We start from the raw sequence: 144,179 nt of genomic DNA, 5'->3' as shown, positions 1-144,179 counted from the left end.
TATTCTCCAGAGTCGTTGCACCAGCTTGCATTCCCATTAACAGTGTAGGAGGATTCCCCTTTCTCTGCATCCTTGCCAGCATCTGTCATTCCCTGACTTGTTAATTTTAGCCATTCTGACTGGTGTGAGGTGGTATCTCATTGTGGTTTTGATTTGTATTTCCCTGATGCTGAATGAATTGGAGCAGTTTTTGATGTGTCTGTTGGCCATCTGGATGTATTCTTTGCAGAAATGTCTGCTCATGTCCTCTGCCCATTTCTTGATTGGATTATTTGTTTTTTGGGTGTTGAGTTTGATAAGTTCTTTGTAGATTTTGGATACTAGCCCTTTATCTGATATGTCGTTTGCAAGTATCTTCTCCCATTCTGTCAGTTGTCTTTTGGTTTTGTTAACTGTTTCCTTTGCTGTGCAAAGGAAAAGCTTTTGATCTTGATGAAGTCCCAATAGTTCATTTTTGCCCTTGCTTCCCTTGCCTTTGGCAATGTTCCTAGGAAAAAGTTGCTGCAGCTGAGGTCGAAGAGGTTGCTGCCCGTGTTCTTCTCAAGGATTTTGACGGATTCCTTTCTCACACTGAGGCCCTTCATCCATTTTGAGTCTATTTGAGGAAATGGTCCACTTTCATTTTTCTGCATGTGGCTGTCCAATTTTCCCAACACGATTTGTTGAAGAGGCTGTCTTTTTTCCATTGGACATTCTTTCCTGCTTTGTCAAAGATTAGTTGACCATAGAGTTGAGGGTCTATTTCTGGGCTCTCTCTTCTGTTCCATTGATCTATGTGTCTGTTTTTGTGCCAGTACCATACTGTCTTGATGATGACAGCTTTGTAATAGAGCTTGAAGTCTGGAATTGTGATGCCACCAACTTTGGCTTTCTTTTTCAATATTCCTTTGGCTATTCGAGGTCTTTTCTGGTTCCATATAAATTTTAGAATTATTTGTTCAATTTCTTTGAAAAAAATAGATGGGATTTTGATAGGGATTGCATTAAACGTGTAGATTGCTTTAGGTAGCATAGACATTTTCACAATATTTATTCTTCCAATCCATAGTACATTTTTCCATTTCTTTGTGTCTTCCTCAATTTCTTTCATGAGTACTTTATAGTTTTCTGAGTATAGATTCTTTGCCTCTTTGGTTAGGTTTATTCCTAGGTATCTTATGGTTTTGGGTGCAGTTGTAAATGGGATTGACTCCTTAATTTCTCTTTCTTCTGTCCTGTAGTTGGTGTAAAGTAATGCAACTGATTTCTGTGCATTGATTTTATATCCTGACATTTTACTGAATTCCTATACAAGTTCTAGCAGATTTGGAGTGGAGTCTTTTGGGTTTTCCACATATAGTATCATATCATCTAAAGAGTGATGGTTTAATTTCTTCTTTGCCAATTTGGATGCCTTTAATTTCTTTTTGTTGTCTGATTGCTAAGGCTATGACTTCTACTACTATGCTGAATAGCAGTAGTGACAGTAGATATCCCTGCCATGTTCCTGACCTTACTGGAAAAGCTCTCAGTTATTCTGCATTGAGAATGATATTCGCTGTGGGTTTTTCATAGATGGCTTTGGTGATATTGAGGTATGTACCCTATATCCCTACACTTTGAAGATTTTTGACCGGGAAAGGATGCTGTACTTTGTCAAATGCTTTTTCAGCATCTATTGAGAGTATCATATGGTTCTTGTTCTTTCTTTTATTAATGCATTGTATCACATTGCTTGATTTGCAGATGTTGAACCAAACTTGCAGCCCTGGAATAAATCCCACTTGGTCATGGTGAATAATCCTTTTAATGTACTGTTGAATCCTATTGGCTAGTATTTTGTTGAGAATTTTCACATCTGTGGTCATCAAGGATATTGGCCTGTAATTCTCTTTTTTGATGGGATCTTTGTCTGGTTTTGGGATCAAGGTAATGCTGGCCTCATAAAATGAGTTTGGAAGTTTTCCTTCCATTTTTATTTTTTGGAACAGTTTCAGGAGAATAGGAATTAATTCTTCTATAAATGTTTGGTAGAATTCCCCTGGGAAGCTGTCTGGCCCTGGGCTCTTGTTTTTTGGGAGGTTTTTGATGACTGTTTCAATCTCCTTACTGGTTATGGGTCTGTTCAGGTTTTCTATTTCTTCCTGGTTCAGTTGTGGTAGTTTATATGTCTCTAGGAATGCATCTATTTCTTTCAGATTGTCAAATTTGCTGGCTTAGAGTTGCTCATAATATGTTCTTATAATTGTTTGTATTTCTTTGGTGTTGGTTGTGATCTCTCCTCTTTCATTCATGATTTTATTTAGTGGGGTCCTTTCTCTTTTCTTTTTGAAAAGCCTGACCGGGGGTTTATCAATCTTACTAATTCTTTCAAAGAACCAACTACTAGTTTTGTTGATTTGTTCTTTGTTTGTTTGTTTGTTTGTTTTGTTTCTATTTCACTGATTTCTGTTCTGATCTTTATGATTTCTCTTCTCCTGCTGGGCTTAGGTTTTCTTTGTTGTTCTTTCTCCAGCTCCTGTAGTTGTAGGGTTAGGTTTTGTATTTGAGACCTTTCTTGTTTTTGAGAAAGGCTTGTATTGCTATATATTTTCCTCTCAGGACTGCCTTTGCAGTCCTGAGATTCAAAATCCCACAGATTTTGAACCATTGTGTTTCCATTATCATTTGTTTCCATGAATTTTTTCAATTCTTCTTCAATTTCCTGGTTGACCCATTCATTTTTTAAAAGGATGCTCTTTGGTCTTCATGTATTTGGATTCTTTCCAAATTTCCTCTTGTGATTGAGTTCTAGCTTCAGAGCATTGTGGTCTGAAAATATGCAGGGAGTGATCCCAATCTTTTGATACTGGTTGAGACCTGATTTATGACCCAGAATGTGATCTATTCTGGAGAATGTTCCACATGCACTAGAGAAGAATGTGTATTCTGTTGCTTTGTGATGGGATGTCCTGAATATATCTGTTATGTCCATTTGGTCCGGTGTGCCATTTAAGGCTTTATCTCCTTGTTGATCTTTTGCTTGGATGATCTGTACATTTCACTGAGGGGGATGTTAAAGTCCCCTACTACTATTGTATTCTTGTCGATGGTTTCTTTGATTTTGTTATTAGTTGCTTTATATAGTTGGCTGCTCCCATGTTAGGGGCATAGATATTTAAAATTGTTAGATTTCTTGTTGGAGAGACCCTTTGAGTATGATATAGTGTCCTTCCTCATCTCTTATTATAGTCTTTGGTTTAAAATCTAATTGATCTGATACAAAGATTGCCACCCCAGGTTTCTTTTGATGTCCATTAGCATGATAAATAGTTTTACACCCCCTCACTTTAAATCTGGAGTGTCTTTGGGTCTAAAACGAGTTTCTTATAGACAGCATATTGATGGGTTTTGTTCTTTTATCCTTTCTGATACCCTGTGCCTTTTGATAGGGGCATTTAGCCCATTTACATTCAGGGTAACTATTGAGAGATACGAATTTAGTGCCATTGTATTGCTTGTAAGGTGACTATTACTGTATATTGTCTCTGTTCCTTTCTGATCTACTACTTTTAGGCTCTCTCTTTGCTTAGAGCACCCCTTTCAATATTTCCTGTAGAGCTGGCTTGTTGTTTACAAATTCTTTTAGTTTTTGTTTGTCCTGGAAGCTTTTTATCTCTCCTTCTATTTTCAATGATAGCCTAGAGGGATATAGTATTCTTGGCTGCATGTTTTTCTCGTTTAGTGCTCTGAATATATCATGCCAGTTCTTTCTGACCTGCCAGGTCTCTGTGGAAAAATCTGCTGCGAATCTAATATTTTTACCATTATGTGTTACAGACTTCTTGTGCCGGGTTGCTTTCAGGAATTTCTCTTTGTCACTAAGACTTGTAAGTTTTACTATTACATGACGGGGTGTGGACCAATTCTTACTGATTTTGAGGGGGTTCTCTGTGCCTCCTGGATTTTGATGCTTTTTCCCTTTGCCATATTAGGGAAATTGTCTACAATAATTCTCTCCAAGATAACTTCTGCTCCCCTCTCTCTTCTTCTTCTGGAATCCCAATTATTCTAATGTTGTTTCATCTTATGGGGTATCACTTATCTCTCGAATTCTCCCCTCATGGTCCACTAGTTGTTTGTCTCTCTTTTGCTCAGCTTCTTTATTCTGTCATTTGGTCTTCTATATCACTAATTCTTTCTTCTGCCTCATTTATCCTAGCAGTAAGAGCCTCCATTTTTTTTTAAATTGCACCTCACTAATAGCTTTTTTGATTTCAGCTTGGTTAGATTTTAGTTCTTTTATTTCTCCATAAAGGGCTTTTATTTCTCCAGATGGGATTTCTCTAATATCTTCCGTGCCTTTTTCGAGCCCAGCTAGCACCTTGAGAATCGTCATTCTAGACTCTAGATCTGACATATTACCAATGTCCGTATTGATTAGGTCCCCAGCCTTCGGTACTGACTCTTGTTCTTTTTTTTGTGGTGAGTTTTTCCACCTTGTCATTTTATCCAGATAAGAATATATGAAGGAGAGAATAAAATACTAAAAGGCTGGCCAAGACCCCAGAAAAATGTGAGTTAACCAAATCAGAAGAGACCCCAAATCATGAGGGGAAGAAAGGGGATAAAAAGAATTTTTTAAAAAATTAAAAAAATATATATAGATATTAGACTGGTGAATAGAACAGAGCCACCCACTTAATTTTGGGAGTACTTTGGTCTCTTAGAAGAAACTACCTCCCAAAATTTTAGAGAATGAAAAACTTATACACACACACACACACACACACACACACACACACATACACACATGCACACACAGACACACAAAATAAGGGTGAACATGATGAAGGGATGGAATATGAGTAAAAAGATGAAAATTTTAAAAAAAATTTTCTAAAAAAGGAGTTGATAAGTTGGTTGGGAGAATAAAGAAAAAGAAAGTGAAGAGAATTTGCTCAAGCTGGAGACTAGAACAAAGCCCTGTGCTAGATTTAAGGTATATTTTGATCTATTAGAAGAAGTTGTATCCCAAATTATTTTTAGAAGAAAAAACCCTATATGTATACCAAAAAAAAAGTGAGATACAATGAAGGATAAAATATGACTATAATAATGAAGATTCAAAAAGATTTTTTTAAATGAAAGGTATTGTTAAGATAAACTAGTTAAAAAACATTAAAAGGGGAAAGAGTAAAAGTTAAAAAAAATGTTAGCATAAGAAAAAAATAAAATTAAAAAAAATTAACTTTGCAAGACTAAAGAATCATGGGGAGAAAACCATGAATTCCATGCTTTGCTTTCTCCTCCTCTGGAATTCCGCTGTTCTCCTTGATAAGTGAACTTTGTCTTGGCTGGATTTCTTGCTGATCTTCTGGGGGGAGGGTCTTGTTGTACTGATTCTCAAGTGTCTTCACCCGAGGTGGAATTGCACCGCCCTACCAGGTGCCGGGCTAAGTAATCTGCTTGGGTTTGCTTTTGGGAGCTTTTGTTCCCTGAACACTTTCTGTAGAGATCTGGTGGGCGGGAATGAAAATGGCGGTGTCCTAATCTCTGGCCCGGAGGAGCCGAGAACTTGGGGCCCCACTCCTCAGTGTGCCCTCAGAGAAAAGTATTCAATCACTCCCGTCTCCCTGGCCTCTGGCCACACTCCAAGCTCACCCAGCCTGTGACCAAGCATCTCTGTCTCTGGGACACAGCCGCGCCTGGAGTCTCCAAACCCAGCAGATCCCTGCACTATTCCGGGGCGGTGTGGGGGGGTGTTCTTCCTGGATCTTGTGAGGTCCCTGCTCACAGAGCAGTGGTCTTACTGTGCCACAGATCACAGTTTAAGGTAACCCCGAGTTGAGAGTTCACTCCTCGGCTCTGTCTCTGTAGCCAGCTTCCCCACTCTAATACCTGCAAGCTCTGAGACACTCAGACACCCCTGATCCTTCTGTGACCCCACAGGACCTAAGAGCATACTGTCCCTGCCAGGGCTTAACCCCAGTTAGCCTCTGGAGCTATGTCCCTCAGTGGAGCTGACTTTTAAAAGTTCAGATTTTGTACTCTGTTGCTGCACTGCTTGCTGGGAGCTGGCCCCTCCCCACACGGTCTGTCTTTCCATTGCTTTGGATTCACTTCTCCACTGGTCCTACCTTTCAGAAACTGGTCAGTTTTCTGTTTCTAGAATTGCTGCTCTTCTTCCCTTCGATCTCCTATTGGATTTGTAGGTGTTTGGAATGGTTTGATTAACTATCTAGCTGATCTCCTGCTACCTGATGTCGTCTCAGCCTGTTACTCCTCTGCCATCTCGACTCTCAAACCTTGGAAGGCTTTTAAAGCAGAGGGAACTGTGCTCTATCCCCAGAGTTTCTAATTCAGTAGGTTTGGGGACAAAGTCTGGGAATTTGCAATTCTTACAAGTTTCTGGGTGATGCTAATGCTGCTGATCTAGGGACCCCTATTTTGAGAATTACTGCTTTTGGTAGTAAATTTAAGCCCTCAGGACACCCATGCCTAGATCAAAGTAAAAAACTACCTTAGCTACAAATTCAAGGGACTGTTTCAGGTTCTATCTCTACCTCAGCTTGGACTATCACTCTTATGAAACTCCATTTTCATCCTCTGGACTTTCTTTTTCTCTTCTTCCTCTCTTCCCAGAGTTTTGAGATAGGAAACTTGTTTAAAAAAAAAATCCAGGTTGTCTGGCTGGCTCAGTCAAAAAAGATTGTGACTCTTGATCTGTGGTTTGGGAGTTTGAGCCCCATGCTGGGTGCAGAGATTACTAAAAAAATAAATAAACTTAAAAAACAAAACAAAACAAAACAAACAAAAGACAAACCTGAGAATCTCATTGTCCTGAGATGAAATATGTTACAATTTTGGCATCCAGGTCTTTTTAAGAATTAGCAACTATTTTAATCAATATTTTTTCCCATTTTCTTTACTCCTGTGTCTACTTACCCTATTCCTGTACCATATCAAATAAATAATTTGAAGCCGCAACTTTTGTTTTCCTTACTTGAGTGACAGCTTCAAAAGAGAAGAAAATAGTATGTTTTTATCTGTCTATATCCATCAGCTTGAAGTAGAATTTAGAGAGAAGTTGAGATTGGATCCAACAGAATTGATTGTTACTTTCCCCATTCTGATGAGTTAGGTTTTTACAAGATTGTTTTATTATTCTGTTACACGTGCTGTGACTTATTACTAAAAGCAGGTTCAGTGATAAAAGCTTTTGTAATATCCACCATTCAGAACCATCCATGTGGCTATTTCCTTCCATTCTTACAGAAATGTAGATGTGACTGCCTATGAGTTTACCTTAGAAGAAAAGCTTGATGTAACTTAATTTTGAACTCTAAGTTCATAGGAAGTAGGGCTATATTTTATTGTATGAGCAGCTACCATTAAAAAACTATATCCATCCAGTTGTTTAATGAACAGGCAATAGTATTTCTCTTCCCCCTTTTCTCATACTATACTTATCAGGATCCATGGTTCATGGAAGAAACTACCAAGGGATAATAAGGGTTTATAAGTCAATTTATTTCTCCCACTTTCTTTCTGCCTTGAAAAAAAGTAAAACTTGTAGTAGGGAAATCTGATTAATTCATCATCCAACTTTTAAAAACCTGAAACTCAGGCTCTGATTAAATCATCATCCAACTTTCAAAAAACATGAAAATTGATGGACTGTTGAGTGAAGAGTAAGGAACAACTACCCAACTATAAATTGCTTAGCCACAATGAAGTATTACCAGCCACTTTTTAAATATGAAATGTACTAGTACTGGTTCCATCCATTTATTATAGATTTTATGCCTCAAATATATTCATAATGTATTACAATGCTGAAGTTCATTCCTCACTTGTTTATATATTTAATAATTTCTCCCTCAGAAGATTTGAACATGGCTAAAGGCAAAGTTATATTTCTCCTTGATAATAATAAAATAATAAAGTGTTACACATACAGGAAGTTTACTCAGAATTTATGGGCAAAGCCATGCTGTATTTCATGCTACAGTAATGACGCTCTTGCTCACTTGATATACTGACTTCCTTCAGTATCATTACTCTTCTGTCTTAGGGTCTGGGAGTAAAAAGTCATCTTTTCAAACCTGGCACTTTCAGATCTTGATAATTCAAGGTGATATACTCTTAGAAAAGCAGATACCCTAGAGAATACCTTAGGAAAACCAAATTTTTGAATTAACACCATATAGGTAATAAAATGACTAATATTAAAATGGCAGAGTTGGGGCGCCTGGGTGGCTCAGTGGGTTAAAGCCTCTGCCTTCAGCTCAGGTCATGATCTCATGTCCTGGGATCGAGCCCCGCATCGGGCTCTCTGCTCAGCAGGGAGCCTGCTTCCTCCTCTCTCTCTGCCTGCCTCTCTGCCTACTTGTGATCTCCATCTGTCAAATAAATAAATAAATCTTTAAAAAAAAATAAAATGGCAGAGTTGTTTCTATTCAAAAGTGCATTGACAAAGCTATTCCATGGTGGTAGAGGATAGAATGATTACTCCAGTTATACCTGGAAGGTAGTCAGTCACTTGAAAAGGGTATAAGGGGTCTTTTGAGATGCTGGGAATATTCTACTTCTTGAGCTCACTGCTTATTTCATGACTGAATTTTATTTGCGAAAACTTATTGAGCTACAGACTTATGATTTTTGTCCTTGATGTGTGTTAAACTTTAATTGAAATGTTTATTAAATAAAGTAGAATAAATTAGGGTGACTTAGAAAATCAATTCTGCCTTATAGTTGAAATTTTCACATGTAAAAGTTATCTTTGAAATTTAGAAAATGTGCTTAAACTTTTGTTTGTATCACCCAAAGAACATGATTCTTTGTGCCTGGGCATACCTTCTTCTAGTTATTGCCTCTGGGATTTGAATATTTTCCCTTGCTGCTGCTACTACTTTTATTGTAGTATGCCCAGTTAGGACAGCTTTTCAGGGAAACACACAACAAGGTCTTTTTCCCCCTCCTTTTATAAAAGTTATTATAATTTGAAGGTTCTTAAGAATGACCCTGGAAAGATGCTGATCATATCTATTTCTCCAGCTTACTTCAGTTACTTGAAACAACATTTTAGGAACAAAACATGATATATATATATATATATATATATATATATATATATATATACACACACACATATATAAAAAATATGTTTTCATTTCATACACACACACACACACACACACACACGTATATTTTTATAGGTATTCCTATAATATTTTCATTCCATAATATAGGCCTGGGAAGGATAACAGACATTATCTATTGGCATTTCTATGTAAGAGTTTATCAGATCCTATCCTAAGATCTGACAGCCAGCAGATGGCAGTTCACTACAGAACTTACATAATCAGTTGTTTGGACTGGAGATAGAAAAGTCCAGTGTGGGTGGGATCATTGACTATTTGGGTGGGTAGCATGCTTCACATTTTAACTGAACACCACAAAACCCGATACCAGCTGTCTATGACCTCATTTTGGCAATCCCTTCGCAAGGAAGTTAGTCCCTACAGATCTGGGAAAGGAAGCTGGGTGGAGGGGTGAAGATGGCCCTGGACTTAGCTCTTGCAGGTGCTTGGTTAGCAGTGATGCTCGCGAGCCAGTAACAGCTCCTTGCCAGCACATGGTTGGCTACTCCAGATGCCCAGGCCTGCCAGATGGACAAATGTGGAAGGACTCAGCCCCTAAAACTAATTAAACCATCAGATAGTAAATGGCATCTACAGTTCTAGATTGGATTTCTACAAACGAATGCCTCTGTTTGCATTGAAGACAGTTACCCATAAGTTCACATAATTATGCTTATCATGCTAATACAAACATTTCAACAATTCCAAATATAGAAATGAAGTAGTCAAAATACACATATGAAAACATTATGTTAGCATAACATTTCTTTACCTGTCAAGACTGAAATTTCTAAATGTCACAATTAGAGTTCCTATTAGATCCTCCCTCTATCTCCTTTATAATCTCCATTCTAAAAATTCTTGGATGAAAATAAACACCTGCAGAAATTTTTATTAGCTTTCCTCAGAAAATAATTTATTTCTTAATAATATGGCAGAGAGTAGTTTCCCTGAAATAAGCCCATTGATTACATTTTATAAATTTCTACAAGCTAAAAAGAAAACAAAAACAAAAACCCAGAGAGTCAATAAATCGGCTCGTCGGTGGCTGAATCCAAAAGAGAATGTACTGGATATCACTTTGTGGAGAGTGTTTCTTGTTTATAATTCGCTAATGTATTTTGCACATAAAAAGGGAAGCCCAGAATATTCTAATTTAACCTGTGGAAACAATTAATAGCCCACTTGCTGCGCTAAAGAGAGAATAAAGGAGATGGTGAATCTGGACCAATTCCTTGGTACTGAAGTACAAATAGCTTGGTACAAAATTGTACTGAAGAACAATTCCTTGGTACAAAAGTATTGATCCTTAACCCCATTTCAAATAAGGCAAAGACCAGGGGTTTCTATAAATAAATAGAGTAAGAGTGCCTTGGTCATATCAGGAAAAAGGAAAAAGAAAAAAAAAATTAGGAATCAGAATGTTTGAGCCCAGACTCTGCCATTTACTACTTCTATGTCTAAGGTCATAACCAATCTGAACATTAGCTTTCCCATCTTTAAAATGAGTATAAAACTTCTCAACTGAGATAAAACATGTACATGCAGCAAAAAGTTATAAAACCCTTTAGAAGCTCTAATTGCAATGGATACGAAAATACCAAGCACACACTATGCTTTGTGCCCTTGGACAACCCCATGAAGCAGGCTAGGAGGCAGGAGGCAGGAGGCAGGGGGTGCGTTTGAGCAATCTGCTCTGTGACAAAGCTTCCTTCCTCACTTGAGAATGGATGGGCTTGATAAACTGTTTTTAAAAAGACAAGCACACCAAGATGGGGCTCATCCCATAGGTCTCTATGGGGGTCAGGGGGAGGAAAGAGGCAGGCATTCCTTAGCTCTTAAACATCCGGCTCAGTGTCTTGTTTGCTAACTTGTCTCTATTAGAAAGCAGAGGATGGCTGTTGCTTAATGCCTCAGATGAGAAGGAAAGAGTATAACTAGATGTCGTCTGTATTCGTTAATTTGGATATAAATGAGGAAACCAAATCCCCTCTCTAGGAGGTGAAACAGAGAGTAAGTATTTGACAGTGCATGGTGGTGGTTAGGTGTGGGAGAGTCCCTGGGTGTTCCACCTTTAAAACAGGTCAAGGAAAAGCTGCACTCTTGGGGAGCTGAAGAACAAGCTGGGTAATTCTGATTATTACCTGATGTTATCCCAAGTAGAAAACTGGGGTGCCTCTGTGGCTCAGCTGGCTAAGTGTCTACCTTCAGCTCAGGTCATGATCTCAGGGTCCGGGGATCGAGCCCCGCATCCTGCTCAGTGGGGAGCCTGTGTCTCCCTCTGCCTGCCTCTCTCTCTTTCTGGGTCAAATAAATAAATAAAATCTTAAAAGAAAAGAAAAGAAGAGAAGAGGAGAGAAAAGAAAAGAAATGAAAGAAAAGAAAAGAAAAGAAAAGGAAGGTACATTGCTGAAAATGCTCTAGACTCTAATCTTTCTATTGGTGTTATGAACCTTTTGTTCCTGTTGTATAAATACATTAGTTTGGGACTTGGCAGGGGAAAGTGCTCTTTCCTGACCTTTGTCAAAAATTCCCCCCAAATATCATTTCTAGCATATAACAAGTGACATCTTTGATTACTCAGTCTCATCTCCCTCTTTTTTAACCTATTTCAAATAAGTTGCTGTCAAAGGACCCTCTTCTGGACTGCAGACTCTGACTTCTCACTGTATTCTCTCATGGCAGAAAGAGGGCTAGAAAGTCATCTGTGGGCTCTTCTATTTTTATTTATGATATTTTATTTTATTTTAATTTTAGAAAGAGAGAGGGGGAGGAGTAGTGGGAGAGGGAGAGAGAGCATCTCAAGCAGGCTCCATGCTCAGCACAGAGCCTGATGTGGGGCTTGATTGCATGACTCAGACCATGACCTGAGCCAAAATCAAGAGTCAGATGCTTAACCAACTGAGCCACTGAGGCGCCCATGTGGGCTCTTTTTTTTTTTTTTTAAGATTTTTTAATTTATTTGACAGAGATCACAAGTAGGCAGAGAGGCAGGCAGAGAGAGAGAGAGGAAGGGAAGCAGGCTCCCTGCTGAGCAGAGAGCCCGATGCAGGGCTCGATCCCAGGACCCTGGGATCATGACCTGAGCCGAAGGCAGAGGCTTTAACCCACTGAGCCACCCAGGCGCCCCAGCCATGTGGGCTCTTTTAATAAGGGCACTAATTGCGTTCATTAGTGCTCCATCCTCATGGCCTAATTATTTCCCAAAGCCGCCACCTCCTCATACTATCACTATACTGAGGATGAACATTTCAACATATGAATTTTGGGGGGACATTGCGAGTCTATAACAACCATACATTGGATCAATGTGTCGTATAAAGGTGTTTGACTTTATAAAAGACTGGCAAGCTATGTTTTCAGAGGGGCTGTATCATTTTACATCTCCACCAGCAATATATGAATTTCTCTTGCTCTGCACCTTCACAAGCAAGTGAAATATTCTTAATAGTTTTAATTTTAGCCACCCCGAGAAGTATTTAGTGATACCTCAATGTGTTTTTGTCTTTTAAAGATTTTATTTATTTATTTATTTATTTATTTTAGAGAGAGAGAAAGAGGGCACCAGTGGAGGTGAGAGGTAAAGGGAGAGAGAGAAGCAGGCTCCCTGTTGACCAGGAAGCCCCATGTGGAGTTCAATCCCAGGACCATGACCAGAGCTGAAGGCAGATGCTTAACTGGCTAAACCATCCAGGCACCCCCTCAATGTGGTTTTTAATTTGCATCTCCCTAATGGTTAATAATGTTGAAGATCTTTTATTTTCTGTATATTCTTGTTCTGTTCAATTCTTTGGTCTATTTTCCAATTAAGTTGCTATTGTAGTCTACTGTTTAGAGAGTTTTTCTGTATTTCTAAGTATTCTGAATCCAAGTCCTTTATTGAGTTTTTGATTTGCAAATATTTTCTCCCAGTCTGAAGCTTATCTTTTATATTTTCTTGACACTGTCTTTAGCAGACTTAACGTTTTTTATTTTGATGAACTCCGGTGTAACTAGTTTGTTCTTTCATAGATCTTGTTTTTGCTGTCATGTTAAGAATTCTTTGTCTAATTGCAAGTTAGAGAGATTTTCTATATTCTTCTCAGAGTTATATATTTTTATATATTACATTTAGGTATGATACATTTCGAGTTAACTTTTGTATAAGACATGAGGTTTAGGTCAAGTTCTTTTTTTTCTTTAGCATATGGATGCCTAATTGTTCTTTCACTGCTGAAAAGAATATCCTTCATTGAATTTCTTTGGTACTTCTGTCAAAAATCTAATGGCCATATCTGCTTGGGTCCATTTCTTGGTTCTCTGTTCTGTTCCACTGATCTATGTGTCTATTTCTCTGCTAAGACCACACTATCTTCATTACTGTACTTTTATAGTAAGTCTTAAAGTCAGGTAGAGTGATTCCTTCAAATTTATTATTCTTTTTGAAATTATTTTGCTATTCTAGTTCCTCTGTCCTTCCATGTAAATTTTAGAATTATCTTGTCTCTAAACACAAAAAAAAGCCCTGCTGGAATTTTTATTGGAATGCATTAAGAATATAGATAAATTTGGGGAAAACTGCCATCCTTACCATGTTGAATCTTCAGATCCTTAAACATGGCATGTCCCTCCATTTATTTAGATCTTCTTTGATTTATTTCATTAGCATTTTGTAGTTTCTAGCATATACACCTGGATAATGTTCTGTTAGATTTATATCTATTTTATTTTGGTGGGAGCTATTATAAATGGTATTGTTTTTGAAATCAGTTTTCAAACATACATTGCTAGTAACTAGAAATGGCATGGGTATTTGTGTTTCTTCTGTATCTTGTGATCATGCTAAAGTCATTTGTTTTAAGGATCTCTTTACAGACCTTTGCATTTTTCTTCAGATTCTTCTGTTGAAATCTTAACCTTTTCCCAAGGCATCTCTTAAATACAATTCCTTTCTGAATCCTTTCCAGTTTCCCTTACCAGATGGGATTTCTCCTTCATTAAATATACAAGTCATTTTGTCGCTACATGTTCTGTGCCTATTTACCTTGTGTTATGGTGAATCGGGTAATTCCCTTCCTCCTCCAGTATAATATGGGGTTTATTATGGTGTAAATACTTTTAATTATGAGTCTATTTCTTCTCACTCTGGGATATTGGGCAAGTTTCTTCATCTTTGTGAACTTCTGGTTGCTTTTCGCTTGTAAAATGGGACTAATAATAAGTATTCCTTTTGTTTATTGCAAGGATAATGTGTTAAGAGCTGAATAAATATCAGTTTCCTTTTGGCCTTTCTCTGGAGTTATGCATTCTTGAGAACCTATTGCTATATACTTGCTTGAGTCCTCTGCAGTTTATAGGATGGAATAGGCCCTATTTTATAAACATACATTTAATCGTATTGGCAAAACTTAGCTCAGGGTTAGATATACCATCTGTGCTTAGGAAACCCTTGTCTTACCACTCTTCATCGTTTCTATGCCAAATTTCAATTTTAAATGATGTAAGGATCTTTAGGAAATTAGCCAAACTGCAGCATTAACATAAGCAAACCATGTGGAGAAAAATTCTCTAAGTAGCTATTTAATAAACTAAAGGAAAATCACCATTAACTGGGTGGGAGTTTAAGGGTAGAGGAGGCAAGAGAAACAGGCAGAAGTAACCAAAAGAGCAAATTTAACAGCAACTGCAGAATGGCTGGAATATGAGATAGACTATCAGACAGAGATTATTTTGGGATTTCAGATGGAAGGGGCAAGCAGGGGAGTATCATACCCCTTAGATTAGAGGAGATAGAGATTAGAGTAGCATCTCACCACCATCGGTCACTATGGAGTTCCCTGGTGGGTTTCGATTCTTGTTATCACTATTGCAGTGCTGCTCAGCTACCTCCCAGGCACAATTTTAAGCATGCCCTTTGATGCACCTACAAGATTAACAAGAATGACTTTACCATTCAGAAAATTGCTTTCAGTCCCTTTGTACCCATTCAAGTTAACTAGTGTCTTAGCTCAGGCTGCTAACACAAAAATATCATAGAGTGGGGGGCTTAAAGATCAAACAGTTATTTCTCACAGTTCTGGAGGCTAAAAGTCCAAGATCAAAGGGCCAGAACATCAGGTGTCTGGTGAGGGCCCATTTCCTGCCTTGTAGATAGGCACCTTCTTGCCATGTGTTCACATGGCCAAGAAAGATAATCTTTCTCCTATTTTTGCTTACAAGTGCACAGCTCATATTCTCAAGGGTCCACCCTCATAATCTAATTATTCCCAAAGGCCTCACTTCCAAACACAATCACAATAGGGACTAGGCTTCAACATACAAATTTGGGGTGGGGGGGGGAGGGACATCCATTCAATCCACTGCACTGAGAAAGGACAAACTTTTGCATAAACTGTTGATATCTAAATATTTATTAGCTGGGTTAGTCTGTGAGCCAAGGAAAAGGAGGAAAATATTTTGGGGATCATATAGTATTAGAGACTTTGTTTCATCTATCAATGTATGTAAGAAGCTTGTCTAAGAGCAGGTGGTATTTCCAGAGGAGCCCAGCAGGGTGCACTAAGAGGCCAGGAAGGGACCTCACCAGGAAAGTGCAAACACACCACCAAGTGAAAGGTACATTTAACTGAGTTTATTGGGACTTTTAAAGCAGAATTACCCGGGTGAGGACAGGAGAATATTGGGATAGGAAAAGGAAAGAGTTAGCCAGCAGGACAAATGTCACAGATTCAGGGGTTTCTGGAAAATTATTAAATGATACTATTTAAACATTTAATCTCTGTACATAGATTGAAAAAAACCCTGCAAAGAAGCACAGGCTTTGTTCCTAAAACAAGTTATAGTAATTTTATTCTTTACAATATGAACCTGCTGCATCCTAGGCAAGATGTTTTCCAGAGGTACTGGAAATGGCCATGATTTTACTTTATCTCATCATTACAGGGAAGGACATGAGGGTAGTATTTCAAAAGTGATGCAGGCAGTCTCTCTTCCTGGCTCTGGTTAGGACCAAAGGGGGCTATAACACGGTTGTCTTTGGCAATGAATATGTATGTATGCTGCAATGCAGCAGCCTTAAGAATTACTAATAGACATACTGATGGGCTAACTGGACCTTGCTATCTCCCTCCCCTCCCTATGGCTACTAAGTGTCACAGCTGAGAAACATAGTTTCCTCTTGGTCTGGGGCAGACACTCTCCGGGGACCACTAACCCTGCTTTAAATGAATGCCTGCGGTTCCAGGAAGGTGGAGCAGGGCTGGGGCTCCTGGGTGGCTCAGTCAGTTAAGCGGCTGCTTTCAGCTCCGGGCATGATCTCAAGGTCCTAGGATTCAGCCCCACATGGAGCCCCACATTGGGCTCCACGCTCAGTGGGGTGTCTGCTTCTCCCTCTCCCTGTGGTGGTGGTCTCTCTCCCTCTCTCACTCTCTATCTCCCTGTCCCCATGCAATAAATAAATAAAATTAAAAAAAAAAAAAAGAAAGAAAAGGAAAAGGAAAGGCAAGGCTGTGTAAGGAAGAATGTTTACTGCTCACACCAAGATATCTAAACATTCAACATACTAAAAACACCTAGACTGGAGATAGATCACACAGAATTGTGTGTCTTGATGCAGTCACATGTGAATTGCGTCTAAAGCAGATTTCCAATTCTAAAACCAGACGGCAAGACAACCATAAAATACAATGGAAAGAGCTAAGGACTCTCATAATGTTGAAATACGCAGTTTAGGAGCTTCAAGATCACAGTCCATACACTGAGTTAAATGTATAAATTATTTAGCTAGATCAGTGCTTGAGAGAAGGAGCTAGTGAGGTTAATCTGAGCTCAGCGTCTTTATTTCACTGCTTCGGTTTACCAAGAAGTAGGAAGACAAATCAGAAGGGAGCCATTGTGCCAACACCACTTACTGAATACTCTGTTCCTTTTTCACTGAAGTGAAATGTGATCTTAATCATATCCTGACTGATCACATATTTAGGTCTGTGTGTATATTTGAATTTGTCCCAGTGATTTATCTGTCTGGTCCTCTGCCTCTACCACACTGTTTTAACTACCCTTTGTTACTCATTTAAACACGTTTATTTTTTAATTAACAAATATTTACATAACACTATGTGCCAAAAATTACTTTTAGTGATTTATAACTATTAAATCATTTCATCTTCAAATAATGCTGCAAAGTGGGTCCCATTATTGCATCCATTTTATAGATTTGGAAACAGCAGCATCCCAGAGGAGTGGCATAAAGTCTAGATCCCTCAACCCTTAGTGGAAATGTCAGTGTCCACTCAAAGATTTCTAGGAATTCTGAAGGACTGAAATTCTGATGGTAATTTTTTGGTCCAATTTTATGTCTCTTGCAAATTCTTAATTTCAATAGTGTTTCTTTTCACAGAATTGCTTTCTGCCCTCTTTCTTGTGCCTACTAAACTAAGAAAAACAGCTATTATTTTTTTCCAGATGTCCCTAAAATACTCCTAGTCCCCTTTTTATGTAATAGTCAAGCCGACAGAAAGTTTTGCAAATTGGACCGCTATTGTTATGTCTCAGCATTGAAGTGTGCTTCAGTTCACTCTCAGGGATATGTTATTGTCTATTTCTCTAGTTCTAGTCTCTCACCTCCTCTGTCTCTCTTTGCTTTTCTTTTTCCTGTTCCCCTACCCAGTGCCATGTACACCAGTACACACACCGCTTCTCCCTTTTGTTCTGTATTCTATCCTCGTCAAAGTCATATCCAGAGAAGATTAGCTTTTTACGTCCAAAGTGTCCTATTAAGGTGGCTGCCAAAATAGTAAAATGGTCATGGCTTCTGAATTGAAATTATGCCAACTCACTTAGGGACAGAAACATTTGTAGTAAATTGTAGCCTTAAGTAATAATTGACCACCTTTTCCTCCTCATCATTAAAATATTGTTTGTTAAATTACATTTCTTTTTGCTAAACATAAGCTCATAAGTGCTACAGCGGGAAGAGGCTTTTGATATCACATAGTCTGAGTTCTTTTTTATAGACCAGTAGTTCTGGACTTGGTCGCACATTGGAATCATCTGGAAATTTTAACAATTACCAAGGCCTGGGCATACCCCCAGATATTTAGATTACATTAGTTTGGGTGCAGTTTGGCCATTAGGATTTTTTTCTTTTAAGTTCCTAGGTGATTGTAGTGTTCAGCCAGGTTGAGAATCGCTATTATAGATGCAGAAAAAGAAATCTGCACAAGGCCAAATTATTAGCTAGGGACAGAACTGGATTTAAATTCATCTTGATATTTAAGACTGAGTTCTATCATTTATTGTGTTATCTTAGATAAGTTTCTTTTTTTTTTTTTTAAAGATTTTATTTATTTGTCAGAGAGAGAGAGCACAAACGGGGAGAGGGGCAGGCAGAGGAGAGAGAGAAGCAAGCTGAGCAAGGAGCGTGACACGGGACTCCATCCCAGGATCTTGGGATCAGGGCCCGAGCCGCAGGCAGCAGCTTAACTGACTGATCCACCCAGGGTCCCTTGGGTAAGTTTCTTAACAGTCTTCTGACTCAATATGCACACCACTTGTACTCTGGGTTTGGAGTTCAAAGTGGTGGGTGCTAACGTGGTAGAAACCATGGAGATACGTACATGGACAAAAAAGTCCCAGTTTTTTATTGCTGTGTAATGAACTACCAAATCAGTGGCTTAAAACAGCAGCCACTTGGGGCACCTGGGTAGCTCAGTGGGTTAAGCCTCTGCTTTTGGCTCAGGTCATGATACCCGGCCCTGGGATCGAACCCCACATTGGGCTCTCTGCTCAGGGGGGAGCCTGCTTCCCCCTCTCTCTCTGCCTGCCTCTCTGCCTACTTGTGATCTCTCTGTCAATTAAATAAATAAAATCTTAAAAAAAAACACAAAAAACAAAAAACAGCAGCTACTTATTAGCTCACAGTTTTGTAGGTCAGAAGTCTGCCAGGGCATGCTGGATCCCCCACTCAGGTTATCACAAGGCTGAAACCACGATGGTTACCACATAGAGGTCTCAGCTGAAGGTTCTGGGGAAAAGTCTTCTAAGGTCATTCTTAACCATTGGTAAAATTTAGTTCCGTTTAGCTATAGGACTAAGATCCTCATTTCCATGCTGGCTGTCAGCCAGGGACTGCTCTGAGCTCCTAAAGGTCGCCTACATTCTTTGCTACATGGTCCCTTCAGTCTTCAAGCCAGTGACGGTATGCTGGTCAATTCTGTCTTACGCTTTGAAGTTTTGACTTCTTCCTTTGCCACTTGTCAGGGAAAATGCTTTGTTTTTTAACAGGGCTCATGTGATTTGATAAGGCCCATTTGATAATCTCCTTATCTTAAGGTTGACTGACTTGGGATCTTAATTACATCTACAAAATCCCTTCACATCAATACCTAGATTAATGCTTGATTGAAAAATTGGAAAAAGTGTGTGTACACCAGGGGTTGGGGGTCTTGGGGGGCATCTTAAAATTCTGTCTACCACATCCTATTTAAGGTTCATACTTGATTTGGAAGCTTTTTATTCCATATTCCATCCTCAATTCTGAAAGCAGCATTGAGCTTTTGAAAGACTTTCATGATACACTGAATAAAGAGCAAATCTGTCAAATAAAATAAACTAACCAATTTAATTCTTAAAATATAAGAAGTAATTGACCTTCATCCCTGACAAATGTTACCATAAGGCCTTGTTTTCTTTTTACCAAAAATTTCTCATGGATAGGGATGGGAAGAGTGTGGAGACCGAGAAAAATTAAGGCCATCCCATCTCAGGTTTAGCCTTAGCATAAGTACAGCCTTCTTAGCTCCGGCAGCCATCTCAGACCCCTGTGCCCAAGGGCCGAACTTTCCCCTACTTTACTTTAGTTCTAAGAGCCCCCACCCTGCTTTGGTTCCATAGACCCCCCACCCTGCTTTAGTAACAGGAATCCCCACCCTGCTTTAGTAATAGGAACCCATAAATACCCCTGCCTTAACTAAGCTCGGGGTCCAAGTCCCTACTCCACTGTGTCAGATATACTTGGGCCCAAGCTTAAGCTTGTCAAATAAACCCTCGTGTGATTGCATTGGTGTTGGCTCCTTGGTGGTCTCTCAGATGTAAAAACTCGGGTACAACAAAGAACATTCTGGAGACAGAGGAAACAACACACAAGAAGGCACAGAGGATGAAACCAATTGGTGCTTTCTGGGAACTTGAAGTAAAGATATTAAGTTATTGAGTGACTTGAGCAGATTTGTGTTTTAAAAATATCAGCCTAAGGCCAGAGAATGGGCTGATTTGGGGGGGAACTTTGGCAGCTGGAGGGTTTGTCAGGAGGTTTCCAAATGGGAAATATGAGGGCTGTGTGGTAGCAGGGGCGGGGACAGTATTAAGGATGAGAAATAAACAGGATTTACTGATAGATCAAAATCGTGAGTGAAAGAGCGTGAGATTAGAACTCTCTCGTTTTCATGGCGGCTTTCATTTGGCTGTCTCCAGAAGGGTTGTAAGGGGCCATTGGAAGTCTTGGTTGCTATGTTCTGGGGTAGGGGAAGTACAGGGGAAATAGGAAGGGAAAATGAACCCTAGACCAACCACTTGGAGGGATGAACACTTGCTTGCATTTCTACAAGACTGGAACGAACTCTGAACAGGCCTCGGTAGGCCACGGTAGAAAGGTGGCTTGCTTTGCCAACAGGCTTGGTTTGGAGGGCTTCACTTACTTTCAAACACCAACTTTTTTCCTTTCTCTTTTCTGCCTTCACTCATCTGCACACCTCAGCCACCTCCTTTTCTTGTGCTGAGAGGAACAGCACCTAATGAAAATTGGTTACTTATATTTTTACTCTATGAGGACATATTTAGTACTACATGCACTTAAACAAAGTATGTTGTTATTTTTGTCCGGTCTCTGGAGTTCGGAGTCTTTCGTTATTGTTCTAAGAAGAGGGAGTAGAAGAAACCAGAAACACTAGGGCTGATCTATGGGAAATTCCAAATTTCCTTGTACTTCCTTCTATCTCTTCCTCATTCAGCAGGGCTCCTGAGGCCTCTCTGCTCAGGACACTGAGCTAACCTGGACTTCCCTCCAGGGTGCCACCCTCACATGAGCCCTAAGCTCTCCCAGGTACTGCTCCCTAGGTGACCTATGCATTAATCTCTCAATTCTCTTTACTTTCAATCAAAAGCAAGCTGATATATATGTAATTAACAGCAAGGACAAATCCAGACTTCTCACACATAAGGAGAATATGGACTATTTTTTTTAAGTAGATTTTCCCCATGTTGACTTTATAATTACTATCACTATATTATTTTAAAAATCTATAAACATATTACCCAGTATAAATTTTTTATACTTACTAGTTTTAATACAACTATAAATTATAACCATAAAACATTTATAAATCAAATACAAACAAAGCCAGAAAATTCAAATAACATTAATGTTATATAATGAATGATCTTTGGCTGAAATTAAATAATTGATGTTAGGTTTAATAGTGGAAAAATATTATTGATGTATTTTTTTATTTCACTTATTATTAGCTCAATCCTTCAGATTTTTGAAGATGAGACCATTAATTGTGTCACTTATATTTTTATTAGTTTTTCTTTTCAAAAGGAACTAATTTTTTTTTAACCATCAATCATTATTCTGAAGAGCCAATTCACTTAACAGTGTATCTCAAAATAAAACCCTGAAAAATATTTTTATGTTTTAGTGGTAATCAGCTGTTATTAGTTAACATATTAATGAGCTATCTGAAGTTAGTACTTACAACAACAGGGTCTGCATGGTACATCTACTCTTCTTGGCAAGGAGGAAGGGCTGCTGTGAGGAAAGTTCTTTGGAATTTGACCATTCCACCCCACTATGAGTTATGCAATGACTCCATTCTCCCATCAGCTTTATTCTACTTGAGCAGTAGGGAAAGTCTGTTCAAATCCTTGATAGGGATTCCCATTTCACTCAGTAACTGTCAAGTACTTACAAGTATCTGTGAGGCCATTCACAATTTGGTCCCCTTCCTCCATGTGTTACCCTTCTGACCCTAAGTTCCAATTTTCTTTGAAGGCCTCTATCTTTCCTTTTTTCACTGTAGAATTTTATTGTCAGTCTTCTGCTATACTACGAGCTGCACAAAATCATGCATCATTGTCTGTTTTGTTCACTGATATATTACAATAGAGTAGTGCCTGTAACATATAGATACTCACTTTGACCCAACCATTTACTTAATGATAGAATTTCCCCTACTTACAATATTTTCCTGGTGGATGACCACCTCACCTCTGTATGAATACCTCTAATGAATAATTTTCTTGTAAATAACCTCATTCCACCACTAAAGGGCACCGTGTGAAAGTCTTTTCTAGCATAAAACTAGATCTATTCCATCATGGTTCTAATGATTAATTCTCGCAAATTCTCCTAGAGCTACTTCTAATAATATGAAGACAGCTCACATTCCGAGATACAGAAGAGGAAGTACCAGGAAATGAAACAAGGAGCTACCTTATATTAATGGCTGGAAGGTAACAAAGGTACAGATTGACAGAACAACGAAAGGAAAGGAATGAGACTCAGAGCAAGACCAAAGGCACGAAATAATCTGATGAACTGGAACCAAAGAACATGTGGGAGTCCCTGAATTCACAGAATGACACTTGACCTTCAGGGGGTAAAGCTGAGTGGAGCTCTGTAGAGCTTATTGGGATGTCTTAGGGAAAGCAGAATCAATCAGGTGGTTAGTGAGTAGAGTGACCATAGAAAGGGTGAGCTGAAGCTTTGGTGACACAAGGTAGATTTGTCCAACAAAAAGAGATATTCTGTGATGGTCATGGCTCCCCACTGTCAAGGCAGCTATATCATCACCTAGTGAGATTATCGGGAAATGTTTCTTCCTCTTCTTTAAGCAGGCATATGGGATGAGAAAGTGTCCTTATATAAGTAAAGATAATGCATTTGTATTAAGACTATAATGTCCTATAGTGGTATTCATGGTTATCAAATACATACACACACACACACACACACACACACACACCCAGCAGACTGAATAGAGTTTTCTTTACCAAGAACATGTGGGCAAACATATTTTGATGATGTACACTCTTTGAGTCATAACTGAGCTAGGCAGGCAATGACGCAGATCATACCACTATACGTCTGTATGTGTGGCTGTTTTCTCCTAAAGGTCTCTTCTCAAGAACACTTTCTGTTTCCTTGAATTTGGCAGCCAGTAGCTTACCACCACTTGAGTATTCTTAATCCCCAGAAGTAGGCTGAAGGCTGGAGGACACTGAAACTTCTAATATAAAAGACTTCTAATATAAAGAAGATCAGAAGTCCCTCAAGGACCTGGGATTATTTAATTTAGGTTATACTTAGTAATAGGTGGTCTAGGTGTTTATGATAAACACTGGCTCCTGAGAAATACCCACATCCTAACCCCTGGAACCTGTAAATGTTACTCTAGATGGCAAAAAGAACTTTGCTAATATGATTAAGAATTTTTAGATTGGGAGAGTATTCTGGTTCATCCTGATGGGCCCTAAATGTATTATTCCTTATAAGAGTAATGCAGAAGATCAGGGCCAGTACTAGGAAATGTAAGGAAGGAAGCAAGAAATCCAAATGGTGTGTCCAAGGGACAAGGAATGCAGTCAGCCTATAGAAGTTGGAAGTGTCACGAAACAGATTCTTTCCTGGACACTCAAGGAGAATCAAGCCCTTTCAACACCTTGATTTTAGCCTTGGAAGACTTATTTTGGATTTCTGTGCTCCAGAACTATGAGAAAATAAATTAAAATTGTTTTAAGTCTCTAAGTTAATGGTAACTCGTTACGGCAGCACTAGGAATAAATACCAACACAGTATTTCGTATGTTTTCTATGGACTTAACTTCTTCCTATGATTCTAGTAGAAGAGCATTTGTTTCTACATCAGATGTTCCCTGGGTGCTGTGAGAGGAAGTAGTTTGGAGGACTATGCATTCAATCATATAACAGTGCATGAAACTAAATTGTATCAGTCAAGGTCCATTAGCTATAAAGAATCACAAAGCGAAACTGACAGATTTAAGCAGAAAATGAATTTATGAGAGGATACTGGGAACATTATTGACTGTAGGATTTGAAAAATAAAAAGAACAAGGAATCCAGGCATCAGCTAACACCTAAAATTTTAGTATTTCTGATGTGGAAAGTTTCCATTAGGCTTTTATTTTATTCATTTGCTTTCTGAACTCCATCTTACACACTTGGTTTTGAGATAGAGTTTATGTAAAATTTTAGCTTGGGTATTGAGACAATTACAATGATACAGTGAGATTAAATTACACTTGCACATTTAGGTGGAGGGTGGGAAGGGTGCTGCAAAGTCACTTAGTGAATTCCATGACTCTCGTCTAATGAATTAAATTGCCATTGAAGACTTTAGTACTTAAGAATATTTATATTAGTTAAGGTATAACTCATTCTTTGCCCTTCCTCCTTTCTCCTATATTCTTTGTCAAAAAAAGCCAGGCTATGCTGGTTTTATTTCTTCAACTTGCTCTACCCTCCCGGCACATCTCTGAAAGTTCCTCAGACCTTGGGGACTCAAGCTTCTGTGTGTGTGTGTGTGTGTGTGTGTGTGTGTGTGTGTGTTGGGGGGAGGGTTTGAAATTTTTTTTTTTAACTTTGTAACTGGAAAATATAGCATACATGAACAATAGCATTGCTAAATATCTGTACCCTTATGACCTAATCATCTCCTAAAGTCCCCACCTTCAAATACCATCACATTGAGGTTAGGATTTTAACATGTAAGTTTCATGAGAGAGGGACACAAACATTTAGTCTATAGCATACACACCCAGTCCATCAACAAAATATACTCAGCATCTACCCATTTCTCATCATTCCTGCCTTCACAACCCTGTAACAAACCATCATCTTGCCTCTGGATTGGTAGAATCATCTCCTAATTGGCTTCACTCATTCCCCATCACTTCTTTATACAATACAGTATAGCCAGAGGATCTCATTAGAAAAAATTCAAACCAATCCTTTATTGAAAACACTCCAACAGTTCCCATCTCATGGAGGGTAAATGCCAAAGTCCTTGCCATAGTCTAGGAGGTCCTAATCAACATGCTACTCTGTTATATCTTTGACTTCATTTCTTGCTATCTTTTCTTTGTATTGCACCCCCCATCTTGGACTCTCTGTTGTTCAGTGAACAGGCCCGAAGTGCTCCCACCATAGAACTTTGTTATTGGAATTCTTGTCCTTAAGGCAGCTTCATGATCCATCATCTCAACTCTTTTGGGTCTTTACACATTCCATCTTTCCAGTGAGATTCTTTCTTGACTCCCTACTTAAAATTGTACCTCCGATTCCTAGTAGTTTCAAATTGTATTTACCAAACCTTCCTATAATCTTAATAAAATGTATAAACTCTTCTCTCCAAGTAACCACTTTTTAAAAATAAAGCTATCATTTATATAGTCAGTAAACATCTACTGAATGCATACCATGTATTATGTACTATGTTAGGCTCTGGATAAACTGAATGTATAAAACTTACTTCTTATCCTCCATCTTCGGGCATCACAATTTTTGGCTCAAACATTAGCAATATTATCACTATCATTTCATGGATGAGAAATTAAGACTTGGAGATTTTAAGTAATATTTACCCAGATTCCCATGGTTATAAATATAGATGCAAGATTCAAATTCAGGCCTGAGTCCTCAGCATCTACATCAAATTCTTATGGAAATCTTCAATGGTGTTAGATTTTCTGCTTTTCTGTCCCGTGGAGAATTAGGTTCAATGGAGGATACTAAAACTTGTTTGTCTCCAAAAGTGATAAGAAATATTTTATTAGATTGGTATGTCTGACAATCACAATGTAAATGTAAAGTTATGATTTTTTTTTTGTCTCAGATCTTGTATACAGGCAATTGCAAAAGAAGTTTCAAATATATTTTGAATACTGACAGCCTCCCTGGAATGAATATGTATATTATAGTTTCCCAAGGTGAAGTTTTCTTAGAAAAATAGCTTTCAATAATATGTGCAAGTTCTTTGGTTTCAAAAAGATATCTTATTACTATTTAGTTTTTAAAGAGAGAGTGGGGAGGGGAGGGGCAGAGGGAGGGGCGAGAAATAGTCTTACACAGATTCCACACCCAGCATGGAGTGCAAAGTGGGACTCAATCTCATGACATCATGAGCCAAAATCAAGAGTGAAGCTTAGTCAACTGAACCACCCAGATGCCCCAGAAAAGGTATTTTATTTTCTCACCATTAGTCCAGGAAGGATTTTAAGAAGAAATAACTGAATTCTATTTTTCATCATTACCAACTTAGGCCAATTAGTTTATCATATTAATTTCTGTTACTTAGACAACCGAAGGAGAATGAAAGGACAGAGAGCTTTCAAATACTAAGCAAAAGACATTCTGAAATACAATAGGTTCTACCATAATTTTGACATAAATGTGTGTTTGTGTAACTGGGTAGTAAAAAGATTAGTATCTACAGCATCTCAAAACATTTTTTTTCAATATTTTGATTTGGGGTTTGGATCAGCCTTCTTTAGACTGTAGTGTTTTTAATAGAAAGAAAATGTGCTTTTTCTTTGTGCTTTTTTTCTTTTTAGCATATAACGTAACATTTATTTATCTTCATTGTTTGCTCACCATGTCATTCTTAAGGTGGTTTTCTGTCCCTTCATATCTTTCTGGATCATCATTTCAAATATAATAAATAAGTGTCCCTTCATTCTTGTTCAGAAACACAGACAAATACCATCTGTTCCTTGAACTATTCCAGGTAAAGTGACCACCTATTGGTCTCCATCTGTCAGTTGTACGTTTGTCTATGGCATCTGTGCTCTCTGTTTGTTCTACACTTGAAGACACTAACAATAGTTTTCTGCATTTCACTTTATGTTTGGTAAAGTGCAGAATTTTCATTTACAAATAAAATATGAAACTATAGGACAATGAATACAGTTTCCTAAGTTTCCTGGAAGGACAGTTCAAAGGAGGATTTCCCAAAATGATGACAACCCAAATGGCATATGTGTTTAGCATTTCAGAGTGAATTGTTTGGATGATGACACTCATTGGATGTTTACTGTTCAGTAAGTTAAGCTTTAAAACAGTAAATCTTTCTGTTTTATTATCACTACTCATAGAAGTAAATACTATAATAGTAACTATATTAGGCAAACTTAAATAAAGGTAAGCATTTAATAAACAAAAATTTAGGATTGTCCCCTCCCAATTTTAAGTAAATTAAAATTTAAAGTTTAAAATTTAAAGTTAAATGAAGCTAAGGGTGAGTACCCTACAAATCATAGGGCATTTGACTACAGTTTTTAGGCTTTTAACAATCTATTAAAATAACTCTATTTGTCTTTATAGTTGAATAAGTTAGAGATCTTTAAAAAGTTATAAAATGTATCTTTACAGAAGGAGTTCATGAAAAAAAGAGTCCCACAAAAATGGCAGAACACAAAGTCCCAGCCTTCATTGTCCACAGAAACACAATTAAACAATATTTATGAACCAAATAACTTTAAGAGAAGCCCAGAATCCAGTTTAAAAAATTGCCATAGTTCAGATGAGTACAAAACTGAGAACAGCTATGTTAAAATGGGTAAGAGTGATCGTACTTTTCCTGCATCAGCCCTTCCCCCAGATGGCACATCTCCATACTTGGGATGGAGAGAAAGGAGCATGCCTCCAATAGTCCAGTCTTTTGGTGCAATACCCTAGGGTCCAGTTTCTGTCTCATTTCACCTGGAGAACTGATGGAATTAACCTAGTTCAGACGCCTCCATTCAGTTAAGAACAAAGAAAAAGGAGCAAGTAGCTTTAGTGGCTGGCACAGATCTGTGAGATTAAGAGAAGACATAGAACGTGGGGCGTCTTTCCCGAGAGGGAGTGTCTGGAGCATACCCCCACTACACCTAACCTTTCAGTGCTTTGCCTGAGGGGCTGGTTTCTGTCTCGCCTCACCCAGAGCTGGATAGAACCTGCACAGTTTGGTGAGAGCAGCTAGGAACAAAGGAAAAGGACCCGGTGACTTGCTGCACCCACCAGAGCTTTGTGAGACTGGGAGAAGACACAGAACTTGAGGCTTCTTTCCACAGGGAAGGAAGGAGAGGAGTAGAATAAGTATGCCTCCCACATTCCAGCCCAGCAGAGTGGTCAGACACTAGAGGGAACAAGATTATGGACTCCTGAGGGGGGGAAAAAAGGAAAAAAAAAAAAAAAAAAAGGAACCCAGTAAAACCCCTTTAATTGGGAATCTACATACATAGAGCCAAGAAGACAGTATCTATAGAAAAGATATGAGGATCCCAGAGTCTCTGGGTTGGCTGATTGGTGAAAGTCATTTTCTGTAGACTAGTTCATAAAAACCAGGAGAGGTGACTGTGCTTCAAAACGCAGGCACCAATGCCAAGCTACAGGAAATAGAAAAAAAAAAATCAGAACAAATAACACAGTCAAAAGAACAGAATACATCTCCAGTAAATGACCCCAGAGATTTGGAGAACTATTCATTGCCTGCCAATGAAAAATAATTGTTTTAAGGAAACTCAGTGAATTATAAGAGAAAACCAGTAGGCCACAAAATGAAATCAGGAAAATGATACATGAACAAAAGAAGAATACTTTTAAACTATAAAAAAGGAAACATACAGAAATTCTGGAGTGGAAAATGTAATAATTGAACTAAAAAAATAAACTAGAGGGCTTCAGTATTAAACTAGATTATTAGAAGAAAGAATTAGTAAACTCAAAAGTCATTTGATATTATCCAGCCAGAGAAGCAAAAAGAAAAAGAATGAAAAATGGTGAAGAAAGCATACAGAACTTTGAGACACCATCCAAAGAAACTGTATGTGCATTATAGAAGTCTCAGAAAGAAAAGAGAGAGAGAAAAGGGGGCAGAAAGCTTATTTGAAGAAATAATGGCAAAAAACTTCCCAAATCTTGGAAGGGAAATGGACATCCAGATTTGTGAAGCCCAAAAAGAACCTGGAACAGGATGATTTTAAATAAATATACCTGGATACAAATTATAATCAAACTGTCGAAAGTCAAAGACAAAGATTTTGAAAGCAACAAAAGAAAAGTGACTTATTACATAAAAGTGAACTCCCATAAGACTCAATGGATTCTCAGAAGAAACTTTGCATGCAAGAAGGCAGTGCGATGCTATATTCAAAGTGTGATAAGAAAAAAAAAAATACTGGCAAGCAAGAATATTATCTCTGGAAAAACCAACTTTGAAAAATAAAGGAAAGATAAGTTTTACCGAGACAAACAAAAGCTGAAAAGATATTTTTGCTACCAGACCTGTCATTCAAGAAATGCTAAAGAGAGCTCTTTAAGTTGAAACAGTGGGTGATTAACAGCAATGCAAATGTATATGAAAGTCTATAACTCACTGATCAAGGTAGATGGAATGACAAATACAGAATACTAGGTGCACTGGAAAACTCTAAAGGTGGTATATAAATTACTTTTAATCTAGTATAAAAGTTAGAAGACAGAAGTATTGAGAATAACTACACACAAACTCATTAATAATTACACAATATAAAAAGATGTAAATGGTAACATCAAGAACAAAGTATTGGCTGAGAGAATTAAAAGTGTAGTTTTCGTATGCAATTGAAGTTAAATTGCTTCAGCTTAAAACAGACTATTATAACTACAAGATATATTATGTAAACTTCATGATAATGACAAAAACATACTTATAAAAGATACACACAAAAAGATAAAGGCATCAAAGGACATTACTAAAAAAAAAGAAGTCAATGAATCACAAAGGAAGACAGAAGAGAGGCAAAGAACAAAAGAACTACCAAACAGACCAAAAAAATGAAAAAAATAGTGATAGTAAGTCTTTAATTGTGTCAAAAGTAAATAAATTAAACTCCCTAATAACAGCCATAGAGTGGCTGACTAGATTAAAAAAAAAGAGAAAAGGAAAAAAGATCCAACTAAATGCTGTCTACCAGAGACTCACCTAATTTAATTTAATTTAAATTTTTTGAAGATATTATTTATTTATTTGAGAGAGAGAGAGAGAGACTGAGCATGAGCAGAGGGGAGGTGCAGAAGGAGAGGGAGAAGCAGACTCTCCGCTGAGCAGGCAACCTGCCTCCCATGGGCTCAATCTCAGGACCCCAGGGCCATGAGCAGAGCCAAAATCAGAAGCTTAACTGACTAAGCCACCCAGGCACCCCTATAAGAGACTCACTTTAGATTTAAGGACACATACAGCCTGGAAAAAAGGGAACATGTACATGTATGTATACATATACATACGTATATCAGACAAAATTACTCATAACTGTCAAAGGAGATAGAGAAAGTTATTATATAATGATAGAGTCAATGCCCTGGAAGATAAAGCATTATAAATATATATGCACCCAACATCAAAGCACCCAAATATATGAAGCAAACATTGGCCACAGCTGAAGGGAGTAATAGACAACAATACAATAGTAATAGGTTTCAATACCCAACTTTCAATAATAGGCAGAACATCCAGCTAGATCAGTCAGGACCCAGAGGACTTGAAGGCTATAGACCAAAAGAGCCAGTCTTCTACTGTTTTAATTTTATGACTCTTTGTCTTAGATATGCCCTTAGTTTTGTTTCATTTTCTCTAGTCTTTGTGAAGAAGAGGAAACCAATGTATAATTTATTCCAATTCATGTATCAATTGGCATACATCAATTATGCCAATGCATAGATACATTTGAGAAAACGTTACTTACAAGAAGGGTGAAATAGTACTTATTTCATCATGTTGCTGGAAATAAAAGTTCCTAAAGCAGGATTCTAAAAGGAATGAGCTACTTTGTGTAGATTTTGCTGTCATTTTTGAAAGCTTGAAATGATCTAATTTGTTTCTCCTTCATTTACTGTCATGTTCTACACTGCTCTCCATCTTTTACTGAGAAAGTTGATTCCCACTCATGGTGGAATTAAAGGGTATTATTAGGCATGTCAACTCTGAGATACACAGTTCACCAGGGATTTTTGTTCCAAAGTCATTTACTTTATCAGAGTCAAGTCAGAGAATTTACACCAAACGCTTCAATGTTTGGGCTTAGATTATTTGATAGGAAAGTCTACTGACCACACAACAGGAGGTGTAACAACATAAAAGACATCGGGAGTAAATAGACAGTCAGATGGCACTGAGATACGTCTTAAGTCTGCCTGTGTTATGGAATTAAAAGGAAATTCTTTCTGTAATATTTCTTTTAGGCCTATGAATAAATTAGAACCCCAAGGTATTTATATTTGGTTTCAGTATCCTTCAAAAATTACTATTTTTTTTTATTAAAAGTGTATTTTTTCTTCAGGCCTTATCTTTAAGCAGTAAGTGAATCCTTGTTACTTCTCCCAGAAATATTAAGCTCAAATGAAAACATCTTTTTATTATGAAATCAACAACAACCCAAAAACCCCACATTATGAATAGGTAAGGACATTGGCATACTTATAAATAAATGTCTTTTTCTTTAAATTTCCTGTTTTCTATAATAAATTTAAAGTCTAGATCAAGCTCTGAGTTGGCTGTGAAAGAGTAGGTCAACATTTCAGTAGATGAATCTGTTTCAGATTTATATTCTTAAGCCCTTGGAAAAAGTATTCAAGGCAGAAAATACCAGTGAGGCATTCCCTGAAGGATAAGAATTCATCCAGATATTGTATTTATTGTGTAAGAAATGAAATTGTGGCACCCTATTCCTCAGTTTATGATCTTTAATCTCAACATTAAAGAAGACAAGTTTAAGTGGTTAAAAAAGTAGATTGAGGATAGTAAACGTCATCACAAACAAAACACAGAAAATTGTAAATATAGTCTCAAAAACTATGTATAAAAAATCCATATTTAACTATTAATAATGCCTCCCAAAATGCCTTGTTAAAAGGCAACTTAATGACTTTTAAGTCTTTGAACTGTTTCCTCTATGATTATTTTTAACGTCTAAGGAATATCCTTCTATTGATATGTTGTATGTTATCAATCTTAGGCCTCATATTCTGATTTCTTGCTATATTGGCTTATTTACACCATTTCATCCCCCTCCTTCATTTATTCATTCAAGAAATATTCACTGAGGCATACTATGACCCAGGTTGTGGGGATAAACTAATGAGACACATAGGTTTCCTACTCTGAAAGAGAGTATGGTCTGGTGAGGAGAGAAATTAACATGTAAGGGAATTAATGAGAAGATTCAGATGTTAGTGAGCGAAATGAAGACAACACAGCATGGTAATGTTCAGGGGAAAAAAGTGGTTGAAACCACAGTACAGCTTTACATAGGCATGTCACTGAAGGCTTTCGTGGGAAGAGCTCTTGGGCTAGGGCCTGAGTGGAGACGGATTCCCCTTACAGAAGTCTGGACAGCACATTACAGACTGTAGGGACAGCAATGGCAAAGACCCTGCGATGGGAATTTTCTATCAAGATTATAATTACCTATTCCATAAATTTTAGTATATTTCTATACTTACTTTTTTTGGTACCAATTAAAGATAGCATATCTTCATTGCTCAGTATCTAGGGTAAGGATTTCACTGTTTTCAAATTTCTTTTCCATCTTTTTCATTTAATGGTTTGTCATCTAAACTTTTAAATTGTTAGTAACAACTCTGGTATCCTCTGTAATCAAAATTAAGTCATTCAGTTCTTCCATGAGTTCATTCTAAGAATTCAAAAGAAAAGCAGTTCTTAAATTATTGTGAATCGTATGATCTTGTTCTTTACAGAACCAGGTGTTTTCCATGAGTTTTTTTTTTCTTGTGTGTATAGTCTGCTTTCTAGCAAGTTTCTCTTGCCTCTTTCCCTTCATACAATTTGGTTTCTCATATTTTTATTTAATTTAACTTATTTATTTATTTTGTTAAAAAATGTTTTATTTATTTATTTGAGAGAGAGAGAGGGAGCGAGCGAGCATGGACAGGAGGGGCAGAAGGAGAGGGAGAGAGAATCTCAAGCAGACTCCAGGCTGAGCATGGAGCCTGACCTGGGGTTCCGTCCCAAGACCCTGAGATCGTGACCTGAGGTAAACCAAGAATCAGATGTTTAACTGACTGCTCCACTCAGGCACCCTTATTTCTTTATTTCATTACCAAGTGCTTTTTCTTCTATTTTAGTTTTCTTTTTTAATGTATTTAAATTCTAATTAGCTAAAATAAAGTGTAATATTAGTTTTAGGCGTACAATAGAGTGTTTCAACACTTACATGCGTCACCCAATGCTCATCACAAGTGCACTCCTTAATTCCCATCACCTATTTAACACCCTCCCACCCTCCCTTCTGGTAATCATCAGTTTGTTCTCTGTAGGTAAGAGTCTGTTTCTGGTATTTTTATTTTTTGATCTCCCTACCAATCAAGAATTCTATTAACATCCCCTTTTCCCTAGAGGCTCTCTTCTGAATGCTTGTTGTCCTTGTTTGCTACCTAGACCTATTGCATAACTATCATTTTGAGATTTTCTTTATCTTCCATCTTTTATTTCACAGTTGCCTGAATCCCATACCTTTATCTTGTGTCAGTAGAATAATGTGAACAAGTAACAGGAAACCATACCCAGGTGACTTAAGTGATTATGGAAATAATCAGTTCACACAAAAGGAGGCCTGAGATTTGGTAATTCCAGGGTTGTGTACTTAAGCAACAAAATAAAACTAAGATCACAATTTACATTCCATCTTCCTGCTCTGCCGTCCTCAGCACATCATCTTTGTCCAACTTTTTTATTGTTGTCCATGTGAAAACATGGTAGCCATAATTCTAAGTATCACATATAGGCCATGGACATATCCAGAGTTTCTTTTTTTATTCTCTATTTCAGGATTAACAAAACCTTCCCTAGAAGCCATTGTGCAGACTTCTGCTCTCATCTCGCTCCTAAGCCAATTATTGGCAAGGAAAATGGAATTGTTATGGTGGTTTAAATAATCAAAATTTACCCACAAGGTAGGAGCTAGAATCACCATTCCAAGATCATCCAGAAGAGAGAGAGAGAGAGAGAGAGAGAGAGAGACAGCCTTCTGGTCACCTTCCCCACCCCCACCCCCACCAAAAGCAGGGATAATAGAAAGATTGGCTTTTGAAATGTGACTGCTGCACTTTTCTGTGGCTGAGATCTTTGTTGATTGGACCACATTGCCTTAAATAATATCCTAAAGAAAAATGTGTGGATGTGAATTTTTCGGATTTCTGCATGTGTGAAAATGTCTCAATTTTGTCATTAAAAGGATTGATAATTGTCTAATTTTGGACTCCTAGAATTAAGAAGTGTTTCCTCAGAACTTTGAAGGGATTGCTCTATGTCTACCATGCTCTAGTGATGAGAATTTATATACAGAACTTGGCAAGTGATCAACTTCATCCTCGGGGAGCTTTTATGAAGTGCTCTTTATTTTTGGTGTGGTACGGTTTCATAATGAGGTGTCATGTTTTGCTTTTTCTTTCAGTGCTGTCCATCTTTGAATCTAGGGTCTTTTATCCTACTTCCACTCTGGGATATTTGTTTTTTATTGTTTAAATGATAACTTCCTCCCCCTTTTTTCTTCCTTGTTTCTTTCTAGAATTTCTAATGACTGCATGTTTGTGTTATGAATTGGTCTTTTTCATTTTTTTATCTTTCCTCTCACATTTTCACTTTTTTTCTAAATGTTCTGATTTCTGGGAGATAATCTCTATGTTATCATTTAATTCCTAGTTGAATTTTTATTTCAGTCATCATATTTGTAAGTTTCATGATCTTTTTTTTTAAATTTACTCCCATTTTTCCCTTTCTCATTGTACACAAAATTTGTTTTAGTTATAGACACAGAATCTCCTCTAGTCTAAACTAGCCTAAAATTTATATTAAAGTCAACCCCTCTCATTATTTACTACTAACATACAGAGAGTCTGAAAGGAAACTTCAATGGCTCTATTTCTATACAGAGATATTGCCTTTATAAAGCTAGTACTCCTTGGCAGACAAGACTAATTCAGGCAGAGTGAAGAATGCTGTATACAGGGATCGACGGTGTATGCCGGATTTGTGCTGAGAGTTCTTTTGGTTCTCTTTTCCATTCTGTATTGGCATTTTCCCAATTTTCTCCCCAAACTGGTTACTGCTGTCAAATTGTTTACTCTGAGACTCAACATAGGCCTTTCTTTCCCCAAAGTCCACCTAGTTTACTTATTCTATTCTTCCTTTATTAAATCTGCCAATCTGTAGCAAGAAACATATCAAAATTAACTTATTAATTCATGCATAGATGTGAATGATTGATGGTCCAAAGAGAGGTCTTGAAAACCTAATAATCTTTAATTGATGTAACTGAGAAGGAAGAATATTTTTGAGAGCCTTTCCAGAATCTCTTTTTTTTTTTTTTCTAGGCAGACTCTCAAAAGCTCTGTCCCAGACACATTAAAATAGTACTCAGCAACTTAATGTCTTAATTCTGAAAGAGGTTTATATTACCACGAGTGGTGTGTAAATTCATTCAGCTGCTATAAATCTGTATATACATTACATAGACAATTGTAATCATCCTTTATTTTAAGTCAAAATAGTATATTTGCCTTTACAAGTTTTTCAAGATCCAGGTAGAATTATAGCTGATCTTTATACAATAAAGTCTGCAGAGAGAAAGAGTTGACAAGAAATTGTTATACCTGGTATCTTTCCTTCCCAAAAGTATCTAACACCAGGGCGCCCGGGTGGTATAGTCAGTTGGGTCTCTGACTCTTGGTTTCAGCTTGGGTCCTGGTCTCCGGGTGGGGGATGGAGCCCCCTGCATTGGCTCTGCTCTCAGTCAGAGTCGGCTTGGGACTTTCTCTCCCTCTGCCCCTCTCCCCTGCATACAATCTCTCTAAAAGTAAATAAATCTTCAAAAAAAAATCTAACATCATTTTGATTACAACTTGCTGTCCTCTCTAATACTGAATAAAGGAATCGACTAGCTAGATGATAAATGGGAGTGCTGTACTTTGTCACGTACTGATTACCGACCTAGGAGTGCATTTAGAAACATAAACCTTGTTCAGTCTGTTTATTATAAGCAACTTGCAACATATAAACCACAGCTGCCCTGATGAATAAATGTTAATTATATAACCAGAACAGAGTTATGTGAGTAACATGAAACTAAGGGGTATCCTTTAGTTGAACTTGCCCTCAATTAACTCATTATCCTGGAACTTCAACATTTCCCAGTGTGGGAAATGGACACAGGAATCTGGATCCGACAGTTGGAAGCCTCTGTTATATTGATGCTGGACATGGTGCTTTAGTTGTCATATCTTTTGTTAATCGTCAGTGAAGCCTGGTTGCTGGATAAGACTTAAGTTTTGGAACAGTCTATCTGATGTTCTCAGCCCATGTGATTACACAGTCTGTGTATGTGCAGACATCTGCTATTTATGGTGTCTTTAGAAGAAAAATGTATTCGGGCAAATGCACACATCCCCAACTGTATTTGAATATAAGCACAAAAGAGAGGAATTGTATAATTTAAAGAATAAGAACTTTGTAATTGGACTTAGGCTTGAAAATCACTTTTGTAATTAATGAGTGTGTACATTTTAGCAAGCCACTTACCTCTCTGGATGTCAGTTTCCTCATTAGCAAGAAGAGGACAAACTAGTAATCTTATGGCAATTAAATGGGATAATTTATTGATGGTACTTCAGTCTCATCAGATAGTAGATTCTTAAAATGCCTAATTTTCTCCTTCTCTTTATTCCTAACAGGTTACACTTGGAAACCAGGCCTTTCTGTATTGCTGTTATACTGTTGCAGACTGGTATACATAAATACACCCAATTAGGCACATTCTGACATAAATGTATGCACTTATATTTATTGGAGGCATTTGATGACCATAAATAACGATAATGAAATAGGTAGAAAGAAAAGAAAAATTACTTTAAAATACGAGGATCAATGATGTGCAGTAGACTCAATTGTCAAAAGCTGAATATTAACTGAAGAATCAAGCTTTTCCATTACAATGTAGCTGTCACCAGATAAGAAATTTGAAAAGATAGATCTAGGTTTTCAGTTTGGAATTATTTTTAACCATGTACTCTATCCATTTCTATACCTAACCCATTTGTAGTCCATGTGCTCATGTCACGCCTCTGCCTATCACTGCATAACCTGGGACAACACAGTGCCTAGAATGGCCTTTTTGGTGCCTGTCATACAACTAGAGTGGGAAGTTTTAAAATGCAGAAATCTGTTGGTTGCTAGATAATTAGGAATTATTATAATTAGGAAATGTCAGCCAAAGATAGATTATTTGTCATTGTGATTATTGAAAGAATATTAGTGTTACTGATTTTTTTGGAAGAGTCGTCTTTTTTTTCCTTTCTCCAAATTCTTACTTAAATTCCAATTAGTTAACATACAGTGTGATATTAGTTTCAGGTGTACACGATGGTGATTCAGCAATTCCATACAACACCCAGTGCTCATCAAGACAAGTGCCCTCCTTAATCCCCATCACCTATTTGACCCATTCCCCTGCTCCCCTCCTCTCTGGTAACCATCAGTTTGTTCTTTATAGTTAAAAGTCTGTTTCTTGGTTTGCCTCTCTTCCCCTTCCCAACCTTGTTCATTTGCTTCGTTTCTTAAATTCCACACAAAAGTTTAATCATATGGCTTAAGCTATTTCTAAGTTATTTCACTTAGCATAATACTTTCTAGCTCCATCCACATCGTTGCAAATGATAAGAATTTCATTCTTTGAAAGTTTTGTCTCGACATCACTTCCGGAAAGATATAAACTTAAAATCATAATTATATGGGGTATATAGTCTAGTGGTACAGGATACTTACAATTTCACATGAATACATATTTTTAAATGCTTAATAATTTCCAATTATAATTTTAGCTATAGTGTGCATTGAACTATTGCCGGTAACTCCTTTGCTAAGAAAACAAAACAACAGTTTACATAACTTGAGGTACTGATTTTGACTGATACGGTGGGAATTCCCACTTGAGTTCAAACTATATTCTTATCTGGGAATCAGACATACATGGACATTTCTGGAAAACTGGTGGAACAATCATATGAAAGTCCATTTTTAAAAATTGTAATTCATTCTAAGAAGGGGAAATAATGCACAAAAGAATTGACTTAGTAAAAAAGCTTAAAGTAAGAGTGAATTCTTTTCTATGAAACATCAGATTCCTATGGAACTTTGGCATTTCGAAGATAGCAGTGGAGCTCTTTTGGTGGAGAAAAAGTGAAGATTAGATATTTTAAGACTACAGGAAAGAATTTTTGGAGATCATGTCAACTTGGAAGCACTTGCGAAACAAAGACCTGTGTGGAGCCCAATGAGCACAGTCTGGAGTGGGATGCTGTGAATAATCCAGACCTTAAAGTGAATTTTAATTCGTTCTGCATGTGGAGGGAACTCAAGAGGGTACTGCTAGAAAGCAGAGGCTTTCTCCCAACACATCCACTCAAACACACTCTCCAGGATCAATCTTTCCTATCACTTTTCAGCATTTGGAAATGATTTTACAGCTTTTCACTCATTTCAGATATTAAAAAATAAAATTGAGTATAAATCAAAATTCCAACCTTAGCTACGATTTAATGCTTATCTCTTTTCCGTAGTTCAAGCCTAACCCAAGGCTTAAGAAGAGGGATACGAAAGACGTTGAGAAAGAGCGAGAGGGAGATTGAGAGAGAACATGTAGGCTGGTGCTTAAGGTGCGGTTACTATTTAAGAAAGAACCGCACATGGATGCAGAAAACTTCCCTTTAGTATGACGACAGAGTGGCATTTATAACACAGTTTGAAAAAAAATAATCCAGACATTTCTGTTTAGATCATTCAAATGTAACAACTGAAATCTGTTTTATTCCTTCTCAAGCCATTTCTCCTGTGGCATTGTGCAAAATGATTTAAATGAGTGATAATGAGAGCAGAAGGTTTTCATAGTATCCCAAATGTTTAGAATGTATATGTGAAAACATAAATAATACACCCTCATCCCTGCAAAATTGAAGTGTGGAAAATGAAAGCCTGAAGTTGGTGGGTGGTGATATAGATTAAGGTTACCCTGGAGGGAAATAAGACAAGCTAATAAATATTTATATTCTCAATAAATATGTGAAGGATTTCTACTATGGGTATATGGTTAAAATTGTTATACTGAACTAAAGTTAGAGGCAACAAGAAACAGAAACATTTGAATGTGAATGATACTCATTTGGTAATAGCTATTTTACAAACATCTAATGAGCATTCCTTCCAGAAAATAAAAATTAATGTTAATGTCATGATGCAAACATATTTAAATTTTTGTGCTTTCCCTGTAAATGTTTGAATTAAGGTTATTTTTTCCTGGTTTTAAAAATCATATGTAGGGGCGCCTGGATGGCTCAGTGGGTTGAGCCTCTGCCTTCGGCTCGGGTCATGATCCCAGGGTCCTGGGATTGAGCCCCACATTGGGGGCTCTCTGCTCAGCGGGGAGCCAGCTTCCCCCTCTCTCTCTGCCTGCCTCTCTGCCTACTTGTGATCTCTTTCTTTCTCTGTTGAATAAATAAATAAAATCTTAAAAAAAATCATATGTAATAATGCCCATTATTTACAATTAGGAAAAAAATTTTAACAAAAAAATTTAGGGACACCTGAGTGGCTTGGTCAATTGAGCAACAGACTCTCGATTTTGGCGCAGGTCACTGTCTCAGGGTCATGGGACCCAGCCTCGTGTGGGGCTCCGCGCTCGGCACAGAGTCAGCTTGTCCTTCTCCCTCTGCTCTTCCCCCAACTTCTCCCTCTCAAATAAATAAATAAAATATTTTAAAAAATTAAAAAAATTAACATCACCTGGATTCTACCTTTGAGAAATAACAAATGTATAAATAGTGCTACAGTAAAAACTCTTGCGCATATACCTTGGGTGCTACTGTGGTCCGAATGTTTGTATCCCTCCCTCTCTCAGTTCATGTGTTGAAACCCAACACACCCAATGTGATAGGATAAGGAGCTGGCACCTTTGACTGGGGCTTAGTCACGAAGGTGGATCCACATGAATAGGATTAGTATCCTTATAAAAATACTCTACAAACCTTCCTAGCTCCATCTGCCATCTGAAAATACACAGGAAGCCTTCAGCCTGGAAGAGGGCCTTGATCCAGCCATGTTGGGACCCTGATCTCAGACTTCCAGCCTCCAGACTGGGAGAAAGAAATGTGTGTTGTTTATAAGCCACCCAGTCTGTGGCACTTTGTTATAGTAGCCTGAATCGACTTAAGACAGGTACATACAAGTTCATCATTGTTCTATTTTTTGATGGAGTTGTACCTTTATTTTGATGTATCTTTTTATCTCGTCTAAGGGATTTTGTCTTAACTTTTATTTTGTTTAAAATTAACATGCTCCTGGGGTGCCTGGGTGGCTCAATCAGTTAAGCAGCTGCCTTTGGCTCAGGTCAGGATCCCAGGATCCTGGGATCGAGCCTCATATAGGGCTCCCCGCTCAATGGAGAACCTGCTTTTGCCTCTCCCTTTGCCTGCCACTCTGTCTACTTGTGCTCTCTATCTCTCTAAAAAAATAAATAAAATCTTTAAAGAAAATTAACATGCTACTTTGGCTTTCTTTTGGTTAGTTTTTGCAAAATATGTTTCCCCCCATCATTTTATGTTCCATTTATATGTATACATGTATGTATATGTATGTGTATGTATGTGTGTGAATGTTCTGGATGTTTCTTTTGTCAGTAGTGTAGAAGTGGATTTCTTTCAAAAATCCAACCCAACAATCTGTTTGTTTTTTTTTTTTTTCAACAGATGGATTTAAGCCAATTATATGTTTTGAAGCTAATGATTATAATTAATGGCTAATTATATGGATTTAATTTTTGCAACTTATTTTGTATTTTCTGCTTTTTATATTTTCTTTTTTTCTCCTGCTTCCCTGCCTTCTGTTGGTTATTTCTTTTTAATCCTCTATTATTTTAGAAATTTCATTCAGTTCAATATTATTTATCATTTTATGTGTATTACACTAACTATATATTGACTAATCATTTCAAACAGCTCCATGAGTATATACTATTGGTACGCTCATTTTATGGATAAGGAAACATGAGTTTTAAAGAGATTAAATAATTAGCCTAAAGTCATGCAGTCAATAGTAAAAGAACCAGAATTCAACTCAGACATTTTTGCTCCAGAATCTATCTATGTCCTTCCTAACCACTAAGATAAATCAGTGTCATGGAGCAAAGTACAGGGTTTTGGACAAGGTTGTGGGAAGGTGTCAATATCACATACCATAGTAGTAAATAACATGGTAAGAAAGGCCTGACTCAGAAGGTCTTATTTGAGCAGAGATTTGAAGGAGGTGAGGAAGCAAGTCATACAGATATCTGGGGAAATAGAATTCTGGGTAGAAGCAAGTACTAAACCTTGTGGTATAGCCACAAACAAGGAGTCCTTATGTCGGTGAGCAAGCAAGAATTCAATGATGATAGCAGGCAAATAGAGGCTAGTCCAGAGAGCCTTGCTGGTTACAGGAAAAACTTTTGTTGGAACACAGCCACACCCATTCATTTGTGTATTGTAGATCTAAACAGAGACTATAGGGTCTCTTCAAACCTTAAAATATGTACTATCTGGCCCTTTACAGAAAAAAAAAATGTCAACCTGTTTCTTCTCCACAAATGGTTGTTGAGTGACTGAGTGAAACAACTAGATTTTGGTGCTTTATCATATATTATTATAGACAATAAATGTATATTACATAATAAATGTATATTAAATGTAAATAAGCAACATATACATATACACATATAAATATATATGTAAATATATACTACTTGTATATTAGACACATCAAAGTATGTTATATAATATATAATTATGTAATGATAGATGTTACATAATTATATATAACTATATAATAATATATAATTATAGCTCTATAAAACTCTCTGTATAAAATATATACACATACACATATATATCCGAAAATTTTATCCTCCTTTCTCAACTAAATTCTAAAGGAAGACCTATGCCTTAGAATTTCTTTATTACTGTCTTCCCAATTTAGCCTGGAGCTACAGTATTTCTTTCTTTTTTTCTCTCTTTCTTTCTTTCTTTCTTTCTTTCTTAGATTTTATTTATTTCTTTGAGAGAGAAAGAAAGAGAAAGCATGTATGCACACAAGCAGGGGGAAGAGGCAGAGGGAGAAGCACACTCCCCACCGAGTGTGGAGCTCGATGCAGGGCTCAGTCCCAGGACCCTGAGATCATGACCTGAGCCAAAGGCAGAGGCTTAACCAACTGAGCCATCCAGGACCCAGGTGCTACAGTATTTAATAAATAGTTCAGTTGACATAAAATTGTTTAAGCTATATTAATTCTTAACCTACTGTCCTATTATAACATTTTGCTCCTAAATTGAAGGCATATATCAGAGATCTGGAAGACAGGTATGAACAACTACTTATGTGCAGGATAAGTACAAGATCCTTTGTAAATCATGATTAAGCAGTCTTAGATTAATGAACTTAAAATGCCTTATTCGCAACAGTTATACATGGGGAAGATCCAGTTGATAGGCTTTGTCAGACCTTTCTAGGTTAGGTTTGTATGCTTCCTTTCCACAGAAGTTTCAGTCCATTTTAAAAGGTGTGGACATTGATGGATTAAAAGATAATATGATCAATATTTGAAAGCATGCAGTCTCCAACTGGATGCTATATTAAAGCTGCTTAAGGAAGTGTAGCTCTTGTTTAAAAAGAAAATGTAGGTGGAAGAAATAAAAACAACTTTGTAGGAAGCTAAATCCATAAATGAAGGGCAGTGATGTGCATTAAGTTGGAAAAAAATATCTTTGATAATGCGTTCTGAGAGCAAAAATCTATAGCAGAGTTATATTAGAGCTAGCTGTCTCTTCAATTACAATTTGTCACTAGCTGTGTGGAAGTTTTAAAGTATCATAAACACAGCCTGACAACACACAAAATTAAGAATCTTCTCTATGTTACACAATGGGCACCATTTGTATCAATGTCATTTATCCAATGACTCCACAAACCATATAAACAATACAGTTCATAAAGGCACTAATCTTTCATGAGGGGGCATGAAATATTAAACTTTAATTACATCAGCTTAAATCTGTTCCAGCTCATTACCTGGCATAGTGTCCATCTGTGGTTGATGTTCCAAGGTCTCTATGAAAAAAGGTGAGAGTTTATATCAGGGTGGAAGTTACTGAACCAACTGATCCCTCATACTACAAATGGGAATCTGCAGGACCTCAAATCTCCCACTATTTTTGCATTTTGCATTCTTGTGCATTATGTATATTTGGCTGACTAAAACCCAGGGTCTAGTCCAGTGTCTACCATGTTAGTACTTTTTCTTTTTTGCTCTTATGTAAAAACTGCTGCCTAAATAGAATCTGTTGGGTTTGCTGGGAGAACAATCTTTCTTCCCTTAGACTTGGAACACAAACTGTCAGCTTTAGATGCTACACCCCAATTTTTATAACATAATGAATAACAACTCTTTTGCACATACAGACAAAATTTTGTTAAAAAAAAAAAAAAGAGTGGGTCTGAGGCATAGGGGTGGGAATTTACAAGGGATTTATACTAATCCTATTCCTGGGAGCAAAAGAGAAAAAAACACACATTTTTTTTCTGTCAGAGAAATTGTACTCCTTCCTTTTGGGCACCATGTGAGATTTGTTTTTATCTTAGCAAACAAGAAACAGAAAGCACTTCCCTTGATAAGTCTAAAAGTATGTGGAGAAAGAAATACTGAGTTTCATTATACAAAAAAGAAGAGCATACTAATACTTAATGAGAGCTGAATGTGTGACACTGATAGAATCTTTACAAATATTATCCCATTTAATCATGACAAGGACCTTACAGATCAGAGAACTGAGCTCTAGAGATATTGACATTCTCTGATTCATCCCATGCATATGCTTTGGTCTGCAGCAATCCGAATAGAGGACTCAAACTTATACAAGAAGGTTCCACACTCCATGAAATCCAAAGCTAAGGGTGGGCTTTCGTGTTGATGGATTCAATTAACTAAATATGTGATCAAGGACTCCGGTCCCTTGGTTTGTCTGTGCAGTGATACACAGTGTGGGTTTTGACTCAAGTCCAGTTCTTTCATGGCCCCAAGATGCCTGCCCATAGCCACTGAGCTTCATGCTTCCTGAGAGTGAGAAGAGTGAGAGTGACAGTGTGAGGAAGAGTGAGAGAGATCATCACTTCTGGAGGTTCTCTCAGAAGTAGGCTGACTTTCCTAGAACTTTCCAACAATAGTAGCCTTTTGTTTGAAATTCATTGGCCTAAACCCAACTAATCTTACAACAGGCAAAAGAGATGAGATGACTCCTTTAGGAGTCAGATCCACTCCTGAGGATGGTAGGTGAAGTCCATTCTCTTGAGAGTTGGGGACTGAGTGGGTGGAATTGAAAAGTGAATAAAATTGAGTTCTGTTAGAGCAAGATGGTAGACTAGGCGGCCCCAAACCTACCTTCTCCTGCAGAGACACTGAAAAACACACAGACCAATTTCCTTTGTGAGAAACCTACAAACGAGTTAAGAAACTCCTGTGCTCCCGGCAAATATGGAAACTGCTGCATGGAAGCTAATGCTCACTCACCATACTCCCACCTCCCTGGCACAGTGCAACATGATTGGGAGAAAACTCCCAGCTTCTGGCTTCTCCCCGGGGAGAAGCTGACAGGATCTGGTACACTCTAAAAGCCTTGGGGCCACTGAGAACACAAGAGGGTGGCTTGTGGTAACTCCAGAGAACATATAGTACTATATGCAGACAACAGAAGAAACCAGAGATTATAAACTGCTGAGAAAAATGGAAAATTCCTATAATTGGGAATTTACATGCCTAAGTCCAGAGACAACACATCAACAGGAAAGGTTTTAGAAGCCCCTAAAACCTATAGTTGGACTGATTGGTGAAAATATTTTCCTGTATGAAGCTAGTTTGTAAAGACAGGAGACCTGGGTGTTTTTTCAAATGTATAAATTCCAACACAAAGGAAAAAAAAAATCTTTGAAAACTGACCCTAAAGGTATGGAGGAATATGAATTACCTGACAGAGAATTCAGAATAACTGTCATAAAGTTGCTAAACAAGCTCGAGATAATGATATCCACACCAAATGAAAATGTCAACCAAGAAAAAGAAAACATAAAACAGAACAAAGCAGAAATTTTGGAGGTGAAGAATACAATAACTTCTTTGAAAAATGAAAGAAAAAACATGAAGACAGCCTATGGGACTTAATGAAATATCATCCAGTGAACCAATATATACTTTATAGGCATCCAGGAAGGAAAAGAGAGAGAAGAAAGGCAGAAAGCTTATTTGAGGAAATAATGTTGAAAATCCCCAAATCTGCAGAAGGAAATGAACATCTAGATTAAATAAGCTGAACAGATTCTAACTAGAATGATTCAAAGGTGTCTGTACTGAGGCACATTATAATCAAGTCATCAAAAGTCAAAAACAAAGGTCTAATTTTAAAGGCAGCAAGAAAGGGGATCTGCCAAGTACAGGTAAACCCCTATAAGACTATCAGATTTCTCAAAAGAAACCTTGCTGGTCAGAAGGGACAGAAATGATATATTGAAAACTCTGAAGATAAAAGCTGCCAACTAAGAATATTATATCCACTAAAACTGTCCTTCAAAAATGGAGAAATAAAGCCTTTCCCAGATACACAAAAGTAGATGGAATTCATTATCACTAGACCTGCCTTGTAAAAAGTGCTAAGGAGAGTCCTCAAGTTGAAATGAAAGGATACTAGGCAGCAACACAAAAATATGAAAGTATAAAATTTGCTGATAAAGATACATATGTAGAAAAATACAGAATACTGTAATACTATACTGATGACACATAAGTTATATAATGCATTTTTGAGACACATTTTGCTTAATACATCCTGTGAGAAGTGTTCTTCAAGAATTATGTATAAGCATTAGGAAATGGCCATGTTTTCAGTCACATGCTTATACATAACTCTTGAAGAACACTTCTTACAAGATGTATCTAAGCTGCTATTTGAAAGACAAATTAAGATATATTAAGCACGGTGTTATTGCATTGCGTTAAATACAAGGTATGGAATTTGAAATTCTAAAGTATAAAAAATAACTATAACTCTAAAAATATGTTAATGGATACAAAATTAAAAAGATGAAATTTGTGGTATCATTGACACAAAATGTGTGATAAGGGAGTTGGAAGTAAAAGAGTAGAGTTTTTGTATGTGAATCAAATTGTTATCAGCTAAAAATGGATGATTATAAGATGCTTTATGTAAGCTCCATGATAATGCAAGAAAAGTTACTATAAAAGATGTACAAAAGAAAATGAGAAAGAATTCAAAGCATGTCACTACAAAATATCACCAAATACTAAAAGAAAAGAATTGCATAGGAAAAAAAGAACAACAAATCTACAGGACAGAAAGACAATTAATAAAATGGCAAGAGTAAGTCTTTCCTTTTCTGTGATTATTTTAAACATAAACAGATTAAACTCTCCAATGAAAAGACATGGAATGGCTAAATGGATTTAAAAGAGAGAGAGAGAGAGAGATCTAACTATATGTTGTCTAGAAGACACTCACTTTGGATTTAAAGAGACACATAGACTGAAAGTAAAGGGATAGAAAACATATTCCAAGCTAATAATCACCAAATGAGAGTAAGAATTGCCATATTTGTAACAGACAAAAAAAAAAAAAAGTAAGTCAGAAACTATTGCAAGAAACAAAGAAAAATATTATGTGATGATAAATGGGTCAAGTCAACAGGAAAATATAACAGCAATAAATAAATATGCACCCAACACCAGAGCACCCAAAATATGAAGCAGTCATTGCCAGACCTACAGGCAGAGATAGACAGCAACATAAGAATAGAAGATTTTAATAACCCATTTCCAGTAATAGATAGAACACCAGAGGGATCAAGAAGGAAATGAAGGACTTGAAAAACACTAGAGATTAAATGAATCTGACAGATATATACAAAATGTTCCACCTAACAGCAGAAGAATATACATTTTTCTCAAGTACACATGGATATTCTCCAGGGTAGATCACATATTCAGTAATGAAACAAATCTTGACAAATAATGAAGATGGAAACTCATACTAAGTATCTTTCTGATGATACGTGAATGAAACCAGAAATCGATAGCTAGAGGAAAAATAGAAGACATACAAATGTTTGGAATTTAGATAATACATCCTTGAACAACAAATGGATGAAATTAAAAAATCTAAAAGGAAATTAAAAAAATATTTTGAGACAAATGAAAATGAAAACATAACATATCAAAACTTATGGGATGTGGCAAAAATAGTACTAAGAGAAAAGCATATAGCAGAAAATGCCTCTTCAGTAAGAAGAAAGATTTCAAATAAACTAAATTTATATGGCAAGAAACTTGAAAAAGAACAATAATCTAAGCCCAGAGTTAGCAGAACAGAAGACACAATAAAGTTCATAATGGAAATAAATGAAATGAAGAATAGAAAAACAATTGAAAAATCAATAAAACTGAGTTGTATTTCGTAGAAAACAACAAAGCTGACAAATCTTTAGCTAGATTTTAAAAAAAGAGAGAGAAAACCCAAATAAATGAAATAAAAAATGAAAGAGGATCCATAACAGTAGATGCCACAGAAAGAAAAAAGCATTATACAAACTTCAATGAATAACTATAAATCAACATATTGGATAACCTAGAAGAAATGAATAAATATGACCTACAAATGCTGAATTATGAAGAATTAGAAAATTTAACAGAACTTTAACTACTAAAAGGATTGAATCAGTAATCAGAAACTTTCAACAAAAAAATGAGAAACTTTATTTTTTTTTTTAAGATTTTGTTTATTTATTTGACAGAGACAGATTAAGCAAGCACAAGCAGGGAGAGATACAGTGGGAGAGAGAGAAGCAGGCTTCCCACTGAGCAAGGAGCCCAAAGTGGGGCTCCATCTCAGGACTCTGGGATCATGACTTGAGCCAAAGGCAGATGCTTAACACACTAAGCCACCCAGGTGCCCCCAAAGAAAGAAACTTTAAGTAAAGAAAAGCCCAAGACCAGATGTCTTCATTGGCAAATTCTACCAAAAACTTAAGGAAAAGTTAACACCAGTTCTTCTCAAGCTCTTCCAAAAAAATGACAGAGAAGGCAACACTTCTCATTCTATGAGACCAGCATTTCCTTGATATCAAAGCCAGACAAAAATACTTCAAGAAAATAAAACTAAAGCCAACAGCCCCAATGAATATAGATGCAAAAATCCTCAGCAAAATACTAGCAAATGAAATTCAGGTGCATATTAAAAGGATCATAAACCATGACCTTTTGGGATTTATCCCTGGGAAGTAAGCATAGTTAAACCTCTGAAAATGAACCAGTGTGATACACGACATTAACGGAACAAAGGATAAAAATCACATGATCAGTAGACACAGAAAAAGTATTTGACAAAATTCAACATGATTTCATGATAAAAACACCCAAGAGTCTAAGAATAGAAGGATATATGTCAGTTTTTAACACACACACACACACACACACACACATACACACGCACATAACTAACTTTATCTCAGGTTAGAGATAAAGAGTTCATAGCTAGCATCATTTTGATGGCAAAACCTGGAAACTTTTAACATCAGGAATAAGGCAGTGATGCTCACTGTTAGAACTTCTACTCAACATAGTAAATAAAAATCCTAGTTAGAACACTTAAGCAAGAAAAAGAAATAAAAGTTATCAAAATTGGAAAGTAAGGGGGCTTCCAGGTGACTCAGTTGGTTAAGGATCAGCCTTCCGCTCAGGTTGTTGTCTCAGCGTCCTGGGATTGAGCCCCATGTCAGGCTCCCTGCTAAGATGGGAGTCTGCTTCTTCCTCTCTCTCGGCACCCCCTCCTCTGCTTGTGCTCCCTCTCTCCTTTCTCTCGCTCAAATAAACTAACTAACTAAAAAAATAAATAAAATCTTTTTAAAAATTGGAAAATAAGAAGAAAAATTCTTTCTGTCCACAGATGACATTATCTTATATGCAGAAAACCCTAAAGACTAATAAAAAACCTGTTAAACTTAATAAACTCAGACAAGTTTACAGTTACAAAATCAGTATATAAAAATCATTTGTGCTTCTATACAATGAACTGAATAATCATAAGAGGAAATTAAGGAAACAATCCCATTTACAATAACATCTAAAAGAATAAAGTAGTTAAGAATAAACTTAATCAAGAAGGTGAAATACTTGTACACTGAAAACTTTAAAACATTGCAAAAGAAATTAGACAAATAAATGGAAAGACATTTATTTTCATGGATTAGAAGAATTAGTATTGTTAAAATATCTACACAAGTGTGCCACGACTACTCAATGGGGAAAAGGTCATCTTTTTAACAAATGGTGTTGGGAAAGCTGGATTTCTGCATATCTTTTGCATGATATCCAAATGTGAAAGAATGAAATTGGACCCTTATATCACATGTTAAAATCAACTCAAAATGAATCAAAGACCTAAAAATTAGTCCTGAAACTATACAACTCCTAGAAGAAAACATATGGGCGATGCTTATAACATTACCTTGGCAATGATTTCTTGGACATTACACCAAAAACACAGTTAACTAAAGCAAAAAACAAAACAAAACAAAACAAAAAAACCAACTCCTCAAAACCCCAAGTAGATTACTTCAAACAAAAGTTTTGCACAGCAAAGGAAGTAATCAACAGGGTGATAACGCAGTCCATTGAGTGGGAGAAAATATTTGCAAACTATGTACCTGATAAGAGGTTAATATCCAAAAAAATTGGGAAATCCTACAATTCAATACTACAAAAACAAAGAAACCAATTAAAAAGTGGGCTAAGGACCTGGATAGACATTTCTCCAAAGAGGACATGCAAATGACCAAAATGTGTATTTAAAAAATGCTCAATAACACTAACCATCAGGGAAATGCAAATCAAAACCTCCTCCCATCTATTAGGATGGCCATTATAAATAAAAGGAAAATAACAAGTCAGTATGTGAAGAAATTGGAACTTTTGTGTGCTATTGGTAGGAATGTAAAATGGTTGTAGCCACTATGGGAAACCGTAATAAGGTTCCTCAAAAAATTATGATCCAGTCATCCCATTTCTGGGTATATATTCAAAAAAATTGAAAACAAGATCTAAAAGAAGTATTTGCCTTCCCATGTTCACTGCAGCATTATTCACAATGGCCATGATGTAGAAACAACCTAAATTTCCATCAATGGATGAAAAGATTTTAAAAAGTGTCACAGAGGATAAATACTGTTATCCTACTTACATGAGGTATCTAAAGTAGGCCAACTTATAGAAGCAGGAAGTAGAATGGTGGTTGCTGTTGGAGGGATGGGAAATGGAGAGCTGCATTTTAGCGGGAATAGTTTTAGTCATACCAGATGACAAAGTTGTAGAGATTTGCTGTACAACAACGTACGTATAGCTAACAGTACTGTATACATACATAAAAATTTAAACAAAAAAAAAACTTGAAAACAAAAAACAACTGAGACCTGTTAGGAAGAATAAAGAGACTTAGGATAGATTCTAGGTAAGTAAACAATAATGTTGCTTATACTCAATTAAAATAGGATCTTTGATTTCCTGGAGAATCAAGACTGTATGTCAGCATAAGCAGTGAGAAGTGTTGGTCTGTGACTAACCAGTTTTCATTTAAAATAGAAAGAAAAATTAATTTAGAAAAAAGGAATGTATGTGCTATTGAGCAGAATATTATTAAGTACTACTTACTAAGTACCAGCTTTGTGTCAAATTCTTCAGTAAGCTCTTTACTTGTGTTACCTAATTTAACCCTCCCAAAACGCCTATAAAAGTAGATACAATTATGTCCATTTTACCTGTACAAATATTAAGATCAGAGAGTTTAAGCAACGTGCTCCCGCTAAGTAAGGTGTGGAAGACTTCAAGCCAGAACAGCACAACCGCAGAGTCCACTCCCTTACAACACTAAAGAAGACTCTATTAGAAGAAAATCTACATTAGAGTTAGCCTACCTTAAATGACTGGCAAAATCATCGTAACAGCTCAAAAACAACAGAAATATTAACATTGATTCTCAGCATCTTGTGTGATCACTTGAAGGTAAAGGGGAGAACCAGGAGCAATCCTAATGTTCACACTTTGTCTCTTCTAATGCGGCTCTAACTTGTATTCTCTTCTTCCGTGTTCAAGTGTGGTATGCTCCTGACTTCCTGAAAAAAACTCAATTCTATTCGCCTTAGTTAATGCAGAAACAATTAGAAACTATTAATGTTTCCATTTTTCTCTCTTAACGTCTGCTTACTTTGATAGACATAGACTGCAGTTAGACGCTCAGTGTGGTGGCCATGAATCATTGAAGGTAGTTTAGCTGCTCTCCATAGAAAGTCTGTGTGTTTTCAGAAGAAATTAGAAAAATTGTCTTTTCCCCAGGGGATGTGTACTCTCTTGTGCCAAGTGTTACTCTTGGGTCACAATGGATGGGGACAGGCTTGATGTTTCACACCTCCGTTTTTATTTTTGAATTCTTGCTTTACATTTCTTTCCCTTCACAGGCGGCATGCTGAGGGCTATCTTGCCTACTCTGTGGGATAACCATAAAGAATCCCTAGCCACAGGGTCGGGCCCGGTTAGTACTTGGATGGAAGAATCCCTAGCCATTTTCCTGTATCATCCTTTCCTATGTTGCCATATAAGGGTCTCAGAATAGTTGTCTGACATCATGATTTTCAAGGGCAAATTTTTCATTTTTCCTAATATATATTATATGTGCACATGTTCTTGGTTTTATTGTCAATCATTCAAAATATTCTTTAAGTTCTGTTAAAAAATCTTAAATTTAAAGTGTGTCAAACCATAGTATATAGAATTTAAAAATGACATAGCCAAATGCTATTTTTTTTTAAGATTTAAGATTTTAAGATTTAAGATTTTAAGATTTTATTTATTTGACAGACAGAGATCACAAGTAGGCAGAGAGGCAGGCAGGGAGAGAGGGGGAAGCAGGCTCCTCGCTGAGCAGAGAGCTCAATGCGGGACTCGATCCCAGGACCCTGAGATCATGACCCAGCAGAAAGCAGAGGCCCAACCCACTGAGCCACCCAGGCACACCATGAGAAGGAATTTTAATGTTTGTTTTTAACGCCTAATTTTACTTTGGACTGTTTATTTGTTTGGTTAGACCACAGAATAATTTGAACACTTTGGAAAGTGAAAGCTTTATTTATTGAAAGGGAATGAATTGCGCCAGAATATCCTGGTCTAAAATTCTAAGAGGTATAATCTTGGACCTTCTCCAAACTTAGTCTCCTGTCAGCATCAGAAGGAAACTTCTACTTGAATAATTTACCAAGTATGTTCCCAAGTGGCTGTTTCAAGATCCTCTTTATTTTCTTTAACTTTTCATTATGGGGATTTTCAAACATGAGCAACAATAGAGCATAACAAGAGTCACAAATATCCATAACCCAGCTTCAACAATTACCAACATTTTTTCCATTGCTTTTAAAATTTCCACGACTCTCGGTTTTTTCCCCGGCATATTTCAAAGTAAATCCCAGACATCATGTCATTTTACCTGTCAATAATTTCATCTGCATAGAGTCCTTGTTAAAAGGCAAGAATTATGCAAGAGAATATTCAAATGAATATGACAATCACAGTTATTCCTCTAGATATGCTCATGTCCTAGAGAGTAGAAAGGAGACTTTGCAAGCTTTTGGTTCCCTTGAGTGACCAGTCCTAACTCAGGCACATACTAACAATGGAGTTTCAGTCATGCACCTTGACCTCTGTGTCCTCAGTTCTCATTTGTAATGTGACAATTTAAAAATATCTTTTACCTCGGAGACAAATACTGGGTTGTTACAAGGATGCAACATGTAAAGAATGCAAATTGGCTTTGTAAACCTCAAATACAAAGGCATGTTTTATCAAGGCTTGAGCGTGTAAGCACCAAATAAATATGTGTTAAATGGAAGAAAGAGCATGTAAAAAATGAATTAAAGACATAATCTGTACAAGGTTGTATGAAAAGTATAAAGTGAGTCACTTCAACTGACATCAAGTAGGTAGCTATTTAGAAATAGCAATTGAATATATGGTATATATAAAATATACCTTTTAGACCATTTGACATTTTAGTCTTTTGTCAGTAAAACACCATATAATTGGCAGACATTTTCATTTTTCACTTAGATGCTTATTATTACGTAGTAATAGCAAGAAAAAAATGCCATGTTTTGGGCATTGCTGCTTACATTAAAACATCAGATTTTTAAATTTAGTTTACAAGCTGTGTATTTTAGGTGCATTGCTGCCTAACATGGTGACTAAATGAATCTTCTCACATGGACTCTTAGAGATCACTGGGTGTTCATGGTGAATACAGTGTTTGACTGTTTGCAAGAAATAATGCTTTTTCCTAAATGATTTTTAAAAAGGAAGATTTTTTTTTAGACTGGTTAAAGTAACTTTTTTTTTTTTTGTGGTTGTAAGGGATTAAAAAAGCTTTTAAAGGCAGTGCCCTTTAAGAGCTTGCAATCCTGTCATAGAGAAAAACATTAAAAAAAAACAAGTTCTGCTGCTAGACAGAATAAAACGTGTACTTTAAGGAGGTACAGATACGTTAGGACAAAGTAAGGAACAATTAAATCCAGAGGAAGAGAAGAGTGGGAAAGAAAACTAATGGGTCGCAATTTGTATCCAGAACCTGAAAAAATAAAATATAAGGTAATATAATTTCTTGCCTTACGAGACCATTAAAAAAAATTGTGTGAAGCAAGTGTGAGGTCTGAAGAAATATACATAGATTTTTCCTTTCTTCTTTTTATCTACAAACTGAAAGGTAATAGAAAACATTTTTTTTTTAATAAAAATAAGAGAAGAGAGGATTATAATCAGTAGTTTTTCTAAACATCCTATATAACATCGTGTAATCAAACAGTTTCTGTGGGGGGAAATGGCATAGAACTACAGTAAGCTTTTTAGTCAAAGCAGTTGCTGTCGCGATTTTGCATCAGGCTTCCTGAGTTCACAGGACCCAAGGAGCTTTCGCAGGCACCACGGCGCTCACCCCCCGTTTTCTCACACTGCGGATACTCAATTGTCTGTGTAAACCATGAAAGGTTGAGAACATCTAATAAATGGAGTTGGTGAGATTTAAAGCTCTTGTTTTTGCCATTCTAGTGCTGTATCACAAACTATGGAGACCTGAGATTTTTTTTTTTTTCCATTTAAAAAATACATTTGGGCAATCTTTGAGTGTCCGGTAGCAGCATTAGGAGGATGCATTGCGCAGTCCTCATCCCTGTGAGGGATACGTCAATAGCCAACATTTCATAGAGCATGTATTTCATGCTTTTGCCCCGAGGAGTGCACAGCACCTGGCTAAAATGGGAGAAGGGGCCTCTTCTGCCCCCTCACCCAAATGCTCCCTCCCTAGTGCAGTCTTCTTGCATGGAGAAGCTGGGTGTCTCCCTGGGGGCCACAACAGCACGGAGTTCCCTGAACTGTTCCCTCTTCAGACCAGCTGGCAGCTAAGTGGAGTGGAGGGTGTGCTGGCCTGTGTCTGTTTTTAACTTGCCCACACATTCTTTGGGACTGTCTTCAGCTTTCCCGAACTTCAGTACAGTGCTGTGACATACAGAGAACCTCTCCTTCCCTCAGCCATCTTCATAGTTCCATTCTCCTAGACAGTGAGGGGAGGATCAAGCTTATTATAAGGATAGAGTCAATTGATTTCCATTCAGTGTGAGTCATGTTTGCTTTAATTGGTACATAATCAATGTCCATTCTACTAAAACAGTCAGTATGCTCTTTTGATGAATTGTTTTTAATTTTGCTCTGACAGTTTGTGGATAGATTCTCAAAGGTGATATTACCTTGTTCATCTAAAACTGAAAGTTCTACCTCTATAAGCCATATGGCAATGTTCTGACATTAAATCATACTCATTTGAAGAAGTATAATACTAACATTTTGAATTCTCCACGCCAGCTTCCGTATGCTATAATCAAAGAAGGTAATGCATGAAAAGGTACTAATAAAACACACAGCCAGACAACAGGGTCATTCAATTGATCAGTAAATTTCTATCTAAAGTTGAATCATAGTGATTAGAATTGAATTACGAAGAGTAGATTTAAAAGTAGGTTTCAAGTCACCATTTATAGTTGAGACAAACTGTGCTCCACTTCAATTTTATTTAAAAATTGCATTTTCCATGCAGTAGCAAAAACACAAGAAACAAAGCAATGTATAAAGAGAGTGTGAAAGATATTTAGTCAAACCATGATGACTTATAAAGATAAAAGATTTTTTCCATTACTCCCATTTTACACAACTGAATAGAAGTAAATAAAACATATTGTTAGTTAAGCAGTCTGGTAAGCATTTGTACTTAACATATATTCTACCTACATTTTGTTATTATCTGAGTAAAGGATTTTAAGTTTGAAAGAAATGTTAGAAATCATTTAACTGAACACTCTTACTTTACAAGTGAAGAAAAAGTGGTTAAGTGATCTTAAATAACCTTGCCTAATAGCACAGCAAATAAGAGAGACATAACTAATATCTGATCTCTTGACTCTTACTAATAAAATTTCTACCATATAATTTATAAAGCTATTTCTCATCTGTTTTAAATCACTGCTATTATATTTTATTTGATATACTTATTTGAGCTTTTGTATTCCCTGAGAAACCTGGTATATTCCCTAAACCAGAAAACCAAACGATGTTATTCATTCATTCAACGTGTATTTATCATATCCCTACAAGACAAAGCCCTCGCTTTACAGAACTTACGCGCACTAGAGAACAAGATAAAGAAGGAGAAAGTGGGCAATTGCACTACAGCATGATAGGTGATACGAGTTTATCATACAGGGTTATGAGTACAGAATGGGAAGACAGATCAGTCTTGGATAAAAGTGGGTAGGTCTTATAATGAGGTTGCTTTCAAGTTGAGTCCTGAATGATCAGTAGTTGTTACCATGACAGTGAAGAAGGGTGCAGGTAGAGTGTTCCAGGATTGGGGCACAGACTGTGGATCAGAGTGTGCAAAGACTCAGAGGCAAGGCTGTGCTATACTCTTGCTTTCGAGAATGTGCTAGGAGATTGACTTTGTTGAAGCTGAGTCAATGACAAGAGAAATGAGCAGAGAAGTAAGTCAGGATCAGATAACAGCTGGACTTTAAGCTGAGGGAAATAGAGAACTATTGAAGGGCCTTTAAGAGGAGATAGAAAGTTCACTCTAATTAAAGGGCAGGGACTGGCACCGAGCGGCCAGTGCAATCATCTTACTATGTGACTTTCCTGCTTTCAGTCATGCAGTAGCTCCCAGCCTCCACAGGACAGAGTCTAACTAATCTGCTCACAAAATATACAGGGATCTGCCTCTGTTTCTCCCACCCTCAGGCCAAATGTTAGCCATACTGCAAAAGGGTGTTTCATGCTAAGACCAGCTTCTGGAATATTGAAAATGGTGCTTCCTACCTGGAACATTTATCACCTTCCTCTTTGTCCAGGCAGCACCTATTCATACTTTAGGCTTCAACTCAAGTGTCACTTCTTCCAGGAGACCTTCCTTGAAATCTCCCAGTACCATTTTAGCTTGTTTTTATCTACTCTATGTCTTTAAGACCAACTATATTATCACTGCCATATGACTGTCATGCTATAATATGATTGTGTTAAGATCCCTGTGTTCTTAAAAATATATAATGTGAATAATGTGTATGTGATATTATATGGAATATTAATAATAAAGCTGACACTGATGGAAACAGAGGTTATAACTACAAATTTACTTATTTTTCTCCCCACTGGCTATAACCTAGGGTCTGTAAATGCTTGTTGAACAAATTAATTGGTATAAAGCTGGGACAATGAAACCAATGCAAGGTGGTTACAGATGTGATGGAGGACCTGAGCAAGAGAATGGAAATGAGACTGGTTGGAAGTGGAGGAGCTCTATAGCTGTGAAGGAGACAAAAGGGAAGACCAGACTGGACCAGAGATCAGTTGTGAAGGATGGCAGAAGAACAGTGGTTGATCTTCAGGTTTCTGGCTTGTACAATGGCTTGACAGTAGTACTAGTTCCTGAAGTAGGGGACCCAGAGGCAGAGTACTTATGGAGGTCAAGATGAAGACATTTATTTTATGAATGCTGCATTTTTAGCCCTGAAGGATCTACATGCAGAAATATACTTGAGACTCTGGTAAGGGAGTCTGGAACTTCTTAGGGTAATTTGGCTAGAGAGGTGTTAGTCTTTGGCATAGGAGTGGCAGGGTATGTGCATGGAGTAAGAAGGAAGGAGCTGATAATGCAACCTTAAGAAACATAAATATTTTAGGATTGGAGGAAGAATACTACTACAAAGATGCAGTGAGGTAACAATAATAGTTTAAATTTGTCTCAGGCTTTCCGTAGACCATAGTGCTAAGCACTTTATCATTTAATCAATCTGACAACAATGATGTCTATTATATCCCTATTTCTCATTTTCTCTTCCATATTATATAGCTATCAAGGTAATGCATGCTTTCACAAAATTCACAATGATATAAATACATAATTTAGAAGGTAACTCTATATTCCATTCCATAAAAAACTTTTGGTAAAGTTTAGTGCATATCCCTCTAAATTTTTCTACACTTTGCACATTTGTATTATTATTGATCATTCTTTTAAAGGATTGTGTTACTTTTGTGCAACTTAATTTAACCAGATGATTGCAATTGATTTGTTTTATATTTTAAAATAGCTACTTGGTATTCTATTGTATGGATACAATGAACAGTCCAAGTAATGCTACAGTGATCTTTACAGTGAAGAAAATATCACTTCACTGTAATCTTTACAGTGAAGAAAAAAAACTTAGGGTAAAAATAGACTTAGGGTAAAACCATCAAGGGAAAATGGCTAATAAATGGTGGAAACAGGATTCAACAGAGAGAAACTAAATAAATATCAGATCTGAGAAACCTAAAGAAGACTGTGAATATGACAAGAAAGATGAGGTAACAGTGCAAAAGCTATAAAGATTAAGTAATATTTAGCAAGAGTTTGTTAGTGACAACAACTAATTCCTGGTGAATACATTTTATTGGAGCAGGTCAGAGAGCATGGTCAAGGGCGGCTGGAAGATGACTAGGATGAGATAGGGACTTAAGCAGCTTTTTCAAAATGTTTAAAGAAGAGGAGAGGAAAAGGGGTGGGGGTTAGAGGGATTTGTGAGGTTGAAGAACTCTATCAGTGAGGCCATTTGTTAAAATCCAAGGCCATTTTGATAACTCATCAAAATGTTTGCTTTTGATTTGTAACTGGATGAACATAAAAACGTAATAGAGGATGGGTGAAACAACAAAAGACACAATATTAAATAAAATACTAAATACTATACAAAATACTAAATACTAAATAAATGTGCATCACATACCTTGACTTATGTATAAAGGTCACTGAAGTGAGAAATGGTGGGATTCTGCTTCCTTTAAACCATAGCACATTTCAAATGCTGGGATCACACTCAAATACACATTTAACTCATTCACTGAGTTTCTTTGAACTTTCTTCTTTCCAGTTCTCAGTTTCCTTTGCAGGAGATGGAGGTATGTCTTGGAGTCTGCCCTGCTTCTAAGAGTCAAGGCATTCATGTAAGACCAGACAAATCAAGTAAGTGGCTTCCCAGGCTGCAGACACCTTATTGACTTTCTATAGAAAGTCCCTCTCCAATCCACTGCTCATACTCTCCATCACACTCTTAGTCCTACAGGCATTTGCTTACCTGACCACTGAGTGCAGGGTCATCTCCATGATCTTGCCCACCAGCTTCTTCCCCCATTTCTTCCCTGTTTCCATTTCCATTTCTTATATTGGTAAAATAGCCCCTAATTTTTTTAGTCTTAGAGTGTCTTTCTACAGTCAACAGATTTCTCAACTAAGTCTGCCAAATAAAAGATAGGATATTCAGTTAGATTTGAATTTAATTAAAAAAATTTTTTATAAGTATGCCTCAAGTATTTCATGGGACATATTTATGCTATAAAAAAAGGTTTTATTTGCTGTTTATCTGAAATTTAAATTTATCTGAGCATCCTTTTTTCCCCCTCTAAAACAGGCAACCCTGCTTTCAACTGGCATTAGTTAGATGGCCCAGACCCCAGGTGACCATCTCACCTTTGGCCCCTAGCTGTTAGTCAAGCTCTAGCAAGTTCGCAGCTCCCTCTGCTGGGAAGCCAGAATACATCTGGCTGTAGCTCCACTCTGAAGCAGGAGGCAGGGAGCAGGAAGTAATGGGTTGTCCCAGGAGAAAGTATGTAATGCTTATAGGGGGTAATGAACAAATCCATATGTATGAAGCAAGGGGTATTCTGAAGAGTTGAGCTGCTTTTTTCCCCCTCAGTTCTTTTATATTTTGAGAATTTTTATAGCCTTATAGACTTTCTTTATTCTTTGATTAATTTGAAATTGTGACATCAGTATTTTATTTCTTCTGCTCCATAGTGGATATTCATCAAACTCTTCCGATATTCCCTAGTGAGTTGGATCCCAGAAAACTTGCAACTATCTTTGAAGCCCTGTTTTTGCAGCTTCTGGAGGATTACAGGATCGGAAGATAAAAGTAGGATATTATTTTCAGTGGTTAGTGTTCTGACAATATACAGTTTGAAAACTCTAGCTGGATAAAATTGCTATTAACAGTTCTTTTCTTATTATGATATTATTGTCTTACTATGTTTTGCCTCATTGGGAAAGCTGTTCAAATGTTTTTCCATAGTAACATACTGCAACTTCCCTGAGGTATGGGAAACATAAATACAAATATGTCTCTTAACCCTTGTAACCAAATAGTGTGAAAATGAACAGCTAACAGTTTGAGCCCACTGCCACATTAAGGCTTATTCTGTGCTACTCAAGGTATATTCTCCCTTGGACTGCAATTTTGATGGATTCAGGAACAATGTTGGTTGAGTAAAGGAAGGAAGATGGACCCCAAAAATCTACTCTTTGAGATGTTACAGAGCCTCCGGCGCTTTTCTGGAAGAGCTGTTATCTCTCCCACACAGTGTTGGAAGAGAAATAGGCTTTTTGACAGTGATTCCAGAAGCAGTGGGTTCTGGGACTTGACCTCATGTTCAGGTAAGGTGTAGTGTAGTAGGTAAGGTGTAGTAAGGTGTAGCCTGCAGTCTTCAGGTCGGAGAACATTCAGAAGTCACAGAGTTCATGGTCACCTTCTGGAGACATGGCCTATTGATGGCTGGTGCCTGGTATCAGGTAAAAGTCAATATTCTAACCACAAGAAGAGCAACCAAAATAAACAGAGCCAGGACACCAGACAGCCAGTGAATACATAATGGTCTGCGACGTACTTCATGGCTCATGCCTGTGGACTGGGTCCAGGGGTGGATCAAATACAAGGCAGTTCTGAGCTCTGTGACCTGGGGAATACACAGATGCTGGCTAAGGCCAGCTTCTGGCATCACATGACCCGGGGAGGTGAGTCACTAAAGCGACGGAGTTGGTGGGGGGAGGACAGTGAGCAGCTCAACTTGAGTATGCAGAAGGTGCAGTGGTTGGAAACCTTAGGTCGGAAGCGCCATAGAGGAGGAGCTTAGGCAGAAAAATATTAGTTAATGTCAAGGGTTGCAAATGGGCAACGTGTTCTGGTGGCCCGCATGGTGTGAAAAGAAATCGGTATGCTCTGAAGTGGGCCTTTTACCCACAGGCTCCGTGGCCTTACCCAGCTGCTTCCCATTTTCAGATACCCTGCTGCTGGTCCCTCATGCCATTTGAATTTGGAATGTCCCGTTGGCAACTTACTTTGGTCTTGATTGATCTGGGAAGCTGAAAAGGGCCAGAGTCTTCGGAAGCACCCTGTTGGGATCCGGCTGTGAGGAGCTGGGGCAAACAGAGGCAGAAACACCGAGGTAGCGGCTGATGTAACTAAAAACTGTCATCAGCAGTACCATCATCAAACAAAGATATCTCACCCTTCAGACACAAAAACTAAATACATTTCACTTCGCGTGATGAGGCCAAAGCCAGCAGATCTTAGTTACAGAGAGCCAACAGACACATTTGGTAAAGATCAGGTGTGAGGTGTATCACATCCCATGGTTGCCAAGAAGACTTAGAGACCTGACATTTGGAAATTATTTCTCTTCACACATATAAACTGAGAGGAGGATTTTGGGTTGGGTTGTTATAACTCCATTTTCCTCTTGGACATACTATTTTTGAGCGGAAGAATACTGGATAAGGCAAACTTTCCAGGGGATTGCACAAAACCCAAAGGCCTATCTTATCTACGAGTTTGTGGGATGATATCTAAAACAGGCCAAGAAAACCTGTGTGGAATGCTATGAAAAGTTGAGCTGCTTTTAAAGGATGCTAGAAGGGGAACTTTCTGGTTATAACGTCAATTTGAAAGGCTAGAATATCACTGGTAAGGTCATTATCCTGAAGGATTCTATTTAAGTTTATAGTACTATGCCTACCTTAAACCAGAAAACATGATCTTAGCTATATGACCCTCAAAATGAGCTTTGACAAAAATAAGCCTCTAATAGTTCAGATAATTTATATGTAGTAATCCTACCAAACTGAAAATGAAGCAGAGTTGCCTCTCACAAGGCACACATCGTAACTGGTTCTCAATAAATATTTGGCGAAAGAATAAATGAATTAGTAAGGGACTGAAGATCCATTTGCATCTTTAAACAACCTTTTTTCAAACTTCATGGGAGGATCATTCCATGACTTCCTAGAATGATTTTTTTAAAGCATTCTTTGTATCACTAAGAATGTCATTTTAATAATCCATCAACATATAACTGGCTAGACAGTTTCAAGGCTTTCTTCTACAGTATAATCCTCTTTAGTAAGCTAAAAGATAAAGAGTTTGGGAAAAGCACGTTGATGTCTGTAACTGCAGCTTGAGAGGAAGTGAGCCACTGAAAATCTAAGAGAAACACTTTCAAAGGATGATTTAAGTGAACTGCAAAAAAAGAAATCATAGAAAAACCGATTTATAACACATTGAGTCAAATGTCAAAGACAACTGCTTTTAAGAATCTAAAATGTGTTACTTGTATATTTTGAGGACTACTTCCACTTAAAAAAAATGACCTACAGATGAAGCACATAGGGATTTTTTTTTTTTAAATTTTAACTTTACAAGTTTCATTTTTCTTCCACTTATTGTCATTAGTGGCCTTTCGAGTTTTAATGTGTGTTGAGCATTGGGGTTGTAAGGCAGGGCAAACATACATATGGTTTCTATGTGCTTGTTGTAGAAAACTTTCTTCCAATGCTTGTGAAATTTAGCTAATTATATTCCATTAAAACAAACCTCGGTCTTATCCGATGATTATTAGTAGATTTGACACAGTCACAGAATTATTAATATTTTTAAAGATTATTTATTTTAGGGCACCTGGGTGGCTCAGTGGGTTAAGCCTCTGCCTTCAGCTCAGATCATGATCTCAGGGTCCTGGGATCAAGTCCCGCATCAGGCTCTCTGCTCGGCAGAGAGCCTGCTTCCTCCTCTCTTTCTCTCTCTGCCTGCCTCTCTGCCTACTTGTGATCTCTCTCTGTCAAATAAATAAATAAAATTAAAAAAAAAGAGTATTTATTTTAGACAGAGAGAGAGAGTGTGTACGTGTGCAAGCAGAGGTGCATGCGAGAGTTGGGGGGAGAGACAGAGGGAGATAGAGACTCTCAGGCAGACTGAGCACTCAGCACTGAGCCTGGAGCCTGATTTGCACCTCCATCTCAGAACCCTGAGATCATGACCTGAGCCAAAACCAAGAGCCCCCACTTAACCAAATGAGCCACCCACTTGCCCCAGACTGTCAATATTTTTAAGAACAAAATCATTCCTGAGAAAATGAAAGAGATTTAAGTTTGAACAGTTGGTATGAAAATGTGTTACAACTGAAATAATATGCCTCAAAACAAGAGCAATGAGGCAGAACTGAATTTGTTCTTATCTCCTGACGAGACATCACCAACAGGGTGACATTTAGTCGCTGGCATGTTCACTACGTCGACAAGCTTGGATACAACCACATTCATTTAAGAAATGACAACTCTGGGAAAGCCAGCAAAATAGTAGTTTTCCACATATTTATCTTTTACAGTATCTTCACCCTGACAGACTCTTTAGTATCATAAATCGGGAACTCATTTTAGGGGAGTTAGTATTGTTGATCCCAAACTGCTGCCCAGAGAATGAGCACATTTCTGCTTATTATGATAAAAATAGCTGAGGCTTATATACATCCATTCAGAACTTCATTGCTCTTTTTAACCTGCACACACACACACACACACACACCCCACATAAACACACAGACACCTCTTAATCTTTTATAGAGTGTTTTTCCTTGAGGTGGTCCTTAATGATTATTGTAATCTAGTTTCACCTGGGCTACTATATTGGAACGATTGACACATGGAATTAAGTGACCTGGGCAAAACATATCCATTTAGAAATATTTATTAAAAGTAGAAACTTTGCAAAATAAAATAAAATAACTAAAAGATTAATTTAATACAGATCTATGATATGAAATGATGTTAAAATAGCCATATATATTATTTATTTTAATTTTTAATTAAAATAGAATCATGTCCTTAACTACATTTACTTCTCAGAAATAAAGAAGAGCAATACAATCACCTCCATTGCATCTAATAGGGTTTCTGGGAAGCATTTGTATCATCAGGGGAATAGCTGCATCAATTTCCCATTACTGGTTTCTGTGAAGGTGTGATATCATTGCTAACACAACATTAAGATGAAATGAGAATTTGCCAACTACATCTGCAACTCCTAGTCAATGTAATGCTTTTTAGAGGTAATACCTTTGTTTTAATTTTTAACTTACCTGTAGTACTATATGGATATGAGAAAATGTAAAAAAATAAAAATAAACCTCTGGAGGAAAGAATTTTGCCTGTTAACTACTACAATGGAGACTGTGTACTATAATTGTGACAATGGAAATTGTCAAGATAGTACTTCAAGGTTCTCTTAATGTTCTCTTGTGTTAGGGAGACTACTAGTTATGAATCCTCTAATTGTGGAAGGAAGAAAATTCTAAAATCTTAGTACATTTAGATATATTAGGGACACGGCTTTTGGGGTCTGGGAGTTAAGCAGAGCTTATAGAAGTGGGTTGTGGCTATAAAAGGCTAACAGGAGGGAGCCTCATGGTGACTGAAATGTCTGTCTCTTGACTGTATCAATGTCAATGTCCTGATTGTGATGTGTTACCATCGGGAGAAACTGAACTAAGGGTGCATGAGATCTAATGTTTAAATGAATTTTTATTCTTTTCATGAACATGTGAGCTCCTAGGAGTGATTTAATAAGGCAGGCATTGTTCCTGCAGGTAAAACAGATTCATATATGTCTTAATTATACATTATAGATGTAGGTCTCCAACATTAAAAAAAAAAAGTCAGTATTAAGAAAATTTGGAAACTGGTTTAAATTATCCTGCAGTGTCTTAAGAAAAAAGACTCTGGGTATTTTGGAGATTGATAGGAGTGCTAAGGACATCTAGAAATGACAATCAACAAAAATAAAACCTGCTTAAAGATATGAGAAAAACTGTAATAGAGGATCGGGGGAAGTAAGAGCAGGGATGTCCAGTATTGGGGGCTACTTTTTCTTGAGATGCATTTTATGATTGAAGAGAGAGTTTGAGAAGCTAAACAGTACTTCTGACAGCTTCAAAAGTCTGGAAGATAGGTGTTAGATTCCACGGTCCACCACAGGGAAGTAAACTAGAAATGCACTTGCCCTTATAGAGCCTGCAGCTCAGTTACAGATAATTTCATTCCCTGAAATAGGGTTAGATTGATCTATAGTTCTAGTGCCCAGTTGTTCAAATGTATGGACTTAAGGCCACTGATAAAAGCCACAGTAACAACTCTTTGGACTAAGATAACATCATTCTAGATCTTAATTTATTACTATAAATATTTTTGTTAGTTCAGTCACCAGGATGTAATTTTTTAAAATAGGCAGAAACTCAAGGAGATAATACAACAAAAAATGAAAACCAGCAGAAACAATGGAAACAATAATTAATAATAGAGCAGATCCACCAGAAACCCAGATATTGGAGTTAACAAAAAATGTAAAATCACTATGTCTATTATATCTACAGAGATAAAATTGAGATTGCTAATTCCAACATAATTGACATACATGTGTGTATCTAAGTAATCTTAGAACTAGAAATACTAAATTAAGAGCTGAACAAGAGACAGTCAAGACATAAAATGGCAGACTAACAGGAGTTGAAGAATGAGTTAATAAACTGAAATCAGTTTGGACAGAAAATATCCAAAAGGAAAGATGAGGAGAAAATTGATGGAAAATGCATATAAGGATATGCAGAGGAAACAGTGAGGAGATATAATACCTGTATAATTGGAATTCCAAAAGCAGAGGAGAAAGAAAATGGAATAGAAGCAACACATGAAGATATTATGACTTAGATCATTCCAAAAACACATAAAAGCCATCAAGATAGCATCAGGAATTTCTCTAAAACTCAAGAAGGATTTTTTAAGTGTCTAAAGTAATACAAAAATAAAACAGTAGTAAAAGAGCAAAGTGGTCAAAAGAAACTTCTAAAAATAAAAGACAAGAAGAAAAAATAAAATCAGCTAGAGAAAAATAGAGACTGCTTTCAAAAGAATAATGAGAAGAGTGAGGGCTAACTTTGCAACAGAAATAATATAAGCCAGAAAAAATGGATTGCAATATTTAGAGTGCTGCGAGAACACAGCTGCAAATCCAGGCTCTCATACCTAGCAAAAATATTCTTCAACAGGGAAAGCAAGAGAAACTGGCTTTCAGGCAAACAAAACAAGTAATTTTGGGCACTCAGATCTATACTGGGGGACATAGTAAAGGGTATGCTTCGGGTAAAAGAAAAACATTTCTTTATGGAAACTCAGAGGTACAAAAAGGAAGAAAGAACAATAGAAGGGATAAATATGTATGTATATCTAGGGCAATGATTCTCAAACATTAATGAACATTAGAGTCATGTGAAAGGCTGGCCAGCAACACCATGAAATCCCATACTGGGATTTTTGATTCAGGATGTCAGAGGTCGGGATTTACATTCCTAACAAGTTCCCAGGTGATGCTAATACTGCTGGTCTGAAGCTCACTCTTTGAGAATCACTGAGGAACACTAGTTTATAGAACAGTGATGTCTTATGAGACTTAAAATTTACATTGAATTAAATCTATACTTATATGGACAATTATTTTGTGACAATGGTAACTCTTCAGTTCAATTAGAAAAAGATTATCTTTTGGGGGCGCCTGGGTGGCTCAGTGGGTTAAAGCCTCTGCCTTCGGCTCAGGTCATGATCCCAGGGTCCTGTGATCGAGCCCTGCATCCAGCTCTCTGCTCAGCAGGGAGCCTGCTTCCCCCCTCTCTCTGCCTGCCTCTATGCCTACTTGTGATCTCTCTCTCTGTCAAATAAATAAATAAATAATTTTTTTTAAAAAGAAAAAGATTACCTTTTCATTAAACAGTCTCAATAAATGGGGTTGAGTCATATTCATATAAAAAAAAATACTCCATTACTTTCTCATGCCATGCACTAAACTCAGTCTCAGAAGAATTGTAGGTTTAAATGAAAGGCAAAAACAATAAAACTTCTAGAAGATTAGTATCAGGTAACCTTGAAATTCTCTTAAACAGGACCCAGAATTAACTATTCATTGAAGGAGAATTGAACAATATTAAAATTTAAAATTATGCTAGTCAAGACATTATTAAGAGAGCAATGTCACTTCACACAAAAGTTTATACAAATGGCCAAAAAAATATGAAAACTTGCTCAACCTCATTAGCAATTGTGGAAATTACACCCAAACCACCATGCAATACACCTGTTCAGAATCAGAAGGGATAAGGTTAAAATGATGGGTAAGAGTGAGATATGAGAGAATGTGGCATGGTGAGAACCCTTACATACTTCTGCAGGGAGGGTAGCACAACCATTAGCACAAACATTAGCACAACAAATAGCACAACCATTTGGAAAATAGTTTGGCATCATTTAGTAAATTTGAAGATGCTCAACCCATATGACCCAGCACTTTCATTCCAACATATGTCCATGTGCACCAAGAGATGTAAATCAGAATGTTTATACATCATGACTCATAAGAGCCCTAAATAGAAAAACAACTCAAATCTCCATCAGCAGTAGAACAGATAAGCATATTGTTTATAAAATGGAATTCCATGCATCATCACTGAATATGGATGAACAAACTACATGCAACTTGGGGAAAAAGACTCTTATTTCACAAACATAATATTGAATGAAAGCAGCCAATCACAAAATTACAATGAATGATTACATTTATTTAAGTTAAAAAAAAAAAACAGGAAAACTAAATTATAGTGCATAGTCATATAGCTTGTAAAATTTCAAAGAAAAACAAGGAAGTGATTATTTTCAAAATGAACATGGTGTGGCTTCCTTTGTTGGGAGGCAAGGCAAATGATTAGGAGGGAAGGAAGGAGGGGCTTTATGGGTACAGTGTTCTATTCTGTAACCAGTGTGGGTATTTGCATAAGTGATTGCTTTGTGATATGCCATAGAGCTATACATCTTGCTTTGTGCCCCTTTCCGTATGTATATTTTATTTAACAATAGATGGGATAAAATGTTTTAAAATGCATATTAATTATGACAGTAAACCAAACCAATTTCAGTTTCCTTGAAAATATCGGAGGTTCTTAATTTAATTATTTTTCCAACAATATTTTAATGAATCCTTTGTTTAGTTAATTTATTCTCCTATTCTAGTTCCTACATTACTTTGCATTAATTTGGCAAAGTAAATTAATATTAAATGCTCTGAAGTCATCTGATAAACACCTTGTTTAATTCTTTGAATACTCTGTATATTTATTTTGGTTTCAGAACCGATTTCAAATGTTAAAGTAAAGAGAGAATAGTAGTAAAATTATTGGAGTAAGGACTTAATAGTTTGTACATATAATGAAAAGATTCCTATACATACACATCCGACCTACTACAACAAATCTACTGCATGAGAGAAGTGATTTACATCATATATTGATAGATTAAAATGAACCTTATTTGAAGCAAATCTATCATTGATAAATAATAAAAACACCCTCACTAAATATAGGTCACACCGTACCTTGGACCAACAAATTTTATCTTCTAGTTCCTTTCTAAAAATATGGTTTACTGGTTCTATCTCAGAGAACAAAATTAAGTTACTGGTTTTTAAGTCCCTGTAGGTTCTAAGATGTAATCCTACTTGCAAGCAAGCAGCTTACCTGGCCAGAGTTTCATGTCTGTGGTAGAAGTGGCAAAACCCTTGGGTTAGACATAAACAACTTTATTACCCAGGCACAGAAGCAATCTAAGCACCAGCATACTTTATGCTTGCTTCCTGAGCCCCGACACCCACAAGCCTAAGAGAAGAGGGTCCAATGTTATTGGTACACATAGTGAGGGGCATCACAGGACAGTAGCTTGGAGATCAGGGAACCAAAATAAACCTGCCTGCCCTTTGCTCAGAAGGGAGATACTACCTCTACCTTCCAAAGCTCTAAGCAAACCTTTCATTCAGATGGAGGTACTATCTCTAGTTCCCAAGGCTCCCTCAAGGCTGTGCAATATATACACTGTACACACAGCCTTGAACAGATAGTCTAAAAAAAAACCAGATAGTCTAAAAAAAAGACAGTTCATGCCTTCCTCCTAAGACCTTCAGAAACACAAGACATCCATGAGAACTCTAAATATTGGTGAAACCTCTTTAAAAAACCTCTTAATACAGTTCACACAACACATATTCTCTTCAAGTTCTAGAATATTGGCCAAAAATAAATTTTTCAAAAATTTTTGAACTGTGAACCGAATTACTTTAATAGTTCATATTACATTCAAAATGCTTTTGAAGAGTCATAATTATATGAAGTCCTAGAATGACCTTATATATGTGTGTATGAGTGTGTATAATTTTCTGCCTTCCTTATTTAAAGTAAATTCCTTGGGAATAATGACTCTGGGTGTGTGTGTGTGTGTGTGTGTGTGTGTGTGTGTTGTAATCTCTTATTCTGGTTCTTGCTGAACTTTGCACTTATTTATTTAATAAAACACAGAATTCTGCCATCCCTCTTCTTTTTTTTTTTTTTTTCTTTTTCTTTTCGTGAAGACCATTGCTGAAGAACAACAGCTATGCCTGTAATCTGAGTGTTCCAATGGTCATCAAGGATGATAAGGTTTTTCTATCCTCAAGTCCACTTATTCTATCCATAGAACCCAAGGCAATGCCCACCACACAGGGGAGCTCAGGAAGTATTTGCTGCATTGTGTTGACTTGAAATTAGGATCCCATTCTAGTTTGTAAGCCAAAGTTGCTCCTAGTGACATGCTCAGTAATACATACTGAGCTTTGAAAAGAGAAAACATTCCTTTTCTTCAAACCCTTAAACAGTCGTGTTAAGCTCAGAGAATCCTGTCCGTTTATGATGCTTCTAGTATACAGATGTATAAAAGTAAAGGGAATGATGGCATGTGTCTCCGGAAATATTTGCTTTATCACGACCAGAAATGAGTCCAGGGGTGTCTATTGTTTTCCTTCCTCTGGGACTGTTTGTGGGTTTTTGTTTTGTTTTTTTGTTTTTTGTTTGTTTGTTTGTTTTGTTTTGTTTTGCCCCAGTGCTCATTTCCATTCTCTTCAACGATAATCCAGCAGCCAGACTTTATGGCTGAAATACTATCCATATAAGTTCCTCTGGAGGTTTAGTCATCCACACAATGCTTTGGAACCACTCTGGTCTTCTTTTCTAAATTAAACATTTCTGTCAACAACAAACGCAGCAAGTGACAAAATATTTCCGTACCCTTTCCGGATCAAAATGATCTCCTCTGGGACCTAGAAAACGTGTGTTCATGTGAATTACCATCCACAACGGTTACTCGCCAGCCGCTCTGGGGTCTTGCACACACAAAGGGTGAGAGAGGGGTGTGGGGAGGCTGCAAGGCGTCGCAGCCCCGCCTGGCCAGGTGATGCCCGCTCGAGTAGGCTGAGGGAGAGTGCGGACGAGGAGAAGAAGGCTAAAGTTGGGGCTCAGGATACGTGAATGCCGCGGAAATTGTCGTCCTACCCAGCCGAGCCAGGGCGAGAGGAGCGGGGTGCGTGCGCGAGCTGAGTGAGCGCTTACGTCGCAGCTAGATCTGTGCTGGGATAATTAGAGAGGAGTTGGGCTGAGCCGAGTCCTCTTTTAGCCGCGGCAGCCGGAGCCGCCGCCGCCGCAGCAGCAGCAACAGCAGCAGCAGGAGCAGCTGCCCGGAGGGGCGCGCCTGACTCCCGCTGCCCGGCGCGCACCGGGAGAGGCCCGCGCCCCGCGGCAGCCGCCCCGCCGCGCCCACCGCCCCGCCGCTCGGGCGCACAAAGGCGGCGGCCGCCCGCGTGGCCTTCTCCATCCAGGCATTCGAACCCCGCTCCCTCCCTTCTGCTCTCCCGGGGACGCGAATGGCAGGGCCAGGCGAGGACCTGGGGCGCCGGTGGCCCTAGCTCTGCACCCCCACCCTCCTGCTGGGAGAGGCAGCGGGCTGCTGGCGGACGATGTGGTCACGGCTGCTCCCCAGTGCGTCTTGGGCCCGGGTCCCAGCTGCCGCCCCTCTTCTCTGCTCGCTCCATCCCACGGACAGGAGTCGATGCTGCTGTCGCCGCCGCCGCCGAAGCCGGGGCTGATGGATGCCAGGGAGTGCCGCATTGCTTAGCGTCCCCGCCTCCGGGTTTGCTGGTAGGACCCCGCTGCTCTTCCCTCTTGCTTTGGGGTTTTACAGAAAAGGTAGAGACATTTTAATTGTATTCTTCACTCCTCTTCTCTACCTTCTCCCCTGCCCCCAACCTCGCATTTGAAATGTATGTTGTGGGAGAGAGCCCCCTCCTCCCTGCGCACTCCCCACCCCGGGATAATTCCGTTGAAATAAAGGGCTAGAGGAAGGCAGAAGTTGCGGGTGGGGCTGGGGAGGGGGAAGCCCACGCTGGTGCCAACGCCACCAAAACCCCTTCTGGTGCCTTCTGAGATCACGGTGTGTCTAGGAGGGGAGGAGGGAAGGTGCGCTATCTGCAGAGTCTCCACCTAATTGGATCATAATCATTTTAAACAGAATCCTACAAATGTCTTTTAAAAATAACATCTTTGAATAAGCAGAAGGAAAAATAAGCTCCTTTCCCCCCCTTCTTTCCCTTTCTCTCTTTTTCTTCCTGGCAAAGACGCTCTCTCCCCGCCCTGGAGCTCAGCGCTGAAGAGCCACCTTATTATTAATCAGAATTCCCATCGTTATCCCTGGCAGGCGCATCCTTCAGTAGGGCCCGCAGAAGCATCACAGAGCTGGGGCTGAGATGTGCGTGGGGGTTGTTTTTGTTACATCTTGGAAGAGAAGAGGACAGGACCAAGATCAGTGTCAAGCAAGCTGGGTGGGCTTGGGGGCGTTGTGTTAGGATTGAGGAAAGACAAGGAGTGTTGGTCCCGCCAGAGGTCCACATCTCTTTAAAGGAAAGGGAAGAGGGAACCAAAGTGAGGCATTGTTTTTAAGGGGTGGGAAAAGTTTATATCCCCCAGAAAAAAAGCTGTGGGAGAGCAGGAGCAACAGGGTACTAGTCTGGACACGAAGACAAATAATTTCCTGTACAGAAGAGGAAGCAGGTAGCAGTGAGGTCCAGAGGCCAGAGCCTGGTGGTGGCCAAGGCCAGATTTGTTGTGGGACAGTCAGCAAGAGGAACGGAAGGTTCACGAATAAGCAGAAAAATGACTCATTTACAAGCTGGTCTCTCTCCTGAGACCCTGGAGAAAGCTCGCTTGGAGCTCAACGAGAACCCAGACACGCTGCACCAGGACATCCAGGAGGTGAGGGATATGGTCATCACCAGGCCGGACATTGGCTTTCTGCGCACAGATGATGCCTTCATCTTACGCTTCTTGCGGGCCAGGAAGTTTCATCACTTTGAGGCCTTCCGCCTCCTGGCCCAGTACTTTGAGTACCGGCAGCAGAACCTGGACATGTTCAAAAGCTTCAAGGCCACTGACCCGGGCATCAAGCAGGCACTGAAGGATGGCTTCCCTGGGGGCCTGGCCAATCTGGACCACTATGGCAGGAAGATTCTAGTCCTTTTTGCAGCCAACTGGGATCAGAGCAGGTAAATCTTCAATGCAAACTTATACTAGGGATTCTTTTACTCTCCCATTTTCCAGAATTGACCCTGAGTAGTGTCGTGGTTTTATAGCTTTGCTGTGTTTGTTTATTTGGCTGGGGGAAAAGAGAAACTGGAACAACAAAATGAGGTTCGGGTGGGCATCCTAGGGGTGGGAGAAGGGCTTTTATTCCTACCTTTGAAACTCTTACTTCATGAGCACCTAGTTTCTACTGCAGCTTTAAGTGCTTCCTGAGCCCTATTTTTGTGCTGCAGTGCAAATCATTCAACTTCTAAATAAAGCTGCTAAATTTTCACCTCTTGAGTAAGTTTACTGTTCTGTGGAGAAATGGGGATGAGAATGGAGGCAACTTTTCCTCCTTCCTCCTAATGAAATTCATAAACTAGGTTCATTATCATCATCACCATCACCATCGCCATCATGATCGCCATCATCATCATCTGTCTCCTTAGCACTGAGGTTTTATTTTTAAAGACTAGCCTGACATTCAGCCGCGATCAAGTACTTTTGTTGCTTGGGAACTTTTCTGCTTGGTGATGTGTAGATGGAGGAATAATATGATGTGTGTCACTTCAGTGAAAAGGAAGAGTTGTACCCTCTGTCGCTGAGCATGCCTACTGACACCAAAAATAAAGGCTGACTGGTACGCTCGTTCTACACCTGTCACTAATCTAAAGAATGTGTTTCCTGTCTGATGTGATTTTTCATCTTTTGTAAGGAAGTAGAAAATGTTCAGACATGTCAGTTAGCAGACTTTTTGAGTTCTATTGCCTTATAATGGAGGAGAAATTATATTCGTATTTCATCTACATTGTAACAGAAAAATGCAGAGAGGGACTGTTCCACTTCCTCAATCAAGATTATTTTCTTGGACTGAAACACACAAAAAAATTATGAAAGGGTCTTGTGTAAGGTAGTTTCAATTAAGTTCAAAGCTAAGTATATTCCATGGGATTTGAAAATGTTACCAGAACTATGAATCATGAAGAGCTGGTTGTTATAACATTGGTGTATTTTTAGTTCTGTGAATGGTGACTTTTGATGCATCTGGTTAGTTGAAAACATCTCTGGAACAATTGTAAAAGACTTTTACAGTTACTGAGAAGGCTTATTGATCTTATGGCTTTCTGTTGGAATCTTAGAATGTAAGTATTTTTAACAACTTTTTATTCTTTAGTTACCTGTTGTAATTCTAAGTTGAGAACTACTCTGATTTCTTTTGGGTAGATATAAAGACACATTACTACCTAAGGAATCATAAAGCTAAGAAACTTCTGGAGTTAGCTATTGAGGGGGAATGAAGTCTATTTTTTTTTTTTTGTTACTTATAAAGATCTCACTCTATTTTTATCAGGTGACAAAGTTTAAAGACACGTGGAATGCCATCTTTTGGCCACAATTTCTCTTTAAGAAGTTTTTTCCCCCCACCTGAGATGTTGATTGTAGAGTCATGCAAACCAATAATTGTGTATATCAAAACTGCAAAAACAAAACTATTCAAGAAGGAACGTAATCCATATGTCAGTTAGACTGGCATTTTGTTTATTGAACTACAGTGAAATGGGAGCTGTGGAAATTTTATATTTAAATATATCTCAGAGTCTGTCAAAAATACCATTAGAGAGGCAGATTGCATTCAGAGAGGCATACATATAGAACAGAACTTTTTTCACTTATTTTTGTAAGTGAACTAATATTCATACTGATTTATAAGCCTAATTAAGATGAAAGCCACTTACAGTTTTCATGTGTATGGGAAGCTAATTACTCCAGAGTTACTAAAGAAACTGTGTTTTAGTTGTCTGTCTTATTCTTTCATATAAAAGATAGGTTACTAGTAATGAAAATCTGAATCCTTGGGAATCTACAATGGGAGATAATTTATTAGTTGGTATGTAAATATTTTTATTAAAGCTACACAAAAATCCTTAACGTTAAAATTTCATATATGTGAAGTTAAAATGAGAAGCTATGTTCTGTAAAAATACTCTATCAGGACCTATAGACTAAAAATTATGAATTCTACTTCTGTGGTTGGAAATACTGTTTATACCTGTTGTATAATCAAAAAGTTATCCTATGTCAAGATCAGAAGGCATACGAGTTATTTAGAGCTTGTCTAAAATTCCTCCTGTGTTCTTAGAAAAAAAAATCATTCTCCCCTTCTTCCTACCAGCCCCTCATCTCAGATCTGCATAGATCCAGTAACAAGGACTAGTAGATAAACAAGTCTATCCTCTTGATATACTCTGTATATCAAATATATATCTGTATATATACTGTATATATCTGTATGTGTAACTTCCCTCACTGGGATATGTGCTTAAGAACTGCTCTGAAGCCTCAGGATGGTCTCTGGCAGTTCCTTCCTGGCAGCATCAGGGGGTCATCAGCCCCTTTCCTATCTTGGGACTGAATCCCTTTCCTTTCCACACTCTGCAGCTTCAATTCTTATCTGATTTGACTTAAAAAAAAAATTATTAACATATAATGCATTATTTGTTTCAGGGGCACAGGTCTGTGATTCATCAGTCTTACACAATTCACAGCGCTCACCATAGCACATACACTCCCCAATGTCTAACAATCAGCCATCGTATCCCCCTCTCCATCATCCCTCCCCTCCAGCAACCCTCAGTTTGTTTCCTGAGATTAAGAGTCTCTTATGGTTTGTCTCCCTCTCTGGTTTCATCTTGTTTCATTTTTCCCTCCCTATCCCTATGATCCTCTGTCTTGTTTCTCAAATTCCTTATATCAGTGAGATCATATGATAATTGTCTTTCTCTGATTGACTTATTTCAGTTAGCGTAATACCCTCCTGTTATCCGACTTGACTTTTAATGGAGTCTGTGCCACCTTCCTCCATGTTTACCATACTGCTGTTCTGTTAGGTGGATCTGCCACATGCCAAATCTCGTGGTCCCCACGCCTCCCCTGTTCTGTGCGTTGGGTCTTGCGGTCCTCCTGCCAGACCAAACAACCTGGGTCTCAGACTGCATATCTGATCATAATTCTGGCCACATTCCTTGAGTTGTTCAGTGAATTGCCTGGCTTTCAACAATCTTCTTCTTCTTCTTCTTCTTCTTCTTCTTCTTCTTCTTCTTCAGTAGCATTGTTTTAAGAAAGTGAAATAGCATTGTTTTAGAAAGACAGTTGGTGGGAATGTCCAGGATTACACAGGGAAATTCCAGAAATGAGGTAGAAGAAAATGTCCCCTTTATTTCAAAACCGCTTATTTCCAACTTCCCAAAGGGAAAAGCAAGATTTTTTTAAATCAAATTTTGAAAAATTCTGTAAAGATCTCGGAAATAACTAATCTGTATAACAAAAAGACAACGTCTTATGTTATTATATTTATAATAGCACGTGAACTAGAGTTAATGTTAGTTTGTATTTGTTGAGTTGGTGTGAGTTATGTATTGAAAAAAAGAGTCTAAGTAGGAAGTTATCTGATGTATACTTTCTCTTATGTGAAATTTGTAGGGCAGTTTTGTGTGCTTCTCAGGAGACTAGCAACAGTAAGTGTGTGTGAGATGGTGCCTGTAAATAAAATAGTGTCTCTTTATACTGCAATGTGGTGCAGGTCAGTTTCAGGTTGTTACAAAGAACTGGACCATTTCCCAAGCTTTTATAGGAGACATGGAATCTTCAAGAAGACTAAGGTAAAATAATACTATTTAGAGTGTACCTGCCTTCTAACATATATAAAAATAATTGAAATACTGAAATGTCAGAATGACTTTCAATGTGGTCTGTAGTTTTTCTGACAAGGATAGAACAGGGTCTGATGACTTATTACCTTTGTTGAGCAGATGATACCTTGGTAGAGAGTCATACATTTTATGCCATTTCTTTCAGACTGTGTAACATAATTTCTGAAAACAAGAGTAAATTCCAAAAAATTAAAAACAATTGAATTTTACAATACATCACTAAGACGCGGTAGTCTTCCATGCTTTATATGCTGTGTTTCCTTCCTGAATGATAGCACCCTGCTCAGGACTCAGCAGATACCTTCAAACTGTCCACATGATTTCAACAGTAAAGTGTGAGGATAGTGTAACGTGAAGCTAGAAGAGCTTTTACTATCTTAAGAAAAGGAAGCTTGGAATTAAAGTAGATCCTGGTTTAGACTCTGGAGTATGGGATGAGGTATCTGAGAAGTTGAAGTTCACTGGAACATACTTCTTGTGAGTAGTCATGAGTAAATTGGGCTCCTGAAACAAAATGATGGCATGCATTCTGATAGTTGGCCCTGTAGGTGGTAAGTAATATTTTACCTCATTAGAATTATAAAGTAGTTCTCTATAGTTTTGTACATCAAACAAGAATTTATTTAGAATCTGGTTAATAGCCATTAGAAAACAATTAAATATAGCTAAACCGGAATGATTTCTAATATAGTGGCAATTCCAAAGCACTGACCGTCTTGTACTGTCTGGCTTGTCATGATAAACATTGGTGATCACTTACAGTATTGAAGCTCTGGAAGGGGTAGAAGACCGGAGGGTCAAACATCATGCCATGATTCTCTAATTTATCCTGGAATTTGCCTAAAAAACATATTATTTTGGTTTATTTATTTCTATTGTGTGGCTTTTTCATGAAAAAGAAAATAATGATATTTGCAAGTTCTGACTGACTTGTGAATATGTAAAATAATGTGGTCAGGGGCTCCTGGGTGTCTCAGTGGGTTAGGCATCTGCCTTCAGCTCAGGTCGTGATTCCAGGGTCCTGGGATTGAGCCCTGCATGGGGCTCCTTGCTCAGTGGGGAGTCTGCTTCTCCCCCTCCCTGCTGCTCTGCTTGCTTGCTCTTTCTCTCTGCCAAATAAATAAATAAAATCTTTAAAAAAATAATGTAGTCAGTCTCCAAATTCAAAGGTTATGTTGATAACAGATTAACATTTTAAAACAGCCATAGACTATACAAATTTGTTTTAATCCCAGCCACAAAGTTTCATTCTTCTCTGGAAGTACACTAAAGTAAATAAAACAAAATAAAGTAAAAATTACTAGGAATAGTCAAGGGCAATTAATTAGGCAATTAGGGAGAAACACTCATACTCAGTAATCTTAAAACAAACAAACAAACAAAAGAATATAGGCTTAATTTTGAGGCCTGATTTTTGAAGACTTCTTGTCTCAGTTTATTAAAGTTTATATTTATTTGTATTTATTTAAATATGTTTCAACGTTTTGTTTTACAGTGTTATATATTGTGTCAAGTTCAGGAATCCTTACCCTTCAAATCCTGGAGGCATCTGGTGCTGTGTTATGGTGGATTTTGAGATTCAGTCAAAACTGGAATTGGCAAGTGTGGATTCCATGGGACTTCTGTCCCAGCAGAGCTTCCATTCTGCTTCCTTATAAGGAGGCTCTTTTAACAAATATTCTGGAAACTGCAGCTTATTCCAGACTATGTCCTTGGTTCGTACCATGGAAATAGGAATAACAACAAAAATTTTTTCCTGAGAAATGTTAGTGGAATATTGGAACAAATCTCTGGGAAAAAAATAGGACGGTCTCTAGAAACTGGGGCAATTATACAGTAATTAGTGAAATAATCATGAAATAACAGCAAAGACCAAGAGTGCCAACCTCAAAGTAGGATGTTGGTGGGGTCTGGCTTGAACTGGGCTATTTTCATATTTTAGATATGCAGCTTTAGAAAAGTTGAAGAGAAACAAATGATTTGAGATTACTACACCGCACTGAAAGGATGCCTCAAAAGAAATGGTCAAAGATATTTTAAAACAGAAGCCAACGGTTAGTAAATTAATGGTATCCTTAGTGAATGAATACATTTCATCCATTCTGGGGAAGGTTGAGCTCTTTTACATCACTGAGAGCAGGTGCATATACTTTACTAACATAATAAACAGCACTCCTGATTGGGGGGATGGGGGGACGTCCCTGTATGTCATATCTTTATAACAACAAGTAACAAACTGAGCAAACAGTACTCAAGTCAAATAATGAGAAAAAAAAGCATGCATTTGTTACATACATAGAAATTAGTAGGTGCCACGGGCAAATGAAGACATGTAACGCATTCTTTGTACCAGCAGGGGGCATTTGACCCCCCCCCCCCCCACCCCGGGAAGAAAAAAAACACAAGGTGCTAAATAACTGTAAGCGCTTAATGAGGGTACTGTTTGGCCATGCAGAAGTTCAGGGCCAAGGGGCAGCTGTGGGCTCCTTAGCGCTGTTCAGAGAGAACATCGCCTTTCCATTAACTGAATTTAAACTTTTATTGTTTCATTTTAATTCTTTAATTACTTCATTTATTCATTTGTTTAAAGCATTTTTATTGCATGTGTGATGTGCCAGGCACTCTTCTAAGCCCTTCCCAAACATTAATCTATTAAATCTTGATCACAATCCTACAAGGCAGGTCTTACTGACATCAACAGTTGGCTGCTGAGGAAGCTGAGGCGGTGGGCGGTTGAGTCCTACCCATGCCTGTGCAAGTGGCAAGTGAATTGCTCAAACTTTTCCTGTGTGTATAGACAGTTACCAACAGGAATCGAGGAAAAAAAAAAACAAATCTAGGGGAAGGAATTCCATCTATCCTTTAGAAAATCTTGACTGAACATCAGGATAGACAATTAGAAAGTTCAGTGGCTGGAATAAATCTCCAAAGACAAAGGCTGCCCTTAGTTGACCTTTGTTTTGAGTGTTCTGTCCTAAAAAGAGTTGCCAGTCTGACGTTTGCATTTTTTTCCAGCCCAGTTCTACTTTGTTTTGTTTTGTTTTATTTTATTCTGGTGGCAGTAGGTGCACATTGTTTTACCTTTTTTTCCCCCCAAAGAAAGACATTATTCCTGTAGATATTTCATTTTCAGGGATTCACTTGTTCTCACTCACCTATAGTCCCACAGCAGTAAGACTAAAGCAAGGCTCAGACAGTTAATCTTCTGTGCTCAGTGATACAAGCCAGACAAATGAATATTTCAGAGTTCATGTTTTCTCTAGGGTTTGTAGACCTCTCCTCTTGCCATTCAGACTCATAGGGATGTCTTCTTGCCTTTCCTTCCCCAAAGCCTGCTGCTGCAGCCAGGCTGGAGCAGGTCATGGGACTCAGCATGGGGCCATACTGGTATTGACTTGCGGTCTGACTTCTGACACACAAGCCAGGGAGACCTGAAAAAGCAGAACAGCTCATGAGACTGTGTTCTAGGTATGAGGCAGCACGGGGAGGGCAGAGAACGGAGGTGTCAGGAAGACCCGGCTTTTCTCATCCAGGCTCCTTGTTTTCCTGCCAGGGTGGTCCTGGGCGAACCATTTGAATTCTCTGAGACCCTGTGTCCTCATCTCCAAAATAATGGGAACAAAGAGAGCATAGAGACTGTGGGCTTGTTTGGCGATTAAGGTAATGCATTTGAAATTGCCTTGGAAATCTTAAACGATTACACAGATAGAGGTATTATTATTATTACCACTCAGTAATATAAAACACCTAGATAGGTCCATCAGTTTCAGCACTAATGATACCCCGAGGCATTAATAGAGACAATTCTTCCCCTTTGTCTTTCCCCTCAGCACCTTTCTAATAGGAAGTGCTCCAGACGTGAGAAACGTGGCTTAATGAAAACTGAGGGGCGGGGGCAGCCTTAATGAAGAATTTAATAACGGCTGATTGATTTAGTGACAAAGGGAAATTGCTCGCTGTTGGGCCGTTCAGTGTGATGCCCAGATGCCAGTTTTTCCTTGTCAGGCTGAAAGAAAAGGGTGGGGAGTGGGGAGGAAATGACCTGTTTGTGATTCAGGTTGCTCTTTGCACGGATAGTAAATTGTAGATGATGCCATGCTGTAAACCCCAGGACAGCCCAGGCCTGTTGGCACCCCCGATCCTAGCATGGCCAGATGCAGGAGAACAAGCTTCCCCGCTCTTGATTGTATCGGTAGCAAAGAGGAGATACAGGTGTTCTTCTTGTCTTCTGCATACAGTTTTTATGCACTACCGCAGCTCTGCTATCTTTCGAAAGCAATGGTCTCTATAGTCTGGCGTCCCAGTTGTAAAATCCCTTACTGGTGTTTTTATTTCTTCTTACTACATGCCATGCATCATCCTCTCCAAGTTGATTTCAAATGCAGGCTTTACTTAATGCTGTTTTGGGAAGCACAATCAAGACTCGAGAGCTGCATTAATGTGCTAGTTTGTTATTTATGGCTTTCTTCCAGCATACAAGGGAAGAATAGCAATGGTAGAGCTCCTACTGTTGCAAGACAAGCCTCCAACACGAACACGCTTATTGTAGTGGCCTCAGATTTGTAGATTAAAACAGTGAAAAATAACTTCAAAGAGAAGAGTGAAGGCAGGATTCCTGAAGATATAAAATTCATAAAATCCTCCATCTCTTGGGAAGATGTTTGGCAGACTTTGGCAAGATCTCATATAACAATGTTCTGCCTATGAAGAGCCTGCCGGGCTGTTAATGGTGGTAATGTGACATGTTTGACAACGGAGGACTGGAGTGTCAAGAGTGGTTTTGACCTGCCCTTTGAATGTGGTTAGCTAAGAGGTTTTAATGTGTGTTCTCTTCAATTTGGAGATCAAAATGATTTATATAAAGATCATTTGATTCTCCTTTTGAAGAAAGTTATTAAATTTAAAAACTTTAAATTTTTTTAACTTGAAAAAACTTGAAATTTGCTCTTGAAAACTTTGCAAACCTGCTTGTCTCCATTGCTGATCATGGGATTTGCTTTATATTCCCCTGGGAATAATGATACATCTGTAAATGTTTCTCTCGATTTGGCCTCAGTTTTGGAAAACCATACTTAAACTGTGTTATCTAAAACAAATTATCTCTTGATGTCTGCTGTTGCTGGTACTGTGGTTTATTCTCACCATGGCATTACTGTCTTCCTGGTGAGCCCATCACTTCCGCTCCATGCTAGGGATTTCTACCCCTAATCCACTAACCCTCCCCATCACCCGTTCCCTGAGGTCAGCATTTCTTTCTCTAGCTTTCCTAGATGTCTCTGCCTGATTATCTGAGGGGAAAAAACTTGAAATGTTAACATTTTCATAAATTTGGTGATTCCTCTTGAAATGCTGGGATTCCCTTCTTGAACCACTACTTCATTTTCTTCTCAGCTCTGACTACATAACCTCCTTCACTTACTTGAACTTAGGATCTGTGTGTTTTTGACTCTGGAATTCTCCCCCTTGAACTTTCTTCTCAGTTTCGGATCTACTTTTTGTGATGTTTACTTGATATATATTTCTGGGTGTACTACATACTTCTCACTGACGCTACAATGGGCTTTATTCCAAATTCTACTTTTCCAGCCATCCTCCAACCGTATACTCTTCTTGCACTATTGACTTCGATGAAAGATTTTACCATTTACCCTGGCTCTGAATCTAGAAAATCTTTGTGTCATCTTTTACTCTTCCTTCCATCTTGGTCTCTGCACCCAGTTATCAAATTTTAACAAATTTACCCCTAAAAGATTTCTCAGCTCTTTCTTCTGCTGCCTTACTCTACAGTTAGTGCCTTTGCGCTCTAGGCTACTTCGTTCTACAGGAACTTAGAAAGCATTCATTGGGTTCCTACAAGGAGCCAGGCACTGTGTTAAGGTGGAAGGCTGAAAAAGATAAAGACTTTATTCCATATCCTTCTTTCTTTTATTGCGTCTTTGTGATATAAACTCCATATGAGGAATTAAAATCTGTTGACATTTTTAACCATAGCTATTTAACCCCAGTGTTCTTGTTTATTGGTGAAACTCCTTCGAATCCCATTCTCAAAATTTCCAGATGTGAAGGTGTGAAATATCAGTATTCCTGAGGGCATTCTTGCTGCTTCAAAAAGTACCATACCTACTTTTCAGGATAGTTGAGGTGAGATTTTAGAAAATCATAGGAAGGACTGGAGGTAAAGGAAATCATTGTAAAATATGAAACAAAGTATTTTCAAAAGCATTTTAGTTTGTTTTGGTAGAATACATGTTAAATTGTAATATGTCCCTGGAGTGCAGCAAATAAATTTCCTCTTGGAAGAAGATTTCTAAACAAAATGATTTTCAGACTCATGAGGTATTTTAAAGGAAATTTTCAGTGTGCGAAACACTTTCTACAGTGTTGACCGAAGTTGTTGTTAGATTAATGCAGTCCATTTCTGTTGCTGATAGGTACACACTGGTGGATATTTTGCGTGCCATCTTACTTTCTTTAGAAGCCATGATTGAAGATCCTGAGCTTCAAGTGAATGGATTTGTTTTGATCATAGACTGGAGTAACTTCACCTTCAAGCAAGCCTCCAAACTTACACCAAGCATGCTGCGATTGGCTATTGAAGGCCTTCAGGTAAAGATTTACAAATTACCTGGTTTCTCAGTCTTTCCTGTTTGCCTTCTCTTATCTAATGTATTAGAATGACAAAATGTCTTACTGAAAGCATAATAAAAACATTTTTAAAAATAGTTCTTAAGCACCAGCACTAAAACACTAATTGGGGAAAGTTGAAAGTTGAAAGATGTGGACCTTTTAATAAATGGGGTTTGTACTCCTGGGTACAAACCTCACTATATCTAAGTATAAATGTGGGTGAAGACCTGAGGTTTTTATCTTGATAATCAGAACAAAGAGCACGTTTTGGATTTTAATTATCAGCTATTTAGACTTTTTTGTTTTGTTTCTCTCTCTTTTTCTGTGCATATTAATTATTAGCTCAATATTTGCTTTACTATTCCATTTAACCTCCTGAAGTAGGGATATGATCATTAATGATGAAGTTCTAGAACCTGGGTGAGGTTCGGTGGGCTGAGGTCCGGAGCCGATGACCAAGAAAGAATTCTTGAGACATCTTTGGTGCAAAATGGTGGTTTATTAAAGCACGGGGACAGGACCCGTGGGCAGGAAGAGCTGCTGCCCCGGGTTGTGAGGGATGGCAGGTTATGTACCCTGCGGTTGGGGGAAGGTGAGGGAAGGGGAGGTTTCAATGGAGCTTTCATATGCTAAAGAGTTCTACAAGGTTGGGGAAGGCAGGGATACCCGAGGCTTGATCAATGTCGTCTTTTGGCAAGCCATTAACATCAAGATAGTTGGGAGATTCCTGGTGGAATGTCACAAGCCTGCTATCGAGCGTCTTTGTTAGTGAGATTTAGGTATAGAAGAAACTTAACTTCACTTACATTTCCTTCTACCCCAGCCTCCTTCAGTTTTGTTTATGGAGGGGAGGGTGACATTAAGGCTTGAGGAACTGAGTCATTTGCCTCTGGAAATTGTGCTATTGATAATGTAACTTCTTTGTTAAACCAAGGGAGACTTCTGTCTTGCGGGATTATGATCTCAGCAAGTTAACTATTTGTTTTGGCAGTCAGGGGTACCTGAGGAATGCCACACACATCACCGAGGGGAGCGGATGGAGAGGGGATGCAAGGTGTCAGCTTTTGCTTTGTCCTCAGCCAGCCTCCTGCTCCCTCATCATTAATATCTTCATGTTGCCCAAAAAACTGTTAGAAAGGCAGTCAGTCAATATGTATTTTGATATTTAATATTTGGAATCACTGTTCTGAGTTACTTCCCTAGACTTAAGTTGGGTTTTTGTTTCTGTTTTGGTGGAAGGGCGCTTCTTCCAGTGAGTGACATTTACCTGGTTAGGAACTATAAAATGGAAAGTCAATTATTAATTAGTGACATGTCATAAACCTACTATTGACTACTTTTTTAAAGTTTTCGGATGTCCTTCTGCTTGCTGTAGTTTGCTTTATGGTACTTTGTATACAATAGTTTTGGAGTAAATTTTAAATTCTTTTAAAAATTTGCAAGTTAACTCTTGAGCGATATTGTTGCTGTTTATTTTCTGTATATTCAATATGCATTTTAGAAGTTTGCAAGTCAACAGTTAATTTTTGTAACTTTCACTGCTGAAAATATCACTTGTTTTAAAATGACTAATTATACCTTTGTCATTCATTAGACCAGAATGCTAGACTTTATTTATTGTTTTTATGTTGAATAGCCAAAATTATCCAGATCTCTGTTCCATAGTAATTTCTGACTGTGTCTGTAGGCCCCTAAATTGATGGCTGATGACTCACTAAAATTGGCCTACTTCTTCAGGCAGTAGGACATCTTAACCGAATTGAATTCACAGTTTGGATTTTACCTCTGAAGTGAATAAGGCACCCTGGTCCTTTTTCTCTGCATAGCTTTTTCCTGATGCAGGTTTCCTGACTTGCTCTGGGTGAGTCAGCCTTGCTCCTGTCTTATCTTAAACAGTATCTTTTTAAAAACTCCATAGAGATAGTTAATATGGGCTGAGAGAGAACACAGGATAAGCATGCTTGGAAATGCATATATCAGGTAGAATCAGTCCTAACTCTGCTCTATTGTCAGCAGTGTGTAAAGTGTCCTTCACTTTGCAAAAAAAAAAAAAAAAAAAAAAAAAAAAAAATTCTTACCACAACCAATTTACTTAGGACAGAATGGTAATCCAGACTTTTATAATTGTGTGTGTGTGTTTTGTTTTGTTTTGTTTTTTTAAATTTAACTTGCCAACTTTTTTCATGAGGGTTGGGCTAGCTTTCAGCTACAAAAGAACTGGAGAACTCACATTATTTGTAAGAAATTGAAAAAAAAAAAAAAGCCTATGTCAAGAATAGACAGGTGGGGCTTGGGAGAGCCTGGTGGTGGGTATTATGGAGGGCACATATTGCATGGAGCACTGGGTGTGGTGCATAAACAATGAATTCTGGAACACTGAAAAGAAAAAAAAAAAAAAGAATAGACTCAATATCATGCTCTTTGCCAACTTACACGCCTTAAGGAGTCATGTAATAGTAGGGTTATAAGTCAGTCCAGGAGGTAGAACTGACAACTGGGATGTGTTTGGGAGCTTCCCCATTAGCTATGGCCACAATCCGAATTTCTTTAAGTGCTAGGTGTCAGCATGATAGGAGCTACAGTCAATTTAAATCTCTGTGTTTGTGTTGGGGAGAGAAAGGATCCCCTCCTCAGGCAGGGGCCTGTGCTGGCTGCCTTGTTTCTTTTCCCCATGAACGTTTCAGTCCCTTTTCCTTTCTCCCAGGACCCAGGTTGAGGAAACAGGGTTGATTTCCCCTGATTGCCAATTGGGAAGTAACCTAAAAAGAAGGAACTCTTTATGGGGAATAAATTTGACACGTTACTAACCTTTAACTCATTTTTTTAAAAAAAGATTTTATTTATTTGAGAGAGAAAGAGACAAGAGACAGAGCATGAGCGGGGAAGAGGATGAGGGAGGATGGTTGCGGAATGGGGAGGAGAAAGAGGGAAAGGAAGAAACTGACTGCCCGCTAAGCAGGGAGCCCTACACAGGGCTCAATCCCCTGGGATCATGACCTGAGCTGAAGGCAGATGCTTAACCAACTGAGCCCCCCAGGGACCCCTGTTACTAACCTTTAAACTTAGTTTTTCTCCAGTTTGGATTGATTTTTTAAATGCTCTGTATCTATGTGTCTATCTTGTGTCTATGTCTGTATCTATATCTAGATTTAAAAAAATAGTAATTCCAAATAACAACAGAGGATGTGCTTAAAATGTTCCATTCACTGAGAAATGCATGATTTCCTAGCTTGTCTTCTACTGAAGGAACATTTTGACTTTTCTAATCATTCCTCTGTTTTACTTTGCAAAGGCTCTGTGAGAAACATTGTTGCATATTAATCCATGCATCATGCAAAATGTCAATAAACTCTTTTTTTTTAAATTAACAGAAGACAAAAAACGTTTGAAGTAAGATATGCATGCAATTTTAGGTTGCCAAACACAACTGCTACCAACACCAAGACTCCCAGTACTACCAATAGTAAATACCTTCCAATGAACCCAGTCAGGGGAATTAAGAGATGAGGACATTTTTAATAACTCAATGATAATTTATATCATGCTATAATCTTGTTATAATATGTTATATTTATTTAGGAAAAAATAAAAAATATTCTAAGGAGTTGAAATAAAAATAAGAAAGGTCATCACTGCATCTAGTGCCAGAAAGAAAACTCACGTTAATGGTGTATATTATTAATGGGATGATGTAATTAATGTATGTAATTAATTAATGGGATGATGTGCTTTCAAGAGGCTCCATCTGTTTTCTTCTTTAGGTGGTTGTATAACCTGTCTAAACACACACACCAACCCCCTTTTTCTCAAGCAAGAGGATTTTGAGTGACTTGGCTAGAGATAGCACCTGAGACCTGGGAGACCATTGCTTTTAAGACCTACCTGTGATCAAAGGGCAAGGTCAACAGAGAGAGAATGTGGAAGAGTGAAAACAGAATGGGCTTTAGAAGCAGATAGGGCTGGGTTTTGGTGACAAGCCTGCTGCATACTAAATACTTGGACAAATTACTTGCCTTGTCTGAATCTCAGTCTATTCATTTATACCAATTTTAAAGTATTAAATTAGAAATGATACATCTTGTACCTAACAGGTGATAGCAGTGCTCAAAGTAATTGATGTGGATGACCTCATTTTTCAGGTGGCATTTTCTTCTGCACGTGTGCTGGTTTTCTCACAATCCAGTGGCCACTTAGACTATTTAGACTTAAAGCTGATCAACTTTGAGAATCTGAATAACATGATACTTTGCCTTTAGCGCTTAGGTTATCTGTACACAGATTCCATTTTTTAAAAAATAACTTCACTGTGTGGTTAAGTAGCAAGTAGATATTTTCATGTTAGGTGCCAAGTAAAATATTTTTTTTTTCATGCTGGAAACCAAGTGAAAAATGAGATTGTTTCACCTGGTGCAGATTAATCTTTGTTTTCTTGGGGAGAAACTCCAGGCACAGTTGGGAGGGTAGCAATTGTGGGGATAGCTTTGGCCTGGAAGGATGGAGCAAGAGTTTGTTAAGTGGACAAGGATAGGAAGAAAATTTTGGACAGGAAAAACTTGGGGAAGTACGTTGAACAAACATACAGCTGTAAGGCATTGAAGGTACATAATAAATTTGTTTCGAGGTAGCTAGACCAAGTAATGGATTGAGGCAAATGACCAGAGGTGAGGCAAGCAAGGCTGGCTGAGAACTGTTCCAGTGGGACAGAGGATGGCATTCTGTGTGATCCAGCCTGTGTTCTCCAGGCATGGGCAGGTTTGGGAAAGGCAAATGACCTGGTCACTCCTTTGTTTTGGAAAGATCTCTTGAGCAGAAGAAAGGACTTAGAAGAATGGAGAAGTTAGATTTAGAGAGCCCCCATACTACCATGGAGGTAACGATATTGATCTCATTTTGTAGGACAGGAAATGAAACTTCAGGGAGTTTAAGAGACTTAACCAAATTCTCTCAAATGACATAAAGACCTGAGTCCAGGTTGTCTGACTCCAAAGACCAGTGTCTCTCCTGAATCTTGTTTCTGTGGTTTCTAGGGCTGTGTTTAAGAAAAAGCAGGTAGACTCAGATTGACGTAACTGTGCTCCCCCATGCCAAATCCTCATGCTATACTACAAGTGAAATTTGTTTTTGGGATAGGGAGTACAATTCTAACTAAAGAAGTCACAATGGCTGGCCTGTGGCAGAACGATTTTCTTCTTCCCAGTGAAAATCCTCCTTGAATGATTGCCAGCCTCCCAGTTCCCTGTAATAAAGGCCAAGTGAAAGGCACTTTTCCATAGCCAAAGAGAACTTTTATCAACACAACCCAGACTGATAAGGTCATGATATTGGTCCAAGACAGTTCTGTATGCTTTCTCTGTGCGAAATCTCTAAACACGTTTTTAAATGAAAGGCCTTAAACATTTTTACCAACATAATGTAGTTCCTTGACACATAAGAGGCAACAACAGATATTTTTGTGAAAATAAATTATTTAGACTTCGCTGGAAAAAAACAAGAAAGAAAATTATCTTGCTACTTATAAGAAGTTAATTGATTGGGGTAGTCATAGTAACAGGAATCATCTTAGAAAATCAATACAAGATTAAGTGGATGTGACTTGTAGCCCTGGGAAGCCAATTAAAACATGAAATGTTTAGAAATACCTGAAACAACTTAGACTGTTTGAATTTATGGTGAAGCAATGTTCTTTTTAATATTTCTTGTCCTTGTTGTTTTATTTTTATTTTTTCTCATAAAATACGACCATTCTTAAAACTCTTCAGTAATGAAAAAAACTCTTATGAATCTGGAATGTCTTGTCATTTTTTTTAACTTAATACTAACGCTACCTGTGTTGTTCATTGTTCTTTGGACATATTTATCTGTTTTTCCCTCTTAGCTCTGTCCTGCTGTGTCTCAGTGCTTTTGTTCGCAATTTCACAGGAATCCCCAAACTCCATCTGTTGAAAAGTACATAATGTAGTCAAGGCGCAGCTCACTGTCAGGAGGCTGGGCTGTAACAAGGAAGTGAATAGCTCTTTGAGTTGCTACATAAAACTCAGATGTAAGGGCCATCCCAAAATGCCTAAATCAGTGCCAGATATTTTAAGAGCCCTTACTAAATAGGACTTGTGAAAGAATAAAGAATATGTAATCAATTCACAGTACTTAATGCCAGTCCTTTCTTCCGTCTAAAAGGTCTAGTGTTAGGAGCAGCCACCAATCTGCTAGCTCTGGGAGCGCTGGTCATTCATGTGGAAGGCAGAAAGTGCTGCTGCTACAAATTCTGGCTCTGACTGTTTGGAAGCCCAGTCCTACCAGGGGGAGCTGGCCAAAAACAGAGCACATGCTAATGACTTGGAACATCACTGTCCAAGGCTAGCGGGTGAGGAGCCCCATTAACTTCAGTCCAGCATTAGTTTGTGCAGTCCTCTAAATCCTGCTGCAGTTTCTGGCAGCTTCCAAATTGCCTCTGTGTGTGTGCGTGTGTGTGTGTGTGTGTGTGTGTGTGTGTGTGTGTGTGATGGTTAAGAGAGAATATCAAAAAAGAACTCAGTGAGGTATGGAGTACATTAGGAATTTGTAACAAAACAAAAGGACTCTGTGCTTTGCAACAGTATTCTTTACAATGGTTGTTAACCTGCCAATAGTTTTCAGAGTTAAAATGCTTTGGACAGTAGCAGAAACTTCTTGCATTCAAGCTCCCTTGTAAACTTAAGGCAACATTATGGTGCATTGATGGGAGAGGGCTGAAACAATGCCCATCTTTTAAAAAATGAACTGTATTCATTCAGACAGCCTGAAGGTGGGAGCATTTATTTCCACATTTTGTATGCACAGGCAGAACCATATTGAGAAACAGTGACAAGGGCAGTGTGTTAAAAAAGTGACATTTTGTTCATCACATGCATAGCTCTCTGAGCTAAGTGTGCTTCCTTTCAGTTGTTACTTAACCTAAAACAAATGAGTGAAACCCTTAAAGTTACTTTATTTCATGGTGTGAGAATGTGGTGGTTTGGCTGAGAGGTTTAGTTCCCAGAAGTAGGACGTTGGAAGTCTTTTTAAAAGCTGACAATAGACATGTAAAAGCTATATATAATATTCAGTTCAGCAAGCAGGCTAAGGATTATATAACCTTTGATAGTGGGATAGGATAATTCTGTGTATGTATATATGTAATACATATATATATATACATGTAAATGTGTATATATATATTACTATTTTTTCTTGTATTAAAATTGCTATTTTATGATTTGATTAGCAGCTAAGTCTGTTTAAAATGTCTAGTTATAGGAAGTAGATGTCAACCTTGACAAAAAATACAGAGATGGGTGCTCTAGAGTTACTTAACACATACTTGCTGACTTAGAGTATTAGTAATTATCAATACAATTTAATACGTCTACATTACTGAAGAAGAGTATATTTGCCTCAAATAACCAAAAAATTGCAGCAACAAAAAGGAAAGAAGCAAATAGCAATCTTTTGGTCTGAGTCAGTGAGATAATGATAAATGGATAGAAAGTAATTATCTATAATGAAAAACTGAACAAACCATATGAGCCATTCTGCATTTCATTTTATTGGCTATGTTTAGACATGTCCTTAACAAGAGAACAAAAAAGATGAGTAAGTGCAAGTTCTCTTTTATTCTTTTTAGTAGCAATGCAAATGCATCTTGATATATCCTTCTCCCCCAATGGGACTTTATTTCTTCATTCTCTTCAGTTCTAAACTATAAAATGTGAACAGCCACTTATCCTTTCAAAGAACTAGTTCTGATACAATGGAATACTCTTCAACTTTATAAAAGTAGGAAATCCTGCCTTTTGCAACACGAACCTAGAAATATTATGCTATGTGAAATAAGCCAGGCACAGAAAGACATCGACTGCATGATCTTACTTGTATGTGGAATCTAAAAAAAAAAAAAAAAAAATCAAATTAATAATAACAGGAGTAGAATGGTGGTTATCAGGGACTGGGAGGTGAGAGAGATGGGAGATGCTAGTCAAAGGGTACAAACTCTCAGTTATAACATGAATAAATTCAGGACCTAATGTATAGCTTAGTCTGACTATTGTTAGTAACAATATACTGTATTCTTGAAATTTGCAAAGAAAGTCAATCTCAAGTGTTTTTACCATACAACCCCCCCCCCACACACACATAGTCATTATGTGAGGTAGCAGATGGGTTAATTGGCTTGATTGTGGTAATGATTTTACAATATGTGTGTATAACAAAACATGTTGTATATCTTAAATATATACAATTTTTATTTGTACCATCATATCTTTTTTTTTTTAAGATTTTATTTATTTGACAGACAGAGATCATAGGTAGGCAGAGAGGCAGGCAGAGAGAGAGGAAGGGAAGCAGGCTCCTGCTGAGCAGAGAGCCCGATGTGGGGCTCAATCCCAGGACCCCAGGATCATGACCTAAGCTGAAGGCAGAGGCTTTAACTCACTGAGCCACCCAGGCGCCCCATATTTGTCAATCATATCTTAAAAATGCTGGAAAAAGACTAAGACCCTAATGTCATCAGATTTTCCTACAGATATTGATAAAGTTGATATACTTATTTTTCAAATGTTTAGTCATTTTGCCTTCATAAATATAACCTCAGGTACATCTAAATCAAAAATTTTTGAAATCTCAACTAAGGTGTATTTTTGTTTTCATAAATTTTAAAATTCTGGTACCATATTTCAGAATCATGCAGGTGACTGATTCTTCTGTCTCATCCATGGGTAGCACTCTTGTTATATTTTCTTAAGTTTGATTTGGAAGGAAAATACTCTTTATCCTTCATTATAACTGTTCTGAAGATCTGTTTTTAATGGGCTTAGTTTTCTTCACATCTGCAATTGGAGAAACTACAATAAACTTATAATAGGAGTGGCTCCTAGACAACTATTTCATGCACAATTAATAAAAGTGTGTTTTTTAAAAGACTTTATTTATTTATTTGAGAGAAAGAGAGGGAGCTGGAGCTGGAGCAGGGGGAGGTGCACAGAGAGGGGGACAAGCAGGCTCCTGCTGAGCAGAGAGCCTGATGTGGGCCTTGATCCCTGGGACCCTGAGATCACCACCTGAGTTGAAGGCAGATGCTTATCAGACTGAACCAACCAGATGCCCCAACAGTGTGTTTCTAGAGCTTAACTTCAACTGCATTTTTGCAGGGTCCCGTTTAGTTTGAATTTTAAGGTGTGGGTAAGTGTGAGGTAGTTACATAAGGTAGTAATAGCTGCCAAAACAAACAAACCAAAACATGTACTTTGACTCAGCCATCTTGCCATGAAGTCCAATAAAGTGCTTCTCCTAGTGAGTCAATGACCCATGTTTCTTCCACCTTATTTTCAAGGTCACTTTGCTCAATTCCATTCCATTTTCCTATAAGGTAAAAAAGTATGGAGGGTCACACATGATATATTTCTATGGGCCACACCTGAAAACAGTGCACATAGCTTTCTTTCAAATTTTGTTGGCTAGAAAACTCAGTAAAGTAGATACCCATAACTACAATGGAGGTGAGGAACTGTAGTCTAGCTGTGATCCTAGGAAGAAGAGGAATGATGGACATCTTGTATTCTCTTCCACAAAACTGATTCTCTAAAATAGCTTTTCTCTTTATGTTTGCTTATGTTTTCTGAAAGGAAGAGGTGAGAATTAGTGTTTCAGGGAAGTTTGTTACATTCAAGCACAATGGAATAAGTGCATCTTTCCTACAATTCATTCTATGTACTGACTGCATTCTCTGTACCTGACTAGTTTTGCCTAGATAAAGGGGTTGGTAATTTCTATATATCTCTACAAAGGTAACATGGCTGTGATTCAATCAGTTCAATTTCCCTAAGATGAGTAGTTCAAACATGCTGGATTTAAAGGGAGAAAAAGCTGAATAATTCCTACATAGTCTTAAGACGGTGTCCAAGACAACTATAGTGATATTGTTGCGTTAGCTTAAAGTTAGAAATTCTCTGAATTTGAGACTTAATTTTCATAAAATGAGAATGACTTTTTCGGAAAAGTGAGAATGAGAATAATTTTTTAACGAGGTGACTTAACTTAAGGAACTCCCAGAAAATATTATTAGCTGCTAAAACGCTGGAAGGATTCCTACTATGCAGCCTGGTTGTAAGGACAGAGAATAGAATCTCTGTAAGACTAGGATGTAGAGTCCACCAGCCTCCAATATTTATCCAGTGCTTTAAAAACCAGTTGGAGTTTCACTTATTGTTCAGTCACACAGGGAATGCATGCAGAAGTCAGTATAATTTTAGTCAGTACAGAAATTAATAAAGTAAAAGTTACATCATCATAGTTTTTCAATCTGTACTTTCAATGTCTAGCATTAGTTGTAAGTTAGGGAGCCACTTTCCTCTTGAAGGTATTCTAGGAGCTCTTTATTTCATGTTATGATTTTTACCTATATCAAACTGTCATCTTAGAAAATTTTTAAAATTTTACTTGTGTTAACTGTTTCTTGGATTTCATTTCCTCAGGTCTTTGTATTTTTTCTAATTTTTGTTTGTTGTTGTTTGTTTTACCTGAAAGAGTACAGGGGAGTAAAATGTCAGAATATTTGAATTCTTTTAAGTGTGTTTATTCCATTTCCATTTTGGTTGATAGTTTTGCGGGATGTAGAAATACAAATTCAAATTCAAAATAATTTTCCCTTGGTACTTTGAAATCATTATTTCATAGTTATTAAACATCCATTGTTTTTGTTAAGCCTGACTTCAGATAAATCCTTGTTATTTTGAAGATATTTATACTTTGTTAAAGATTTTAGTATCTTTCTTCATCTTTGGCATTTGCAAGCAAGCGCTTAGAAGCAGATCTTCTATGTGTCTACTAGACTATAATGAAACATTTTAATTATTCTTTCAGTTGGAAAAAGAAAGATTTTTATTGTTTATTCTGCAATTTTCTCTGATCCCTTTTCTCATATTCTTATAGCATGTACTTTGTATCTGTGGTCTTAATCCTTTGTATATCATAATGTTTTATGATCACATGTATTTATTAAACTTTTAAATTTTATTTTGAGATCATTGAGGATTCATGTGCGGTTGTAAGAAGTAGTACAGAAAAACCTGTTTCCCTCATGGTAAGATGAGATTCCCTCAATCTCACAACTGGGTGTTAATGATGATATAGTAGAGAATGAAAGTCCTGACTGTTCCCTCACTCCTCTCTGACCACCAAAGTGGGGGGGAAGGGTGCCCCACAACAGGCTAGAAAAGGTGTCATTCTAGACCTCCCTCTCATCTTTGTTAGTGTGGGTGGCAAAGAGGTCACATTCTTTTCTTGTCTTGTCTTTTTTTTTTCCCCCTCCCAATGTGGTGTATGGTTGGAGTAGAGTAGTTATTACCTAAAAATTTTGTATGTTGTGAGTGTGCACCTTTCCTGGTCCCAATAAGAGCAAATTTTTGTTAGGGCTTTTTTTTTTTTTTGTCTATGCCCACTGAAATTTCCAGTTGTCAGTTTTCTGAGCTCTAAGTCTGAGATATATGAGGCAAAATCAAACCCAGGGTACTTGGTCATTCTTTGGATCCTAAGTTTTCTAGCTGGTGTGCTTTCAACTTTCCTAGTCTTCTTATGTTTGTTTTATATCTAATGCTCAGTTTTTTAAGTTATACCTAATGGGAAAAATAAGAAAAAGTATGAGTATCCCATCTTCTTAGACATGGAGGTCAAAACTACATGTATTTTTCATATTTTAAAATTTTATCAAATATATGATTTGTTAATGCTACTTTGCCTCTTTCACGATGCTTTTGTAAATTTACTATAAATTTATTATTGTTTGTGCTGCTTACTGTCATTTAAATTTGTAGAGGGAGGTGAGGACATTGAGCTACTGTACTGACTTGGAAGTTCCTTAATGCGTTAAAGCCAATCATTTATCTAGTTTATGAACATATGGGTCTAGAGAGAAATTATTATTCTTTGTGTGGTTATAGTTTTGTTATTATTATGGTTTTTTTAAAGATTATTTTTATTTTTTTTTAATTTGCCAGAGAGAGAGAGAGTACACACAAGCAGGCAGAGAGGCAGGCAGAGAGGCAGGCAGAGGCAGCGAGAGAAGCAGGATCCCTGCCGAGCAAGGAGCCCAATGCGGGACTCGATCCCAGGTCCCTGGGATCATGACCTGAGCCAAAGGCAGCTGCTTAACCAACTGAGCCACCCAGGCGTCCCGTTTATTATGTTTTTAAATCTAAGTTCCCAGGTATATATTTTTCTGGGGCGAAATATAGAATATATTTATTTCCAAAATCAAAATTCTAAGGGATAGACTCACACTTTTTTCTTTTTCTTTTTCTTTTTTTGCAAATAAGTATAGACCTACCCTACCTAAGACTCTGAAGCTCAGAAAACCACAAATAAGTATAGACCCACGCTACTTAAGACTCTAAAGCTCAGAAAACCAGATTTATTTGCTGCCCTGTAGTGATTCAGGCAGATAGACAACTCTATTAACTGGTTTCTAAAGGAGATCTCAAAGAGATGCCTCTGGTCATCCCATTATCTCTGCTAATATGGCTAAGGAGAGCACTTTCTACTCCTCATAGGACAACAATGGATTGCTACAGAGCTGGTAAACAAACTACACTTGGTGGTAACCGAGGCCTGCTGTCTCAATCCAGGTAGTCTCATAGTGAGTTACTGCTAGGTGCTAAACTTAGAGATGTAATTAAGCTAGTAAAAGAAGAGTCAAAGCACTCTATTGCCAATCATAAGAGGCTGTTTTCTAGTTTTATAAATATTTAGATCTGGAAAGGACCTTAGCCCAAAGTAGAGCTAAGGAGACAGCTGTGCTGCATGGAAACCATCAGAGGAGGCTTAGGCTGACTTGAGTAGCACCACGGAGAGCTCCTAGAAATTCCGTTGTTATGATTTGTAATTTTCTGCTTTCCAGTTTTGATTTTCTCTAGTCATCAGTGCCTTTAAAGTAAGTCCATCTATTTTTAGAATAGATCACAATCCCTGCTGAAGTAGAGTTTTTTTTTTTTTTCCCTTCATTATCCTGAATATCATAGTTTATATGTTTGAGTTAAGGCTACATTTTTTATGCAGCTCAGGGTTCTCCTTGTAAGATGTTTCCTTTGTTATTTAGCTCCTGTTTTGGGAATTGTTTACTGGAAGCTCATGTATCAGCATTGCCTTCCCTTTTCTTTCTTCTTGGAGGCTTCCCATATGTTTTTATAACCTAATTTTAAGAATATGAGCCATCCTTAAGTTGGATTCAGGATAAAAGAAGTGACACTGTGAGTTGTTTTTATCATGAGCCCAGGTAAGGAAGAAAGAGATCATTTTCTTTCACTCAAGCAAACTGTTCGGAAAGTCATGTTTGATTATCTGCTCTCTTTATACGAGTTATTTGGAGAGCAATTATAGAGTATATAGTTAAAAGCAAAGTTGTCTCCTCCCGATACTTGCTAGAATAGGTCAGACTTTAGAATTAGGTATTCCTGGACTTAAATCTTGCCTGTGCCACATCCAGATTTCAATTTCAGATAGACTACTTATCTGATCTCAGTATTTGTTATCACATCTTTAAAAATGGGATTAATACGTTCCATCTGGTATTATTATGAGGATTAAGCAAGATATCATATATGAGAGAGATTGGCATGATACCCAGTCAGAAAAGGCACTTGGTTAAATCATTTCAGTCCATGAACTTCTTCCTTGCCCTGTGCTCCGGAAGAGAATCTAAGCAAAATTACATAAAATTACATTACTCCTTTAGACTGAAGTATGATTTTTACATAGAGTAATTAAGCAGCCTACCTTGACAGATCATACAAAACTGACCAACTGAAGTCATGTGGGAAGAACCCCCCTACACGCCATTTCTTGCAAAAGACATACATTTTAACAGTTTTCTCATAGAAGTTTATAGCCCCTGCCTTTGTCCTTCTTGGCTGTAAACAAGTTATGATTGTGATAAGTCTTGGTGCTTTATGCACATGGATCTCATTAGTTTATTCTTAGGATGGAAGACTCTTGAGATTTTCACTCTTGGAAAGATCACAAATATTTTCTGCTGAAACCACGTGAAGAGACTTGTAGAGGTATGATTAATACACGTCTCTCCTCACTGTTCTCAGCCATACAGTAAGCTCCTCAAAGGCAAGAGTGACATTTAGTATTAAATAACTCACGAGCTGGCTGGCAAGGAGGATCATATCACTGGTTTTGGGTGGACTAAAGGCATATTGTAAAACTGCAGCTCTTAAAACTTTCACCTGTGGTGAAGTGGGTTGGGATACTTTTCGGAGAGCATACTTTGGAGGGTGTAACATCTCAGGCATTTGAGATATTCAGGGAAAGGGTAATCAAAGGAACTGTGGGGAGAAGAGAAATTAGAGAATTAGAGAAAGTCACTAAAAGGACTTTGTGACCAATAGGGATGGTAGGATTCAGAAATAATACTAGCCAGGTGATGCCATTGAAACATCAGAAGCGTATTGAGAGCAATTATTATAGTGAGTGGCAAGGCTAGAGTGGCAGTCATAAGGGCCTGCCCTTTGGGGATATGGTGTTCTTATGGGAAAGATAGATGAGAAGACAATAAGTGTTGCTTAAAATATTCATCTAAAACAAATGAAAATGAATGAAGACAGCTATCCCAATGTAAGGTTAGGATACCATATCTAGTTTCCTGACCTGAGCCAGTTCTCGGGCTCAGAATCCATGACCAGAAGTAGAATATGGATCCTCATAAAGAAGGACCCTGCAACACCAAGTTGTTTCTACCATGGATGATCTATCAAGTCTTAAGAGTAATGTTTGCAAAGAGTTTGTAATAAAATGGGCAACAGTTATGCATAATGTTAAATAAAACATATATGATCTAAACAAATGTAAAATACGATCACATTTATATTAATGTGTTAAAAAAGAAGAAAATGTATTGGAATGTAGACAATTATTACATGAGAGTGATAGGACTATAGTAAATTTTTCTTTTTTCTACTTTCTACATTTTATATATTTTACCATTGGGGACATAGTATTTTTATTATAAAATATTTATTTCAAGTAGCTGCGATAAAAAAAGACAAAAAAGCAAATTATTTAACAAATACATATACAATATGCCATCTTAAAAAGGTTAGTTTCTATTTTAAAATAATATTAACATCGGGTGATGAGTAAATTAATAGAACCAGGCAGCTGCTGCTGCTCATCTTAAGAAAATTATGCAGTGCTAACACAGAAAGCTGTGATGGGTCACGTTTGGGGACAAAAAAATCTGCAGCAAGATTTCAGGGAAGCAGAGTCAGTGGAAATGTAAATATGCTTTGTAGTAAAAGATCAGACATGTTTAAAAAAACATGTTTTATGAAGTTACTAGGCTGGTATGTAATAGGAAACATTATACTAATATACCTGGCATGTATTAACTAGTTTTTGATAGGAAAAAGGAAAGAAATTGAATTTCAACAGCTATCAATCAGACTTATTAAAAAGAATTCATACAAATCTGAATAAGATAGCCAGAGATGAATTAAAAGACAAAAAAGTGGACAGAAATTACATCTTATAAAGACAATTATGCTTTTTAAAGAACACATGCTATTTCTGACTGTCAGTTATATCCTTAAGTTATTAAAATCAATTAAATAAATGGCAAAATAAATTTTACAGACAGAAATTGTTTAACATTTTAGAGGATGGCATTATGTTGTATGACTAAAAATGTTATAAAGGTTTTATGGAAGAGTTGAAAATGAGCTAGATAGTCAAGGATGGCATGATATGGGTATGTAGGGAGACATAAGGAAAGAAACAGCTGAGCTAAGGTTTGGAGGTGAAAATGATTAGATAGCATTTAGAATATGTAATAAGTCTAGGCAGTCTGATGTAAAGGGTTGATACAAGTGGGCAAGAAAGGTAAGCTGAAGGAATCTGGTAGGTTAGGACCAAAATAGGAAGGACTTTTAATTTAAACTGTATTTTATGAAGAATGGAAAATCGATGAGTATTTTGAAGAAAACAAATCATGAAAAATGGCCAATAAAAAATTAATGTGACATCATTACATTTGTTCATGATTTCACTGTACAAATATCTATTGTGTGGGTTAATTTTAAAGAAATCATTTGGAAAAGTGGGAATTTAGGAGACTTTTGTGGTAATCCAGCCCAGAGATGCTGGAAGTCCCCTGTAGTGCAGGCCAAGTAATAATGGAAAAGAAGGGGAACGTACTTTTTGTCTATGTCCTTCCCTAGCCAGCTTTCCTTCCTGTCCTCACTTAAATCTTCTTTCTTGCCTTGGTTATCTCAAAAGACAAATGAGTGGCCCTGAGTCCAACTTGCACCTGTCCAGTCCCTCCTTGTCATGATGATTACAGTTTTCTTCCTAAAACTTGATCTTATACAGTCTGATGTGTTATTTGTATGCTTTAAATATTTCAGGGTTATAGGTACGTGGTTGGATTTTTTTTTTTCCTATAGATTCTCTAGGCTAATAACTAAGTGCAATTGAATGTAAACCTGAGTCTTAAAATATCAGAGAGCTTCCCAATGCGATCTTTCTCATCTAATAGGGATGCTATTTCTTGCCATTTTATGTGATTCTTTATTGGGCTGTTAACCATTCTACACAGATCTAAATCAGTTTTAATAGGTGCACAATAGGGGCGCCTGGGTGGCTCAGTGGGTTAAAGTCTCTGCCTCCAGCTCAGGTCATGATCCCAGGGTCCTGGGATCAAGCCCCACATCGGGCTCTCTGCTCAGCAGGGAGCCTGCTTCCTCCTCTCTCTCTGCCTACTAGTGATCTCTGTCTGTCAAATAAATAAAAATAAAATCTTTAAAAAAAATAGGTGCACAACACAGGAGCAAATACTATGTTAGATGTTGTAATGAAAAGCTTAGCATGGACATGTCTAGAATCTTAGAATCTTAGCAATTTAAAGGAACTTAAAAATCACACAGGCCATCTTACATAAGAATTACTTCTGTGGTAGTCCTAAGAGATGATTATGCAACTTCTGTTTATACACATTCAAAGCCTGCTAGTGCAGCTTCTTACAAGACAGACCTTGTCATTTGGCACCAAATCTTTTTCTTAAATTCAGCTAAAACGTGCCTCTGCATCTTGCACTTTATACCACCTCTTGCAACAACTCTTGAACACAGGATTAATCCCACTTTACCTAATACACTGTCTTTTACATAAAAATATTTCAAAAGCGTAGAATGTGTGTTCCTTTGAACATTAGAAGTGATCTGATGTTTTCTCTTTTATAATTTCCGTCTCCAAATACATATTGCCTGTTTTTCCATCCTTTCATGACATAGTCTCTGAATAGTGTATCATTCTGGTTGACTACTAAACTCAAGAAGTTTTGTTAGTTTATCCCTGAGTAAAAGTATAATTATTCCACATGTATTTTGATCGGTTGGGCAGATATTTCCCACTATTGGAAAATATTATATTTTATATTTTAATAGATATTATTATATCATATTATATCATTTTTATATATTATTTATTTTACTTAGTATATGACTAAATAGGCAGTTGATCTATAAAAGTGCAAAAAGAACAGGGCAATTATATCTTCCTTAGGGAAAAGATTGAGAAAAGAGATATCCACGAAAGGTTCTAGAAGGATTTTGAAAGGAGGAAAATGCATTGTTAAAAATATTATAGGGGCACCTGGGAGGCTCAGTCGATTAAGTGTCCGCTTTCAGTTCAGGGCGTGATTCTGGGGTCCTGGGATCAAGTCCCCTGCTCAGTGGGGAGTCTGCTTCTCCCTCTGTCTCTCCACTCCCTGCCCTCTGTTTGTGCTCTCTCTCTCACTTTCTCTCTGTCTGAAATAAATAAATAAAATCTTAAAACAAAACCCACACGTTATTGGTTGGGGGAAAAACAGAGGTGACTATGTACACAATACATTTGGATATTAGCAAGTAGGTTGATGTAGTCAGATCTCAACATTCCTGAAGAAGTAAAATAGGGAATAAGATTGCCAAAGTTAGTTAATACTTAGTAGTAGAAGCTCATGAATCCCACTGTTAAGTTTTTGAGTTTTTTCTGCAGGTGATCAGTCAAGTTTCAACTTGGCAGGGTAAGTCTATTTTGATAGATAAGCCTAGTGGTTCTGTGATAAAGGATGGATTAAACAGAAGGAAACATTGTAACAGTTGCAACATGCTGTTGGTTCATGCTAAGCATGGTGTCAACCGTAATTCTAAGCATGGTGTCAACCGTAATTCTAACAAGTACTTACTGATGATGAATTCATAGGTAGCAAGGAAGCAGTGTATTAAAACACAAGATTGATGAGGCAGTTTTTGTCAAAAGCCCTGTGAGAATTGTTCCCATGAGTCATCTTACACGGAGAATGCCTTTCGACCTGAAGATAGATCACCCTCACTTAGTGAAACGCTCATGACCTCCGCACACTGGACGGGTAGCGAGCCATTCGGAGAGCATGGAGCTCTGCCAAAGCCCTGCAGATGCTCACTGTCTAAAAAGGCAGGAAGTTGCATTTATCTCTATCACAGGGTTGTCTTATAATATCCCAATGTCTCCTTTTATATTATTTTTTCTTAGTTCTTTGAAACAGGTTTTTAAATAGGCTGTTAATAAAAGCGTGTAAATTTAGTCCTTTTCTTGTTCACTGCTATCTGTGCCTGATCTTTGATCTCATGGTCCTATGGAGCTTTAATAAGAGACAGGTGAGAGGCAGGATTCTTGAATCCATTGTGTAATGTTTAATCTTCAGTGGAGTCCCAGTTATCCAAGAATCTTGTCTCATATTCTGTTTGAGTGTTCTCAAAGCTCTAGCAGTAAGTAGTAGGAATGAGTCACTTTGAAGTCAAGCTTTATGTCACCTGAAACTATGTGTTGTTCAGATTCATATATGAATGCTTGGAGATGGTTCACTTTCTGCTGGCTAAGCGTAAAGGTTGCCCCTATCTTCAGTAACATCTTTTTCCAGAGGCACTTCACACTGTCTCTTTCCATAGCTCTAAACTGAACTTTGGTGTCCAGGTAATACTGGAGTGGAACCAAGCTGTGCAGATCCAAATGACAGCACAGACTTCCTTCTTCACGTTAGTATCTGAAACTCAAACTACTTCTGCCAAACCACATGGAATAAATCCTACAGCCTCGCATGCTGCTTTATTTGCTACGTGCTAGGATGAAGTGGAGTAATTTTATAAGGAACGTCTTAATCCCGCCTGAAAGTATATCACAGAGCAGAGGACGGATACATTTCTGTTGCATTAGGTGTCTCTGTTAAGTCACTTCTCTTTTCTCAAGCCAATGCCAGTTCTAACTCCAGCTCATATATTTAGTAAAGAATCTGATAAACTTTTAAGTGGCAATTTTCAGAAGATTGTCAGGGAGTACAACTCCAAATTCTGATGCTAAAACTCTTGGGGATATATTTGTGCATTTTTTATTGCATTAGTCTCATGATTCAGGCTCTTGGCCTTATTTTTCCTTCTTTTATACTTCTTTCATACTTCCTTCTTTTATACTCAAAAATATTGTACCAGGGGACATCTGGGTGGCAGTTGGTTAAGTGTTCTACTCTTGATCTCAGCTTAGGTCTCAATCTCAGGGTTGTGAGTTCAAGTCTCACAGGAAAAAAAATTATCAGGTAAGATATTTACTTCTTCATAAAAGAATAAAAAACAAGAGCTTATAATTAAAAGTAAAAGACCTTTACCCACTATTTACTGCCAATATCTTATGGTTTTCTTTTCATAATATTTACTCATGAAATTTCTTCTGTTCCTTCAAAAACCATTCTCATTTAGCCCTTTCTTTTCTAATTTGTCTAATTGCTTTCTAGTTTTGCTGGAGGGCTGTCACTCTGGATCATTTTTCACTGGACTCCTGGTTTAAATCCCCACCATTTCTTGATGAATATCCCTATCCTGCCACCCCTGGTTTTCACACTTATATTGCTTCTGTTTTATTCTTTGACTTTTATCTCCTCCTGTTTTAAAAATGCTTTGAAATAATTTATGCCATGATAGTTTTTTCTCCACCCCTCTCACTATTTACAGTTTTCATTTCCTTTTAAAAATATTCATCTTCCATCACTTTCAGTGATGTCTCAGGAGTAAGGGAGACACACACACACACACACACACACACACACATACATACATACATAAATGCTTGGTCATTTTAAATCGGAAAATTCTCATCTACTTTTTTTTTCAAAGATTTTATTTTTAAATAATCTCTACTCCAACATGGGCCTCAAACCCACAACTCCAAGATCAAGAGTCACATGCTCCACTGACTGAGCAGCTAGGTGCCTCAATACTCATCTACTTTTAAATAATTTTATATGTCCTTATAAGCCACGGAAATCCTCCCTGGTAAAAGAGAGTGCAAAACTTTTATTTCAAGTGAGTGACAGAATCACAGGTGGCAGGGATGGTGTCTTAATATCACTAAGGGAATGCCAAAAAATGGGGTTTAACACATGTTTTCTCATCAATAAAACTTGATTTTCTTCTTTGCCTTAACTAAGAACATGAAAAAGGTGGATGTTGGTTATAGATTGATTAAAGCCATGTCACTACTGTAAGAGTATGTGCCGTATTTTCTTAGGATGATAGTTAGTGCTAGTTTAATACGTAAATTTTGATCTCTTTTGCACTTACTAATGAATAAAAACTTACAGCAGAGTGGACTAAAAAGAAGATTTGAAACTGTGGTAAGTCCATGCTCACCTTGAGCAGTAACAGCTTGATTAGAGCTTTATTCCTCCAAATCTTTAAGCTTTTTGTTCCCATTTCTCCCAGTTAAAAATGGTGCAGTGACATCCTGGTCCAAGAGACTATGGGCATCTGTAAATCATAAACATTGAAAGTTTATTTGTTGTCTATTTTTTCTTTATCTTTGTGAGTTTTTTTTTAAAGATTTTATTTATTTATTTGAAAGAGTGAGAGAGCACAAGCCTGGCAGGGGGTGGGAGGCAGGCAGAGGGAGAGGGAGAAGCAGGCTCACCGCTGAGCAGGGAGAGCCCCTATGCAGGGATCGATAGGACCCTGAGATCATGACCAGAGCTGAAGGTAGACGCTTTACTGACTGAGTCACTCAGGCACTCTGATGTGAGACTTTTTAAAGTTAATTATTCCTTAATGCTGTGTTTTTTCCTACTAATTTTTTTCAACCTTTAGTTGTATAACTTTGACTTAAGACTGTAGTTTATCTTTTTTGTGTTGGCATATTAACCTTTTAAAAAAAATTTTAAGATCTGTTTATTATTAAAGAGAGAGACAGAGAGAGAGGAGAGCATACACACACAAGTGGGGGGAGGGGCAGGGGAGAGGAATATGATCCTTAAGCAGACTGTGAGCACAGAAACTAATATGGGGCTAGATCCCAGGACCCTGAGATCATGACCAGAGATGAAATCAAGAGTCAGACACTTAACTAACTGAGCCACCCAGGTTCCCCTCTTTTTTTGTTTTAAAGGAAACATTTCAAACTAAAATTATTTGGCTCATGAAATTCAAAGATTTAAAATAACAAGCTAATTTTTTAGCATTTTCTGGGTAAGGCATTGTTTCCTTAAAAATCCACTTTTATTTAACGTTAAGAGAAGGACATAAGATTATATTTAGAAAATATTTTAAATTTACAAAACCGATGTCCTCTAAATAGGCTCTGTGGATTGTACCAATATCAAATTCTTGGATTTGATGGCATATTCTAGTAAAGCATTCCATTGAGGTAGGCTGGGTAGGGGTGCATGGGATCTCCCTGTTCAGTTTTGCAACTTCCTTTGAGTCTATAAATATTTCAAAATTTAAAAAAAAATAGTGAATAGATAGATAGAGATACCTTCTGAATGGTGAAAAAAGTGACCTATCACAGAGTCTGGGTCCTACCACCAGCATTGTGCCAATATATAGTAGAAACGGTAAATAATTGTTGAATGAGAATGAAGAGATAATGTCTATCATCTCTTTTGATGAGCACCATAGGATAATATTTAGAAAAGCATTTTTTATTTTGAATCATTAAAAGAAGTTGGATTGTTTTTTGCTGTTTCATATTGACTTTGATTATATCTATATGACAGAAAGAATATTAGAGATAAAAGCATAAGTCTTCAAAGTAAAATCCTCTGTTAACATTTATATGTAAAGGAATGTTTTGATGACTTTACCTACATTTGGGGATTATTTCTTCAGAGTTACTACATGAATCTTCAAATGGAAATTTCCTTTGGATACACACACACACACACACACACACACACGCACATGAACATGAATACAGATAAGACCTGTATTGAAGGAATGGGAAGCAGATGACAGGAGAAAAGCATTATCATCAAGATTTGATCTAATGGCAAACTATATAGATGGGATTGGGAGAGTATTGAAGATAAAGATTTTGGAGAAAAGAAGTAACTGTGTTTTATCTACAGAATTTCTAGAATCCACCTGAATTGTAACTCACAGGTAAGCCGTGGTCTATTTTAAAAAGTAGAGTGACTTTTAAAAAAATTATATAAATCAATATAGCAGCCTAAATATGTCACATACTTCAATGTCTAAAATGACACGCATTGCCCTAGTCAGATTCACATGTTATATAAAATAGATATTTGCCAACTTTGTCACTAGTAAGAATTATTGTGTTCATTTGGGTTTCAAGGGTGGGTGAAGGCAAGGAATGTAATCTCTTGCTTACACTCATGAACTGCAAAAAGAGGTCAAAGCCAGGGAGCTCTCCTAACCACACAAGTATACATCTACACACAGCAATAGTTAGAAACATTTCTTTATCCAGAAAAATCTGTGTTTCCTTGAGATCTTATGCAACTCTATGGAGCTGGGCTGGAAATTCTGTTTTTTTTTTTTTTTAATTTAGTTTCATTTTTTTTTTGTTCATATGCCATTACTGAGATTATGGAAAGAAAGATTGCAGATGTGTGTGATTATTCTGATGTGAATACTTGATCAGATAGAGATGCTCGCACATCTTGTTTATACAAATTGGCAGACAAGGACTAACATGAACTCTCTAATTACATTGCAAGATTCCAGAAAGAATGGAGACTTCAAGTGCTCGGTACTGCTATGGGGAGACAGTAAAGCAAACCGTTGACATTGTCATTCCAGTGAGGTGCACAATGGGTCAAAGACTTGTTGAGTGTTTCTTCCTAAGGAACTTTATTTATAGGAAGACTTACAATAATGGGAGGGAAAATTTCTAAGGAATAGCTCTGGATGATTATTATTTGGCAATAAAGTAACAAGGGATAAAGCAAAAGCAAAAAATCTTTTGGAGGCCACATGAATTTCCAGGTGGCTGAATTAGAATATTCTCAAATTAACCAAAATTGGTACATATCCATAGAATTTTGTGATCAACACAAGAAGAGCAAAGTGAAAACTTTGAGGCATTGACTTAAAAGTTCTTTTTGTAGTTAGAGATACATCCATTAAGTATTTTTGAATTTCGGAGAAGGGATAGTGATCCCAATCTGAACCCTTCCTTCCTTCCTGTTGTAAAACTAACAAGTAATAGAAGGTAAATATTCCAAGATTAGCTAAACTGAGACATCATTTTCCTTACCCCCAGCCTTGCAGGAATGTTCAGAGACTGAATGGGGATTCCTCATTAGCAGTCATGCACAGGGGGACTGCCTACACTCTGCGTGAGCCCTAGTCGTGCTATTTTTCATGTGTGTTTCTTTGAGGGACACGTGCCTGAAACATCTTTAGACTCTCTCAAGCTGTCTTCATAATCCACTGCCTCACAACCCATATGGTCATCACACAGTCTTGGAAGGCAGTGGTAGAGCTAAAAGTGTTCTGGCAAATGATTGGAAAACATCGTTCTGGCTTCAGTGACCTCTTCTCTCCAACTCCTTACTCAAGCCAGCTCCATGATATTGGTCAGCAACTTAAATTAGGGAGAAAATGTGTATTATTATTATTAAATGTGTATTATTATTATTACTGTAGCCTTTCAATGTAGTCATAAATCTTAATTTTTTTGCTCTGTTTCTGCTTTTCTATGTCTTTACTTCAGTGTGAGCTATCTAAGCTTTGGGATATCTTCACATGTACTACTAAATCTCAACATATCAGACTTCCTCTTAAATCTTTTCCTTTTCTTATATCAGTTTCTAGTACAATTAGTGGTGAACTAACCACGATTAAAAAGTAGCAACCCACTTTCAGCCATTCTGTGGTAGGTCCCCTCTGCATCCAACCATTTGTTATGCTGTATCTTCCCCATATTTTTAACATGTGTAACTTATTTTCTTTTTATGGTTTCAGACCTTGATAGGACTCAAATTCAGGCTCTAGTTACATGTATAGTGCTAATAGATTTGACGGCATGTCTCCATCTTCTTGTAATCAGGTAAAGTAGGACATTTTTGCAAGTGTTCCTCAAACAAACTGGGCAAGTCAAAGCATCAAGTCATCTTTTTCTATTTCAAGAATTATGCATCAGAAACACCTTATTCCATCCGTATCTCTAACTGTTCCCTAGTCTAACTCCAGCCCTCCCATCCCTAACCTTCACCACCTCATCCCTGCTGCCTCGTCGTGGGTAGCCATGACAAAAGACCTGGAAGATGGTGGCTCATACCTTACTTGGTCATTTTTAAAAAAATTAAACTAAAACTCTAACTGGATTTTTTTGAAGTTTTTAACCTGAGATAAAATATCTCTACATTAGAGTGGTTGTACTAAAACATAAATATAAAATGTCAGATTTCTATGACAAACTACACACCCATGCTACACTAATGTTTCAACAGTGCAACTATAAATAGACCACTCTGTTCTCAAGAATGCCCAGCACAACCCTTTGGCAAGATAACCTGGACAGTCCAAGTAGACTCCACAACTGTCTTCTTAGCCATGCTGCCAACATTTCCTCACATTTATCCTCAACTCTTGACAAGTACTCCTGGCAACCGTATCGTAAAGGTGGCCCAGGCTTCCCATCTCTGGTCCTACTGCTCCTTCTCCCCAGGACACACTTCCACTTGTTCCATTGCCTCATCCACAACTACCAGATTTTCACTGATATCCCCACGTCTATTCCGTAGTCTACTTTTGGGAGTACTTTCATCATGATTCTTATTTTTCTCTTCAGTCTCTGGTATCGTTTCTTTCCTTCAAACCTAACCACACCTTGTGGAAATTATTTTTTTTTTGATTTATGTTACTTACTCTCTTTCCCAGTAGTACATAAATTCCTTCAAGTTAAGGCCTCTGCTTCATTCACATCCCCTTTACATTTCCCAGGCTAGAGGAATGCTCAGTAAATATTCACTAAGTTTCATAGATATTTAGAGGGCTATTTCGTGGTCTTTATGTTGATTTTTTTTAAGCATATGATGTTTTTACCATTAGACGTATTTACAAGTTTGTGAGTATGTGTGTGCGTGTTCTTGTGTGGTACATGGTCATATAAGAACAGCTGAAAAATATAAAATATACAAAGCATAAAATAAAAGTCATCTATTATTCAATTACACAGGATTAACCAGGTTAGTATTTTGATATGTTTCTAAATCTTTAATATTTCTTTTTAAAATAAAGGAATATTTTTTTCTGATTTATTAACTTAATATCATATTTTGATTATTTTCTGTCATTAAGAATTCTTTGAAAATACCATTTTAGTTGCTCTTGAACATTATATATTATAAACACATTATTCATTTATTCACTGTTTTGCTCAAGTAACTTTAAATTGATCTCAATGTTTTCCTCATTACAAAATATGTATAAAACACTGTTATACATAAAATTTTACTCTAATTAACAATGATTTCCTCGTAATTGGTTTCTAGAACTGGCATTAGGGGACAAAAGCAGTATATTTTGAGGTTTCTTCCAGGAATGTTTTACCAATTTATATTCCCTCAACAGAATCTGACGGCTCCTGTCTTGCCAAACCCTTGCAGCATTGAGTTTCATCATTAAAAACAATCTGGTCTAGTTTCACATGCCTGATGTAGGCAGGAGTGTCCTGAAATATCCACTTAAGGATTTCTGCCTAATTCTTTTTATAATTTGCTCTTCTCAATTCCTCCAGCCCGACGTTCTGCGGCTTAACTCCCCTTTGGCGATTTTGAATATGAGATTGTCAGCACTTCTGAATGTGTGTTACTGAAGTAGTTTAGAAGTCTAGTGAGAGACCTAATCCATTATTGATACACTGGCTGAGGTGATAGTAAGATCGTCTGCAGTTGACTTATAGATTGGAGCTCGAGGCCTCAAGATACAGGTCACAGAAAATTACTTTGGTTAGAAGTGGCACAATTTTTTGTTACCCTTGTTATACAGTCACTTTTAATAGAAGAGCTTGACTTGGGAACATGGTGATATAAACAATTTTATAAGTTGCTAATTTTTACTTTGGGTTCTCTCCTCCTGCTGTACTTGATTGAATTGGTATTTCATGGATTGTGAAGAGGTGTGAGAATGGCCTTGTATGGTGTTCTCCAGGCCTTGTGTTATGTGTCTTGCCTCCTGTGTGTACCAGGCACACACCAGCAGCAACTAATTTAAATAAACCTTGTGTCTTCGTGTTAAGGCTCTGTGGCTGTGATTTGCTTCAATCTGTTATCAACCTTCTCTGACAGAAAAAGTAGCCGGGGAGAATACCATACTTATTTTTCTCACAAAAGAAAGATCTTCCTGCCTGTTATGTGATGACTAAACATGTTCCAATTAGTTTTCCGGGTTGTTTTTACTTTAAGAAATAGTTTTAGCTAGGAAGAGCTCTTTTGAGGAGGAATATTTTATATAATATCCCACTAAGCTGCGTCAACACTAGACATTCCTCTCTCCACGCAGAGTTGATGCCACTGAATCACCAGTGTAATTTAAGCGTTTTATCCAGGTGTAGGGATTTATCTAAACTAATAAACCAGCATTTGTGTTCCAAGGACCCTTGCCGGGTGAGGAGGGTCGTGTTTGAAGCAAAGTTACCCAGCACCAACTGATTAATGGTGGGCACAGGAAAAAAAAATATAATGATTTGTCTAGAATTAGAGTATAATAGAGACTTTGAGATAGATTAGTCAGTTCTAGCCCACAGACTGCAGAGTCCCTGACCATATAGTCATAGGGAACTCTAGGAGGCTTTCTCTCTATAGTAGTCCCTCTGTTGTATTTAGTAATTCTGTGTTTGTGGCAGGGATTCTTTTGTTGACAGGAATGCATTTATCTTATGAGTAAGTAGATTCATCACTGGAACCTAGAAGCCAAGTGTATGGATTACTTCAATACAACTGTTCAAAACTAGCAGGAAAAGGAAAAAAAATGGAATAATATTTTTTTTCCCGGTGGCATCCATGTGTAGCAAGTTATTATGCTGTTATTTACAATATATTTACATGTTATTTACAAGTGATTGTTATGTTTACTTATTATTTACGAATGATAAATTACTGGTCAAAAAGGAATTGGGGTTATTCTTTGTAGATTTAAACAAACCAACTATACTGTTATTTAAGATTTTTAAAACAAAATTAGAAATTTAGAAATTATGGTCTATACTAAGATTACAGCAATGATAAGAAGATCACAAAACACTCATTTTCACTTGAGCATATGATAATCATGTGCTGTCTTGGATGAGGAAAGGGTAACTCCTTGCTTTTCTCTGGGTCCGTGGCTTTTTAAACTGGAGAACCCCTTGACCACCACTGTGTCCTGAGTGACCTGAGAAGATTCCTCCTAGTCTTCTTGAGTGAAAGTTAAGAGTCTCTTAGTCCAAACAATAAATTCTGATTGTAGAATCATGAAAACAATGTAATAAAATCCTTGTGTTCAAAATGTTGGTGTGAGACCTGAGCTTCCCACAGCATATATCCACTCACAATTAAAGGTCATGATTATTCAACACCTTAGAATCCTATGGCAGGTTTCCTAGTAATTTGCATTGAGAACATATAGGCCTTCAGTAAGTCCCTCTATGCTTTCTTTCATGCACCCTATAAAGGAGACTATCAGGCAAATTCATTGTACATGGGCATCATTTCTAATTAACTTAAAAATGAAACCAGAGGACACCCTCAGACAAAACTGAAAAAGAGCAAGTCGAGCACATCTTTATAAAGGGAACTGAATTTCATAAAAGGACAATGACAGAGCAAAAGAGAATTATTAGGAGTCACAGTGTCATGAGTCTTCATTAGCTAAATATTGATGTATATAGGATAGGGGAAATGGCTACTTTTTAAATAGAAATGTCAGAAATGATATATATTTGCCTTTGGGAAGAACACACTCTGTTGACCACCCCTAAGAGAAATACATGTTGACGTACTTATATTCATGATAGACAATTTAAACAATAGCTGACATTTTGCCAAAGGTCTTAGAACAAACAGATATTGTAAAGTATGTCATGCAAATCTACGGATATTAATTTTAAATTTAATCTAAATTTAATCTAAAACATTATCTATATTTTAGTATATATTTAGATTAGGATTTTAACATTTGGGAGGGCAAAATCATTTCAAAATATATTCATATCTTAAAAATTTTAAGATATTATATGATTAGGATATGATATATGATATATGATATTTTAATTCTAAAAAGAATTTTTACCTACAATGCTACATATTAATGGGAAATTAATGTATACTGTTAGTTACTTTTTTAAATGATCTGTCATGATTAATCCATGTTTCTTAAAACCCTTATTAAAATTAAGATGCAGTTTTCTGAGGAATCATTACAATTTAAGTCTGTAATTTATGTACATTTTGTTTCAGAGATTGCTCATCAAATAGGAAATCTTGCTAAGTGCTTATTTTGAAATACAATGTGCTTATTTTGAAATACAATGTGATATATCTTTGAAGGCTGATTTGTTTCCCCTAATAAGAATTGATTACTCATTTTTTAACCATTCAATTATTTTTTTCTCTTTTCTCAAACTCCCACGTGTTAAGTAAACCTAGAAAATGTTAATAATTATTGTCTCTCTACATATCAGAGCATTCACCTCTTTTGGTTAAATTTTGTTTCTACACAATTCTTTGCATCTAACCCAGTTCCTTTACTATCTGCTTACCTGGATAGCATGAAGTTTTACCAAGCAGTTAGAAGTTAAGAGGTTGGAGGTGAGGCACCCTCCTGCATTTGTACAATCCCAGTTTAAAACTTAGCTCTGTGGGCACCTGCGTGGCTCAGGCAGTTAAGCATCTGCCTTGTACTCAGGTCATGATCCCAGGATCCTGGAATCAAGCCCCACATTGGGCATCTTGCTCAGCAGAGAGCCTGCTTCTTCCTCTCCCTCTGCAGGCTGCTGCTCCCCTGCTTGTGCTCTGTCTCTGTCAAATTAAATAAATAATATCGTGAAGGAAAAAAAAACAAAACAAAACACCTTAGCTGTGTACCAGGTCAAGAGCCTTTGTTTTCAATCTGTTATTTGCCTCCATTTACATACGGCTTGTTACCAGTTATGAGGCAGGCATAGAAAAAGACATTCCAATTAGCTGGTCATTAAATAGTTTCCTGGCTGTTCTCTCTCAATTTGGCAGAATACACTGGTTAGAATATTTTGGTAAAAATCCTTGTTTCCCTCATGAAAGCAATGGAATGACTTGCCTAGGTCTGCCTGCCCAATATTAATGAGGCTACAAATATGGAGTTGCAGCTATAGCTCCATTCTCTTTCGGTCCAGATACTGCACAGAATACTAGAGGTGGGAAATGGAAGTAGAACTTTGGAACTAGAACAAACATGATTTCCTTCAGGAATCTTAATCTTTAAGAAAATAGGTAGGATGGATATACAAATAGCTTACCCAACATTCTTAAAGATAGATATGAGTATACAAATGCTATTATGCCCAAAAGTCATATTTAGGAAAATATGATGTGGTTAGTATGTCAAGACACACCAGTTTTTTTCTTTTTTTCCTTGCCTTGCCCCCGTTTCTTCCTTTCTTCCTTTCTTCCTTCCTTCCTTCCTTCCATGTGCTCATTTTCTTTATTAGATTAGCTAAGAGAATTTTTTTTTAAGATTATTTATATATTTATCTGACAGAGATCACAAGTAGGCAGAGAGGCAGGCAGAGAGAGAGGGGGAAGCAGGCTCCCTGCTGAGCAGAGAGCCTGATGCGGGGCTCGATCCCAGGACCCTGGGATCATGACCTGAGCCAAAGGCAGAGGCTTTAACCCACTGAGCCACCCAGGCGCCCCTAGCTAAGAGAATTTTTATTAAAATTTTCTGAATTCTCTATTAACAGAACTCTTAATTGAGACTTTCCTACAACTATCCAGAATGTTAAATCTGTATTCTCCACATCGGCAAACTTTCACTGCATACTCTCCCATTTCCACTCTATTCTCTTCAATATTCTGGGCTGCATTTTAGATCTGTCCTTCCCAGGGATGCCTTCCTCATCTTCCCCTCTTCCTAACACTTCTCCATAAAGCAGACCAATCTTAAGTTTCAACATATCTGAAGGACACTGATATTGGTGCAATCTAAGGAGCTAGTAGTACTGGCTGCTGTAATAGTCACCTTCTACTTTCTATACCTACGCACACTTTCAGACAGAGTGATATTATTATATATGTTTTATACCTATGAAGCAATGTAAAAGTTATTCTCCTAATTCCAGGCTTTTATACAGAATTTCATGTCATCTCTATAAAACTTAACTGAAAAAAAATTAGAAGCCTACCTTAAGATTGCTTTTGTCTCTGGTTGGTAAGGTTATGAGTAATTTTTTTTAAAATTATACTTTATTTGATATTCAGAATGTCTACAATAATCATGTCCAATATCTATACTAAAATCAGCATAAAAGAATAGCGCAAGGATAGAATTATGGAATTAAAAGTGTAATTTCTAGGTGTTGTATGCTATGATTTATCATTATATGCACTTTGGCATAGTGCATATAATAGTTGAAATTATATGCTTCAAAAAAGTGCAGTAAAGGTAGAAAAGAAAAACAAACATTTAAGAAAAAAGCTAATGGAGATGCCAGTTTGGTGCAGTCCCTTAAGTATCTGACTCTTGGTTTTGGCTGAGGTTGTGATCTCGGGGTCGTGATATTATGCCCCGCATTGGACTCTGAGCTCAGTGGGGAGTCTGCCTGGGACTCTCTCTCCCTCTCCCTCTGTAACCACCCTAAAATCAATCAGTCAATCAATCAATCTATCTTTAAAATGGCTAATGAGTTTAATTTTGAATGAGTGAGCTGCACGTACAATTTTTGCCTATGTTTACATTGAGGTCAGTTCTTAACACTCTTGATCATTTCAGGAACCCTAGACAGTCTTGTGAAACAAAACCAAAGTTGTATTTTTAATTCTCATAAAAAAAACTTCATTTTGCTCATTTATGGCTGCAAACTGTACTTTGTACCAGAAATTATATTGATTTATATTGTTCTCAAATCTTACAATTTACTTGTAATAGTATTTTATAATTTTTTTTGTATTTCATCAAAATCAATTAAAGAATTTAATAATGTATTAATAATTCATTCTCCAGTTTTTCTTCTTGGATAGCTAGATATCTGAGGCAAACATATTTTTGCTAAAAATATATCAATAGGGGTGCCTGGGTGGCTCAGTGGATTAAGCCTCTGCCTGCGGCTCAGGTCATGGTCTCAGGGTCCTGGGATCGAGTCCCACATCGGGCTCTCTGCTCAGCAGGGAGCCTGTCTCCCCCTCTCCCTCTACCTGCCTTTCTGTCTACTTGTGATCTCTCTCTGTCAAATAAATAAATTTAAAAAAATATATCAATAACTTACCTATGTACATTTGATACAGATACATACATTTACCTCTCTAAAGAGTGCCCACAGTGCCCGTATCTATAGTGTCTATACAGTTTATATGCCAATGAGAAGAAAGTAAAGGCTTTGCTTTGACTGATATCATTTTGTAATTGTTGGCAATAGCAATCAACTTTTAAGGAAACTCCTGTATTATGTGAAGGAAATGCTTCCAAATCCATCTTCTCCCAAAGAAAGATGTTCGCTTGAGTATATGGTCAACAGAGGCTTGGAGAGACATTGAATTCCACTAGAGCTTTGGCAGGCCAAGTTTCCATGAACTCAGTTAAGAACATCTGTACATCCAGCAGAAAGTGTACCACTCAAGAAGAAAATTAACAGAAGCAGGTGAATTGCCAGAAGTTTTTAGTAGGTAGAAATTCTGTTAACTTTCTTCCACCCATCTTGGCTGTACTCTCACTAATTACAAGGTGCTTCTTACTTCATCATCTCCAATGAAGAATATTGTGGCCGGCAGAGTCAGTGATCAGTGTATTGTATGTTGTATTCTACTGTATTCTATTCAAGATTTCATTTATTTGAGAAGGAGAGAGGAGATAGAGAGAGGGGGAGCACAGGAGCAGTGGGGAGGGGCAGAGGAAGAGGGAGAAGCAGATTCCTTGCTGAGCAGGGGAGCCTGTTGCGGTACTTGATCCCAGGACCCTGAGATGACGACCTGAGTCAAAGGCAGATGCTTATTTGACTGAGCCACACAGGCCCCACTGTAGGCTGTTATTTTAATTATTATTTTGTACTATGTAATGTTCTAGGACCAAACAACATCTCATTAAACCATTATAAAATTACTCCCATGGTCATTTCTATGTGTGTAGCGAAAACTGATATTTAATATGGTAGCCCAGTATTTGGAGGTATGCTTAATGATTAACTGCTATGGTTGGCCATTAACAGTCCTAATAAATGTTTCCATTTTGCAGATAAGGAAATTGTGGCTTAGTTTACTTAAATAGTTTACTTAAGTGGTAAATACCAGAATCTCTTTTATTCAAGAAACATTCACTTAGCTCTGCTCTGGGATACACACACACACACACACACACACACACACTGATGTTTTTAAAATGGTAGGAATGTAAAGATGAATCACACACGGTCTGGATCTGAGTTCAGTGCACAAAACAGAAATCTCTCTGGATAGCTCAATGACAAATGGATTTACATTAGAAACATGGGAGGAATTACATTGTCACTAGGGGACTGTGTCTGCTTTCTTCGTTCTGAGGTCCCAACCCTGCAGATGTGATCCAGAGGTCAAGAAACTGCTGTCTCCACCCTCTCACTACTGCCATCCCAGCAGCCTGTCACCTCGTGATACCTAGAGAGTGGAGGGTAGTATCCACATACTGCCATGAACAGTTGTCCCACTGGAGTTTGCCTAGCAGCTGCCACTGCAGCAAAAAAATATGACTGTTGCCTCCACTTGATCCTTTAAATCTTGCTCACATGCTTCTAATCGACAGAACTCTCTTATTGAGAAGCCCAGCTGTAAGATTCTTTTGTTTTTGCCTTGTCCTAACAACAAACAGCTGGACAGACTGAAAGATCAACCACTTCTTAGATTCATAGAGAGGTGAGGTAGCACCTCTGTCACCAAGCCTGGAGGGACAGACAGGTGAACGCAGGGAGTCTTGGCTTACTGGAGCAGAGACTCATAAGGGAAAACAGACCTTGGCGGGAACTAATGCTGGGACAGGACATCGTGAATGTTAAATGACAAATTGCTGGAGGCTCGTTGGGAATGGGTCTGAGAGTTAAAAATTCCAGGGGTCCCAGTCAGAGGGGGCCCTCCACACTTTTCTGAGATTTACTTCCAGGAGCTGGACCAGGTTTTCAGTAAATATTAGGAAAAAATCGGGGCACCTGGGTGGCTCAGTGGCTTAAAGCCTCTGCCTTCGGCTCAGGTCATGATCCCAGGGTCCTGGGATCGAGCCCTGCATCAGGCTCTCTGCTCAGCGGGGAGCCTGCTTCTCCCTCTCTCTCTGCCTGCCTCTCTGCCTACTTGTGATCTCTGTCTGTCTGTCAAATAAATACATAAAATCTTAAAAAAAAAGAAAAAAGAAAAAAAGGAAAAATCCCCTTGTGCTTCTGTCAGAGGGAAAGGAAAAGAAACAATTTCAAAATAAGTCAGAGCATTCTGTTGTTGTTGTTTTTCTCCAAGTTTTTATATAAATTCCACTTAGTGCACATACAGTGTATTATGAGTTTCACATATAGAATTCAGTAATTCAACACTTACATACAACATCTGGTGCTCATCACAAGTGCCCTCCTCTGATCTTAACAGGGTCTGCCCACAGGAGAAAGTTAACCAGAGCCTAATTTGCGGGGGTATTGTTAGAAACTGGCCTGGGGGTAGGAAGGTACCCAATTCTAGCCTTCCACATGGGAAAAGAGAAATACCCAACTCTAAGCTACCTGTCCCACCTAAGGGAAGAGAAAAAAACTGAGAAACTCTTGGGAGTTCACAGTCCAGAGGCACTGACTCACTAGCAGACTAAGACCTCATCACAGAATTGTGGAACACTTCCCTCCCACCACTCCGCACCAACGCATTACAGTTGGCTGACTTACAGCAGTTCCTTTTATCTGGTACATCATGTCTGGCTATCAAGAAGCAAATTATAAAGCATACTAGAAAAAGTAAAAAAAAAAACACAACTTGAATCGACAGAGCAAGCATCAGAACCAGACATGGCAGGAATGTTGGAATTATCAGACTGGGGACTTTAAACAACTTTGATTGATAGGCTAAATGCTCTAATGGGTAAAGTAGACAACATGCAAAAACAGATGGACAGTATAAGCAGAGAGATGGAAGGTCTAAGAAAGAAGAAAAAATATCTAGAGATCAGAAACACTGTAATAGAAACGATGCCTTTGGTTGACTTACTAGTAGACTGGACATGACTAAAGAAAGAATTTCTAAGCTTAAGAATATATCAATAAAAACCTTCAAAACTGAAAAACAAAAAGAAAGAACACTGAACAAAAAAGCTGGAACAGAGTATCCAAGGACTTCGATGGCTACAGAAGGCGTAACGTGTGAGTCATTGTAGTACCACAAGGAGACAAGAAAGGAAGGAAAGACGGGCAATCACCGTGAGGAGAAGGAGGGAATCAAGGGTTATAATGTCCTTGTTTTGGACTTCGATGCCTGAGAGGTGGCCCTGAATCCGAATTTTAACCTAGATGAATTTCACTGCAAGGTCAGGGGTTTCCCTTCTCTTTCGTCCTCTCTCAACTGTTTTTTGGTGCTGATCACGTCCTTCCTTATATAAAGATATACCCAAGAAAGTCCATGAACTCATATGTAAGTTTTGTGTGTATGTGTGCATGTTCATTTTTTGATAAAGGTTTAAAAATACTGAGCTAAGACGTTTAGCTTCACAATTTGATAGCTGATGTTTATTCAGTTTTGTTCTAGAGATTAAATGCCCATTCAGGAGCATATTTTAAAAGCATTCCAAGTAGCTCTGCTTCAGGTAGTGCAGTAGGTTAAAAATTCTTGAAGATCTTCCTGCCATGAAACACAGAGGTGTTAGATAAATCACAACAAAAATATTTTCACATTCTTTGCTGAACTCTAGGAAGCATGAGAGAAGTCACCACCCCTCACCCGCCTCTGAACTGTGAGGCAAGAACACTAAGTCTTCTGGAAAAACAAAACAAAACAAAAACCAGGAGAATTAAGTGACGCCTAGGTGGTTCTGGAGGCTAGTGTTGACTGCAGGAACCTACTGCTTTCGAGGGTAATGATTGCCTAAGGCCTGGGGTGGGCAGAAGCCAAGATGAGGCTTGCCTCAACTGAGACTGAGGGCAAATGGGGACTAAATGTGAGACTCTGCATTCCTCCAGGGAAGATTTGTGCTAGGAAAATCCCTGCTGCCTAGGAAACCTTTAAATAAGCCTCCCCTTCTCTCCCATAAGTAGGTAGAAAAATAATAATAATAATATTGGTATTAATAATAATAATAGTAGTCTTCTCTGATAATCTGAGACCATAATTTTGTCATATCAGCTTGAGATTTGAATAGGCACTGTACAATCAGAGGAATCCCCAAATGGGAAATTACATTAAAGCCAAACCAGGTTGGTAGCTGGTAGGAGTTGGAGTAGGAGCTAGTAGGAGTTGACACAGACCTTATCTGGAGCAAGGCATCTTCAAGCCACCTACTTCAGGATTCCCAATGATTAATATCAGCCACATATGAGTTCACCATAGACAAGATACTGTAAGCAAGATCAGCAGATACAGTAACCAAATTCAGGCGCTCAAGGACTAAGAAAATACCTATGTATTATATGGTTATATTATTAAATAATGTTATTAATGATGGAATTAAAATAAGCGAAGACAAAGTAACTAGGGAATTAAAGTTAAATGAAAACTTATCTCCTAACCCATAAATTGGCAAAAATTAAACAGATTGACAATACCAAGTGCAGTATGTGGAAGAGCTGGAACCTTCCTTATTGCTGGGGGTAGGAGGGGTATAAATTGATATAATCATTGTTACCAATTGTGTAAAGTTGAAGTATGTACACTCTATGACTCAACTTTAACACTTTAGAGATACATGCCACACAAATACTCGAACATGCCCAAGAGACAAGTACAAGAATGAAGTCTGCACAGCAGCAGGGTTGGTGATGGCAAAGCAGACCAAATATTTGGAAAACAATATGCACGGACAAGAGAAAATAAATTATGATGTACTGTACAATAGTAGGCTGTATACACCTGTGACAGTGAACTACAGCTGCACATGTATAAAACTCAAATACGAGGAGCCTCAAGAACAATGTAACGTGACAACAGAAGAATACACTCATTATGGTGACATATTTATAAAGTGTAAGTACTTAGAGAAACCTAACTATATTTTAGGGGTGTATGTATATATATACAGAAAAAAATATAAAATATAAAAACAAATAAAATATACAAAATTGTAAAAGAACAAGTAAAATATAATATATATTTATAATATTTACAAAATAAAAGCAAGAGAACTACAATATGAAATTTTAAAATGTGGGAGAGGGTCAGAGAATATGAATACAGTGAACTCTAAGGTTACTAGCCATGTTCTAGTTCTTAAGCTGAGTGGAGGGCACATGCATGTTTATCTTAGCATTCTCTAAATGGTATATACATTATTCTCTCTTTATGTATAAAAGTGTCATGACTTAAAAAATATTAGGTCTGTATTTCTAGCTGATTCATTTCTATTATTCTAACAACTTCTTGAGGAATGAAAAGTATGTGTTTATTAAAGAAGTAAGGCACTGACATAAAAGGAGACATATTTTACCTTCAGTTATTCTAATGTATTTATTTATTTATTTAAGTACTGTTGTCTTTTTATGGTGTGTTACTCCCGGAGATAGATATTGCTTTGCAAAAAGAAGCGCTTATTGGCTCTGAAAATGAACATAGAAACCCATGAATTAATTATTAATGCTCCTACGTGTCCCCCCAAAACTAGAACACTTTAATGGGATTATACCATGCATGTTTTTGACTAGACAATCTAATATAAGAAAAAATTTAGGGGCGCCTGGGTGGCTTAGTCATTAAGCATCTGCCTTTGCCTCCTCAGGCTCCTTGCTCAGCAGGAAGCCTGCCTCTCCCACTCGCCCTGCTTGTCTTCCCCTCTCTGGCTGTATCTCTCTGTGTCAAATACATAAAATCTTAAAAAAAAAAAAAAGAAAGAAAAAGTTTAAATTTAGAAAATCCATCTATGATTATTTCAGTTCCTTTGCTTTTCCTTTGTTCCCATTCATGCTTTGAATAGAATCCAAAAGAATGACAGTTCTTGTGATAACTTGAGAGATGCTTCTAGTGGTACAGTTTGTTTGTTTTTAATAAGACTTTTGCAGTCAGTTCAGTGTGAGGTTTTGAACTAGTAGCAAGAATCAGTCAGTCCATTTATGTGGAATCCGTAGCATACTCAAGTGAGATCAGATGTTGCAATTCACTCAGTTAAGGATTTCCTTCCTATTACGGAGTGAAGTGGGATGTACCTGTTTAGTTGCGCAGAAAGAAAACACCACTCTAAATCACTTCACATGCAAACCTTACACGAGTGAGCTGTTCTGAAGAGGGGGTTGGCTTTCCAATAGGCCCAGTTTCTTCCTGTGGGGTGCACTATGAGGGTTTTGACTTAATTTAACCTAGCAAAATGCATCCCCACATTTCTTACGCTACAACACTAAGCTTTGATTTTGTTTTCGCATATTTCCTGCCCTTTTTTTATGGCTGAAATAGGGAAGGAGAATATTTATAATGAAGTCAATAAGATAAAATAAAGGGAGTTTTCTTTTTTTTAAGATTTTATTTATTCATTTTGAGAGAGAGAAAGACTGAGAGAGAGCATGAGCAGGGGGAGAGACAGAATGAGAGGGGGAAGCAGACTCCCCACAGAGCCAGGAGCCCAACGTGGGACTCAATCCCAGAATCTGGAACTCATAACCTGAGCTGAAGGCAGATGCTTAACCACCTGAGCCATCCAGGCCCCCCTGAAGTGAGTTTTGATATATGACAGTGCTCACACTGTAGATGACTATAGTGAAATTAAAAAAAAAATACTTTAATTTAAATACACTTTAGAACAGAAATAATTTAAATGAAACACTTACCTAATGTAAATTCAGTATTTGACAAATCCCTAATGTCTTTTATTTCTGTTTCTTGGCCTATAATGACTGTTAACAGTTTGTAGGCTTAAATTATGGCACTTCCTAAAAATGTTGAAGTTCTTATTAACAAACTGTGCTGGAGAAGGATTTGCTCTATTACATGTTGCTTCAGTTTAGGTCTGAAAGTTACAGTGTTTCATGCAGTAAGATTCTTCCTTCTTTCTAATTCATTTTAACTGTATAAATCGTCTCATTTAAGCATGTGGAATAACAAATTTATATACCATATGACCTTCCTCAAGCCTTCTCAATATACTAAAGCATGTGTTGATTTTCTCCCCACTCCATGTCTCTTTAGGATAGTTTCCCAGCACGATTTGGAGGAATTCATTTTGTCAATCAGCCGTGGTATATCCATGCCCTGTACACCGTGATCCGGCCTTTCCTAAAGGAGAAGACTCGGAAAAGGGTATTTGTTTCTTTGCTTATATATTCTTTCTCCTCCCACATTCAATGAATTATGCTATGTAACGTGTACGTAATATTGGCTGTGGTCACATGTGCCTCTGTATTGCATATAAATATTCAACGTACAAGGCACTTAAAAATTCTCGAAGACCTTATGATTAATTCTGATCACTGTATATATGAAAGAAATATTTAAAAGCCTGCTTATCTACTTTCCCACAGATTGGGAGAACATTTCAGTGCATTCATTAGATATTAAAGCTTAGGTTTAAAAGTAAAAAAAAAAAAAAAAGTTGTGTCATGTTTCTAGATTATTAGTATACTTAATTTCAAGTGAGACCTAGAGAAAAGTTGTAACTTTATAAGCTGATATATGAATGTTAGTTATTTCACAATATGTATCACATTGAGTATAGTGAATTTTGTAATCTCTAATGTAACTTTATAGTGATTGTCATGATCACTCACACATTTCAGAAAGAATGCTGATATGTAGAAATATTAACATTTCTTTACATGGCAAGTTACTTGAGTTGCAAGACTGATTTTCATCTAACAATGAGAATATTCAAAGTACATACAACAAAATAATCATATTTTTCTGTGAATAAGACAATTTATATAAAGTATTTAGCACAGTGCATGGTACTTGGTAAATGCTGAGCACATTTATCATTATGATTAATAATATAGGTTTTAAGATGGATTTTAATACCCTTATTTCATTTTATCCAAAAGGTTGGGAAGAGTAAATGTAGGAAGCCTGAGCTCCTATTTCAGAGCTGAGAAAACTAAGTCTGTAGATGGCTAAGTAACTTGCTTCCTCATTTACAGAACTGTAGAGTTGTAGAGCTAATATATGAATCCAAATATCTCCAGATTTAGCGCTATTTTTACCACTGTGCTGTGACCAATTTTCAAATGATTAGTTCCAAAATAAAATACACTTTATGTAAATGTGTACTGAAGGTAATTTTTCATGTTTCTCAATGAATGAGAAGGGACTTCAGGTGTTTCCAAACCTGTTCTAGAAACCTCATTGTGAGCATAGAGGAGAAATAATTGTTAAGTATGTGTTTGTATCAAACACTGAGCCAAAGGTCTTCTGAATATGAATTTGTTGAAATGTTCAGTAGTATAGGAGGAAGGCTTCTGTAAATAATTACAGTTTATATCAGGAATTGTTTCTACTGGTGAGAATCATATCAATTTACATGTTAGACTTCAGAAAAATGTATTGATCTGCTTCACAAATAACACTTTCAAACTCTGTTTTATGAAGAGGTGATCAGGTGATCCAAAACACCTGCTGAGGCTTTTAGTACATATTATACTAGTGAATGCTTCTGTAGTAGTCACCCTATGCCACATGCTGTTCTAAGTACTTTACATATGGTAACTCATTTACTCCTTACAAGGACGGCTCTAGGGGAAACATTGTTATTTTTCTCCTTCTGTAGATGGGAAAATGAGACACAAAAGGTTAAGCAAATTGCTCTAAATCACAGCTAGGAGGTAGTAGAGCTGAAAATGTGGATTTTGGGGGAAGACAGTTTCAGACAGAGGGCATAGCAAAGACAAAGGTCCTCAGGTAGAAACATGGCTGGCATACTTGGCAAACAGCAAGAAGGCACAGAAAGCTGGAGCAGAATGAGCTACTGATGAGGGTAGTAGATGATGGGATAGAAGGGAATATGGTGGGCCAGATCATAGGGGGTCTTGTATCCTTTTGCAAGGGGCTGGGCTTTCAGTCAGAGTGAAGTGAGAAATACTTGAAAGACTGAATACAGGGGTGACTTGTTCTGAGCACAGTGTACTGCTCTGTTGAAAAAGACTAAGGAGGATCAAGTCTAACCCCAAGCTCCAGGTCTGGGGTTATTTGATTGAATTAGATAATTTTGACAATGCCTAGAAAAATTCATGAATAGCATGATTCTAGATGGAAGTGAGGTATCTGAGCTTTGTCATTTTAATTAAAACTATATGACTTGTAAATCTTCATAATAGAAAATATTTATAGGTTAAAACACTTTTGATTTCTACTTATATATATAATCAATATAAAGTACAAAGCTATTATATTTCTTTACAGATACTCCAAGTGATTCAGCATCATAATATTACTCAAACATTCTATACTTTAGATGCTACAAATCTGTGCTCTAAAAAACTGGCAAAGGAAAACTTAAGGAATAATTGTGCATCTTTTGTCACAAAAAGGAAACACCTGGTGGTCCTCCTCCTCCTCCTCCTCCTCCTCCTCCTCCTCCTCCTCCTTCTTCTTCTTCTTCTTCTTCTTCTTCTTCTTCTTCTTCTTCTTCTTCTTCTTCTTCTTCTTCTTCTTCTTCTTCTTCTTCTTCTTTTTTAATTAAATGAAATCTTTAAGTCTCTACCATATTGGACTGATGGGAAGAGTAACCCTAGGTGGTAGAGGAGTCTTTTCTCAAATTCTCATCAATATCTAGAATCTTTCTTTCTTTCCTTCTTTCTTTCTCTTTCTTTCTTTCTTTCTTTCTTTCTTTCTTTCTTTCTTTCTTTCTTTCTTTCTTTCTTGTTTTTATTTATTTATTTGAGAGAGAATGAGAGAGAGAGCATGAGAGGGGAGAGGGTCAAAGGGAGAAGCAGGCTTCCTGCTGAGCAGGGAGCCCAATGCAGGACTCAATCCCAGGACTCCAGGACCATGACCTGAGCCATCTAGGCTCCCCTCTAGAACCTTTCATGTGGAATGAAACTTTCCATCCAGGATGGCTGCTTCTGACATCCTCACTATTCAAGTCAGTATTAGTTCCTTGAATTAAGGTCTCCTTCTGCTCCCGAGTTGTCTGTGAAAAAGGAAAATAGCATCTTCACTAAAGCTGGAACCCAATGCCTAGGCTTCAGCCTCCATGCACTCTTCAGTTATTCCAGGGTTGTGGTGTTGTCAACTCCCAAGAGCTGACAGGAAACAGGCTTCCTCACTGATTGGTGCAACTTTCTACCTGTTCCTCAATATGGTGGCCTCTCTCTTTGATTCCTTGCTCATTCCCAAATGTATTTCTCTTTTCTCCCTTCCACTCAGGTGACCTACTGTAATCTCTTTAATGGCACAGTGTAGAGAAATAAAATGAAAGTATTATTTAGGCTAATTCTTAGAATAGTAAGGTACTCTGAGGCAAGGGAGCTCACATGGGCAAGACTTACATGGGCAAGAAATGGTGACAGAGAAAAAAATGTAAGGAGAAAAAAACAGCAAAACTTTAATAAATGAAAATCTTACAAGATAGGAGAGGATAAGCCATGGGAATAATTAAAGGCAAAAATCATCAGACAGAAGAAACATCCTCTGCAAATGTCCTGAGACAAATGTGTGCATGTTGTGTTTCAGCAGGGAGGAAGTAGTAGATGTGTTCAAAGAAGTTTATGGAAGGCCTTATAGGATTTACTCTAAGAGAAAGGAGAAGCCAGTGGGGAATTGTGAGCAGAATGACATGATCTGACTAACATTGTAACATGGTCATTCTGGCTGCTGTGTGGAGAACAGAGTGTAGGTGGCAAGAGTGGAAGTGGGAAGAGCAATTAGAAGGTTAGTGCAGTAATACAGTTTGTAGGATGACGGTAGCGTGACTTAGGGTTGTAGGGGTGGAACTGGTCAGATGTTCAGATTCATGATATATTTTGAATGAAGAATCAAAAGGATTTACTGACAACTTAGAGAGGAGTTAAGGATGAATTGAAGATTTTAGCCTGAGAAACCAGAAGCAGTCCTACCACTAACTGATGTTGAAAACAGGGAAGAGCTGATTTTTGGGAAGAAAGTTGTAGTTCATCTTTGGATATAGTAAGTTTGAGATGCCCATTGACCTCTTAAATGGAGATGTCAAGTAGAGAGTGGAAATAGCAATATGTAGTTCAAAGGAATGGTCTAGATGCAGTATATAAATTTTCAGTGTGTGAACAATATTTAGGGCCCTAGACAGAATGAGATTACCAAGGAGTAAGTACACTTAGAGAAGAGAATAAATCCAAGAACTGAAGTCTGGAGCTCTGTGACATTAAGATGTTGGGCTGATGAGGAATAATCAGCAAAAGAGACTGAAAAGAAGCATCTGTCAAAGTAGGAGAAAATCAAGAGATGCTGGGAATAAATGTTGCAATGACGAGAGTCATTTATATTCAATGCTGCTGAGGGTTCAAGAAAAATAAGGGCTGAGAATTGGACTCTGAATTTAACAATGAGAAAGAGCCTGACAAGAACTATCTTCGTGCTCTACTGGAAAGCAAGGCCTGGTTTAGACTGGATTCCGGAAAAATAGGACTAGAGTATTTGGACAGTGAAACAACTCTTTTGATGAGTTTTGTAATAAACGGAAGGAGAGAAATAATATATTAACTGGAAGTAGAAGTATACCAAGAGAGGTTTTGTGCATCTGTTTGAGGGGGCATGGGAGGAGAGGGATTGGCAAGTTTGCTCTGATGGGAAAGATCCCCCAGACAGAGGAAATTTGATAATATGAGAGAGACAGAAGAGAATTTTCCTTGAGCAATATAACTGAATAGGAGAGAGGATGGCTTCTAGGACACAGGTGGAGAGGTTGGCCTTTGTAGAATTTATCTTTCTATTGAACTAGGAGCAGAGGCACAGCATACAGACACAGATGCTGGTGGGTGGGTCTCATCTGGTTGCCCTATTTTTTCAGTGAGAGAGGAAATAAGGCCAAAGCTGAAAGTGATGTTGAGGGAGGATGTAGCAGAATGTTAGCAAAGAGAGAGGAAGTAGTATGCTAGGATAAATCTCTAAGGATTTATTATGATAACTTGCGCATAGCTTGAAGAGGTTTCTTACATGAAGAAAAACACATCTAATGAAATAAAGTTGTATAACTAATAAAACAAGAGTTTCAGTTGTTAGACCTTAACTACCCCCACAAAATTATTTTGATTTCTTCGGAGAAGAACCTGTGTGTGGGGGGGGGGGGGGTAGGGGGGCTCTTGTGCTATGCAAAGAGTAGCAGGAAGGTATAAAGTTTGCAATTAACCTAATGTGCTTTGGAGCAGACAGCATCTTCCACCTCTGTAGGCTCCATATCAAATATTTCAGGTAGCTGTTTATTCTGCCTATTGTGGCCAATGACCTGCTGTCATCTGTTTTTAGTAGTCCATAATCTGTTGAAATTATTTGTTGATTTATAATTCCCATCCCTATCACTTTGTTGGGTATTGTAGACTAGTTTTTCTTTGTTGTCCTATATATTTATTTCAGTGGACTCTAAAATGACAGAAAGCAAAGATAATTATGTTAGCCTGTTCATCATAAACCTCAAGTATGAGTCACTTAGAAAATATGACTGACTATTCCTAAGTGACTTATAAACTATAATCCTTAAATATTATGTAAATTATATGAGGTGACATGAGTGCTTTTTCAGGGAAGACTGGTCTACAGTATTGAGATTGAAATGAAAGAAGAGAAAAGAGGTAAAATTTATGGAGAAACAAATCTTGAATATGTACCTTGAATAATTTTTCAGTTTAAAGATTATGAGAGAGAGAGAGCTGGGGGAGGGGCAGAGGGAGATTGAGAGGGTGAATCCCAAGCAGACTCCACGCTGAGCGAGGAGCCTGATGTGGGGCTTGATCACATGACTATGAGATCACAACCTGAGCCAAAACCAAGAGTCTGACACTCAACCAACTGAGTTACCCGGGTGCCCCAATGATTTTTTAGTTTCAAAAAAAGCTCTAGGTAATACCAATAATTAATGTATACATACAGCTTTACGTTTTCACTCCATTATTCCATTTTTATTTAAACAATAACCATGGAAACCTCTAGTCGAGAAGATACTGGCAGCATTATAGAACGTAAGTCCTTTGGGATGTGAACCTTCACTCAACCTTACATTATGATAATGCTAATTTGCTTTTATTTACATCAAATACTTTGCATTACAAAGCAGTAATTTAGTGGTTACAGTATTCTTATTTTTATTGATGATAAAAAAGAAAGCCATACTGGTAACAGCTTTTGGGCTTAATAACTTGGATGGGCTCTACAGTTGATGAGTCCCTTATGAGAATGGTCTATTTTAACAGCATTCATTATGCACATCGTTAGCTTTGCATAACTAACGTCAAGATGATGTACAGATCAACATGCCCATTGGATTCTGCCTATGTCCTCACTATAAAGTAGGAAACCAAATTTCAGGTCCTAGCTCTTTAACCCAACCACTATCTGACTTTCTAGGAACTACCTAAGATTACTACGCCTCAGGATTTTTATATGAAATATTAGGATAACAGTACCATTCCTGTCTCTTTCACAGAGTGGATGAAGGACTTAAATATTTTAACAGACATGGAAAAATCTTGTTTTTGCTTTTACTAGCCTCACTTCCTTCTCTTAGCATTTAGATGGTATTTATTCTCCTGTGTGTGTTTCTCCTCTCCCCTTCTTGCATTTGTAGATATTTTTGCATGGTAACAACCTGAACAGTCTACACCAACTAATTCATCCTGAGATCCTGCCTTCTGAGTTTGGAGGAATGCTGCCCCCTTATGACATGGGAACATGGGCAAGAACACTGCTAGACCACGAGTATGATGATGACAGTGAATACAATGTAGACTCCTACAGCATGCCCATGAAGGAAGTGGAAAAGGAACTCTCCCCCAAGTCCATGAAGAGGTATGCTGGAGGTGGCTGGGAAGTGAGCTGTAGCCAGTGTGGGGATGCCCCAAGTGAACTCCCGGGGACATCTCTTGGGGAGTATATATTCAGTGGGATTTTAAATCCTTTTATGCCCCCATGATTAGCATCTAGGAATTTTGAGCCAAAGATACAGTCATTCAAGGCAATGTCATCTCAGTTTTTTCCATGTTCAGAGACAATCTGACAAGGCTGTTAGGGGTCACCAAATCTAGTGGATTTTCAAACTGTACCTTTAGAGTTCTGGAGGAGTACCTTAGGCCCAGCAGGTGGACTGAGGACAGTGTCCATCTCCACAATGAGAACAACTCTTCTTCTATCTAAGCAATTTACTAGACTTTTGTATAAAATTTCATTTGAAGGAAAGGATCCATAGCACACACACACACACACACACACACACACACACACACACACACACACACATTTCAAACAGTACATTTAAAACATGTATTCTCTTTCAGTATCTCTGCCCTGTTTCTGATTTAAAGGTCTAGCCATTCCTGGGGCAAAACATTCTATCTTCCTATAGCTTTACTCTTTATAAAGTTCATTTTTGAGTGAGATTCTGATTCCTCGCTTTGACTCTCATGGTATTTTTATGCCTGTTTTCTTTTAGTCAATGCACGTTTATTGAACACATGCTCTGTAATGGATACTTCCCTAGGTGCTTTGGATTCACTGTGAATATATACATATCCAGCCATAGCTCAGTGGCAATGGTGGATGGGGGAGTTGCTGAACATGCCCAAATGCATGACTGCCTCTGAGTTTGCCTTCTGTAGCAAACCAGAAGATATCTAATTCTCAGGCTCCCCCAGGCCACAGCAACCTAGAGTTCACTTGGATAATAGTAATGAATATTATTTCTCTGTTCATTTCCCACCACAGAAATATAAGAACACTCCCTCTAAGTCTCTTTTCACCTAGACCAGGGAGAATCCAGGCATCACCCCTATCATCCCTCACACTGTCTTGCATCTTTCTCTGATGAAAACCTATGGTCCTTTGGTCATACTTGTGTTCATGCAGGGCCACCACTGTCCTCAGAGGCAGGTCTTCTTGTGCTGCTGATGCTGTTGCTGCTAATGTTGTTGGTGTGTGTGATGTTCTCCTCTCCCCAGGCTGCTCCATGATGCCTTGGAGAGAAAGGAAAGGCTGGAGACATCTCCTGCTTTAATTTCTCCATGAATCAACAAGCTTATGTGTAAGCCAAGTCTGGGCTTCTCAACTCCTTTCTCTTTAAACAGGGTTTATTACTGTGAGTTCTATGCTCCCCTGTCAAGTCAGTCCATGGATGGGCTCTCAGAGGAGTCTTCTAAGTGCTAAAATTTGTATTAAAAATTGTACGTGTATGTGTGTGCAGGTGTAGGTATTTTGTGCATTTTTCTGGAGGAAAAGAATATATTTCATCAAATTCTCAAAAAAGTTTTCTAAAATAAAAATATTTAAAAGAGTGTTGCCTAAGAATAGCTTCCTTCTTCTTCTTCTTCTTCTTTTTTTTTTTTTTTTAAGATTTTTATTTATTTATTTGAAAGAGAGAGAAGGCAAAGGGAGGGGCAGAGGAAGAAGCAGGCTCCCTAACAAGCATGGAGCCCAGTGTGGAGCTTGATTCTAGGATTCTGTGATAATAACTTGAGCCAAAAGTAGATGCTTAACCGACTGAGCCACCCAGGCACCCCAGAATAACTTTCTTTTAATAAAAATAATAATCCTAATTGTTGTTACAATCTATGATTTACTATGTACTTATCATGAGTCAGGCCCTTTCTACATATTTTTTCGTAACATTAATTTATTTTATCCTCACAGCAACCCTTTTAAACAGATGTTGTATCCTCAAAGTCATAGTCTATAATTAGTGGACCAGGGTTCCAATCCATGAGGTATAGAGTAAACCTTCCTTGTCTACCCTCTGAGACAGCACAATGTAAAGCTGTCACTCTGGAACTAAGCTACATAAGGATTTGGAAACAGCTGTCATAGGCGATCCCTGATCTTTGCCTTTACCAGCAAACAATGCTCAATGCTCATTTCCTTCAACCACTTCTGCGACTCGTTCACTAACATGGTCCTTTCCGCAGGGCACATATCTCTCCATATCTTCCACATCCTGAGTGTATCCTATCACCTGCAGTCTGCACGCCCGCACTCTTCCCAAACTTCTTACCTGGTGTCTTGGCCTCTACCCTTACCCTGCTCCCCTGGCTCCAACTTATTACCCATATGGCAATCTAAAACATCTCTTAAATTTTAGTCAGATCATTTCACTTCTCTGCTTTAAATTTTTTAACGACTACTGGTTATACAGTGAATGAAATCAATTCTGTAACATGGCTTCCAAAGTGCTCTATGATCTGATCCTGCCCCCTGACTCCTCTAAGTGTATCCCACCATCTCTTTCCTCTCTGTCTTTCAGCCACAATCTCCTTCCTTCTGCTCTTGCAGCCTTCCTCTCAAGCTTGTTCCTCTCTAAAAGCCTTTCCACTTGTCCCTGCTGCATAGCACTCTTTTCCTGCATCTCCCAATCCAAAGTCACCTCCCTAAGAGAGTGGTTAGGTCTTTATCAACCACTAGGTCTTAATCAACTCTACTTCCTCCTCATTCTTGTCCCTTGTCATCAGTCGCTTCCTTTATTTTCTGCCCGCCAAATGATTCATTTTATTTAACGTCATGTCCCCTCCCCACATTTAGGCTTCGTGAAGACTTCCGTGACTTTGTCTATCCCGTTCTCTGAATCTCCAGCACCTGGAGTAGGGCCCAAAACACAGAGGGTGCCCACTGGGGTCCCGTGGAGTGAATGAAGGAGCACTCTGCTATCTGTCAGTGGCCCCTTTTAAGTGAGAACAACTTGAATACGTGACATCTGATGCTATCACTACTTGCATCTAAGTTCCAGAACCCCAGCTTTGCCCCCCCACCCCCACGCCCTCACCCCCATTGGCTTCCTTTGGTTTCTGTTGACTCTGTTGCTGCGGTTCAGGCAGCCAGAGCACACTGCCGACTCATACCGAGCTCCCTAGCACTGGAAGGTTCTTTACTTATAGATCCGTACCCTCAAAATTCTCTTTTTGTGTTTAGCTTTTTCATTCAAGCAGATAATTTTAATTGATTAACACCATCTTGTTAGATTTGGCTCAGTCTGTCCACCTTTTGAAGTCTTTTTGGATCCTGATTTTCTTCTCCAATTAATTAGGCCATTCTGTCCTCTGCAGACTTGGCTCACAGCACGTTGACCTCCCCAACCCGGAGTTTCTTGCTTCTGACGTGGATTGATTAGAATTTCAGACATCCTTTGTTTGGTGTAGGTTTTGTATCATATGAAGCTTTTCAGGTTCTGTCTGAAAACTTGTGAAGAATGAGCTTAAGAAAGTTATTTCATTCAATTCTCACCTTCTGTGTGTCAGGGAGTGCCAATTCCCCATCAAGGATGGGAGAGAATTGTTCCTAATTTTCCCCTTGCTCTCCTCTCCTACATTTTTTCCCCCAATTTTGTAATATCATTAGATTGAGAGGGAGAAAAATCATTCCTTCACCAGAGACTTGTAGACATTTCCTCCTTCAGAATTTAAGTAGGTGTGTGGGAAGAAGGGTTTGTTTTCCTGGGTCGATTTGTGGAGGAATAGCATGGTCACGTGAAAAGAAACAAAGTTCAGTAAATTGTGGGGGCCTTATACTAGGGGAACATCTTTTACCTTCTGTCTCTGCTACCTAGGGTAGTGCCTGTGATAGGCACATAACAGCGGCAGTGAGCAGCTATTATATTAGATATTAACATTATATAGACATTAACATGGCCATTGTAATATGAACTCTGAGTTTATCGAATGATATTCAACAGCTATTGTTACTACATGTCAAATTCCATCTAATGTTTTGTATATATTGACTTCTTTGCTTCTGTAAACAATTAATCAGGCAGTGCTATTCCCCTTTCATTGGTGAGGAGACCCAGATACAGAGAGGGTAAGTATCTTCCACCTGGGACATAGCTACAAAGTAACACTGCTAATATCTGAAAACAGGCCACATGATTCCATAAGTCATCTCCCTAAGTGCTACTATTTGCTCTCTGCCAGACCCTGTGCTGCAGTTTATGCATGCATTATTGAATTTGATCCTCAGTACATCTGTATGATGTAGGTGTTATTTTTCTCCATCTTGAAGTTAAAAGAATAAAATCTAGGAAGTTTAAATAGCCTCCTCCTGGTCACAACTGCTAGCAAATAACAGAACTGGAATAGGAATCTCCTTCTGTCCAAAATCTATCCTCTTAAACACGAAGGTATAGTGCCATATTGTGGATGCACAATAAATGAAAAAATGATGTCTGAATAATTAAACTTAAGTGATTTGGTTCCATGAAAAAAAAAATACAAGTTATTCATTGCAAAGACAGCAGAGGCTATGTGGAGACCGCTGAGATACGCTATGAGTTAATGATAAACAACTCCTTTTGTTGCAGCAGAAACAGAACAATGCACTGACAAGTCGTGGTCCTGCACAAGTAGCCCTGTTATTTTGGATAAGACAGAAAAAAAAAAATCTGGACTAAAATAACAGTACATCTGGGACAATTAAATACTAAAAAAAAAAAAAAAAAAAAATCTTAATCAGAAATCATTTCTGCCTGGCTTGTTTTATTGAGGAATTATTCTACATATGGAGCCAGTATTCATCATCCAACAGTTCTGATACTGGTCATGCATGAGAAAAGCAAACTAGGAATTTAGTTGCGGGTTGATAGTGCACTATAATTTAAAATATTTCATTAAAATCACCATACCCTCTAATCATTTTTTTTAATAGTCAAGGAACATAAGGATTTAAAAGATTGTGTGTGGGTGTGTGTGCCCATGTGTGTGCATGATATATGTTTTAATAGAACCTTACGACAAATGCCTAAATTCTGTACTTTGTGCTGTCTGAAGAGCTTTGGTGTGTACTGATTGATGTTATTAGGATATGCATCAACATTTACAGAATAAATCTAACTTTGTAAGAATTTTAAAACCCGTTTTCTATTAAGAATTTCTTTTTTGGGGGCACCTGGGTTGTGCAGTCGGTTAAGCATCTGCCTTCTGCTCAGGTGGGGTTGAGCCCCACATCGGGCTCCCTGGTCTGTGAGGAGCCTGCTTCCCCTTCTCCCCGACTGGGTGCTCTCTAGCTCTTTCTCTGTATCTCTCCAATAAATAAACAAAATCTTTAAAAAAAAAAAAGAATTTCTTTTTTTATAAGATAAATTGCTTTATGGATAAATTGCTTTATCTTTATTACTCTTACTTTTAAATGCTTAACACCAAACTTCTTTCAATATTGAAAACTGTTTCTTGGACAGAATTGAAGATATTGAGATTCGGTTGTGTAACAGACTCTATAATACATGTTGTGTTCACTGTAAGGAGAAAAACTGATGAAGTCCCTGCTCATGGAACTTGTAGTTGAGTGGGTACCAGTTGTCAAGTTAATATTTCAGTACAGAACATTCAATGAACTTTTTTTGTGATTTAGCACAGATTTTTCTTGGGAAATAATTCTTTTTAGTTGAACCTAAGTAAAATAGTGGTAAAGCTCTAATTCCTAAGTGTTTTGTACAATTGTCCGCTGTGTTAAAATGTATTTTATTCATGAGATAAAGGATTTTTCCTAAGATAAATTATTATTGCATTTAAAAGTGATATAAAATCTTTTATTCCTCCTACTCTTCTTCCCCTCCTCCCTCTCCTCTCTCTCTCGCTCACTCTCACGCATCTGCTAATTCAACTTTAGTTGATCTCCTTTCTGATATAGACATATATAACCTACTATTGAGATAAAATAGTGAAAATGACTTAGGAAATAAAACATTCTTATTTTAATGCCCTCACCTTCCTTTTTGTTCCCTCTTTGGAATCAAATTTAAGTTTATTTAAGTGAACGAGTCAATTAATCTGTTAATCCTATAATTATTTTTGCTTTGATAATTAGTTCCATTGCTGTTCTTTTTCATTAGCATGTGCAGTTGTATTTTAGCTTATAGTCTTTCTTTTTGAGAGTTAATGAGGTTTGCTAAGAGGCATATTGCCACAGCAATAGCCAATTGGCTGGAATGCAGCAGCAGGGGGAAAATTCATTACTGAGGAGAATTTTAAAAGGGCAGCTGCTTCTTTAATGCCACAGCTATTAAGAAAGCAGTTTCCTGCCATAACAGTAGCATGTTTCATTGACTTTCCTCCTTCCCAGTTTCATGTTGTTTTCTAATGATGAATTGAGATATAATTCCCACCTACTACCAAAAGTGGGTGTAAGGAGTTCAAATTATTTGTTCTCCTAATCAGAAAGTGTCTCTGCCTATATAAGAGGGTTTTTTTTTTTTTTAAGGTCTTAAATCATTCCCTGAAACTTTCCAGTGTAAAACTGGTTTTATTCAGGTGTTCTAGTGGGAAATTTAACAAAAACCCTCAAATTTTGATTGTTTTTTTCTAATGTGGTCATTAGAAGTAAAAAATGATGGCTAAAAAAATGCACATTCATGTTGAATTTGTTTCACTGATTTTTTTTTTTAAGATTTATTTATTTATTTATTTATTTGAGAGAGATAGAGGTTGCATGCAACCTGGGGGAGGGCAGAGGGCAAGGGAGAGAGAGAGAGAAAGGGACAGAATCTCAAGCAGGCTCCATACCCAGCATGGAACCCAGAACAGGGCTGTATCTCATCACCCTGCAATCATGACCTGAGCCAAAATCAAGAGTCCTGGCTTAACCAGCCTCAGATCATAGAGTTCTTTAAGACAGGAATCAAGACTCCTATCATTTCTATTTCATTTCTCATAGAAGTAGTTTCACTGTAATAATTTCCCACTTAGAGATGTTCTATCATCATCCATCTGTCCTATACTATAAATTCTTACTTTCACAGAAAAGGCTCTTGATCAGTTGTGAAGAAGAGAACTTAAGCCTATTATGGCTCATTTAGAGAACTTTCCTGCTCGTTATTCTATTTAGAGCTCAAAGGGGATTTTTTTCTCCCTCCGATAAAAAACCCACTGTAAATATATCCCTCCCTAAACATGCAGCATTCTCAGTTCATAAATCTCTTGTTGAAGGGAAGGTAATCTTCATCCATGAGAGAAGTAATAATGGAGAAAAGGCAGAGAAGGGAACATGATTATTTGGTAATAACTCACTGACATTGACCTTATCATTTCCAGATCCCAATCGGTGGTGGATCCTACAGTATTAAAACGCATGGATAAAAGTGAGGAAGAAAACATGCAACCTTTGCTCTCCCTGGACTGATAACTTCTCTGCACTCCCCATGGATTAGGAATGGAAGGTACTTGTTTTCAGCAACAGGACAGCACTATGGAGGAATGACCAGCTGGAAACTTATTTATTCATGTTAATGTAGCATAATATAAAATAAGGCATTGGGCTTTCCCATTTGCTTGAACCATGGGTGCCCTGGTCTGGAGTTAAAGAAAAAAGTCAATAATTTATTCTGTAAGTGCCAAGTTCTTTGTAAATATAATGTAATCTTCACGTCAAGTTTGTAAACTTTGGTAGTAACTGAAATTGGAAAAGATTGGCTCATGAGTCCATGCCAGTGATATGAACTATAGCAAAAAACAGAAAAGACACATATCCAATGGAAGCTAATTAAATGTATCCCTGTTTCCTATGAAGCCATATTTCAGCTCTCATAGTGATTGTTTCAATGTTTTTCTCTGAAACTGTCATATTCCAATGTACTTTTAATGGACACAGGTAACTAGATGATTCTAGGAAATTAGTATGATAAATGTCTAGTGATTTCCTGTCTAGTGATTTTCATTTCACAGAAAATGTGTCCTAGTGACTATCACTGGCCTTGAATTTTGGAGACAAGGAATGGCAGAGGAGCTGGTAAACTAAACACTTGAACTCTTTTATGTTATTTAATTTCTGGAGTCTTGTGAAAAGATATGTTTCCCAAATTAAGATGTGGAATTCTGAAAACGAGTGGATTTTTTTTAAATTGCTGTCTTCACAATGTGTCTTTTATTTGAGATCCTATTGTATCGATGTCTGATGTACTTTAAGGACATTTTCCCCAGAAAAACTCTTCAACAAAGAGAAAGAGAACTCATACGTGAATAGTGTTTTGACAACTAACTTTGGACATAAAAGTTGCCATGTACAGATAAGGGGCTAATTTCTAATTCTTGTGCACTGGTTGGAAATATATATATATATATATATTCACATGCACATATATATTTTTATTGAGCTCTAATAAATCCTTGATGTGACAGGCTTATAAAATAAATCATACATATTCAATGGTCTTAGAGATTATAAATGATTACATGAGATACTAACTCTGGAAAACTGCTTCCACTGAAGTTAATGAAAATGAGGTATAGTGAAACAGACTTTCAGTGAACCTGTTTTAAGGGAATTCTAATTTAATTTGTAATGCAATCTTGAGTCTGTGCCATTCTAGTGAAATATATTTTTCCTCCACAAAACAACAGTTCTCAACATAATGTAGGCAGTACAGGGTGACCAAGAGTAATATAATTTCTCTCAAATTCAAGTTAATTATCTTAATGGTCCTATAAGTACAGATTTTCTTTTCAGAAAAGATTGAAAGAACATACTGCATCCATAAGACATAATGAAAGCATCTGAGGGAATCTGAGATAGCATATTATAGTTTAAATCTAGATGTGGAATCCTTATGTTAGTTTTTATTTCATAAAAATTCTACAATTATAGAACATTTTAAAAATCCTACTTTAAATTTCAAATTCCAGTGTGAAAAAGCAAGATTTTTACCACCTTTTCAGAGTGCTAATTTTTGAGATTGAAAATTTACCACTGAAATATTCTTTTGAAAGAAAAATATCTCAAGGAACTCTGGGAAACCAACAGAAATAAAGGCATGTAGCAGTCTTTATATACTCTTTAGCCAAAAGCTTCAAAAATTCCACTTACAATTCTATACCAAAAATCTTAAAATCAAGATCAGTACACCAACTTGAGGTATTACGAATGGACTATCCAGTGTTGGTAAAAATACATAAACATATGTAAATAATAGGATTAAAATATACCTTAAAAATGCCAACCTTAAATCAAGTCTGGAAGGATAACAAGTGTCAGGCCCTCTGCTCTACCCACAAATATTATAGAGGTCAGAATGAATTGAAGATAAAAAGCCACAGCAACTCTTATCTTTGTAAGTACCCTAACCACAGGATTCTTAAATTTTGGCCTACCTGACATACATTTTATAGTCTTGGACTTTATATATGATAGAAGCAAGTGTTAGGCAATATGATGTATTAGGATAAAATAGAAACAAAGTACAGAAAGATGGTCAACTTCTCATTTTCCTGTGTTTCTCTTGATATACATTGTTTATTGCCAATTTTTAGAATTCTACCAGCTTCAGATGTCAACTAGCATAGCCAGCTTCTTTCCCCTCTCATAAGGGTAGTGTCGTAAGATATAAAAATAACCAGAAGGGCATATTGTACATGTATACCTGTCTAATTATGATTCCCATGATCTCCCTTACCCAACATTTGGAAATTTTACATCCTGTTGCTATGCGTCTGCCCTTCTTCAAATGAGCAATTGAGAATTGGCTGCATTGTGTAGAATATTTTTAAATGAATGAACAAATTACAACAATGATGCCTTTTGAAATTGCTTTATCTAATTCAATCCGTGAGTAAACTCATTGTCCAGGAATGTTTTTGGACCTGCTTAGTCAAGGGATATTTGATCAACTTTATAAATTTACCTTTCGGAATCAGCTAACTAGCAACATTTAGGGATATTTTCCCCCAGTATTTCCTGTTATGTAGCTATGTCTGTTGTCATATAACTTAGTAAATAAGCACTCCTATATGTCATTTTAATTGTGATAGTGCTCTCTCTCTCTGTTTTGTGCGTGCATATACATGCACACATGGCTGTTTGCCCTAATGAATTTGCCTATTTTGAAATCTATGCTTTCCTTCGTAGCTGTCTTGTTAAAAGGATTACCACATTTGATTTGGAACGGACCAGTAGTTCCTGCTTCTCTCACCCTGCCTGTTCCGCCAGCTCTTTCTTATATCCTTTCTTTCTTCCATTGTTTCAGGGGCAGCTGCTTCCAAAGCTGGTTTAAAAATAAATCACTTTCCTTTTATGGTCAGTGATATTTGCACACATTTTTGCCTGATATCTTCAAAGAAAGAGTATTGTGAAAAAAGAAATATGAAGAAGTGCCTCTTTAAAAATGAGATAAAGGAGTGATACTAGAATATGGATTCTATTGTAGTCTTCTCTTCAAAGTAAATACCTGCATCTAAATCATAAGTGTGAAATTTTGAACATTCCCAGACAGCTTTAAGTCTTTATTGTATCAGTTCAGTACCATAATTTGAACACATTATTTACAAATCTGGCATTACACCAGAACAATATACAAGTCTTTGCAAGGAAGTTTTTGAAGTGGGCAAGCATGACTTCTTTTATTTCAGTAATAGTTTGCATAGTGTAGGCAGACATTCCTTAAGTCTTTTCTCATAAAATGCTTGTTTATTTTACAGGACTGAAAATTCATACATTCCTAAGCAGGAAAGCCAAGGAGCTAGGTTCTCTTTAATATTGTTAACTAGGTCACATTATTAAATTAAACATTTGAAGTTTCTGTAATATTCCTGAGGGAGCAGAGGTCCCTTTAATGCATCAAGAAAATGGAGCATTGTTTTAGGCCTTGGGGAGCATGTTTATCACTCACAAAAAAAAAAATCCCTTAGAGCCATGGCAGTGTATCTCCAGAAACCGACTTCCTTTCCTTCTCCAAACAAACTGAAGGTTTATGGATATAGTCTATGGTCCTTTAGAGAAATTATATCAAGAAAACCTGCTGTGAGGCTATGTACACTTCCATTGCTTTATCTAAATGTCTAACTGGTCTGGTTAATACCTTTTTTGATTATTTCGTGTGTATTTATTAATGGTTACTTGAAAAGTTGCCATCAGCCATGAGGACTTTTTAGAATAATTTTCAACACATAAAATAAAAGGAGCAGAGCTCTGGCATGATATTTGAATTTTTCAGATATAGTATCATCAAAAAGCTCATAGGCATATATTCCATTTAAATATGCTATATAGCTATATGACCTAAAAATAGTGGTACATTTTAAATTTATGAGGCCATTAGATCATGTAAGAATCAGCAAGTTGTATAAAATATATTTGGTACAAAAGTAGAAGATTGGTTAATTATTCAGGACATATAATTATCTTCAATAGTAAAAAGGATTTGTTTTTTCTTTGTTTTAGTTGAAGAAAACTGATTTTCAATATGTGATTGGAACTATTTAGCACTACCTACTATTTGAAAGATGACAAGTAAGAATACAAAAGGAATCTTGACTTTGAAACGTTATTATATCATGATCTTCATGGCTTAGAGACATAATTTTTCACAAATTCATGTTTTGATTTGGTAAACATCCATAGGTTAACCCCACACATGGAGATACTGTTACAAAGTCTATTCTGTGATGAGTGTGGAAATGTATGCCTTGGATTGTGGGGAAAAATGTATAAGAGCAATTCTGTGGATTGAAATAACCAAATTGTACTATTTTTCAAAGATGGAGGATGCAAATGATACTGTTGAAATTAAAACAAAAAAAGTATAGATTATGCACTTTTATAGTAGAGAGTGAACATTGTTACAATGAAGAAGGTGTTTGGTCAGTATTGGACTAGTTTCAAGTTTCAATACAAATATCAGTGTCCTTAATGATATCAATATCATTTATTTTGTCAAAACTATTTTTGTGGTGAATGAGAGGGACCTAGATGAAAAATCGAAATAAATGTTAATGGAACTTTTAAGAGTGAACCAATTCTCAATAATTTTAAAAAATTGCAGTGGATGATAACTGGTTTACATATAACAGAGATTTCAAGCACTGTCTTCGTTCTAATCCAGTTTTCAGTTTTCAACTTATTCAAAAGATAAATAAAATTCCAAAACCAAATAGTTTTTGTTTTCAAACTATTCATAAAAAAATCAAGATATCTAAAAGGTAATTATACAAGTCCTTGATAAGGATATAAGCACACTGTTTACTATTTGAGGGAGCTATTTATTACAATACAATAGTATAATTGGTATAATAAAATTTTTGAATAAATATACATTTCTGCTTTTAAAAAAGCATTCATTTTGCATATGGTGAATATTGAATTTGATAGTATTGGATCTGTTACACCTGTGAAATGTAAATTTCTAAAATATCATCTAAAAATGGACAATAACTATTTCTTAAAGAAATTTTAGTTAGCTATTTAGGTTAGAATATCTGAGATTTTTCTGACACTTCTATGTTTGGAGCTTAAAGGAGAAACAGAATTCATTCAATCAAAATGTAATTTTTTAGTATTCTATAACTTTTAGACAAGATTTCAAGGGATATAGTATGAATGAAGAAGTAAATCAACATTTAAGTTGCATATAGCAATGGGAATGACCAGTAAATATTTTGCTCTTTGTGTGAAGAGTGGCATTAAAAAAATAAAATAAAGTTATGGCATTAGACACAAATTTGAAATTATAAAAAAGCATTGATTTCAATAAATTCTATTAAAAATACCCCATTTCAAAATATAAAATGAAGTTATTCAGCCTGACTTGAAAAAAACACTCAATAAATACACATTTGTATCTTCTGCGAGTTTCCCTCATTTAACCTACCTGTAGATGAAAAGTTATCTAATGAAGGAAAAGAGACTTTTTTTTCAAAAGATTTTATTTATTTGTTTGGCAGAGAGAGAGAGGGAGCATACAAGAGGGGGAGGGGCAGAGGAAGAGGGAGAAGCAGGCTCCCCACTGAGTAGGAAGCCTGATTCAGAACTTGATCCCAGGACCCTGGGATCATGACCTGCGCTGAAGGCAGTCATTTAACCAACTGAGCCACCCAGGTGCCCTAATGAGGGAAAAGAGACTTTTACCTAGAACACTCTTGGTACATTTTATGACTTTCTCTGGCTCGAAGGCAGATGACTTCCCTTAATCAGCTTTTGAAGTTATCGAGAATTATTATTGCCGCCTCTTTGTGAAGCCATATCAGGAGGAAGCTATATTTCTAGTAGCTACTGAAGAAGCATCTTGAGGGGGAGTAAACCTAGGGCAACCAGAGCATGCATAAAAAGCCAGAGATATGGAATTCACTCCTTACTAAAAAGTGCATTAAAGTGTATTAAAGTATACTAAAGTGTACATGCAGAACATGACTTCAAAATGTCAAGGGTTTCTGTTATCAAGAGTCAAATACTTGGCCAATAAAAAGAGTCCATGAGGACACGATGGTCAGGGATCTGATGTGTATTCTGTCTTCACACAGCAATAACATCAGAAACCCTGTCTCTGAATATCACTACTCTCTGAAAATAAAAATGACTATGCTCTCTTCTTCCCCTTTTTTTCTAACTGGAATCATAAAATTATCAGACAGAAACCATAAACACTCTGTTGTCTTTTAAGAAAAACTGTGACATTATATACATATAAACATAATTCATTCAGTTGCATAGGATTGAATGCTTGCTTGTTGATTTATAAATTTTTACCTGAAAGTTTTTCAAAAATATGTAAGATTTTAGTGCTAGAAAATTATGAAATTTTTTTTGGATCTGCCATTCATGAAGAAGACCAGTAATATCTTTCCTTTGAAATCATGTATCTAAACATTTCTCTGTAGATGTCTAATGAACATCTCACATTTAACATTTGCAAAAAACCAAACTTCTCTTCTTTCGTCCTGAACCTGCTTCTCCTTTAACCTTCCCATCTCCCTAAGTGTCAACTCAACCTTCCAGGCTCCAGGGCTGAAAACTTTTTCAATCATCCTCTTTCTCCTGTCTTTCTCTCTCTCTCAACAACATCTAAAATCAGCTAGCTCATACTGTGGTCTCCCCTTCAAAATGTAAAATCCACACTCCGACCACTTCTCTAACCATGAAATCATTACCCTGTTGCAAGACTTCAGCATTTTCCATCTAGAATATTTTAATAATCTGAAAACTAATCTCTTTGCTTCTGCCCTTGCCCCCAGAGTGGATTTATAACACTTGAGCAAGAGTGAGCTCAGATCATTTCACTCTTCTGAAAGTCTGCAAGAATAAAAACCAATGTCCTTATAATGGAGACTGAGGAGAGTTGGTAGGGAAGTCTGTAAGCACCAGCAGAGCAGAATAGCGTATTTTCTAACTGAGTTGGGCTTTCACCTGTATCATGCAAAAGTAATTGTTAAATACTTTAATTTCTTGCTTCTAAAGTTCTACATAATATACCTTCTCACCCCGACCTTGACTTTTCTTAGAGATTTCTTAAGAATATTTCTTCTACTCTATTCTCTTGCCAAATTGTCATCCTTGCTGTGCCAAGAGTTTGCCAATCATCCTTCCAGCTCAGAACCTTTGCACTTTTATTCCTACTGCCTCTTTCCAACTCCCCCCATATCCATATAGTTCACTCCCCCATGATCTTCATCTTTGTTAAAATGTCACCTTCTTAGAGAGAATGCTCTAAATTTTCATACTTAAAATTACATGGCCCTATGGTTCTTCACACTTCCCTTTTCCACTCTTTTTCTTCTGCATAGCTTTTATCATCTTCTAATATTCCACATAGCATATATTTTTGTTTATTTTACACTTTTTCTTAATAGAATATGAACACACAAGCAGGGATTTTGTCTGTCTTATTTACTGTTGCATTACCGGTGCCTTAAAAGTGCCTGGAATTTAGTTGCAAATCCAAAAACATTTCATGAAGATCTTCATTAGTTTCAGCATGTTATGTTGTGTAGTAGCCAGTAGTATGCATTTAAGAAGAAGTGTTTGTTTGTTTGTTTTTTTCTTAATAAGAAACATCTTTTTGTTATTCATCTTCAAAGGGGAAATTTTCCCCTCTCTGATGAAGATGAACCAAAAATTATGTTCCATTCTCCCTCAAATCTGTTCTCTACCCCAGGGCCCAAGTTTTATATTAGTGTTTGAGCTTGGTCTTTGGAAGTTACTCTAAGATCATTGGCCCTTTTATCTATAATATGCATGGCTTACCCTTACTTTTGGAGAGACTACAAGACAGCTCAGATGAAAAGCTATTTTGAGCTCAAAACCATTGTAAATTTTTCTTTGTTGATTATCCTAGTTAGTTCCAATTTAAAATTTGCAGGAAGTTGAAAGACCATAATTCTTCCAATATTGGAAACCAGAGTAAGGGAAAATGCCAAGATAGTTACCTTAGCTGGAAAGAAGAAGAGGATGGGGAGAAATTATGATCACTCCTTCTCTGAATATAAATGAAGCTTTTTGGTGTTTCTAAAATCTTCCCAGGATCTTAGAAATATATATTACAACCATTTAGTCTGGAAACACTTTAACAGAAGTCTTACGAGTTGAGTTGTGTGTTTGATATCATTGTATATTTTTTTACTTTGAAGGTTTATAGTTCTGATACCACATGACAGGAACTGCTCTTGTTGGTATATCGTGACTGGCTCTTTCCCTTCTCTGCATTTCAATAGTAGCTATTATTTTCTGAACCTTATAATCACATTATTATCCTTGGCTATCCTCATATTTTTGTCCCCTACAATTTGGACTGACTTCATCATAATTTTAGTAACCAAACATCTTAGAATTTTATCCTTGGCAGTTTATTTTCTCATTCATACCAAACCTATGTTATTTCTTTCCC

The 144,179-nt window shown here is 37.4% G+C and overlaps 1 protein-coding gene across 2 annotated transcripts; it reads left to right on the top strand.

The window, feature by feature from the left end:
• Positions 1–71,031: 71,031 nt before the first annotated feature.
• On the top strand, positions 71,032–135,715 carry CLVS2 (clavesin 2; the record flags this gene model as incomplete). 2 transcript variants are annotated; one of them, XM_080806407.1, is made up of 6 exons in its annotated part: positions 71,032–71,080; positions 71,981–72,480; positions 82,641–82,815; positions 121,640–121,750; positions 128,196–128,416; positions 135,628–135,715. In XM_080806407.1, the coding sequence occupies exons 2-6, from the start codon at positions 72,092–72,094 to the stop codon at positions 135,713–135,715; spliced, it is 984 nt and encodes a 327-aa protein (XP_080662533.1). In that variant the 5' UTR covers positions 71,032–71,080; positions 71,981–72,091. The 2 variants fall into 2 exon arrangements, with proteins under 2 accessions (XP_080662533.1, XP_080662532.1); XM_080806406.1 differs by having other exon boundaries at positions 71,906–72,480.
• Positions 135,716–144,179: the final 8,464 nt, after the last annotated feature.

The sequence above is a fragment of the Martes martes genome (genome assembly GCF_963455335.1).
Source record: "Martes martes genome assembly, chromosome: 6".
NCBI classification, from domain to species: Eukaryota; Metazoa; Chordata; class Mammalia; order Carnivora; family Mustelidae; genus Martes; species Martes martes.
This window is presented reverse-complemented; position numbering and strand designations above follow the sequence as displayed.